The 144,179-nt window shown below is 42.7% G+C and overlaps 5 protein-coding genes and 1 non-coding gene across 6 annotated transcripts; 2 read left to right on the top strand and 4 right to left on the bottom strand.

Annotated features, from left to right (window-relative positions):
* Positions 1-11,554: 11,554 nt before the first annotated feature.
* Positions 11,555-12,454, bottom strand: LOC124075918 (transmembrane epididymal protein 1-like). The gene has a single exon (XM_046419569.1). It carries the CDS (start codon positions 12,452-12,454, stop codon positions 11,555-11,557), a length of 900 nt encoding a protein of 299 aa, XP_046275525.1.
* A 19,427-nt stretch (positions 12,455-31,881) lies between these two features.
* On the bottom strand, positions 31,882-32,014 carry LOC124075922 (small nucleolar RNA SNORA51). The gene has a single exon (XR_006846214.1). It is a non-coding gene; the product is annotated as a small nucleolar RNA SNORA51 (small nucleolar RNA).
* Positions 32,015-47,191: 15,177 nt separating this feature from the next.
* On the top strand, positions 47,192-48,898 carry LOC124075920 (transmembrane epididymal protein 1-like). Its single transcript, XM_046419570.2, has 2 exons — positions 47,192-47,287; positions 47,815-48,898. Exon 2 carries the CDS (start codon positions 47,929-47,931, stop codon positions 48,601-48,603), a length of 675 nt encoding a protein of 224 aa, XP_046275526.1. The 5' UTR covers positions 47,192-47,287; positions 47,815-47,928; the 3' UTR covers positions 48,604-48,898.
* A 4,421-nt stretch (positions 48,899-53,319) lies between these two features.
* Positions 53,320-101,121, top strand: Rgsl1 (regulator of G protein signaling like 1). The gene is made up of 24 exons (XM_046419563.1): positions 53,320-53,332; positions 56,290-56,372; positions 58,593-58,667; positions 59,893-60,022; positions 63,870-63,974; positions 64,911-65,072; positions 66,145-67,079; positions 70,846-70,908; positions 71,352-71,574; positions 73,968-74,075; positions 76,137-76,242; positions 78,925-79,118; positions 80,480-80,597; positions 81,014-81,131; positions 83,029-83,158; positions 88,050-88,224; positions 88,587-88,725; positions 88,966-89,090; positions 91,216-91,325; positions 94,473-94,562; positions 95,269-95,333; positions 95,574-95,640; positions 96,473-96,668; positions 100,799-101,121. The coding sequence occupies exons 1-21, from the start codon at positions 53,320-53,322 to the stop codon at positions 95,325-95,327; spliced, it is 3,261 nt and encodes a 1,086-aa protein (XP_046275519.1). The 3' UTR covers positions 95,328-95,333; positions 95,574-95,640; positions 96,473-96,668; positions 100,799-101,121.
* A 9,802-nt stretch (positions 101,122-110,923) lies between these two features.
* Positions 110,924-124,734, bottom strand: Rnasel (ribonuclease L). Its single transcript, XM_046419557.2, has 7 exons — positions 124,578-124,734; positions 121,298-122,957; positions 119,043-119,128; positions 117,619-117,824; positions 117,155-117,287; positions 114,313-114,446; positions 110,924-113,087 (listed from the first exon to the last, which is right to left on the bottom strand). The coding sequence occupies exons 2-7, from the start codon at positions 122,778-122,780 to the stop codon at positions 112,901-112,903; spliced, it is 2,229 nt and encodes a 742-aa protein (XP_046275513.1). The 5' UTR covers positions 122,781-122,957; positions 124,578-124,734; the 3' UTR covers positions 110,924-112,900.
* Positions 124,735-135,413: 10,679 nt separating this feature from the next.
* Rgs16 (regulator of G protein signaling 16) lies at positions 135,414-140,849 on the bottom strand. The gene is made up of 5 exons (XM_046419565.2): positions 140,695-140,849; positions 139,759-139,869; positions 138,950-139,011; positions 138,500-138,666; positions 135,414-137,125 (listed from the first exon to the last, which is right to left on the bottom strand). Exons 1-5 carry the CDS (start codon positions 140,736-140,738, stop codon positions 136,904-136,906), a joined length of 606 nt encoding a protein of 201 aa, XP_046275521.1. The 5' UTR covers positions 140,739-140,849; the 3' UTR covers positions 135,414-136,903.
* Between the last annotated feature and the right edge of the window lie 3,330 nt (positions 140,850-144,179).

The raw sequence follows: 144,179 nt of genomic DNA on the forward strand, positions 1-144,179 counted from the left end.
TCCAAGGGAAATTTTCCTGAGAACCTGGGAGTGGAAGTGAGGCCAGCAGCTCAAGTACACCCTTAAGGTGGGGAGTGCAGGACACCACTGTAGCCCATGCATTCTCTAACGATCCTGCTGGGGGCCTCCAGGTGTGGGCAGGACCCAGGCTTATTGCTCCCCCCAGCTTCTCCTTGGCGGGAAGAGCACCTGATTCTTGTGCAGGTTGCCTGCCACTGAGGTCGTGAGAGACAGATGGCTCCAGTTTGTCTTGGTCTTACGTTTCCATTTGTCCTTGCTTGTCATACTTCACACCTAAAGTCGTATTCTTCCTTACTGTTGTCACTTGAAATGACGTCAGGCCCACCACTCAATCCACTCAACCTTCCACAGCAACAGTCTTCCACAAACTTTGTCACCAGCTTCCACAGATAGGGAAGGTCTACTTTTTTGAGGGTTTTTTGTTTGTTTGTTTTGTTTTTGCAATACTGGAGACTGAACCTAGGGATGCTCTATTGATGAGCTCATTGTATGTTGTATTGGGAGATAGTGTCTCCCTAAGTTTCATAGGCTGGTCTCAAATTTGCAATCCATCCGCCTCAGCTTCCCGAGTAGCTGGGATTACAGGTGTGCACACAGTGCCAAGCAGCTGTACCTTTCTTAAATCATCTATGTGCTGTATCACTCACTTCATAGTCTACCATTCATCCTTAACTAACACAAGAAATTAAGGTATAGTTCTTTAACTGTAGATACCAATGTAGCTAGAAACTGGCTGTTGATATTTTAATGTGAACTCACCCATCATCAGCTTCATTTTTCTAGTTGACTAATGTTTAATGCACCTAGGAATAGTCATGTGTCCCGAACAGCAGGACACATCAACGAGGGCAGCGAACCTAGATGGGGAGGAATGAAGGGACAAGAGACACAGAAGGATGACAGCAAGACAGGAGTTCTGATCAAGCTGCAAACTTTTATTGTTCACACAGGGGTATTTATATGCTGGGGATGGGGAAGCTGTCTTATCGGCAGTTGCTGGATGTCTGCACAAGGATGTCTGCAGGATGTTTCAGGAAGATAGGTGGTCGCAGGATGTCTCAGGGAGATAGATGGCTGCAGGGTGTCTCCCAGGCAGGATGTCTCCCAGGGGGCTATTTCTTGTAAATGTCAGGCTATTCTTTGAAGGAGAACTTCCTTCTAGCCCCTGACAGTCGTGGATATTGGGAAACCGGCAGTGAGCACAGGTAGAAGGGATGGTGGAGAACCTGGTACAAGAGCATGTGAAGCCTTCATAGGGTACCTTAACAGTTCTGGGCTTGTTGCAGAGTGTGCAGGGAATAGGAGTGTGTCTGGGAGTGGTAGGGATCCTGAGGAAACAGGAAGGCCATCAGATGGTGAACCATGCTGACTTCAAGCTTCTGCATAAACCAGTATCCTCACTACAAGCACTGTTGTAGGCAGAGCCGAGGCACTGCATACTGTGGGCGCCCCATTGGGAAGAAGGAGGGTTTACTCATATGTAGTACGTACTTACAGACCAGAATGCCCAACACTGCCTGAGCCCTCAAGCCGATCCAGTGTAAGTATTCCTTAATTTAGGACAGGGTTATATCCTAAGGAACCCATCAGAGATGAAAACAGATTAAATAGAAAATGCAGTTGATACCGCCTACCTACTGACCATGATAGCAAGTGTACTGTAGAGTTCTATTGTTTGCACTTGTGATTGTGAAATTGACTGTGAGCTGTGGCCCCATCCAGCATCTGAGGCAGAATCACCATATGTGTCAGTAGCCCAGGGAACCATCAAAACACAGTATCTGTTATTCAGTTTCTACTAAATGCATGTTGCTTTTGTAATATTATAAAGTTGAAAAGTATTGGGTTGAACCTTCATAGTCAGGGACTGTCTCCACCTATTCTTTCTCAAGTGTGCTTAATGCCAGGAAACTTAAACTTCTCTGTCTCCCCTTAAGGATGGCAATAATTCAGATTGCCTCTGCCACTGAGAAATTTGGTGGGACTGGAGAATTGAATGCGAACACATCTGAAAAAAGCTTTGTTCTGCTTTCTGAAGGGATCTACTTTGCTCATTAAATTTCAAATTTTAGATGTTTCTATTTAATGTATAGTCACTGTTGGAAAAGCAGGTGAACTATATTGGAAAAAGATACACTCAAAACTACCTCTTACCCCACAGCCTGGCAGTGACCCTTGCTGTTAGTGAGGTAGAAAGACGGTTTTAACAAGGATATGAGGAAGTGGAAAATACATTTGGGTTCTAGTTCCATTTCTCTCCTGATTTGCTGAAAATCATATCCTTACCTCAACAAACAAAGAAAAAAAGTATATTGGACTTGATTTTACATGGATGTTGTTACGTAGAGGGAAACATTGATCATCTTTTTCCTTCCTACCTTTGGTGAATTATCCAAACCCTTAGAAAGCACTGTAGAGTCCAATGCTCAGAGGGAGGCAGTTCAAGGGGAAAATCTGCCCGTGACAGTTGCTGTGTTAATCAGGGAGGAGAGAACCCCAGGTGCTCTCCTTGGTTCTTGGGTTTGCTCTGGTAAAATCATAGGATCCAAGTATCATCAGGTCCAGACCAGGGAACCTGTGGCTTGCAGGCAAAAGAGCTGCCTCTGTCCCACAATCATTCCCCCAGCTGTGCCTGTCCACTATGTGCAGGCCATCTGTGGTCAGAAAGGAGGAGAGAACAGCAGCACTGGCCCAACAGCAATGGGAGGTTGCAAGTGCAGACAAGTAGACCCACCAAGGTCCCCTCTGGAATGCTCAGGACCCCCCTGCCTTGGCCAGGCATCAAGGATACATGTTATGTTGTTCATTAACACCTGAGCATCCTGATCTCAGGACTTTGAAGATAGGAATCTCCCACAAAAAGCAGAATCTGCCCACAGTAGTGGAGAAGGAAGCCAAGCAGGGTGAATGATTAGCAGAACTGCCAGACTGCCCGCAAGTCTGTGGACACCAAGTACCTGCCGAGTGGTTTCATGGGTGTTTAATGGGGAAGCTGGCTTGACCACAGGAACCTGTGGAGGGTCTTCATGGCCTGGCTGCTCCACAGTGGACTCTCCAGACCTGCCTCCCCTGCCAGAGGGTCTCCACATTCCTGAGGGTCCCACAAATAGCTAGTGTCATTTTCTCTGCTTCATGAAATGATAGAGTAAGAAGGTGCCAGAAATTCATTCAACATGAATTTACTCACTGGTGTGACGGAGCCTGCTGAGTGCCCCAGGGCATACACAGAAGGACATGATAACAAAGAGGGGGTAAAATTTAGTGAAAGTCACCATATCTCAACACACATACTACATATACACTAGAGAATGGTTTAGACCTCTGCTCCATAATATCAAATGTCACTTAGGTAATTTAAATGTTTTCTTTGTGGTGGGGATTAAACCTCACACATGCTACAGAATTCTGCTGAGCTACGTCCCCAATTCCCTAATTTTTTATTTTCTAACAACTGCATAAAATAATAAAAAAGCAAAATCAATGATATATCATATTTAATATCTTCAATATGTAATTTCAATAACTAATTCACATAAAATTGTGAACTTCCTTACCTCATGTTAAATCTTCAAACTCCAGTATATGTATCAATTAAGACAAGCCAGATCACAAGTGCTCAATAGTCACATGGAACCAGTGGCGATCACATTGGATTGCAAAGATTTAGACAGTGTAGAATTGACGTGTTGAGTGAAGTACATGTTGTAAAGCTTTCTTAAAGGAATATTCCACTGCAGATGTAGACATCTGGTTGGAAATGGCACCTCCAGAGCTACACTATGAACTTCTTAATGGCAATGAGATTTTAATATGATGGTTTCCAGAAGCAAAATTTAATTTAACTCCTTTCTCTTCAAGAGGGACATCATTATCATCAAAAAGTGACTGCACCTCACCATCCTGCAAAGCAGAAATGCACCCCGGAGAGAGGAGGCCAGAGGCTTGCGAGAATCCCACAGAAAATGGGTCCATGGAGACAGCACAAGGTCAGAGACATCCCCTCTGTCCATGCTCCAAGCTCTCATGATATTTCAAGTAGGGGCTACTTTGGGATTGACTTACAAAAACAAGTTTCACAACACATGGGAAACACATTCTAATTTCTTAATTCAAAAGGAAATATATCTTTGATCTTTCCTGGCACATCAGCTCAAAAATTTCCTCATGAAAATTTCCTATAATGTAAGCTTTATACTTCATTGCAAAATCATGACTTGGATTTCACCACTCACCTTGTTGATATCGTGTTCTTTACAACTATCACATTTCAGCAGCTGCAAGTTTCTTTTTCTTCTGGAAGCTTTTGGCAAGAGAGAAACATGTAATCATCCTACCCTGCTATACCTCTATCAACACTAGGACTGTGATGTTTTCTCACACCCATAGATTATTTCTTTTCCAAACCACATATATAGTTGGACGTCAAGATTTATCCTTTGTTCCTTTTCTTCAGGATTCTTTCTTTTTGTTTAAGTTTGAAATTATTTTCATTTAATAATATAAAATATCTTGGCCAGGGGCAGAGGTGCACACCTGTAACCCCAGGTCCCCCAGCAGCTCAAGAGGCTGAGACAGGAGGATAGCAAGTTCAAAGCCAGCCTCAGCAATAGTGAGGCACTAAGCAACTCAGTGAGACCCTGTCTCTAATTTTTAAAAATACAAAATTGGGCTGGGGATATGGCTCAGTGGTTGAGTGCTCCCGAGTTTAATCCCTGGTATACCTCCCCACCCCCATCCCCACCCCCCACCCCCCAAAAAATACACACACACACACACATCTTGGGAGGAAAAGAAAAACAAAAAATACAAGGGCAAATTTTTACTCCGTGAGATTCTCAGAGCCATCACTGGCTCAGTAGACCCCAAAATGAAACACACACTGTCAAAAAGCATTCAGCCACCAATGAAGATGGCATTACTAGGGATTTGGATCAATTACACAAAGGAGTCACAGAATTCCATTGTAGAGGATTCTATTGCTGTTTCCATGGCAATCTTCTGGAATTGGTGCATTTTTTTTTCACCAGACAAATTGAGTCCTTTAAAAACTGTGGACTTGGTTCAACAAACTGCCTTTCCTGATCCTGGATTGCCTGCTTCACCACCACTTAAGAGGCCCCAGAACTTGCTCGAGATTCTTAATTGTGTAGTTGGGGAACCCACCTCCAAATTTCAAATTCCATGTGAGAAATACATCTGTGCTCACTCCACTCCCACAGTGTAGAGGTGCTTGTGGGAGGGAGGGGCCCAGGCAGGGACTACACCTCCCGCTTCCTGGTGGCTGAGTTAGGGCCATCAGAAGAAGGTGTTTAGAGAAGATGTACACCCCCTACGACATGGCCGTTAAGAACTTCCCTCCCATTCCTCACCTTTCCTGTTTAACTTCTGCTGGCTGGTTAGGGAACTTGAGGCCCTACAGAAGAGCAGGACTGAAAGATGGGAGGAGTCTGACTTCTGAAAGACCACATGGAGGAGTGCCTGCCAAACAGGATGCCTGCGTTGACTTTAAGCATGTGGGAGAAATGGGACCTTAGGCTGTGTTAAGCCAATAAGGCTTAAGCATTTATCTGTTTTAAGTCGGTTACTATATGCTGACCACTATGTCTCCCTATACTAAGAGGAGAGTAGGAGCTCATGAAAATTCAATCCCTGGACACCAACTTTGTATTTTTTTTTCTTGATTATTTTTTAAAAGTTTTAAATTTGTTCTTTTTCTATATACATGCCAGTAGAGTGTATTTTGACATATTATATTTACATGGAGTATAACTTCCTCTAGGTGGACATCAACTTTGATTTGACAAACTGCTTGACTAATCCCACTGCATCTTCTCCTTTACCTTCACTTTCTCAAATCTGGAATACCTAGGTGCCCTGTCTAATGCAAAGGCTTCCTGGAGCCCAGAAAACTAAACTAGCAAGGGCTTCTTTCTGAGCACCTACAGGGACATGAATATAGGGATAGGCCTGCTCTCAATCCTTGAGAGCTCTCACTGCCCACAGCATAGGAGTCAGCAACACTGACTCTCCTTCCATCAGGATCCCTGCCTCACTCCTATAACGCGTTCAGGTCCCAGGGCCTCATTTCTCAACGTGATACAGTGTTTCCTGTCACTGACCAGGATAAGCCTTCCCTGAAAATTAAAGTCTCTTATATTGGTTTTCCTATTGCCAGGCAATAAATAAATCAACGCAAATTCAGGAGCTTGGGCAGCACTCACGTATTATCCCAGGTTCCATGTGTCACAGTTCGATGTGGGTTAACTGAGTCCTTTGGCCAGACTCACCAAACCGATTTCAAGGTGTCAGTCAGGGCTCTGATGCTCATCTGAGTCTCACTGGCTGGTGGAAAATTTGAGTTCTTTTCAGTTCTAAGTCTGAGGCTCTTGTTTTCTTACTGGTGGTTAGCTGGGAGCTTCTCTCTAAAGCAACTTGAAGGGGCTGTCAGTTCCCTGCCATGGATTCCCATATATGACAGGTTATTTTCCTCCTGCCAATGGGAGCCAATCCTTGACAATGCACCTTCTTTTAAAGGGTTCACCTGACTAAGTCAGACCCACTCAGGGAAACTCCCCATGGATCAATTTTAAGTCAACTGATCAGGGACTACTCATAGGAGTGATATTCCAGTACATTCTCTGGCTCCACCTGCACTCAAGGAGAGAGGATCATACAGGGCCTGTGTACTGGGGCAAAATCTTCCAGCTCATCTTGGAGTTCTGCTTGCACAGCATTCCCTTCTTCTTTGTGTTCATTATCATAAATTGCAACATAATTGTACATCTTTGTGTCTTTCTTATTATGGTACTGTCAATCCTTGCATAGCACCTGGAAAACAGCTCTTTAGGGTTTTTATTAATGGATTAATTAATCTCATGGTTGTCTGGATTGAATGTGGAAGATCCTTTTAATTTATTAGCCATGTTTACATATTAGTCTTCTTCTTTGTGTTTTCATTTTTGTGAAACTCAGTTGAGAAACGTTTTTTTTTTTTTTTCTTGCCATTGTTTTGATCTCTGGTAGTGAATCTGTTTAAGAACCTCGCCAGCTGTGCAGTGCCTCCGTGCTCTTTCAGGTAGGGGTCCAGTGGGAAATACGTGGAAACTCCAGCTGATAAAGATACCTCTTATGTAGATAGGGGCAAGGTATAGAGACATCACCGGCATAGGCTGGGTAACAGTTGTGCCCTTACTACCTCCAGGCTCCAAGGGATATGGGACATGGGATGGAAGAATTTCCTGTTATGTGTAAGGATTATGTAGTGGGTTGAGTGGTGCCCCAACCCCCATAATAGGTCTAAGTCCTAACCCCAGATTCTGTGCATTCAACCTTATTGAGAAAAAGGAACTTTGCAGTTGTAATTAAGCATCTCAAAAATGAGATTATCCTGTATTTAGGGTAAGCCCTAGATCTAATGACAGGTATCCTCCTAAGAAAAAAGGCTGATGGAAATTTAAGACCCAAAGACACACAGAGGAGAAGATAATGTGAAGATGGAGGCAGATCTACAAGACAAGGAATACCAAAGATGGCTAGCAGCCACCAGAAGCTAGGAGAGAGACATGGAGCAGACTCTCCCTCAGAGCCTTGATTTCAGACTTCTGGCATCCAGCACTGTGGAGCTCTGCATTTCTATTATTTTGGCCTCTGGGTTAATAGTAAATGGTGCCTTGGGACACCAATACAGGTGTCATGGTGGCAAAACAGTACATGGACAGCCTGGGAGCCCCATCCCAGGAGCTCAGAGTAAAACCCTGACCTTGCTCTTCCCCTCACCTCTGGGCCTCTACTGGGGTTCATCATTGGCCACACCCTTCCAGGAGTCAGAGGATCAGGTAGCTCACTGATGTGCTAGGTCAGCTTTCTGGGAGAGAGAGAGAGAGAGAGAGAGAGAGAGAGAGAGAGAGAGAGAGAGAGTGTGAGCGAGCCTGTTGGGGAGGCTTAGGAGGGACAGAGGATACACGGCACATCTCTTTTTCAGTTATAGATAGGGTACACATAAATCCTCATTTATCTGGAACAGGTTTGGCTTTTACCTGTTGTCCCAGTTCCCATGTTAAAAGGAATTAATTTTGCCCCTTATCATCCTCACTCAGGCTTGGTTAATTAGAGGGTCAATTTGGTAATAGGTCCACATCCAAGTAGATCTTCATTCAAATGGAGGTGGAAGTTCTGTAGGATATGGTGAGCCAGACAAATTACCTCTCCTGATTGCCCTATGGTCCTAGACATTGTTGACAGGTATAAGACAACTTCAAACCTTTTGAAAACACTGAACAGGAACATACCTTACTGTAGCATATGCCCCATAATTTCTGCATTTAGCTATTTTTCCTTCATCATGGAGATCCTTACATCAGGCACACTGACCTCCCTTGTTTGTTTTAACCCCTGCACAATACTCTTTAATTTATTTAAACACTGCCTGATTAGTGAACATATGTCATTTGAACTTCCCATCAAACAGTGCTACAGTGACCATTCTGGTGCACACCCCTTTGTGTATATGTGTAGACTTCTGGCCTGTTTAATTTGTCATGCTGGTACTCGAGCTATCTGCAAAAGGAAGCTAGGGCTTAAAAATAAAAATCTTCCAGGAAGGTGGACCTGACAATATGGACCTGATCAAAATGTTGGGAGGATGTTTTTCAAGACATTTTTTAGGCCCTTATGACAGAATGTCCACTGTAGGTCAAGAAGTGGGATTGTTTGCATTCTAAAGTTTGACAAGTGTTGAACTGATTGCAAAACAATGTAGACCAATTTATATCACTGTCTATAATTTACAATTCCATTTTCTCTACATCTTGTCCCACAGTAGATATTATTTTTAAATGCTTTTGACAATTTGGATAATCTGATGGGAGATCTTACTTTATGAAAATCCGCTTTTCTTCAAAATGGGCTGAGATTTTTTGACCTTAAGATCTTGAATTCTAAGACCTAGTTATAGCCTTTGTCCTTATGTTAGACTTATTTCTGCTGGCCTGTTAATATTTGAACACCTCTATATATCTGGATATCGATTTTTTTTGCCTATTACGTATGGGGAAAATATTTCTTTCACAGCATCTCTTTTATCCTTTTAATTATGACTTTTAGATATAAAAAACATAAATGAAATGTGTAATCTTTTCAGAACTTTTTTTGCTCAAGAAAGCTTTTCATGTTCTTCATTATAAAATATATTTATCATTTTCAAAACATTTTAGAGTCATATTGCTCACTTTAACCTTTTAACCCATTTTTATTTATTTTGTGCATTGCTCACTTTTTATTGTGTAAGTTTTTATTTTTTTCCTCTGTGGGGAACCCATTATTCCTCAGATTAATTGAAGAGTTTGTCTTTAACACATGCTTCATTCTCATATTCTATATTTCTCTTTCTGGAGTTTCGATTATATTACGCTATGTTGGTTTGGGGTGAATGGTAGTTGCTTGAATCCTATATCATGCTGTTTAATTCTTGAATTAATTTCGTAATGTACTGTGAAAGCTAGAAGTGCAATACCTTCTGGGAGAAATCAAGTCCAGGTCTCTTTTTTTATATTTCTTTTTCAGATATATTTTAGAATAGGTTTGCTGAATTCTGTAAAGATTATATTGGAAATTTTTAATGGGCATATTATATATACATCTATATGAAAAATGCAAGTATGTTTTGTGGAAAAATTTATGAGATACTATGTTGGAAGAATTTCACTAAATATCAGAGGCTTATTTAGCAGTTTAGAAATAGAGTACAAATTACTTGTTAAAGCAACCCAGAAGTGAATTCTGAGTTTCTTCATCACTCCCATGACAGTATTCAAGATGGCAATAAAAATATGGGATCACAGATGAAAAATGATGGGGGAGAGCATAGGATCTACATGTCATGGGAGAAGAGAGAAAGATTAGAAGCATTTTGTCCCAGGTTTCACTCTGACTTGCACTCACAATGTAAGCTGCAGTCAGGAGTGTGGAGAACCATCATCCCACCCCAGGGCACAGATCAAGGTGTGAAGCACTCCCTCTTTAGAAGGACTGGAAACAATTGCACTGTTCTTCATGCATATCAGGTATCCATCCCCTGCATTCTACCCATTTTTTCTAAATCAGTCACATTCCCATTCTTTGCAGAGAAGTCTTTGGAGCCCAGGGAACAAAGCAGAGTTTTGACTCTTAGACCTACAAACTTAGGTCTTTGTTCTGTCTCTGACCAGCCATGAGTCTTTGGTCGAATTCCCCTTTAGAGTCTTTGGATTTTCATATGTAAAATGGAAAGTCAACATAGCATACCCCATGAAGTTATGGTAAGCAGTGATGTACAGAATAACAATTCTAGTCAGGTTGGTGAAGTTTATTGTACACATGGACCTGAAAGAGAGTGGGCATGCTATCTATACGATTCATGCTTTAGACTGCTGATACCTCCTGAGACAGAAAGGGAAATCTAATTGGAAGTAAATAAGACTTTATTAATAATCCATTTTGTAGAGGCAACTGATATTCTGGAATCTGCAGAGGAAACTAGAGATAAATGCCTTGCTCTTAGAGAGCCTAACTCTCAGGTAGTGAGGCAAGACCTTCCCAAGAGAAACAATATGACACACAGGACAAAAAGGATATTTGCAGCCTGAGTAAAATGACAACAGATTTGGAGAAATTGCTGATGAATTCAGATTCAAGGAATATGTGAGAATTTTCAGGGTGGTAGACCTCTTGTTGGTGGCTCTATAAGGGGACTTAAGGTGGCATGAAATTACAATGCATAGGGAAAATGTAACTGGCAGTGGGTTTTGTCCAGAGTACTATCTGGCAGACTTGAGCCCAGGATATAGTAAATGATCTAGTCTATTCTGGTGGGGCTGATGGTAGGCAATTAAGTAGCTGAGCACTTTGCTTTGACTGGATGAGAGGACAGGAATGAGAAAGTGGCATTCAGTGAATGTTTGCTTTGAGACAACTTGAAAGCAACTTTGAGACAAATATGAAAGTATTAATTCTGACTTGATGTATAAATTTGAAACCATGCTAATCCACCCAAATTAGAACATATATACACACATATATGATTCCGCTAATTTCATTCCAGGTGATGTGAGTTGAGCTGAATCTGCTTATGCCATTGCATTTGAATCAATTAGTTGATCAACTGAAATACCCATCATTGCAGTTCCAATTTGCTCTTTGTTCCTTAGTTAGAACCTTGAGAAGCAGCTAGTGATGGCATTCCTACTGCACTCTGCTCTGCTCTTTTCAGAGGCCTCCCATTGTTCTCTTCCTACCATCGTTATTTCTTATATGCTTCCCTGCTCTCAGTTCTCTTATTCCTCTTCCTCTTCCCCTCACTCATAGTATCCCATCTGTTACTTCTCCATGCCATTCTCTTCCTATGTCCTCAGTAACAAGGCTCAATGACAGGGCAATTGTTGGGATCCACCGTTGGTCTTTGGGGCCATTACCTTCATTGGGGAGCAACAAATGTGCCATACATGTGGCTGAGAGGATCCATTGCAGGGAAGATGGGGTGAAGTATGTGCCAGGCACTCTAGGCCTTATCTCGAGGTGAGCTCTTTGCAAGCAGAGGAGCCTGGTCTTCCTTCTCTGGCTGCTCTATTTCCTGCAACAGCCTGTAGAGGGGCTCTGGAGTGCTCTTGTGATAGGGAGCTTCTTTAGACTCCATCATCTTCAAGCTGGAGTAGTAACAACGATGCCAAAAGTAAGAGAAGCCATAGATTGCAAACAGGCACAAGGCGTCACACATCACATGCCAGCAGAAGAAGGTGGTGACAAACATGAGGTCATTCATGTCATCATCGTCCCATGGGTAGCCAGAGACTGGTCTGTACAGAATAAGGCCTGCCTGTATCAGCCAGGAGCCCATGATCAGAATCAGCAAAGTCTCCATCATCCAGAGTTGAAACATCTCAGGAGCCCAGAGTTCTACAGTTAACACCAGCAACAGCAGTAACACCACCAAGATGAGCAGAGAATGAACTTGCAGCTCAATCCCTGATGACCCCTTAGCATGTGACACCATCAGTAGCAGGAGCTCATAGAAGGACAGGGCCAGGGCACCTTTTTCTAGGACCACACACCTCTGAGGGAGCATGTTCTTGCTCATGACATCTACACAGCCCATGAGTATGAGGAGGGTGAACATGGTGAGGTGCTGCCATTCTTTGGAGTACAGAAACCTTGGTGGCAGCTCCCTGTCCATCAATATTATTCCTCCTTCAATGCAGTTGTTGACATAAACCACTAAGAGAGAGCCAGCCACTATCTTCAGCAAACCTTCATAGGATAGTTTCCACAGCCTGGCCCATCTCCCTTTCTTCTTGGGAGGGCACAAAGATTGGAGTGAGTCACTGAATATCACTATGGCCTGATACAATCCATTACAGAAAAGAAATAGCCCTGGGTAAGCATGACCATGGAATTTCCCCATGGAATTACTAGTCTATTTGACTAAGGAGGTAAGAAGACAATTCAGGACTTCTCTGTTCTCCTTTCCCTCATGGGCCCCTCAAGTTTTTAGTGCTATGCAGAGCTAACTTCTTTCTACTTTTATTACCTCCCTCTGCCCACTGCACTCTCCCACAGAATGGAAAGTTCTGGACAGGTGCCTACACTCTGTGTAAAAGGAGTCTTATTGTTCCATTCCATTCTGGAACACTGAGAACGGACTGACTTCTGCCACAGAAGGAAGGTGAATATTTCTAAGTGTGCACCTGCAGGGATGTATACTCTCAGGATTGTTACCTATGGGCCCTTTAGGAGCTTCTGATGACAATTCATGGCTTGTTTCCTTCTGCTTATGCCCAGTTCTCAGATAATGGGAAAGGTACCCGATCATGGAGATTATCCAGAGGATTGGGTTATGTACAAATTTTGTGCATCCTGCAAGACCTCTTATTCATATCTTGGGTCATATACTGAAGACAGATATATTCTTTATGGAATAAAAGTTATTAACATGTGGCCTTCTGTTCCCATATGCAGATACTGAGTTCCTTCTTGGTCTTATCATTCTTCTGTTAACAGAGAGATTTTAGACACCACCAAGAAAGCTGCTTGCCTCTCCCCCTGTCTCTCTCCACTGGATAATAAATGAACCTAAAAAAATCTTCTGAGATCAATTTTAGAGTGTTATGGTGCAATTTATTATTAAAATGCATATACAGGTATGTGAGGCAAGTAGATCCAGTGAACTGCTTATATTTTAAAGTGAATTAATGCCTCAACTTTATTCTCTTTGTCTAATACTTAGAGGTAAAAAGTCCTGGGCATTATATAACAGCCAGCTTCATATGAGGGAATGCATCCAAGGCAAGAATTTTTTTAAAAAATAAAAATTGTTTATAATTATGGTACACAACGTATTGTTTTCATATACATTGTGAAATGAGTACAGTCAAGCCATAACATACCTGTCACCTTTATAATTACTTTTTTGTGGTGAGAACATTTAAGATCTATTCTGTCTGCAAATTTCAAGTATATAATGCCTCATTATTAATCTCAGTCATTGTGCTATCTATTAGCTCTCTAAAACTTATTCGTTTTACATGACTGTAACCTTGTACCTCTTGGTCAAGATCCCTTCTTTTCACAACTTCGATTTCTGCTTCTGGTAATCACCATTTGTTACTCTCTGCTTCTATAAATTCAAATTTTTAGAGTCCACGCATAAGTGAGATCATGCAATCAATGTATTTTCTTTCTTTTTAAGCTCATGTCACTTAACAATAGTGCCCTCACCTTGATCCATGTTGTCACAAATGACAAAATTTCCTGTATGAAGGCTGAATAATACAGTGTAGTAATTTTCTGTTCCAGGCTCTGTTGATGGTCAGGTTGCTCCTGTATTTTGGCTGTTACAAATAATGTGCCAGTCAACCTGGGAGTGCAGATAAGTTGTCTGCTGATTTTGTTCTGGATATATATGGAGAAGTAGAATTGCTAGGTTATATGGTAATTCTATTTTTGATCTTTTGGAGAAACTTTCATACTGTTTTTCACACTTGTTTCTCCAACATTTCCACCAACAGTGTACAGTCATTCCCTTTCCTACATTACCCCCAACATTCATTATTTTTTGTCTTTTTATTTATTATTTATTTTGTTGTTATTGCTTTGTTTTGTTGTACTGGAGACTGAACTCAGGGGTGCTGTACCACTGACCTACATTCCCCACCCTTTTAAATTTTTGAGACAGGGTATTGCTAAGTTGCCCAGGCTGGCCTTGAACTTGTGATCCTTCCTGGTAGCTGAGATTAGAGGTGTGCACCACCATGCTTGACCTGTCTTTTTTATAAGAGTCGTCCTAATGTGTGGGGGTAATATCTCATTGTGATTTTTATTTGCATTTCCCTGTTGAGCACCTTTTCATATACCTGTTGGCTACTTGATGTCTGCTTTGGAAAAAGATCTGTGCAGGTTCTTTACCCATTTTTTTCATAAATAATAGAAATTTATTTCTCACAGATCTGGATGCCAGGAATTCCAAGATCAAGGTGCCAGCAGATTCTCTGCCTGGTAAGGGCTGCTCTCTCTGTTTCCAGGGTAAGTTGCCTTGTTACTTTATCCTCACATGGCAAAAGATGGAAGTGCAAAAGGAGAGGAACACTAATTCCCTCCAGCCCTTTTATAAGGTGGTTAAATACACCTCATGACTTAATCACCCTTGTGAATGTCCCACTTCATTTTTAAATATATTTTTATTTCTAATTGACACATAGTCACTGTATACATTCATTGGGTACAATGTGCCATTTTAATACGTGTATACAGGTATAATGATCAGATCAGGGTAATTGGCATATCTATCAGCTCAGACATTTAAAAATCCTCTATACTAGCTGTTTTGAAATATTCAATTAAATATTGTCAATCATAGTTATCCTACAGTGCTATAGAACACTAGAAGCTATTCTTATCTAACCTTACCCATTTACCCTCTAAACCCATTAACCACCCTCCCTCCACCCACCCATCCCTGATACCAAGCTCTGGTAACCACTATTCTGTTCTGTGCTTCTTTAAGATCAGCTTTTTAGCTTCTGAATGTGTCTTTCTTCCTATGTCTGACTTGTTTCCCTTGGCATAAAGTTCTTCTGTTCCATCCATGTTGCTGCAAATAATGGATTTTATTCTTTTCTATGACTCAATAATATTCCATTGTGCATATTTTTATTTTCCATTTATCTGTCCATGGACACCTAGGTTAATTCTATGTTTTGGCTATTATGAATAGTGCTGCAATAAACAAGAGAGTGCAGATATCTCTTTGATACACTGATTTAAATTCCTTTGGATATATATACCCAGTAGTAGAATCACAGGATCATATGGTAGTTCTATGTCCAGATTTTTAAGGAAACTTCACACTGTTTTCCACAATTGCTGAACTAAATTTACATTTTCACCAATAGTATATCCTCACCAGCATTCTTTTTCTTTTTGTTAATAACAGTTATAACAATGAAATGATATCTCATTGTGGTTTTCATTTGCATATATCTGAAGAATGGAAAGCATTGTTTCATGTATTTGCCAGCCATTTATATATCCTCTTTCAACAAATTACAAAAGGTAATTTGCTCATTTTTAAATTGGATTATTTGGGCTTCACTGTTGAGTTGTTTGAGTTTCTTATATACTCTGGGAATTAATCCCTTGTCAGATGAGTTTAGTTTTCAATATTTTTCTGCATTCTGTAGGTTGTCTCCTCATTCTGTTGATTTTTTTCCTTTTTTTTATACAGAAGATTTTTAGTTTGAAGGGATACAATTTATCAATTTTTGCTTTTGAGGCCTGTGTTTCTGGGGTCATATCAAAAAAAAAAAAGAAAGAAAGAAAGAAACTGCCCAGATAAATATCCTGAATTATTCTCTTCGTTTTTTTTTTCTCCCTTCTAGTAGTTTCATGCCTTACATTTAAATGTGATCCATTTTGAGTTGATTTTCATATAGGGTGAGAAATAAGGATCTGATTTCTTTCTTTTATATGGATATCCAGTTTACCTGGGCTGTTTGTTGAAGAGATTTTATTTTCTTCAATGTATTTTTTTTTTTACTGCCTTTTTGGAAAATCAGTTGGTAGTAAATATGTGGGTTTATTTCTGGATTCTCTATTTCTGTTGGTCTGTGTGCCTGTTTTTATGCCAATATCATACTGTTTTAGTTATCATGGCCATTTAGTATATTTTAAAGTGATATATGATAATGCCTTCAGTCTTTTCCCCCCCCTCTTTCAGGATTCCATTGACCACTCAGTGTCATTTGGGGTTTCATACACATTCTAGTTTTTTTCTTATTCTTATGAAGAATATCTTTGATGTTTTGATAGGAATTGCATTAAATCCATAGATTACTTTGGCTGGTTCAGACATTTTTTTTTTAAAGAGAGAGAGAGAGAATTTTAATATTTATTTTTTAGTTTTCAGTGGACACAACATCTTTGTTTGTATGTGGTGCTGAGGATCGAACCCGGGCCGCACGCATGCCAGGAGAGTGCGCTACCACTTGAGCCACATCCCCAGCCCCTGGTTCAGACATTTTGAGAATATTCTTCCTTTCCAGGAACATGGGACATCTTCCATCTTGTGCATTTGTCCTCTTTGATTTCTTTCATCAGTATTTGTAATTTTCATTGCAGAAATTTTTACTTGCTTGGTTACATTTATTACTAAGTACTATTTGTAGCTATTACAAAAATCTTTCTTAACAATTTTTATATGTTTATTTTCTACCTGCAGCTTTTCTGAATTTGTTTATCAGTTCTAACTATTGTGTGGTGAAGTCAGATTTTTCCATACATGACATTATATCATCTGAAAACTGGTATTGTTTGACCTCCTCCTTTCCTATTTGAATTCTTTTTATTTATTTATCTTGTCTTATTGCTGTTGCTAAGACTAACAATAGTGTCTGTATATATGTGTATGTGTGTGTGTGTGTGTGTGTGTGTATTTTAAGACAGCATCTCACTGTGTTATCCAGGCTGTTCTCAAACTCCTAGACTCTAGTAATCCTTCTGACTCAGCTTCCTGATTAGCTGGGACTACAGTTGCACACCAATTCTGTACTGAATAAAAATGATGAAAATAGACATCCTTGTCTTATTCCTGATCTTAGAAAGAAAATTTTTAGTTTTACCCCATCCATTCAACATGATATAGGTTGCAGATTTTCCATATGCAGATATTATTGTGTTGAGGTATATTCTGTCTATACCTAAATTTGTTTAGAGTTTTTATCATGAAGTGATGTGGAATTTTATGAAATGCATTTTCTGTATCTATGGGGATGTTCATATAGTTTCAAACTTCATTCTATTGATCAATGTACTATGTTTATCAGTTTGCTTATATGAACCATCCTTGCATTCCTGGTATAAATCCCACTTTGGTCATGGTGTAGTTGGATTCAGTTTTCTTGTATTTTGGTGCATTTTTAGGTGCATTTGGATTCAGTTTTCTTGTATTTTGTTGAGAATTTTTGCATCTCAATTTATTAGACATATTGACCTGTATTTTTCTTTCTTTCTATGTCCTTATCTGGCTTTGGCATAAAAATACTGCTTGCCTCATAGAATGAGTTTGGAAGTGTTCCTGCCTCCCAGTTCTTTGGATTAGTTTGAGAAGAATTAGTGGTAATTCTTTAAGAGTTCCACAAAACTCAGCAGTGAAGCCATTTGGTCCTGGGCTTTTCTTTGTTGGGGGACTTTTTATTATGGATTTTAATATCATTACTTGTTATTGGTCCACTCATGTTGTTTATTTCCTCATGGTCGATTTTGGTAATTTTGTGTGTATCTAGAAATTTATCCATTTCTTCTAGGTTTTGTGGTTTATTGGCATGGTTTTTTTCATAATAGTCCCTAAAGATCCTTTTTAATGCTGTGGTATTGAAGCCAGATTTAAAGATAGGTGTAGTTAGTGTAATTAGGTAAATTGGGTCTAATATCCAGTAAGAGGAAGATGGAGCCTATCCCAAGGAAATGTTAATGAAGCAGCTCCCAGCAAAGGTGGAGATGCTAATCCAAAAGCCCTTCCTGCCCAGATTACTCCTTCAGCTCACCTGTCCCCCGCGCTTTGGGCCTCCCCACCTATATTCCAGCACTGCAAGATAACAGAACTAAGGACAGGAATGCATCAGGAATGTGGGAAAGCTGAAAGTAGACCTTAGTTATAAAATAGGGAAGATCTCCCCCTTCCACGGATTCCACCTCTTGGGTCCCCTTCTTCGGGGAGAAGTCTTTTCTACTGTTCTTTAATAAAGCTTCAACTTTCCACTCTAAACTTGCCTCGGTGTGCTTCTCTGGTGTTATACTTCAGCATTGGGGAAGCAAGGACTCATCACTGGTAAACAGCGGTAATAATATCAGTTGTACTGTCTGTTTTCATACCTCATTTTACTTATATGGGTCTGACCTCTTTGTTTCTTGGTTAGTTTAGTTAAAAGTCTGTCAACTTTAACTTTTCAAAAAACTATTTTTTTTTCATTGGGATTTTTTGTTTTGTTTTGTTTTAGTCTTTCTTTCTCCTATTTCTACTCTGATTTTTTTATTTTCTTCCTTTTGTTGATTTTGGGTTTGGTCTGCTTTTACTCTTCTGGTTCTTTGAATTGTATCACTAAGTTGTTTATTCAAAATATTTTTTAAAATTTTGATATTGGGGGCTGGGGATGTGGCTCAAGCGGTAGCGCGCTCGCCTGGCATGTGTGCGGCCCGGGTTGGATCCTCAGCACCACATACAAACAAAGATGTTGTGTCCGCCAAGAACTAAAAAATAAACATTAAAAAATTCTCTCCTCTTCTCTCTCTCTCTCTCTCTCTCTCTCTCTCTCTCTCTCTCTCTCTCTCTAAAAAAAAAATTGATATTGAGTCTCACTAAGTTGCCAAGGCTGGCCGTGAACTTGTGATCCTTCTTCCTCATTCTCCCAAGTAGCTGGAATTGGAGGTGTGCACCATCACACCTGGTTTCTATTTTTTTAATATAGGCACTTATTGCTGAAAACTTCCTTCATACTACTATTTTTGCTGCATCACATAGACTTTGGTCTGCTATGTTTTCACTTTCATTTGTTTCAATGAATTTTTAAATCTTTTGATTTCTTCATTGATTCCGTCAGTAATTCAAGAGATTTTTGTTTAATTTTTATGTATTTGTACAATTTTGGAAGTTTCTTTTGTGGTTGATTTCTAGTTATATTCTGTTGTGAGGAGAGAAGATGCATGTTATGATTTCATTTTTTTTCTTTTTAATTTGAGTCTTATTTTGTGGCCCAACATATGGTCTATCCTGGAGAATGTTTCATTTGCTGATAAGAAAAATGTGTATTCTGCAGCAGTTGAATGAAATATTCTGTAATTACCTGTTGGGTCTACTGGGTGAATAGCAAAATTTAACTCAAGTGTTTCTCTGTTGCCTTTTTTTTTTAATGTGTGTGGGGGGGACTAGATGAGCTGTCCATTGATGAAAGTACCTCATTGAAGTCTCCAAGTGTTATTTATTATAATCTATCTCCCCTCTTATATCTAATATGTTTACTTTATATGATTTGGTGCTCCAGTGTTGGTACACAGATATTTGCAATTATTCTTTCCTTTTGTTGAATTGATCCCCTTATTGCTATATAGTGACCTTCTTTGTCTCATTTTACAGATTTTTACTTAATACCTATTTTATCTAATGTAAATATAGCTATCCCTACCTGGTTTTAGTTTCCATTTTCATGATTTATTTTTTCTCATTCTGTTTCTTGTTCAATGTGTGCCTTTACTAGTGAAGTAAGTTTCTTATAGGCAGCATATTATTGGGTCTAGTTGTGTGTGTGTGTGTGTGTGTGTCTACCAGGGATTGAATCCAGAGTGCTTAATCACTGAGCCTTGTCCCCAGCCTTTTTAGTTTTTTATTTTGAGACAGAGTCTTGCTAAGTTGCTTGGGGTCTTGTAAGTTGCTGAGGCTGGCTGTGAACTTGTTATCCTCCTGCCTCAGCCTCCCAAGCCACTAGTCATTCTCTAACTTTTAATTGATAAACAATCCATTTACATTCAAGAATATTATTCACAAAATAAAAAAAATGACAAAATGAAAAGGCAACCTACAAAATGGGCAAGAATATTTGCAAATCATATATCCAACAAAAGGTTAAAAGCCAAAAGGTACACAGTTTTATTTAGAGGGTATGATAGAGAATGAGGTGAGGTATCCACGGGTAAACAACTGATTATGAGATTGTTGCAGAGGGTACTTAGGAGTTTCTCTGAGTGCAGCAGTTGTGCTGAGGGAAGAGGAAGTTTTTCATAGAACATGAACCATCTGACTTTATGCCTCTGCATAATCATCTGCCTGCCTCATATATGCAAAGCTGTGGAGCAAAGAGGCAGAATCGATATGCTGATAGTGCTCCTGGAGTGTAGGAGAGTCTTCACTGCCTGTGAATCTTAACTCTCATGCAAGAATCTCCCACTTAATCCCATCTCATCTGAGTATTTTCTACACCTACTTAATACAATAATCCCTTTTTATGCTTAATTTTGTTTTCTGCCATTTTCATTACCTGATTTAAATCACGGCCCAAGAATATTGAATGGAAAATTCTAAAAGCAAACAATTTATTAGTTTTAAGACATATACAATTTGAGTAGCATGATGAAATCTTGGGCATCAGGTCTATCCTGCCCAGGATATAAATCATTATTTTGCCCAGTGTATTTACACTATATGTAGCTGACTATTAGTTTCTTGGTGGCCATCTCAGTAATTAGAGTGACTGTCATGGTATCACAGTGTTTGTGTTCAAGTAACCCTTACACTGTGTCACAATGCCTATGTCATTAATCTCATTTCATTTCTTTATGCTAATGCAAAAATAATACATAGCCTTTACAGAAAAAATTAGACAAATACACAAGCAAAAAATGAGAAAAAATTAAGTACTTGAAATACCATAATCTGATGATAACCACTGTTAGCATTTGTTGTAGAATTCCAGCTTTAGGAAGGCAAGGCTGTTAAAAAAAAAAAAAGAAAGAAAAGAAAAATAGAAAAAAGTGACTAAAAAATAGAAAGAAAATAAAAAGACTGGAAATTGAGAGAGCAGGATTCCAGTCCCAATTTTTTTCCCCTAACTAGCAGTCTCTCGGTTTCTTTATTAGAGAAAGGAAAGCATTTTGACATCCGTGTTCTGAGAGAGAGAGAGAGAGAGAGGAGTTAAGCAAGGGATGAGATGGAAGGGGGTATATTATTACACATTCTCCTCTTTAGTTAGTGGTCAAAACACTGAGAAGACTCTGAAGGGCTGACTGTCCAGAGAGAAGAGGTACAAAGGGAGGCTGTGAGTGGGACAGCAATGGAGTAGACCAAGGAAGAGAAATCCCTGGTATTCTCTTGGGTTCTTGCCTTTGCTCTGGGAAATGGCTGAGCTGCTTTTAGTAAGAGTGGTGCTGTGGTCTATGGCTCCACTGAGTATTTCCCATGATCAGCAGCTGGGGCATGTTTCTGAGTAGCTCAGGTCCACCTCGAATAGACCTGTGGGCATAAGGAAGAGCTGCATTTATTCACTCTGTAATGGCACTTCTAGTGCCTTGGGGTTCTGATCTAGGGACACAGATACCACTCATCTCCTGACCACCACATTTACCTCCGCTCATGACCATTCCTGGAGGCGGGACAGGGGTGTCAACAGTTAGAGGAAGAGGGCAGAGCAAGCAAAGGAACACCTGAAGTTCAAGGCTGAAAGTGGCACATACGCAGAACAAGTAGCCCCACAAAACATCCCATCTGTGATGTTCAGTGCTGCATTTGGCCAGGCCTCAAGGCTACGTGTTCTTCACTAAACTCTGAGCTTCCTGATCTCAGGACTTTAAAGATAGGAATCACATGTCTCAAACCAGACACAGCCCACGGTAGTCGAGAGGGAAGCCAAGTGTGGTGAATGATTAGCAGAACTGCCAGACTGCCCCAGAGTCCGTGGGTGGGGAGGACCGGGACAGCTATTTCATGGGGAACTCAGTTTTGACCATAAGAGCCTGTGGAGGTTCTTCACCCACTTCAGACCTGCCTCCCCCACATTACTGAGGGTCCCTGGGAATAGTCAGTGCCATTTGTTCATCATGAGTTGCTGGAGTGAGCAAGAAACTCCTCTGGAATTCTGTAAAAATGAATTTTAAATGCAATGCCAGACTCTTGTCCTTTTTACAAAAAGCTAAAAGCATAGTATACATATACACACATGAAATATACAAATAGACATTACTAATTAAAGAGTTATTTAGAATTAGAACATGTCATGAGTGTTGTACAGAATGCAGTTTAGAGGATTCAAGGGCCAGAGTTGTCATGGGAGAGGCTGTGTTTGGTTAGTTAAGCTGCAGGTTACTGTGGGTGGGTGGGGGGAGTGTAAGGTTCTTTCAGAAGCTCTTTTTAATCTGTCTCTTTTTGATTGTTTATGTCCTTGTCATCTTCATCTTTGTCAATGTTTGTAACTTATCTTGTTTCATTGGGAAATGGCTCCAGGAGAGGGGAGAGCAGCTGTGTGGCCAGGGACTAAGTCAGGGATTCAAAGGTGGCATATCTATGGGGAATCACCACCTGGCCACAGTCTAAGCCTCACCTGGCCAGACTTTTCTTAGTAGTACAAACAGGAATATGAAAGATAGTCCGTTTGCTACTCTAGAACCCTCTCCGCTCTATGTGTCCTCCTCTATGCCTCAGGAGGCTGTGCTTTATGGACAGCAATAATGATCTTCTTCCCTTGTGGCTTCTGGTTAGGTTTGCTAATGAACAGCATCGGAAGGAGGTGGTGAAAAGGAAGAGGGTGGGTCCAACGTGTTTAGTTCTGACTTCCCTCTTTTAATGGGTTGTGGTAGGTTGGTTGTGTCCGCTCCTATAGATAAAGCTCTCCAGGTCTGGTGACCACATTTCCTTGGGCCTTCAGGGCTAGATGTGGTTAGCAGGTCTTCACTGATATTAACCTGTTATGGTTTGGATCTGGAATATCCCTCAAAAGCTTATGTGTTGAAAAATTGGCCCCCAGTGAAGCAATGCCCAGAGGTGGGATAGTCAGGAAGTGATTGGATCATGAGGACTCTGACCTCATCAGTGGATTCATACATTTGATAGATTAATCATTTGAATGGACTACTGGGAGGAGGTGGGGACTGTCTGCAGGTGGGGCATGGTTGGAGGAAGTAGGTCACTGGGGACTTGCCCTTGGAGACTATTCACTTGTCCTTGTTCCCCCTTTCACCCTGCTCTATTTTCCTGGCTGCCATGAGTTGAGCAGTTTTCCTCCACCACATCCTTCCACCACGATGCTCGGCCTCATCTCAGGCCCAAGGCAATGGAGTCATTGTCCATGGACTGAAACCTCGGAAACCATGAACCAAAACAAACCTTTCCTCATTTAAGTTGTTATTGTCAGGTCTTTTAGTCATAGTGATGAAAGTTTGATTGACACATACCCTTGAGTGTTTTTAGCGTTCCTGTAAGTATTGCTTTAAGTAGTTCCTTTAATCAACAGACTTAATAATTTTACCCCATTCAAGTATGCAATTCTGGGTCAGTAAATGATACAGTAACTTATATCAAAAGTGGGCAGGAAAGACCTTCAAGATGGGAATTTGGGATTGAGTTTGCTCATATATATGAGAAATGCATGAGAGACCTCCTTGCTAGGGAAAAGGGGTCATTTAACTTTCAGCCAAGAGTAGCATCCCAGTTACCTAATCCAATGCATGGACTGAAGTACAGGTGAAAGGCAAAAGTTGGCAGACAAAATGACTTTGGGAAGTTGATCACATGATAACAATAGTGATTCTAAAAATATGGGGGTCAGCTCACTCTTTGGGAGGCCCTAGAGAGCTATACTATCCAGTTTGGTAACCATTAACCACATGTGGCTATTTACATTAAAATAAAAATTAAAGTTAAATAGAATTTGGAATCTGGTTCTCTAATCATATTCATGTGCTCAGTAGTCACTTGTGACTAGTGATTGCCATATTGTAGGACAGCATAGACAGAAACTTCATCATCATGGAGTTGTGTTGACGAATGCCACTCAAGAGGTTTTATAGGGTGAAGAGAGAAAAATACTGAAGTCTTCAAATGATCAATTCAGAAGATGGAGGGGGGAAGCATTTATGCCAATCTTAATTTCTTAGAGCTGCAAGGACGATAACCCTACCCTCCCATCTTCTGGGAGTACCAGAGCCAATTAAGTGCCTTCCCATGCCAGTCTCTAGTGCTAAATCAAAGGTGCAGGTGGGGAAAGGAATAGGCCCCTGAATATATGTGTTTGAGAGAGAGAGAGCAGGTGAAGTTGAGAACTTTGAACTTCCCAGTTCCCTAGGCTCTTAACTGACTGAAGAACCTCTTTCTCCCACTGGAGAGAGAAAGCCTTCCTCTGCATGTGCCCCTTTCAGTAGCTTCACCTGGAAGGATGCCATTATCAGAGAACACCAATCTTTGTAGGACCCACTCCAAGCACTCTGATAACCTCCAGGTCCATAACAAGAGGAGGTCCCAGTGTAGCCCAGGCAAGGATATACAAGACCTGGTCTAAGGTGGGAGAGGAAATCAGTACACCAAAGTTATTATAAGTACTCCCCAATAAGGTTTGGCCAGAACGTAGTGAGCATGGATGGGAACTAATGCTCCAGGTGTAAAGTGGAGTTGAAGAGTCGATTGAATCACAGTATGCGGCTATTTTCCTGAGGTACTGGGTTTAACATGTTGACTTGAACATTTAGGAGTGGTATAAATCATGTGCTGGGGAAGCCAGTTGGAAACCTGACTCAAACATGATCCATGTTCAGTGAAATTGACGTACTGGAATTTCCCTGGCAAACTAGAGAAGCACTTGCACATAGAATTTTCTGCAGCAGTGGGGATTTTCTAGAATTCATGCTGTCCAATATGAAGACTTCTAGCCATCTGTGGCTCTTGGGCACTTAAAAAAAGGTGGTCAGTGCAACTAAGAAACTGGATTTTAAAGTTAATATCATTTTAATGAATTTAAATTTAACACATTTCTGGTAGCTACTAGATTAGGTGGTGCTACTCTAGTTAAAGGAGTTGGCAAGCTCAGGAGAATAGGAACATAAGGGCCACCTGCTCCGACACCCCTTCATTATAACCCCTGTGGGAACTTGGAGGAGACTTGCTTTGTCTTCGGAGCCCACCCTGGCTGGGTCCTCCAGGCTTGATATGAGGTTATTATCTTTCACTTTTGAATAGCTTTTCTATTCCTATTTTTTTCCCTCCTTAACCCAAATGTTATCTGGAAAAGCTTCTTTTAATTTGCAAATAAATTGGTTTTTTTTCTTTTACTATTTTTTATGTTGATATTATTTCTGCTCTCTATTTTTCTTCATAAACATTCTTTGAAGTGGTATTCAAACTTCTCTCTTCCTATTAATCTTTTACATGATGTGATTATATCTGAGATGAGTGTTATTTGGTTCAGAGTGTTTATTTTTCTCTTTATTCCTATCAAGTTTTGTTTAATGATATATGCATAAATTTAATGCTACCTTATCAATACCATAAGCTTCATGATTATTACATCTTCTTGGTGAGTTGAATATAATAGAAAGAAGAAAACATCTTTGTTCCTCATCTATGTTAATGAGTCTCACCTTTAGTTTTCTTTTGTCTGATAGTAGCATAGCAGCATCTGCTTTTTAAAAATTAATTTTCCAGTGGAGATGCCTGTGTTTTAACCTTTTTGTGTCCCATCATTTTAAGCATATGTCTTGTGGATACTATGTAGTTTGACTTAGAATTTTAACCTGTTCTGGAAATCTGTGTTACCTTGATAGGGGGATTTAAGATATTTAAGCTTATTGTGACTCTTGATATATTTGGACTTACTATTGTATTTTGGACCCTAGTTTTTTCTTTTAAAAAAAGTTCCATAAAAATGAGTAACTTAAGCATTTACTAGAACAAAAATTTCTCCTAAAACAAAGCTAGATCTGTTGGAATAGAAGGCTGGAGGAACTGGAGGTCAGTAGCACATCACTGCATTTTTATGTTCTCCAACTGTCCTTAGCATTGCAGCTCCAACTGTATCAAACCTTACAAACAATCCCCCTGAATCGTAAGATCATGACATGTCACATAAGCAAATTTGTCCTTGGCTTCTCAGGACACCAGTAATTAGTTCTTAATTTTTTGTTCCTCAAGTAAATGAACTTTATATCTGAGATTTAATGAAAGTCAAGACTTCCTGGCTGGAGCTTCCCTGGAGCAGCGCCGACTAACACAGCAGTTACCAGTTGGTCTTATCTGCCACCAAGAAAGAAGAGAAGATTCTGCAACATCCTAAGAAGCAACAGGGTGAGGTGACTAGGAGTACGGAGTCTGGGAATACCCTGAAGCTACTGGAATTTCAATTTTGTCACATTTCCTGCCATTTAGTAGTTATGAGACCTCAGCTCAATAACCTCTCCAAGTCCCGTTTTCCTCAATGTTAAGTGAGGTTGACAATAGAATCACCTCCAAGGATTAGAGGAGGTGATCAATCTATGTAAAATCATACAGCAGATCCTTGGCACAGAGTAAGAACTCTGAAAAGGATAGCTGATATTATTAGTAATTAATAGTAAGTATCTTAGTCCACACACAGGACTGTAGACAAGACTGTTTTCACATAAATTATTGTTTCCTTAGTCCCTACAGAAGGACAGCCTTGTTTCTGGAAGGCACGTAACTCTCTACAGAGAGACATCACTTGCCTTGATAACCCAGAGCTGATTGAAGATGGCAGCCCATGAACCAGGGGCCTGAGGCTTAAGCAGGTGCTACAGTCACTGGTCTCATCCTTGAAACCTTTGCCCTATTTTTTACCTATTCTCAGTTGTTGAATTAGGAAGAACTGGCCTTAATGAAATATTCAGTCCCGGACCTTTTCATGTCCCAAATTAACTTTAATGAGCAAACAAGGAAAGATCAAGAGACCCGCCACTGGAACTTCGGGGAACTTTGAAGCAGAAGCCAGGATGGGGTAGATGCCCTCTGGCGATCAGCCAGCGTTTGCTTTTTGATGACAGCAAACCCTCAGATCTTGTTCATCTGGGATGCAAACAAGGGGCTGTGGTACCAGAATATCTGAGATTCCATCTTTTGCAATGCACACACTGTGTGCCTCATTCAACAAATGAGTTGAACATCTGCTGTGAGCAAGATGCTTGCCCTAATGCTGTGATTAAATGCTTTGGGTTAATGTCTGGTGAATAAGACACTGTCTCTGCCCTTGAGAATTTCATACTCTAGGACAGGAAATTGTATGTGCACAAGTAGCCATAGTAGGAGGGAGGACTGATATGTCGCGAAAGAGATATAAAGTTTATTGAATAAAGCTGTGAGCCTCTCACCTTGGAGAGAACTGAGATGGCTGTATATAGGAAGTTAGATGGGAACTTCCCTTTTAAGAGTGGTGGGATCTGAACAGGAGTGTAGTATTTTTTAGGTGGAGCACAGAGAGTGAGTACTGGCAGAGAAGTTCTGAGAATGTTCTGGAAACAATAAATTGCACCTACCCAGTATTCTCTGTGTTTTGATGAGAGAAATCTCTCAATCACCTTGAGCCTCAGTTTTCCCATAAGCAAATTGAGGCTAGGTCTATCTTTATTCATTGTGGAGATCAGATGATTCATATTGTAATAATTAAGGTGTCTAGTTCATTATATGCTCTCAAATAATGGTGGTTAGCTTCTCCCAGATCTGTTTCTGGTTTTCCCCTTTCTCTAGTCCCTCAGCTGGTAAAAAGCAGATTCCCACAAATTTCTTCTGGGATGTAGAGTTTGAGTGCAAAAAAAGGAGCTGAAGATCAACGCTGACATTTCAATAAGGATGTTTAGGATTGCCACAGGTAGTCCCCAGCAAGGTCAGTGCCCTACTGTCATAAAAGGACCCCAATATCCTGGGTAGAATGAGTTCTGAACTAAACCTTCTGAGTGCCCCCACTGTTGTCTTCCCTGTTACAAACTCCAGAGTGACATGGTCATCTTTTCCACATGTCCTGTCTCTGAACAGTTCCTTCCCTACTGCCCCAATCTTCTGGTTGAAGACTTTCCCAGCAAGGAGCTTAAGAATCCATCAGGTGCTCTGTTTGTAGCCACATTGACTTTGTGGACATTCTCAGGATTGGTGGACCTCCTCTGGAGCCATACATTGCGTTTTCATTTATGGTACTCAGTTCAACACTGAAACAGGATCCTAACTTCAGCTCCTCCTCTTGTCTGAGTTTCAGCAGAGGCTTCAAAGACTAGTAATAAACTGTCCCTGGGACAGTCAGATTGTCACTTCTAGGGGGATGTGCTAGTGTCTAGACTGCAGGACTTTTAAAAGGGAGGCCTAGAGTCAGTGTTGTGGCCTTTGTTCGTTACCCAGCTCCAGGCCTAGAAGTTGAAGCTGCTCAGAGATGCGAAGTGGGCATTTCCTGCAGAGAGATATGCACTGGTGTCCCATGCATTTCCTATACCCTGCTTCCCATTGGACAGTGGACAGGGTGAAGGATGCCTTTCCCCTCTCCTTCAGCTGAGTGCAATGGGCCAGCCTCAAGGGTATTGTGTGGAGAGCAGGATATGTGTGCTCCAGAATTGGAGTTCCGAGGGACCCTGTCTGACTCTCACTTGGGGAGTCCAGTTGCAAGAGGCTGTCCTGGAGCTGCTCTTGCCTCGAGCAAAAGAGGAAAGTCTTATGCCCACTGTCAGAAGAAGCACAGAGGCTGTTGTGTGCAGGGTCACACATGAACCCCATGGAAGTCAGAAGAACTGGAGTCTCCTTCAAGGGATCTCCCCCAAGAGAACCACCCCCAGAAGAGTGAAAGGCGCCCTAGGGGTTGAGAGGAGGAGTTGGAGGTGCCATCTGAACAAGGGATGATGTGGACATGGAGTTGCCTTCATGCATGAGGAAGCCACAGAGACAGATCACCCAGGGGACATGGGCAAACATGCCAGCGTTAGAAGATATTGAGATTTTACCCTATTTACAACCTAACCTTTCCTCCAGTCTTCTCTTCCCTGGGCCCAGCATAGTTTGATGACTCTACTGACTGGGCCTTTATTATATTAGTGGCTGAGATTTTGGTATTAGAGCAAAGAAAACAGTGTTCACCGTTTGCCAAGCTCTTTTGGATATTTCTGTTTCACTGATAATGGCAACAACCCATGGGATGGGCAGGGGATTTCCTCTTGATACTTGTTTAACAAATGGAATAAGTGGTTATTATGTGACCCAGAAATATAGAACTAGAAAGTGACATAACCAAGATCTGAACCCAGACTTCCTGGCTTCAGGTTTTACCTGTTAGTCATTTAATGGCATCTAATCAGGATTCCCCCAAACATGTTATGAGCATTTTAGTGGTAGAGACCTTTCAAAATTTTTACTTTGGGGGTAATAAGGGCATGTCATGAAGTTTATATTGTTTGATCCATTCACTCAACAAATGTTTATATTTCAGTGGGAGAAGGTAATTGATAAAGAATAAGCAATATGCAAATACATAATATTACATGCCAAGGAAGCGGGGGGAGTGAAGTAGAGAAAGGGAACAGCATGTGCCAGGAAGAGGGGGTGGGAACTGCTAATTTGAAGTAGGGTCATCAGTGAAGGTTTATGTGATAATGATGGCATTTGAGCAGAAACTTAAAAAGGGGAGCTAATGAGTTGTAAAGATAAATGTGAAGAGTTGTCAAGGAAGAGGGAATAGTAGGTATGAGGGCCCTAAGGCAGGAGCATGCTTACTGTGTTTAGGGAGATGATCAGGAGTCTAATTCTAGATATGTTGAGTTCAAGGTGCCTATTAGACATCTAAATGGGAGTTTTGTTGGCAGTTGTGTGCGAATGTCTAGAGTTCAGAAAGAAGCTGTGTTCTTAGGCAGAGTGAGCCAGGGAGATACTGGTGGGAGACCAAGACAATGAGCATCAGAGGGGCCTGGATTGCAAAGGACTTTGAAGAATATCATGGGCCTTTGTCTTTTTACTCTGAGATGGGAAGTCACTAAGGAATTTTGAGCCAAGAAGTAAATTAATTAAAACTAAGATTAAATAAGATTATTGTGGGTACCAGTACCAAGTTGAAAATGAAGTTTTGGAGTCCAGAAGGAAGCAAGAGACCAATTGAGGGGTCCTGGCAATTATCCAGATGGAAGGTAATGGAAGCATGGACCGGGGTGTGAGAGATGAAGATGGAGAGATAAAGGATTTTACTGCAGCAATAGCACTATCCAGAGCATCTGCAGTTTCCTGCCCCAGTTCCTGAGTCTCAATTCCCCCAAGGCAGCAAGAAGAATGCTGGAAGATGCAACAAGGTGGGTTGAAATACGGGAAAGGAACTCTGGGCTGAGGAAGCCTGAATCCTTTGTAATGGACAAGAAGCATGCTGACCCTTCTTAGGGGCTGCTGTCCCTGTGTCCAAAGTTGTTTGTGATGCAAATGTTCTTAAGAAGATAGTCCAGAAGAAAGCCAGTCAGTGTCTCTGTTCACAAGCCATGTAGAAATGAGAGGAATCCATGGAAAATCATTTACAAACACAGTGTCGCCCTGATAAAGAGCATTGTGAAAATTTTTGTTTTTCACAACGATTGGGGATGTTACTGTCATTTCAGCATTACCAGTTGTTTAAATCACCATATTCATATCATAAGACTTTTGTGTATAATTACATATACTCCTATGCATATATTTATAGATGTGTATATATATTCAGCGCTTATTTCATAAGGTGAAATAGAAGAAAAAATATTTTCTTGACTATTACCTTACCTCTCTTAAATAAACTTTCTTTGTTAAAAAAGTTACAATATAGTCAGATGTTTGTATCAAATACTGTTGAGAGGTTAGTGAAGAGGACTGACAATCGACCACTGGATTAACAGCATAGAAATCATTACTGACCTTGAAAAGAACAATTTCAGTGGAAAGGTGGGGTAAGAGTCTCTTTGAAGTTGGTTCAAAAGAGCATGAGAGGACAGGAATTGAGACAGAAGTATAAACAACTTCTTTGCAGAGATGTTCTGCACAGGGGAGCAGAGAAATAGGGTGGTATGTGAATCACTAGTGCCTAGCATGTTGGAAGGGCTCAATAAGGTCAGGAAAAGGGGTGTCATGAGCTATGGGAGGCTCAGTAAATGTTGGCCTCCTGAAAAGGTGCTAATAAATTGATAAGGATGGGGCTACTCAGGAAAGTCTTCTATGGGTCTTTTCTTTTAGTTTTAGAAGAAATTATGGTGTTAGAGGATTAACACAGAAGTTACAGGTAAACTTAACCCTTGACTCTACCATTTATTAGCTGCATGAACTTGGGCTAACCTTTTTAAGTTTCTATTTTGTCATTTTAAAAATGAGGACAATCATTAGCATTATCATTATTAAATAATAAAAACATAAAGCCTCACTGATACAGAGTAACTCTCAATAAGTTTTAGCAATGCAGTGCAAAAATTTTCTTCATGAGTTAACTTTGGACTAAGCAGAGGGGAGTGAAGGGAGAGGAGGGAGTATAGGGGTAGCAAGGATAGTAGAATAAATTGGACCTTATTACCCTATGTGCATATATGACTACACATTCTGTGTAACTCTACATCATGTACAACCAGAAGAATGAGAAGTTATACTCCATTTATGTATGATGTGTCAAATTGCATTCTACGATCATGTATAACTAATTAGGACAAATTTTAAAAAAGAAGTAATTATTACCTCTATTTATTATATAATGCTGTTCTTATATGACAACTGGGATTAGAACCAGAATGTTCATAATAAACACTATTGAACTAAAAAAAAAAGTTTCTTCCATAAGGACAGGTGAAAATGTTACATTGGATAATGATAATATATATTTTTTAACTCCATGCTCTCCCCATTCTCAGTGCAGACCAGGAACAGGGACTGGGCTGAGGTGTATATAGGGTAGGGTCTCTCCACCTCCTCTTTCTGTGCAGTCAGTCTAAAAACACAGCCTGCAGTCTGAACAAGGAGGCAATGACAATATTTCTAGAAAATGTTAGTATAAGCATTATCATTTTCAATTGTAACAATGCCCTAATAACTAAGAAGAATTACCACTCTTTTAAAATAGATAATAAGGGCTGGAGTGTGGCTCAGGGGTAGAGCACTCACCTACCATGCACAAGACCCCAGGTTCAATTCCAAATTCCAGAAATAAATACATTAATAATAATGATGCTATCTGATTAAAATAGACAATGATTTTGAGGTTCAGATCAGTCATGTCACTTTGCACATTTATGTAGAAAGAAAAATTAGGAATTCAACTTTGGAAATTGATATTCATCCATTACAAAACACTGCCAAGCACGCATGCTTAGAGAGAAAGGGGCAGGCAATGTTCCCTGGAAGGTGGTGTGCACCCAGGAAAAATGAAAGGGTGCCCCAATCCACACTGTCATGCATGGAATTAGGTGTGAAATAGCAGAATCTCTGAGAATACATGGTTATGCTCCACTATCCTTTGATCTTTGAAAGATCATACATAGGAAACTTCCAGAATATAGAGATGTTCAAAAAAGAACAACAGGTCACTCTTAAAAACTTCAATGGTCAAATGTTTTAAGAAGTGAAAGTGGTGCAGAGAGCCACCTCTTTCACAGCCAACTTGCTCTTTCTTAAGACGCGGTGTTAACCAGTTGGCCCCACTAATTCATTCCCTAGGTAATGGGAGATTATAAGATCTTAAGTGAAGAAGAAAATTGACACTGACGGCAGGAGAAGCTGGATGGCAGCCTGACAAGAGAATTAACTCTGACAAGCAGAACAAAACCTGAAAGTTCTTAGTAATTTGGGGTTTCGTAAGATAATCACCCTCCACCCTACTCCTGTCACTCAAGGTGTTCCTGTACAACAGAACAGGACAAGTAAGAGAGCCATAAAAATAAAAGTTAAACTAAATTCAGAATACTTTATTAAAGATTGCAGAGATGGGGCTGGGGCTGGGGCTGTAGCTCAGTGGCAGAGCACTTGCCTAGCATGTGTGAGGCACTGGGTTCGATCCTCAGCACCACATTAAAAAATAAATAAAATAAAGGCATGCTGTCCATCTACAACTATAAAAAAATTTTAAAAAAGATGGCAGAGATGTTCCAATACATTTTAGCAATATTTGTGTGTAAAACAGTTTAAATCCTGAAAAGAAAAACCACCCTACTCCCAGTTTCCTGAACAATTTGATGGCAGTTAAACTGAAGTTTCTTGCCACTAAGAAACAACTTATGTGCCTGGCCATTGTCAAGCTTAGAAAACTAGCAGAAAGGTCAGATCTCAAACTCATGGTTCCTCATTTCCTGGTGTAATAGAGTGAATCAACAAAAACAGTTTGAATTTCATGTTTCAGTGTATCAAGAGAACTCTGCCTAACTTTGAATGTGTGTGTGTGTGTGTGTGTGTCCCTGCTGTAACAAAAGTTCTCCTTTCTCTACTTAGGAGATGGAGACTCATCAAGAAAGAATGAAAGAATTGTCCTGGCTATACTCTTTATTCTTTATGTTCATAAAGTCTGGATCTGTCTAGTCTCCTGGGAGTGTGCGCAGCTCTTTTTTTTTCTAAAGTGAAGGCCCTTCCTGTGATACTCAGGAAGAAGATGAGACATAACAGAACTTTTAGACTTTAGGGCTTAAAAAGTAAATGGCAGTCCAGCCCTAGAAGAAATTCCAGGGGTTGGAAAGAACATGAGACTGTGGGTTTGATTAGGAATAGAATCTCACAGGGTACAGCGGGAGGCAGATGGGATTGAATGGGAGACACAGGCCTGGGTAATGTCTGAGGTTGCATGGAATGAATTGGCTGCTCAGAGAGCTCTCCTCCTTCAAAAGCCCCTGCTGGCTGGAACTGAGACTAGGGTTGTGGTAGCCTCTTCATTTTACTGGACTGCAGCAGGAGAGAGACATGGAGTTAGTTCTTTGTGGAAGATGGGGGACACGGGGCAGAGGTGAGTGGGGTTGGGGGAGCTTGTTGATACAACAACAGCAAATGCACTATTCATGCTTCTTCTTTTCTGAGAATGGCTATTCAGCAAATTTTCTGGGACTGCAGTAACTATTAGCTCTGGGGTTCTTGAAGGAAGGGGTTGGGGAATGGGTTGCAGTGGAGGACAAAGGGTTCATTTGCTGACAATCTGGTGAACGAAGCCAGCTGTTTTCATTTCAGAAGTCAGTGACACTATTTTTGTCCAGAGAGCATGAAGCTATTTATCTTCATAGGTAGGGAACCAGGAAAAAGGGAAATGTCCTTTCTTGCCTGATGTTCAGATAGCCCACACTGTTGATTCTGATGGCTGTTCAAGTGATAGGAGTTATTATGATACCCCTGAGTGGTCTTTTATTTTATTTTTTATTTTTTTGGTACTGGGGATTGAATCCAGGGTTGCTTAACCACTGAGCAACACTCCCCCCAGTCCTTATTTTTTTTATTTTGAAACAAAGTTTTGCTAAGTTGCTTAGAGTCTTGCTAAATTGCCAAGGCTGGCCTTGAACTTGCAACCGGCCTGTCTCAGACTCCTAAGTCACTGGAATTATGAGAGTGTACCACTGTACCTGGCCCCTGGGTCAACTTTTAGAATGATTTAAATAACTAGAAATTTTTGCTCCAAGTAATATGGGAATTCTCACATGATTCAAGCTTCCTCTTTGAGAGGTACATGGGGGCCCAGACCTGATTTTCAGTATGGTGTGACACAAGGCCATTCTGGTACATCTTTAGTAACTAGTTGGCTGAAGCATTACATACCAAATCTTGTTGATGTGCTTAGGAAACTTCAGATTCTCGGAGACCCAAAAGTAACAGACCCCTCCACCACTGTTTACCCCACCTGAGAAATTGGACTGCCTCGGATGGTTTTGATGACTTTATCTCATGAGGGAAATGATGCTAGTGAGAGCAGGCAGGTCTTACTAATCATGTCCTTTAACATGGATCATGGGTTTTTTTGGGATCTTTCTGATGGCTCCAATCCTGATCTTCTGTATTTGGCTTCCTTATGTCTCTCCTCCCAAGGAGAGGAGATTTAGAGATTCTTTTCAGGTGGCCTAGGACTCAATTTCAGTCCAGCAATGTTTTTTTTTTTTCTCTTTCCTGAGTAATGAAGTTTCCGGATTGGAATGGATCAGGGAAGGAAGAAGGTTCCCATCGAGGACCTCCTATGGGAGGAGACTGTGTGACACCCATATGCACACAGTGGCTTGGCTGAACGCTGTCCTGAGAAAAAAGCCCAGTGCCCATCTAGATGTGAGAACTGCCCCAACACAGACACCCTCGCTCTGTCTTGAAGATGAACTTCTTACTCCAAGAATTTCCATTTGTAGCAACACGGCAGACTGATGTATCTAATCTCTGACCTCCCACCCCTGCAGGAAAAGGCATGCTGGATAAAATAAATAAGAGGAATCGGGAAAATTTATATTTGTGTTTAGCCAAGATCTAAGGAGAGAACCCAAACCTCCAGGTGATAAACCACAATATTCAACAAGCTCATGGGTTGACCCCGAAGCAAACTGAATGGGACAGGACCCAGATACAGGTTCTAATAGTTGGGATTGTATGCTGCTGAGGACAGGAGATACAGTTTTAGGGAACTAAATCAAGATTCCTGCATAGAGGCTGGATTTGTAAGTGTGGCCCCTTAAATGTGAAGAAGCCTGAAACTTCTACCAGCAAAGAAAAGAGTAAGGAAGCTGCTCTCTGCTGAGAGTTCAGGGTAGAGAATGAAATGAAGCTCCGTGACAATCCAGACCTCTCCCAGTCCACACTGCTCAGGTTCAGGGGATGCAGGAATCCCAACCAAGATATTAATGTAAAATCTATCGCAGGATTAGTGAAACTCTTGGGGCGCCCAGAAGAAGCAAAGGAATCTCCCAAAGAGAAAAGCAAGCCCAACTGAAGTGGGTTCATGGTCAAATTCATAGCCTTTGCCTAAGGAGACTGTTATTAGTTTTCTAGGGCTGCTGTGACAAAGTACCACAAACTGAGTGGCTTAAACAGCAGAAATGTATTGTTCATGGTTCTAGAGGCAGATTCTGAGATCAAGGTGCCAGCAGGGTTGACTCCCTCTGGGGACTGTGAGGGATGGGGGATCTGGTCCATGCCTCTGTCCTAGCTTCTGTCCTAGATTGGTTTGCTGCCGACCTTTGATATTTTTTGACGTACAGAGGCATCACCCAGATCTTTGCCTTCATTTTATATCATCATTTTCTTGTGTCTGCAACCAAATTTTCTCTCTTAATATAAGGATACCAGATACTTGAGATGGGGGCCCAGCCTGCTCCAGTATGACCTCATCCTAACTTAGAAATTATATCTGCAGTGACCCTTTTCCCAAATGGGATTTTATTCTGAGGTCCTGGAGGCTTTAACATGAATTTTCGGGTGTAAATTCAACCCATAATAGAGACAACGCCCCAGGAGGGTCTTCTGGCGGCACATACAAGGGGGGAGACTAGCTCCCTGAGAATGTAATAGAACAATATGACAAAGCCAAGGTGCTCAGCTCACTCTGCTCACTTCCTCAACTGTCACAGGGAAGGTACGTCCTTCACCTAACGTTGTGAGGATCAGACTAGAAAATGTTCAGACAAGCTCTTGGCTTTAAACTGATGCACTGCACTAACATTACTTTTCATTTTATTTTAATCAAAAATAATAATTCCCATTTATGCTACAACCACATTATTTCATTCAATTCTTAATGAATGAATGAAATTATTATTTATATCCTTGTTTTGAATATAAGGAGATTATGGCTTAGATAAGCCATTTGCTTAAAGTCGCATGGCTAATAGGTGGCAAAGGCAGAACTGAAACCTTGGCCTGTCAGAACCTAAAGTTTGAGCCCTTATTGATTCTGAATATTTCCTGGGTGTTAGGGCTGTGTTCTAGTAAGGCTGAGGAAGATGCAAAGGAAAGGAGACATGCTTTGACCTGAGGAGGAAAATCCAGCCCAGTGAGAATGGTAAATGGAGATTGATTTAAAAAGTAAATAAGCACAGTGTAGGGTGTAGGGAGGGAAACAGAACAATGAATGACACTCCTCCCTAGAGGAGACTGGGGGAGCAAATAAAAGATGTGCACTATAGAATCGAGGTGCAGGGGAGGCTATGACCCCAGAGTGGGCAACAGTGGGGAGACAGGGACCAGGAAGGCAGGGAAGCCTGCCGGGAAACACAACATTGGTCCTGATTTGGGGTGTGCCAGGGAATATGATATGCTTTAAATTCCAACTCTACTTATAGTAAATAAAATTTGTAGGAGGCCATCAATGTGGTCCAGGCTCCTCCACTGGGCCCAGCTGACCAAACCAAAATAGAGCTTAATCACAGTCACTGAGCTTTCGCTCACTACAGGAGGCTCTGTGACCAGTTAACCAAGTAAGCTATCATGAATTGCCTCTTCGTGTCCCTCCCACTATCTATAAGTGCTGCTGTCAGATTGTTAGTCAGAGTTGTCAGAGCCTGTTTTGATTCCGGGGGCTGCAGTATTCATGACTTGTTTATATTTTGTTTTGTCTTTGTTTTTCTTTGCTCAAATAAACTACTAAATTTTGTTGGTTGAAAGAATTTTTTCTTTTAATGCTGTTTATGTGTTGTGTAACCTTGAACTACTTGCACTCTCCAAATCTGTTTCTTAAACTCTAAAATGGAATATTTGGCCGTAATAGCCATCTGCCTTTTATTCTTATAGACCCCATTTTTAATTAGCTATTTTGTTATTATTTTGGTATCTGCCCTCCATCCTTTCAGGTGCATCAGAGAGTGGGGGCATGAGCACCAGCTGTGGCTGCAAGGACTGAAGCAGGCTGGGCTCAGCCAGGCTTGTGGCTCCCTTGCTGGTGATGGGTTGAGGTGCCAGTATGAAATCCAGGCTCAGTCAGGGAGACTCAAGGGTAGCTTCCAGGAGAATCTCTGGGTGAGTCTCTCCCCTGTCATAAATACGAACAATAGGAAAAAATGTACTATGGGTCCCTATAGATATGTTATAAACATATAAAATAAAGCTCCTTTCTGTGTCTGCACATGTGAGGATATGGTGTCTTGAAACCATGTTTTGGTTGCTAACATAAGGATGAGGTCAATGAGGATGGCAGAGAGAAAAACTAGAAATTACTGGATCTTGATGGCTTCATTTAGCCACCAAGTTAACCAGCTCAGGCACTGCACTTCCTCTAACATTGTCATTAAATGAAAGAATATTTTGTTGTTGTTGTTTAAGCCAATGACATCAGGGTTTTCTATTATTTATTGCCAAAATTTTCTGAATGACTGCTTCATAGATTTGTGTGGAATAAATGAAATAATTCCTATAAAGTGTTTAGCACTGTCAGCTGTTAACAATTATCACTAATGGATCACTTTATTATGGAATTATATACTGCTTTCTTCTGTACAAATATGTCATGTTTCTCTAAATATATGTCCGAGAACCTTTTTGACCAGAACTCAAGATTCTGCTTCTTTAGTGCCCTACTCAGCTGCCCCCTCCCTCCAAAGCACAGTAGATGTTTAATAACTATTTCATTATTACTTAGTATGTTTTTTCCCTAAATGTTACCCTGATGGACAACCCAACAGACACCACTCTTGAGATTTGGGTAAAGATCATGTCCCGGTTAAGAGTGCTTTATTTTGACACTGGGAAGTGAATTCCAAGAGAACCTGGTTATTTTTGAAAAGGGGGGGAGTGTTGGACTTTTCTAAAACTATCTAAAAGGTGCCAGAATCACAGGCTCTATCAGGGCTGGAGATGACACACAGCAAGGGGCCAGTACAGGACTCCTGCCCCAATCCCTTTCCATTATTTTTCACTATTTTTCTACTTTCTCCAAAATCAACTTCCCTTATAGTCCAAAAGGGGGGAAACGCTCTCCTCAGAGGCGGTTTGGGCTGCCAGGAATCTGTGTGAATTCGTGCATCCACTTCTTACTAAGGTCGCTCTGTAGAGTTGCTGCCAGGGGCCAGATGGCCTGGCATGAGATCTGAGATTCGGCATCCTTTGCTAACTGCAAACATCAGCCCCTCATCCCTGAGGGGTCACTGAGGGCAAGGAGCTGGGAAGAGGCCTCTCCCTGTTCACACACACATCAGCTCCCAGGGTGGAGGTCAGGTGGTGAAGGACTTGTCATCTGGGTCAGTGCCAAGGAGAACATGGCACCTACTGCCTGGGTGGCACCAGCCATTCCAGGTGAGAGTTGGGAGCTCTTAAAAGACCTTTGTTGTAGTCTGTCCTAGTCTAGTTTCCAAGGTGGCCTCCTTCCCACCCCAACAGAATGTTCCCACCCTCATCTTCTCCCTACCCTCCATGTTGTCCAACCTTTCAACTAAAATTTCAGTGTAAATGTCCACTGCTTTGTAAGGATTACCTTGACCCCTCCCCTATCAGAAGTAACCCCACTCTTCTCCACAATCCCACCGACTTTCTTTATAATGCTATCATAAAATTAAACTCAAGGTGGCTTAGTTGAGTATTTCCTACTAGGCCAGTGCTTTTCAAACTTATTATGTACACAAATCAACTGGGGATCTTGGTAAAATATAGATCCCCATTCAGTAGGCCTGAGATTCCACAGTTCCTCTCAAGCTCCCAAGTGATGCCAACACTGGTGGCCGGTAGATAAAGTGATAAAGTATTGCTTTTTGTGTTGTTCCTTAAGGACAGGCGACATGTCTTATTTATCTTTGTAATACCAGATTTTAGCACAGTATTTGGTTGATTATAGATGGTTGATATATATTTGATAAATCAAAATGGAGTGGGTCAAAGATTAAATGCAAATATATGATTTGGTCAATATGAGAATATTCTTGTAGCTGAGATGGCAGAAAGTGGGGTGAGGGAGTGTGGGGGACTCACAGAGGCAAGGATGAATCCTGAGAAGAACCAAGGCAGCAGCTTACTGATCCAAAAACTCAATTATACCTGACTATTTAGATTCCAAAGGACTGAGAGACACTGAAATAAATGTTAACAGAAGCCTAGTTTATTCATTAGCGTTAAAGGATATGGTGGTGGCTGAAATATATGCCTGCTTAGAAGACACCCCCACCCCATGCACTTACCCACCCACACATGCCTAGCCACATTTTTCTCTCCTTTGCAGGGCTGCTACTGTTAAATTTATAGGAGGCCATTGGTTTGATCTGAGCTACTGCACTAGACCCAACAGGTCAAACAGAAACATTCACTCACACCAAAGTTCCCCGCCACTAAGTTGAAACAAGGTTGTTATCTGACCTTCCAAGAAATCAGAACTGCCACATCCCTCTGAAGGCCAGTTTTTGTCACATGATAGGGTGGCCCCTGCTGCTCTTTACCAGGAAAGTAACTTTGACAGGAGATCCACTTTTTGATTTCTGTTTCTGCTGTCTTCAGCCCTCTTCTTTCTATAAAGCCAGTGTCCTCGGCTCAGCTCATCAGAGCAGTTTTGTAGAGTGAGATGCTACCTGATTCTAAAACCACAAATAAAAGTCCATTCACATCTTTGATTTTGTTGTAATTTTCTCTTCTGTCTCTAGGGATGACTTAATTGGTACTCCCACTGAACACTGACAGAGAACTCAGATTAACTGGATGAACTTGTGGGGAAAATACAGCAGGTAGGGAAAAGCTCAAATATATTTTAAGAACGTTAAATAAATCAATATTTTAAGTTATTAATCTTTATGCTGTATGAGACTATGATGCTCATTTCTTTCAAATCCTTCATTTTTACAGATGAAGAAATTGAAGTAAAAACAAAAGTGGTTCACAGGCTATCACATGGTTATTGGCTGGCAGGTAACAAAGTACATGCTGAGATATTTTTATTCTTAAAAACATCCTTAAATATATTCTTCTAGATGATTTCACTTCTGGAATAGAGTACTTACTGTCTCTTAAATGAAGTCTTTCTCCTTGGGTAGCACTGGGGAAAGTCAGGTAAATTCTTGCTTTCACGTCTGTGTTTCTGGACTCTGTACTGACCGGCTCCTCCCTTTCTGCCTTCAAAACAACTGATCCGTCTGTAGCTTTTTCCAGTTATGTTCTAGGCTGGAGGATACACTGAAGGGGGCCTCTTAATGGCAGGCGTGTAGCATTGGTGTCTCAGTGTGGGGCACTTTTGCAGAGATGGCTGTTCTCCTCCAAAGCTGACTCTCCTGTCCTCTAGGATCAGAGGAGGCCAGGATTGGGACAGTGTGAGATTGAAGATATTGAAGATACAGATATCCAGGTCCAGGTCATTCTATGGGCTGGGCTGTCCTGTAAATTTGGGGCACCAGAGCCCACAGCACTCACTGGAGAGGACAGCTCTTGTGCACTACAAGGACAATTGTGGCCCACTTTCATTCTTGCCTGGTGCTGAGCTGGGATGTCCCTATACTTCCTGTTCACCATTGGCTTGTGAGACTCGCAGAGTGTACTTTGTCCCTAGCTCAATAATCCTGTGGTATCCCGTGAGCCACTTTTTCTGGGCTTCGGTTTCTTCTTCTGTAAAAAGAGAAGGAGATTTGAAAGAAATGAGCTTCAGAGAATCATGTAATGTTTGTTTAATATATTTAATATAATATACAATTTGATATAACAGTATTTGTATTTATAACCCGGTTTAAAATACAATGCTCCATGACATCCCCATAATTCTACATTTACATATAAGGAGATTGAGTCTTTTTTTAAGGCGATTCCATCTTAAAGAAGATAAAGATTGTCTTAAAACATCCACTCAGCAAATGATTGAATGAGGCCTCAGACACAGATCAAACTTTTCTTTAATTGCTAAGTGGTAATGTCTCCCCGGTCTGAGTCAGAGGACTTTTACCTCCATCTTTGAAAGGGAGAGCACAGCCCCTGGCTTCCCCTTCCTTGCCTCTCCTCTCAGAGCTGTTTCGCCCTCTTTTGTTCTTTCTGAGTTTTCCATGTTTTCTTGCCTTCTCCCTCTCTCCTTCTCTCCATCCCCTATTCATCCTCCTCTGAGCCTCGTGCCTCCTCAGTTCCCCTTACCCAAGGGCCAGCCTCTCTCAGCCTCTCTCGTGGCTGGGATCTGCTTTTATGAAGATGTGGTCTAGATCCTAAATGGGCCCCCAAAGCTCATGTGTTGAGTGCCTGGTCCCCAGAGGATAGTGCTGTTGGGAGAGTGTGGCCTAGTTGGGGGAAGTAGGTCATTGTGGACATGCCCTTGTTTGTGTACCCTGGGGACCCTGGCCCTTTCCTCTTTCTCCCTTTGCCTCCTGGCAACCATAAGGTGAGCAGCTCCTCTGCTGCATGCTTCCACGGCCATGATATTACTGCCTCACCACAGACCCAGAAGTGACTGGGCCAACCGTGGACTGAAACCTCTGAACCCATGAGCCAAATTAAATCTCTCCTCCCCTTGATTGTCTCAGGTATTTTATTTCAGCAATGAAAAGCTGACTAACACATTGCCCCACTCTGCTGGGGTGAATCTGTGGATTGATGATGACAGGAAGAAGGGGTACCTTGATAACTGGGTGGTAGTTTATAGTCTAGAGCATTCTTTCCCAAGCACAGGGTGAAGAATGACCTGTTTTGGATCAAGGCACCACTGTGGAAGAAAGGTTTGATTCCAGTGCAGATGCATGGGCCCCAACCCAGAGACTATTTTCACTAGGATTGGGTGAGACTTGTAACCTATTTTCAAAGAATCTTCAACAAGGTAATACTGTGCCCACCAGGGCCTGTCCCTGTGGTGATCCAGAGAGTGGTAAGTGTCCACAAGGGTACCTGCAAGGTTGTCTCAGGTGGCAGCATACATGTAGGTCACCAAACATCACTTAGTCAGTTTGGCACTTGCTCATCTTACATGTCAATGATACATCTGGCTCCATCAGTAGAACTCCTTGCTTCTAATTAGCAGAGTGATATTAAGTTTTCATAGGGAGAAGTTAATAAGGAAAAACATGTTGAAGAGCTCCTTAGAGTAGACGAAAGTAAAAAGTGTTGGCTTTCTGAATAGGACTCCCATAGCTTAGGAAATAAATAGCAAGAATCAACAAATAGGATGGCATCAAATTACAATGCTTCTGCACAGCAAAGGAAATCATTAACATTGTGAAGAAACAGCCCTCAGAATGGGAGAAAATCTTTGCCAGCTACTCTTCCAACAGAGGAATAATATTTGAATGTAAAAAGAACTCAGATTCAACATCAGAAAAACAAATAATCTATTTAATAAATAGGCAAATTAACTAAGCAGATACTTCTTTTAAAAAGTACAAATGGAATTCAATTTATGGAAAAGTGCTCATCTTTTGGCATCAGGGAAATGGAAATCACAACTACAATGAGATTCCATCTAACTCTAGTCAGAACAGCAATCATTAAGACCCCAAATAACAAATGCTAGCAAGGATATGGGGGGGATGACTCATGCACTGTTGATGTGAATGCAAATTAGTACAGCCCCACAGAAATCAATAAGGAATTTCTTCAAAAAACCAAAAATCAAACTACCACATGACCCAGCTCCACCACTCCTCAATATTTATCCAAAAGAATTAAAGTCAGCATATAGTAATAAATATGAATGTCTATGTTTATTATGGCAAAATTCACCATTTCCAAGTTATAGAATTATCCCATGTGTCCATCTACAAGTGACTGGATAAAGAAAATGTGGCACAAATATGCAATGGAGTTGAATTCCTTCATAAAGAAGAACAAAATTGTACCATTTGCAGGAAAATGGATGGATCTGGAGATTATCATGTTATGCAAAATAAGTGACACTCAGACAAGTAACAGAAGGACATCATAAAAGCAAAAGGGTGACTATTAGGTAGAGGAAGGGGTCTAGGAAAAGGAGGAGGGGAAGGCAAGGGGAGGTATTGAGGAGTGCAATTAGGAGTGCAATTAATCAAGTTATGTTATATAAGTGTATGAATAAGCCACAGTGGAATCCACTATTCTGTACAATTATTATGCAACAATTAAAAAAAAAACGAAAAAAGTGTTGAGAAACATTGGTTTATGCAAGAATGTCTGTATTTCTGCTGAGAAGTTAAAATTATGCCAGGTCAACCACACCCTTTCATTCTGCCTCTCTGTGCCCATGGACAATGGGGCCAAAGATAAGATCTGAATTTACATGTTAGAGTTTCTCCAGCCATTAACTGTGAATGGTCATATTTGCCCTGACTTGTACAGTTAGGATGAGATCTCTCTTTTAATCCCATGGCTCTAGTCATTTGTTCCACTCGTTTGTCACTTAGCACTTAGCATTAGTGACCTGACATCTTTTGTATGTGTCTGTTTTGTCTTCATAACTAGATTAGAAAGTCTTTTATGGTAGAGACCTTGTGTTCACCTGATAGTGCACTAATTTACTCACGCGTCTATCAGACAGGCATTGAGCACTGCCAGGCACAGGGATAGATTAAATTAAAAAAAAATAGTAAGATATAGTCTCTGACTTTAAACATTTCTAGCAAACAAACCATGGCTTGGAAAATATAATGACTGAGATGTGTTTATTTTGTACAGAAAAGTACCCTGCCCAGCGGAGAGGAGGCCATCTTTAACTGAGGCTCAAAGGAAAAATGAGGAAGAGTAAGTTTTCCAGGTAGAGAATGGATGGGGAACAGGAAGACCATTCCAGGCTGAACTAGAGCTTCTGCTACATGTAGAGAGGGGCTGGAATGAGACCAGGCCTAAGCACAAAACTAAGGGCACGAATCTTGCCTCTGAGGCAGTGGGATTCCACTGGAGAATTGAAATTAGCCAGTGGAATGATTAGCTCCCTTGTCCCAAAGCTCACCTGGCTGCAGTAGGGTGGGAATAGAGGAGGATGGGAGACCTTTCAGTAGGGCTGAATTGCTGATGCCTGAGCAAGGAAAGCGGGTAGGAGTGGAGGGAACCCCTGGAAGATCTGCTGGGGAAGGAGAATCCAGAGAACTTATTGATTTAAAGGTCATGAGGGCAAGTGAAAAATCAGTATCCCACTGTGAGGGGAGATTTGTCACTATCTATTCAAACAAACAAAAACAGAATAGTTTATGCTGCAGTTTGGATCTGGAGTGTCCCCCAAGGCCTCTGTGTTAAAGGCTTAGTCCCCAGCCTGTGGCACTATTGGGAGTTGGTGGGACTCCGGTATTTGTTATAGTGATGAGAGCTAACACAGTCCATGACCTGGAAATGTCACTTATGGCTGTCTACCCTAAGAAGAAAATTCATGCACCAATGTTCCTTAAGAAGAAAAAGACTAATATGTCTATCAATAAGGATCTGGATAAAGAAAACAATTTAAATAAAAAACACCTCTATGTAACAAAATAATTCTTTCTCCAACACATTATATGACTGACAGAGAAAAAAGAAAAGCTTGTCATAGAATAGTACATATAATAGGAGTTGATGATCTAGATAAAATTTTAGCTGGGCAAGGTGGTGCATGCCTGTAATCCCCCTGGCTCTGGAGGCCGAGGCAGGAGGATGGTGAGTTCAAAGCCAGCCTCAGCAACTCAGTGAGGCCCTAAGCAACTCAGCGAGACCCTGTCTCTAAATAAAACATTCAAAAGGGCTGGGGATGTGGCTCAACAGTTAAGTATCTGTGAGTTCAATCTCTGGTACAGAAAAATAAAAATAAAAATCACTTTAGCATTTGAGGAAGCCCCTCTACAGTTATCTTCCAAACTCTTCACCTTAAAGTAGACTTGTTAGATATTGAGTCTCACTCACCCACATAGTGCTACTTAGTAGTTCTCTTATTTCTTTATTTAAAATTTTAATATTGAGTGTGTAATAGCATTTATAGGACACATATAAGTTGTGACACAATACTCCTATGTACACCACTAACTCCAAGACCAGAAAAACATTCTCATTATTTTCAATGTTTTTTGTGTCCCTCTCAAGTCTTTCTTATTCTTCCCCTCTCAGAAGTAACCGTTCTCCTGAATTTTGATTAGAGTTCCACACTTTTTGTTATTTAGTTTTGGGTGTTTTTGAACTTTATATATAGGATCATACAGAAAATATGAAAGAAAGGCAAAAGCATATCTAAAAGGAGATAATGTTTTTCTTGGCAGATGATGTGACTATATAAAGTTATTTGAAAATTAGAACAATATGACAACCTGACAAAATGATTAATATGAAGATCAATACAAAATTATAGGTTCTTATATCAATAATAATTATAAAATAAAATAGATCTATCTACAGCAGCAAAAATAAAAACATAGTTTACCAACAAAAATGGAAATATGTAAGATCTATGTGAAACAAAATTTGAGATATCCCCTATACTTGGTTGGCTGTCATGAAACAGAATATGACCATTACATTCTAAATAAATGCAAATTTCAAAAGAGAAATATTTGAAAACGAATTCACAATAAGTTACTAGCTTAATGAGCTTTCTTTCTCACCAACTTTCTTAACATTTTGTTCTGTGCATCTGAAAATTTAGATGTCCCCAGTGGTGTCTGACGTGTAGGACACGTTGTCTCCAGAAGAATCACTTTCAGGTGCTTACTGAAATGCTCATTGCAGAACACCACCCTCAGAAATTCTGAGTAAGAGTTCTGAGTAGAACCCATCCACCTGCATTTTAACTTGGAAAAACATTGCTTTAATCCAAAGGAAGGAATCTCAGATGGTAGCATCCAAGTTCTCTCTGGAGATCAGCAAAGAGACATTCTTAGGAATGAACATTTTTCTGGCAATCTTGAGATTACATCAGGATAATTGGGCACTCCATAGGTTCATGTGTGGCTCTTACAAAGGTCTATATCTAGAGGACTGCATGTGGACATCATGTTTGTACAAGGTTATATGGTAAAGAATCTTTTATTCTTCCCACAGTTTTTTATTGGTGCATTATAGTTGTAGATACTGCTGGGATTTTCTGTTACCCATTCATACGTGCACAGAATACATAATCTAACAACAACATGTAAGGAATCTTAAGGACTGTGCCCTACATTTTCTGTTTGCTATGCTTTCTTTGGGTTTCTTCCTTATGTCCTGTGAATTTGGAGGTGCTGTGATCAGAATTTTGTGTTCCCCAAAATTCATTTATTGAAATCCTTACCCCCAGATATGGTATTGGGAAGTAGGACCTTTAGGGGATTATTAGGTCACGAGGGCAGAACCCCCTTGAATGGTATTAGTGCCCTCATAAAAGATCCCAGTGAACAGCTTGTCTCTCCTACAGTGTGAGGACACAGCAAGAAAGAGCCATCCGTGGGGGAGCAGGTCCTCACCAGCCACCAAATCTGCTGGCATCTTGATCTTGGACTTCCAGCCTCCAGAAATGTGAGAAATAAACTTCTGTTGTTTATAAGCGACACGGTTTGTGGTATTTTGATACTGGTATCATTGATAGTATTTATTATTTTGTAGCCTGAACAGACTTAAGAGGAGAGGAGTAAGGAAGGTGGCCCTGGGATCAAGGACAGCGGGTGGAGAGGAAGGAGGGCCCTTCTGCAGAGGATTTGACCATGCAGAGGCCCAGGCTTTGTGCTGGAGGACGTGCTCATTTCATTGTCAACGGTTAGGTGGCTCTCAGTGAACCACAGCAGAAGGCCAGGACGGAAACCAAGACACCCACCCCAACAGTTAGGCCCTCCTCCACAACCACTTCCCTTCTGTGTGTGGATGTGGTGGGCTGGGTGGGCAATATAAGCTTCACCTGGCTCCCTCCACACTCCAGGGCCCCGAGAGAAAGGCCATCCCTGAACATTTGGCTTCTGCCTCTGGGCTCACCCGCCTTCAGTTCCATGGGAGGCTTTGAGGGTCATCTGTACGCAGGGCTGTCTCTGTTCCTCTATGGACTTTACCAGGCGCAGCTCGTCTCTAGGGCCTTGATCTGCAACTCCCGTGTCCAATATCCACCATGTCGTCCTTGGGACAAAGGAAGATGGGCAAAGCTACGGCAGATATATTACATTGGCCCGATGAAGATCCTAAGTGCCTTCATTTTAGTAGCCCAAGAGTTGAACAGCGTTCATGGACAGCTGGTTCTTATCAGCAAGATGTATCACCAGAGAGACTTTATGTACCGCAAACAGTGGCAGCATCTCACTCTCTATTTGACCTTCTTCCTGACGGGGTGTGCAGATATGGTGAGCCAGAACCTGATGCCCCAGAGGTGTGTGGCTCTGGAGCAAGGCACCCAAGCCCTGGGCATATTTCTGTTTCTGCCCCTGATGGTGTCTCACATGCAGGACACAGAAGGAGTAGAACTGCAGTTTCACATCCTGCTCACCCAGGCCATGTTCCTGCTAACGGTGGTAGTGACTGCAGAGCTCTGGGCTCCCAATGCCATGCTGATATGGACAATGAAGGCCTTTTTGTACATGATCACAGGCTCTTGGTTGGTACAGATAGGCTTTATGTTGTTCAAGCCAGTCTCTGGCTATAAATGGATGGATGATGACAAAAATGACATAATGTTTGCCACCACTTTCTTCTGCTGGCATGTGGTCTTCAATGCCAGTTTGATGATCTGGATCTATGGCTTCTCTTTTTTGTGGTATTGCTACATTCTTATTAAAGACAGAACCTGGATGCGCCCCCTGGTGGTGCCCTGTGGCCTTCACACTCCAAGATGTCTGGATGAGAAGTTGTGAGAGGTGGGCGGCCAGGAAAGCAGAATCTGGTGTCCTTCCTTCATGGGGGTCCTACCTTGAAGCCGCAGACTCTGCTGGAATGGACGTGCACCCTCTCCCTTCTGGCTTCCCTCAGCCTTATTTGAACAGTGCATAGAGGAAAGGTGAACGGAATAAGAGTCCTGCCACTAAGACCTCCCCTCTCAACTCCCCAAGCGTTTCCCTCCTCAGCTCCTGCTGCGGTACCTGCTTGCCCTGCACCTCTCTGTATCGCCCACTCCCCTCCCATGAGAACATTAAAGAAATTTTCTATGTCCTGCTTGTGAAACTTTTTACAAATATCCCTCACTCCACCACATGGAATATCCACCACAGTCAAATTTAGTACATAATAATAATTTACCCAACATAATAACCATAATAACCCCACGTCCATTCTTTCTGGTTCTGGATCTCTTTCATGATGATACTATGAAATCATGTTTTGACTAAATAGAATTCAGAACTCTTTTTGAGTTCTTTATTTTGATTACTTTGTGATTTATCAAGCAGAAAGTCAGACCCTTTTGCAGCTTCTTGCTCAGTGAGATCTAGAAGAACAGAGCAGCACCCTACTCACAGAGAGGGCTCCAAGGGCTCGACTGCCTCCAGGGGTTCTCCCCCGCACTGCCTCCTCTAGTACTGTCAGACTCTCCCTCCAGGCATGTCACCCACTGCTCTGCACACTTGGGAATCAAGTTCCAAGTAGTAGATTTGCCAGGACCCACTCTTTTGTGATTCTCCTATATAATAAAATCCAATGGCTTATTTCTTCTTGATGCTTTTTTTTTTATCCTCACAACTCTCGTGTCAGTGAAGTTTGTAGGTGAATATTATCTAAAACTCAAAAGGGTTAAGAAAGTAGCTTAAGGAGGCTAGACATTTTTCTGTGTCACACAATGCCATTGCTGGGTGTCGGAGGCTGGAATTGTGAAGGGTAGAGCCAAAATTATTGGGAACCATAGGCTATCAAGACTTTATCAAGTTTTCCTCACTCGTGGTTAAGTCTAAATCATCTGGTCAGGACAAAGTGGGGCTGGGTCAGGGATTCCAGAGCATTCACCATCCTTCCCATTTCCTTTGTTGTTCTGGTTCCTGGGAGAACTAGATGTGTCCTTTGGTTCTGGTCCTACACTTCCTTGTTAATTTTCTTGTTCAAAAATCAGGGTGCAAAAGGAGTGAGTTGTTGGGAAGGACCTTCACCCTGTGGTTTCGGGGGCTGTGAACAGCCTGTAATTGTGGAGGGGGAAGGAATCTGGGATCTTTAGATAAGACTCAGCCAGGTCTTAGCATGTGCTGGACATGTGGCATGTGACCAGCTCCGTGGATGGTTCATACCTGCATCAGTGGGATCATCCGGCAACCACATTCCTGTCCAGTGGAGACTAACAGAGGACCCAGGTGTGGAAATAGAACATAAGTTAGCTTCTATGCTTCCCCCTCATCCTAGGAACCAATGGGGCTCTGCCCTCTTCCTGGTTGTCACCTCTGGTTCCCATACCTTGTTCCCCCGCACCTTGGACATCCTCCGAGGCCTTGGCCCAGCCTCATAGCTCCCTTTCTCTGGCCTGCTTGATCCTCCTCTGGTGCCTTGAAACTGGGGTGACAGGAGATCTGCTTGTCCTCTATTCTTTCTTTCTTACTGAAATGACAAAAACTATTTTCTTCTCCACTCAGGGGTCTCTCCCTCCCCCTCCCTCCCCCCACCCCCCTCTCTCTCTCATCTTAAGAGCATATTTTGGATTTTTTTAAACTTTAAAAAATTGACTCTTGCTATTACAACCCAACCTCTTCATGAAGTGAAATCTCTGACTAAACAGGAGAAAAGCCGCGTACAAGGGATGAGAAGCCAGGACATAATGTTAGTATTTCAAGATTTTATCTCCCTGCAAAGATGACAGTTGAAGGGATACAGAAGCTGCAGAACTGTCCCATTTTTAGTGCTTTTGAAGTTCTTTTAAATAACTGATGAATTCATCGCTTGTAGAAAATTGATTCCCCCAAATATTATTATGTCTCAAATCACATACCTTCAGGGAAAAATGCTAAATATTAGCAGTATCAGCAGGGGTCTCAAAGCCACAAAGAACCATAGCCAACATCTGATACAGTGGCAGAATAGGTGGGCCTACTGTTCTGACGATAAGGGTTTTTCTGTGTGCTTTGTGTTAATTAGGTATGAGCACTTGGAAATTATTCCTAAACACTTGAGAAAGAAAAACCAGCTGAAGATTAACTTGGGGAAAAACAAAAATCAAAGTCTCCAAATTAGAGTAGTTTTTGGAGAGAAAGATGTAGTCTTTCCCACCATCCACCAGAGGGAGTTATTTCCACATGAGACTGGAAGGGGCACTTCATCTCCATTTGGTATTGAATTATATCAATTTAAGGGAAGTGATGGAGGGATGAGGAGGAAAGCAGGAAAAGCACATAAGCAATCAGTAAACATCACCTGCATCTGTTTCCTATTAAGCTCAAATGTGTAGACATGAATAAGCACAGAATTTAATCTATGAGATAGAAGTGTGTGTGTGTGTGTGTGTGTGTGTGTGTGTATGTGTGAAAACCTTTGGGTCACTCACTCTCTGACTACCCTTTCTATTTGATATTTTAAAAATCATTGTGTGACTTTCAAGAAGAACTGTCTCCTACTGTGGATGCCACAGGGAGTATGATAGTCCCCCTCCTGGCCCTGGTAGTAAGGGCCAGCAACCAGACCCTCCACGCAGAACTTTTCATCTTGAGGAGGAAAATGGGATGCTTAGTAGCTCTATAAAGGTAAGTATTTTTGACTGGTTTACTCACGGACACATCCAAAACATCTAGAAAATTTTCTGTCATACAGGGAAGTGCTCAATAAATAGAGAATTAATTAACAAATAGGAAACTGAAAGAAGCCATTGTGACAGTGAATCAGGTCCAGTATCTATTTTGCAGTTGTGAGTCAAGACCCTAGAAGCTCTCAAAAAGAAAGCATGTTTACCATGAGGAAGAAAAGTCATATTTTTGTGTTATTGTTAGTCTCCTAATATTTGCCAAAGAGATCTGCTACCATTTTCAAAGTAACTCCTGGAGTAAGAAGACCCTCAGCATTTTGGGAAATCATTTCAACCTGAATCTGATACACCCAGTAAATCTCACAGCTGAGATGTGAAGTCAGGTCTATCTAATTTTAAAAACATTGTTTCCCATGTTTTCCTGATAACAATAATTATCTGGGGTACTTGTGAAACACATAGACAGACGCCTGAGCTCAACCCTAGTCCTTCCAACAGAATTTCCAGGGGAAGGACCTGGTAATTTATGTTTTTAACAAGTGCCCCCATAATTCTTATTATCACACAAATTTGGGAGACTTCTGGTACTCTTCTTTTGGGAACTAGAAGGTCCTAAAAAGGTCACGGGGACATGCAATCATTATGTACTTCAAGCCTCTTCTCATCCTGACCATTGTTGGTGTGACCATCATTTGGTTGTTAATGTCTCCAACAGTCAGCCTTTTTGAGCTGTAGGGAAGGTGGTGGGCAGCACTTAGGGCTAGAGAGTAGCTTCACACAGCTTAATTGAAGACCAGCCTGAGAGCACAACACCTCACAGAATACGAGTACATATCGCTACTGTGTGTGCGCCATTAATTTTGGAAGAGACCACAACTCTTATTTCTTTTGCTGAGGTTGTGAGAGCCTTTTCCAAGAGGAGATGGTATTCCAAGAAATAAGCTGATATTAAGAACCACCAGAGCTTTACTCTGAACTCCCTCAAGATCTTTGTGTTACAATGACTAATGGATAAGGTGATAATAGATTGAAGAAATACAGTAGACTATGAGCCCATCTGCAACAAGTAAAACATCAAGAAGAATCTCTTCTCATTTTTGAAATAACTTAACAGTATCTGGTCTTTATATATACTAAAGAAAATATAACTTTTCAAATGTAAGTAACGTTTTATTGGCAATTCATTATTAACATTCCTTTCAACTTCCAAAATCTTATTCAACCCTCCCCCCGCCCCCATGGAACAAGGATTTAAACATTATATAAGCTTCCCAACAATTCTAGAACTTTAGAGTTCTTTAAGTCCTCTCATAAGTATAACATTGAACAACTCCATTCTCTAAAGTTTGGGAGAAGAAAAAAGTTTCTGCCTAAATTATTAGGGTTTATAGGGCTGATGGTCTTTCACTTTTATCAGAAGAGGACCAGAGAAACAAAGAATGGATGAAAAGATCAAGCATCTGCCTCAAAACCTTTTAGAGACAAGGAAGGTCAAGTCCTTTGAAAGTTGTCTTAAGGGTTCAGAACATCCAGGAGACATTCCTTATTACAATTACCTCTAGTATAACAGTTTATAGGTCCGTGGGAACTGAAGTGAGTCATGCAAAAATATCACCATAAGGTAGGAAAGGATGGAGTACTGAAGAGGGCTTGGACACACTTAGAAAGAACCTGTCAATGCACACAAAAGAGCATGGACCAAGTCCAGGATGATTCTGGTACATTCAAAGGAATCCGGAAAATCAAGTAAGAAAAAAACTTGCCTTCAGATGGTGGTCTCCATCAGATATAAGTAGGCCCCCGCCAATGGAATCTGGAACTCCTCAGAAGTGTCACTGTGTGTTCACAAGGGGTGGGTTGCTGTTGACTACAGGCTAATTCTGTTTCTAACCAATCACAGTGGCAGGAAAAGCAAGGCAACATGAGCAACACTGGTGAGTGTCTGAGAGAGATGTCTCCAAGACTGTAAGCCCTCGAGGCAAACCACTTGCCTTTCCAGTTCATTGGAGTGCATCTTTGTTTTCCTCCTCTTTCTCTCCTGCCCCTTCCTACTTCTGCTACTAGATGTTAAGGATAGGACAGGGCCTTGTTCATGAGACAACTAAGCCTAGAGGAGAGAGTCAAGTATAGCTTGGCCCTCCATGTACCTTACCTCCTCCAGGGAGACAGATTGCATGGGGTTGGGATCATCCAGTGATTTCTTGTGCCAAGTCAATATTATGATTTGGAATGAACACAAAGCCCTTCTCCAATTATTAGGAAGTCTGAATCCAGAGCAGAAGAAAATGGCAAAAAAGGAATGAAGAAAATGGGAAGGCAAATGTGGGCAGCCTTGTTCCCTTACCTCGTTAAGACTACTTTGTGAGTCGTGAGCCCTACCATCAAAGCCTCCGTGGAATCCAGAAGTGAGTGTAGATAAGGAAAACCATCCATTGAGAAATTTCTGCCAAACCCCACTGTTCTGCTTGCAGACAGTCTCAATAACCTACTTATTCAGGAAATGCAAATTAGGCTTTATAAATGACAGAGAAACAAACAAATCCCAGAAGATTAAAGATCAGCTCTTGAAAGAATGATTCATTCAGCATTTACAGACTTGGATAATGTGCGAACATTTTAAGTGCCTAGGGCAGGATGAGAAGATGAAGTCGCTCCTCTCAGAGACTCAAAGGAAGAAGATACGTCAATGGATGAAACAACATGGCTTGTCAGTTGTCATCGTGTTCCACCACTGTGGTAGATTCTACCATTCTTGGTCACCAAGATAATATGTAAATCAGTTCTTGATGGTATCTAGTCATTTGTGAAGCTGGCTGGAGTTGAAAGAACATTTTAGGCAATGGGAAGGCGGGAACAAAGACATGGAGTTTGAAATTTGAGTACCTACCATATTCAGGAAATAATGATGTCTTGGTTTTGGCTTGGAAAAGAGAGGCGGCATGGTGTGCAGTGGTGGGAGATGAGCCTAGGAGGCAACAGCCAGACAGGGCGAAGCTCCAGCGCTTAGACTTTACCTTAAGACATTGAAGGGTCTTTGAAGAGTTTTAAAAATGGTAACATCAACATATTATGGTGGTAGTGCATGGATGAGGAAGGAAGAGACTGGAACCAGGGAAACCACTTAGAAGACTGATGCAGTAGTCTGAGAGAGAGATGATAGACATCTGAAATAAGAGAATGACCCTATGGAACCAGATTCCAGAAATAAATTCAGGGGAGAAACCATGGAACAGATCACCATTGGATGTGGTGGTGTAATGAGAAGAGAGATGGAGCAAGAGAGAAAGAGAGAGGAGAAAAGATGAATCTCGGTTTTCTGGATGTAGATAATTGAATTAGTGATTATTACAGTAACTGAGACTGGGAATATAGGAAAGGGGGCATGTTGGGAACCTGGACATTTTGAACATTTTGGAGTTGCTATGGATGTGTATGTAGAGAAGTCCCCACAGCTCATTGGATATTTACAACTAGAGCCAAAGAGAAGTCTGGGGCAAGAACTCAAATTTTGGAATAATTTATGTGTCATACGATAAATCAGCCAGAGAATGCTCATAAAAAGAAGAGCAGAGAGCTGGTGAGAGAGACCCGAGAAAGTTCATGTGAAATACAGAACAGAAGAAAATGGAAACACAGAATGAAGAAATGGGGAAGGCAGACATGTGGACAGCACTGAAGGGGGCGGAGACTATCTGTAGAACAGAAAGCAAGAGTGGCCCCAGCTCCCTGCTCATAGTAGCGTTTGATTGTCTGGGTTTCTATTTCTATTATTCAAAGGCCTTGATCACTTGGTGTTATCAGGAAAGGTGATGGAGGTAAATGGTCTTCTCACGTTATCAAAACTGCACGGTAGTGATGGTGGGGGGTGGCACTCACCTCACCAAACGCTTAACTAGACTGATAGTCTACTGTACCAGATTTCGATTGTTGGTTTTATAGTCTTTTATTATGAACTTTGGGTATGATGGATATGGCCCTTTAGATGACAATTATCTTATTACTCACTAGTTGAACATTGGGCTCTAAAGAGTGTAGACAATGAATTGGAATACACTTAGGTCCCTAGTCCACTTAGGGTCTCCATGTTTAGTTTTTCTTGACATTCAATATATCCTCTGACTAACTTAGACAAAATAATAATCAAACCTGAGAATTTAATAAATACATTGCACCACCAAACCAAGATTCAGGAAAGCTCTTACCAGCTTGTAACGCTGGTCCCAAACTAACCAGCTGAAATTTGACTGCAGCACAAGTAAACTCCTGCCTCTGGTTTCTGACAGTGATTCTATTAAATAAAGTATGGTGGAGCTAATGGTGCAGTGTGAGAGCTCCCAAGCTGGCTCCGTTTCAGGCCACACTAATGCAACATGCCACATGGGCAATAGTTCACTTCTCCTCTGCCCTGGGAAGCATCTTCAGGGCTTGGGTTGTGGGTGCCATTCCCACCCGTGAGAGAGGAGCCTGATGGAAAGGAGGCCACATAAGGAGGAACGGGCTGAAGAACTTAGTGACCAGGCAGAGAGGCTGAAGGTAAGCCTGAGGCTGTGGTGTCTTTATAAATATTGGAAGTGCTGTCATGTAAGAGGACTTAGATGAATTGTAGAATTTCCCAAAATTTAGAAGGCAGTTCACTGAAGGAAAATCTTCCTAATGTTTTCTCTCTTCACAAATGGAATGGGCAGCCCTGTGAGGCCGTGTGCTCCCTCAGCTGGGAGTATGTAAGCAGGTGACATGGGAGAGTCCTGGAGAAGGAGGAGCCGAGTGGATGACCCTAATGGAGGTCATCGTGCTGAGATTCAGCCATGGGAAATTATCTTCGTTTTCCCAACCTGAATGCAGTCCTGGTCATGGTTTTGTTTTGTTTTGTTTTCTCTCTCCCCCCATATAGAGATACTCCGTTCTACAAATCTTATAATTCTGCTGGAGGATGAAATCTTTGCTGATTTTTTCAATACATTTCTTTCTCTCCCGGTAAGCATTGTCAGACTTAAGTTTAAATGTTTTATTGACAGCTGAATAATAAACCTCACTGAGCTAAGTGCCCTTTTGTTATTTTGTTTTTTACTAAGTTCCTTATCAAATGCAAACTTTTCCAATTTGAGCCAATAAATATGAACCAGGACCCCCTCTACAATCTCCGGGAGCTCCCTAATATTAATACAACCAAGTTTTCAAGGCTCAGCCTCCTTAACTGCCTCTTAACTGTCCAGAGTCACCTCCCCTCACATCAGCTGCTGATACCCAGTGCTCTAGTGACCACCATTTTACACTGGCTGAGTGCACCCGCCATCCCCCCACCTCCAAACCTCTCTTCCAATCTCTGCTTAAATTCTGTTCTTAGGGAATTCCTAGGCCCTCAGAGCTGGGACCTCCTGGTGGAACTTCTCCTGCCTCTGTTCCCCTTGGCAATCTGCAGCTGTCTTGTGTTGCATGTGTACACATGTCTGTGTCCCACTGGAGTGTGAGATTGTGAATTCCCTCAGGACAAGGACTAAGGATTATTCATTCTGTTCTACTTCCCTTACCAGGTGTTTAGCATGCAGCCTTTAAGTTGTGGACTAAAACCAAACTGTGTATATCCTCAGGCTATGTAACTTAGACAAACCTCAAAATCCAACAAAACCCAAACCTGGGCTCATCCTACATCTTTTTTGGATTAAATTTTTGATGACATTTTAATGCTGGCATCTTATAAATTGTGGTTCATCTTATTGCACACCCTTTCCCACTGGATGTCATCTGTTAAAAGGTGAAATTTCAGACAAGCGGAGAAACCACTGTATTATCTCAGTTACTGAGTGGTTACTCTGTACCAGCCACTGGGATTAGTTTGGGGGATGTACATATTAATGCACCATCCCTGTCCTCAAGGAGCTCCCAGTCTAAAGTGAGAGACTAGTATTTAAGTTACGAGTGACGTAATGGAGACTTTTAGGAGGCAGCGGGAGAGCAGTACATGGAGCAGGGAGGCCATTCTTCCTGAAGAGTCAGGAGAAGCTGACCAAGCCAAATCTTAGGAGTGGATATCGGAGAACTGACCAGGGGCAGAAGGTGGAGCAGGAGGGATGGATAAAGAAGTGGGGGGAAAGACTAGGGGGTTGAGTAGCAAGAAAAGGCCTCACAGACAGACAGAGGAGAGAAAGTAAGATGGCAGCGGCCAACATGATTTGAAAAGGAGGGAGGAGGAAGAGGGATCTCCATGAGTGGGACTTTCAGGTGATCCTCAAACACGCTAATGCCTTTGCCACTGTCTTAATTAAAGCTTTCCTGAGTAATTTTTCTTTTTTAACCCAGGGGCACTTAACCACTGGGCCACATCCCAGCCCTTTTTATTTTTTATTTTGAGACAGGGTCTCATTAAGTTGCTTAGGGCCTAAGTTACTGAGGCCGGCCTTGAACTTGCCATCCTCCTGCCCCAGGCTCTGGAGCTGCTGGGACCAAGTAATCTTAAGACACATTAATCACCCAATTTATGAAGACAAGTTTCTAGAAACAGAGTGATGTGGGAAGGTGGCGTTCCAGCCAAGAGTGTAAGATGAAGTCCTGGCCATTTAGGCAGCTGTGGTGTACGGAGAGACAGTCGTGTTTCGTGTCAAACACTCCTGTCAACATGTCTACCATTTAATTCCCATAGTTTCCCTGTAATATAAGCATAGAAGCCTTTTCCCATCAGTTCCCAGATGATAATCCCCCCCATGCTCGACAACAGAGAATAGTAGCTTAGAATTGGGATGCTCTCAAAGCCTCAGCATGTAATTTTTACCCCTAGTCCTCCTCATATCTTCAGTCCTCTCTACTTTCTCCAGTTCAAGAGTTTAGGTAAATCCAAAGCTACTTCTCATTAGGAAAAGGTTTTAGAACTTGGCTTGAGCTCTCTAAGTTCATGAGGGAAGGGGATGATGCAACCCACAGTGTAACGTGTTCTCATATCAAGGGCTTTTGGCTTTGCACATAAGCAATAGCCCCTAGGCCCAAGGCAGGATGCAGTCAAAAGATGAATGAATATTGCAATTCTCTCTATTCGAAGTCTTTTTGTGCAGGGTACGTTGATCCGGTGTAGCAAATTTAAGAATTAATGTCCCTTCAAACAGGAAGACAGCAGAGCCTCTCTTCCTCTGTGGCCGCAGGAGCATGTCATGAATAGGAAGAGAAGCTCTTGCTCTTTGGCTGTTTCCTAGCTTTCTTTTACAGGTCTTTGGTCAGACCCCATTTTATCTTGTTGAAAAATCTCAGTGGAACTTGTGGCCAGAAATACCTCGTGACTTGGTGAGTAGGAGCCTAGGATGGCAGAGGGTTTGGGGCCGAGGAAAAGAGAGTTGTATTTGAAGCATGGATTGGGAGAGAGAAGGGAAGAAGGAAATTAGAGAACGACTGTAAGAAACCAGAAAGCAGGTGAGTAGAAAAAACAGCATCAAACCAGGTAAACATTTTACACTCTCACCTCAGGCAAGCAATTTCTGGTGAATTCTTTACTTTATATTCTAGTCCATTATTAGCAATTGGAATTCATCTCTCATGTCTACTGTGATTTGGGGGTAGTAGATGTTTGGAATACTATGCTGAGAAAAACCTTGAGCCACATTTAAGCAAAAAGAGCCCAGGAATTGATTGGCAACGGCTGCCATGGGTGGGATACGAAGTGGCCATCTCTAGTCCACACAGGTATGATCAGATACACATTATCAGCTACAGATCAAGGTAAGGTGCCAATCTGCAGTTTTTTTCCAGAGGCAAGTTTTTCCTCTTCATCTTTTTTCTTTTCATATATTTCTTTTCCTTTTCCTTCTAGATTGTCTTTCTCTTCTCCTTGTTTCCCCTTTCTTCTTCCCAAGACTTAGATCAGCCAGTGGCTTCCATGTGCATTACCAGTGGTTTGTGGATCAGAAAAGTCACTCTAAGCCCTGCTCATAATAAGCCTTGTTTTTCTCTGAGTTACTAAGAGAAGATACCCTACTCCAATTCTTACATTTGGTTTCCCTAAAATAACTATGAAGCTTAAATTATTAAAATTTGTCCTTCCTCCTCCAGCGGTTCCACGTCTCAGGGATCCCTTCTGTACTCTAAATGGTCTGCATGTGTTTTTGTACATGTTGTACAATTGATAAGGGTGGAGGCTTGTAAGAAATAATGTGTGTTTACAAAACAAGTTAAATAGAGTAGTTAACTAGAGTTTATGACCTGACACCATAAACTGAGACCTTTTCTGTTTCTTTTCTGTAAATCAAGACTTAGATCTTTTCTGGAAGAAATTCACCCAGAAATACAGAAGAATTTTTGAAGAAAGACCAAACTTGTTAATCCATACGGGTCCATACACTTCTTTAGGAGCTTCATCTTGTGTTTCCACTGAACTTAGGATTTTTAATCAACACACCCCTACTTCCAGTCAGATACTGCCAAGTGTGAGGTTATTTATCACCACTTGCTAAGCAGCATTTCTTAACTGTTAAATTTCATTTATCTTTCTGTTGCTATTTTGATTTTTCTCTAGATTGCCAAATACAAAGGACTATTGACCTGGTTGGAAAAATATCGGTTACCTTTCTTCTGCAAAACAAACTTGTGTTTCAATTACATTCTCTGTCAGGAATTAATCAGTTTCATTAAGTCTGAAGAAGGAGGTAAACAGAATGTGTGTGTGTGTGTGTGTGTGTATTGTGTAGAAATATGGAAAACCATACTATATAATGATCCTATGCCTATCAGTAAGATAAAAATACCAGCTGCATTTTGTACATCTTGTAGATATGTGAGTGGTCCAACCTATGTTGTAGCAATAGGTGAAATCTTGGGCTGAAAAATTGTGCCTGGAGCAATAATCAGGAGTCATGTGAGATAGTCTATTTATCTCACTGTAGCCAGAAACTACACAATGGTCATAAAGTATGAAAAAATTGCCTAACATATGTACAGAATCAAACACATCTTACCACCTTCATTATTATCATTTGTTCTAAATCACCATTATTACTTCTTAACTGGTACTGAAATCATCTCAATATCCTTAACTTTACTCTTGCTCTCCTGCTCACAGCAACCAGAGAAAGCCTTTTAAAGCATAATTTTGGGGAAGAGAGTGAGAGGATTGTAGGATGATGGCTAATTAGGAAGCACTGGTAATCTCTTCCCATACCTGGGTAAGAATTACACTGACAGAATCTATATGATGTTCCTATTCTGGAGTCCGTTGAGGCTTGCAACTTTCAGGGGAAGGCTCAGACAGTAAATTGTACAGCTCTTAGCATGGTAGCAGCTGCCTATCTTCAAGCACCAGCTCCATGGCTGACAGCTGTCACAGTCTCAGCCCACAGAGAGGCTTGGACACAGGTTGTGAGGGTCGCAAAATCAGAGAAGACCTCCAAATAGACAGGATCTGTGTGCTGTTTGCTTCTTCTGATCACAGAGATCCACAGACACCGGCAGCCATTTCTGTTTTACTTCCCCTTTGCTATAAGCCCTTCGCCATTTACTGATGTAATTTCAGCCTTGGAGGGTCTAGTCCCTCTTTTATTTTTCATTTTTTCCCCTTTTTGGAATCAGAGATCAAGAACTAGAACATTCAAAAGAAACTAATTGATACCTAGGGAAAGGCACTAGTTCAAAAAAGATGTGCAAAGACCTAAGTTTATACCTCAAACTTATCTTGACACAGAAATATCTTGCAGCAATTAATTTTTTTCCTCAAATAAATAAAATAAATAACAAAACCAGAAAACTCTGGGCAAGGCGGGGGGCAGATTCTGATTTCCAGAGTTGCACATTATTAGATTAAAATATCAAAATTTTAACAAAAAGTCACAAGGCGTACAATGAAACAGGAAAGTATGATCCATTTCATGGAAAAAGAAGACAAAAGAAACTGTTCTGCAAAAAGATCTAATGAAAGATATACTAGACAAAGACTTTAAAACAATTGCCTTTAAGCTACTCCAAGAACTAAAGAACAATATAGAAAAAGTTCAGAAAATGACATGTAAACAAAACAGAAATTTCAATGAAAAGATAGAAAAGCCAAAATGAAACCAAAGAGAAAAACAGAAATGAAAAATTCAGTAGAGGGAATCAGTGAATAGAATGGACTAGAACAGATTTAAGAAAAAATCAGTAAACCTGAAGATAGGTCAGAGGAAATTATTAAATCAGAGGAACAAATGAAAAGATACTAAAGAAAGTGAGCAGTCTCCCAGGGACCTGTGGGACACAATCTAGCACACCAGAATATGCATTTAAGGTGTTCTAGACAAGAAAAGAGGGAAGAGATAATATTTAAAGAATAATGGCTGAAAACTTCCCAACTTGATGAAAAACATGAATATAACATCAAGAAGCTCAGTTAACTTTTAGAAAGATGAACTCTAAGATACTCACACCTAGACACATAATAATAAAATTTTGAAATGCAAAAACAAAGAATCTTAAAGGCAGCAAGGAAGGAATAACTTGTCATTTATAAGGGGATTTCGTATGATTATTAGTGGATTTATAATCCAGAAACTTTGGAGCCCCAAAGGCAAGTGAGCTTGTATATTAAATTTCCAAAAGAAAAATACAAGTAGTCAATAATTCTATGTCTGGCAAAACTGTCCTTCAAAAGTGAACCAAATGATTGAGCAATTTAACTCCTGGGTATAAACTCAAAAGAATTGAAAGTAGGGTTTCAAAGATTTTTTTTGTGTGTGAGGTACCAGTGAATTAACCCAGGGGCACTTAACCACTGAGCCACATCCCCAGCCCTTTCTATTTTTGATTTTGAGACAGGGTCTTACTAAGTTGCTTAGGGCCTCATTAAATTGCTGAGGCTGGCTTTGAACCAGGGATCCTCCTTCTGCCTCAGTCTTCTGAGCCTCTGAGATTATAGGCATGCACCACTATGCCCAACTCAGAGATATTTGTAAACCCATGTTCATAGCAGCATTCTCTACATAGCAAAAAATGTGGAAACAACTATGTGTCCATCAACAGATAGATAAGCAAAAATGCTACATGCATGGAATATTGTGCTGCCTTAAAAAGAAAATTCTGACACATGCTACAATATGGATGAAATTTGAGGACATTGTGCTGAGAAATAAGCCAATCACAAAAAGACAAATACTGTTTGATTCCATTACATGAAGTACGTACAATAGTCAAAATCAGACACAGGAAGGAGGAGGATGATTGTCAGGTGCTGGGAGGAGGAGGAAATGAGGAGTTATTGTTTAATGGATGCAGAGTTTCAGTTTTACAAGAAGAAGAGTGTTTTGTAGATGGGAGGTGGTGATGGTTGCACAACTTTATGAATCCACTTAATAACACTGAACCATACATTTAAAAAGAGTGAAAATGGTAAATTTTATGTTAGATGTATTTTACTATAATAAAAAATTGGGAGGAGGGAATGTAATTCAAATTATGTTTCTCCTCCACTCTGCCTGCACTTTCCTCCACACATACCACCAGTGGCTCCTGTCTCAGTGACCTTCCGGGTGTGAGGCTTGGCTCCGTTTCCTCTCTGACTGCATCTCCTCCTATTCTCACCACCCCCATTCACTCCATTCCAGCCATATTGACTTCCTTGCAGTTTATCCAACATGCAGGACACATTACACTTCAAGCCTTTCCACTGGCTGTTCCCTCTACCTGGATGCTCCTCCAGATGTCCACATGGCTCCCTGTCACCTCCTCATGTGCCCATGCAAATCCTATCCCCTCAATAAAAGCTACTCTGACAATAGATCCTGTGTAATACTACCTCCTTCCCATCATCCCAACTGCGCCCCCAGAACTCCCAGTCTCCTCTACCTCGCTCTCCTCTTCCTTTTTTTCCTGTGGTGCTTGTAACCTTTAATCTCAGTAGAGAATGCATTTACTCATCATGCTTATTGCTTATTGTCTCTTTCACAAGAATATAAGCTCCTGGGATCTTTGTTCTGTGCTATTGTATCTAAATCACCTAGAATGGTGTCTGGCACTTAGCAGGCCTGTAATGAATATTTGTGGAAGGAATGAATGAACAAAATTTCCATCTGGGGTTACACTGATAAATTTTGACTCACTAACCAAAGGAAATTAATGATGTGCTACCACGACAAAGTTAAGGTCCAGCAGCATCCATGGAGGAAAACATTATAACAAATCCCCCTCTCTACTCAACCACCCTTTCATTATATATAGACATTTGTAAAGGTGGATGAAAATGTGCCCTGAGGGCAAGATCATGGTCAGGTGGAGACTGTACGGGGAGGTGCCTTGGGTGGAGGGTGGAATGTGCGCTTGTCTGTGGGAACCACATGTCACTTGACCCATGTCACTAGATGGCATGGTGCCTAACTTCAAAAGCACTCCATTGTCAGGACCCCACTCCCTAACTGGCCACCATTTTTCTTTACTCACACTGAGCAAATGGGCTTCTGCTGTGTGCAAGACTGAGAGAGAGAGGCAGGGGAAGAGCTCATTCTCCCTCTTACCATGGACTTTTTCCGGCAGCCAAGATGATGAGATGGAAGACGGCAGACCAGTGGCTACTGGAGAAATGCATTGGCGGAGTCAGAGGGATGTGGCGCTTCTGCTCCTACCTCAAGGGCAGCGCAGGTGGGTTGTCTTGGATCATTCTTAATAGTTCTCTGGTTGTCCTGGATCTCCCATTGACAGCTATGAGTGTCTATGGTAAATATAAAAAGTGTTTAATAATACAGTTTGGGTAAAAATCCAGTACAATTGGGATCCATAGTAGAGGTAAAAGCAGTCAGGGTCCCTTGCGTTCATTCATTTATTGGGCATTGTTTTGTGGCAGCCTGTGGACTGGTAGATTGGGATTTAAAGATGAACACAAGCCCTGCAGGGGGCTTTATAAAACTGTGACTGTGGTGGGGAAATGGGGAACAAAAGGTGAATGTGTGGGAAACCTCTGCTTTCTCTTCTGGGGGGTCTGGTGATTTCTGGGAGCTGGGAAGCTGGAAATGTCTGCTGGGGCAGACACTCTAGTTCATCAGGGCTAAGTTAAACTAGGAACAGGTCCTAGTTTTCAGGGTGAAACCCTGGGTCTCCAGGTAAAGAAGAAGTAAGACAGGCTATATCTTTCCGTTTGCCAATCAGTTTGGCTCTTGCAAAGTTGTAAAATAGGGAATGTGGGTCTTTGGTGACTTTTGACCCCAGCATCTTTCTGCAGGCTGTTCACGGTGTCCAGGATCTAGGAAATGCTCTTTTTCCTCTGATCTTCATTTTTTGGGGCAAAACTATCTCATGATTCATACTCAGAGTCTCGTAGTTTCCCCGAAGTGACAGTTTTTCTAGTAAGAGAAAGTCAAGAAGTCACAAAGGACCACTACCCATTAAGTCCCTTCTCCCTATGCTCCCATCCTCCCCCACACTAGTACTTTTCTGGAGATGATGTCTTACCCTGAGGAATTACTAATGATGCAGCCGAACAGGCTGATGGGGGGCCAGGGGTACAAGTGGCTTCACCCAGAAGCAACTACCAAAGGGTCAAGATTAGGCAGCTCCAGGCCCATCCTGTCTGATCTGTAGGTGAAGAGCTGGTGGATTTCTGGATCCTTGCTGAGAAGATCCTGAGCATAGATGAGATGGACCTGAAAATGAGAGACTACTTCCTGTCCCTCCTTCTCATGCTGAAGGCCTACCATCTGCAGCCGGGGTCCAGGGTAGTAAAGCTCTGCAACGTGAACATCAGTAAGAATTATAAAGCATATTTGAAGTGAAATTCTTGGAGGATGGAAACAAAAAACCAATCCAGTATCTAGGAGCCCCTAGTCTTTTGCTTTTCAGACTACCACCCTCTCTATCTGCTTTGGTATCAGGAATGGCGGTGGGAACCCCAACCCTTAACTGGGGAAAGATTGAAAGAGACTAGCTGTCCTTGGGTAGGCTGGTGCTTGCCTCTTCCTGAGATATTACCCGCCAGTGCAGGGTGGGCGGAAGGAGTGAAGATGGATTGGAGCAGGGTAATTGAAAAGTCCCTATATCTTCTGAGCCTGCACAGCTCTCCCTTGGATTCTCTAGAACAAATTACAGCCCATGGGCCAAAGAGAAGTATATGTGCCAATAGGCAAAGAATGTTTTTAATTTTCAAAGGATTTTGAAAAAGAAGAAGACGATTATGCAACCAAAACTGTATGTGGTTCACAAAGCCCAAGACATTTACTATCTGGCCCTCTACATAAAAAGTTTGTCAACCTTCTCTTTAGAACATCAGATCCATCCATGTTTATTTGTTTGCTAAATAAGAAAGCATTTCAAATTGAAATATCAATGTGTTCTAGAAGATCTGCTGCTTGGGATTAGCCATACTTCTTTCTATTCATCTAGATAATTGAAAAAATGATAACATTAAAATGTCCAGGCTAGTGAAGGCTATTATTTGAAAGATTTGATTCTTTCAAATTATTCAATCCAAACCCTTTCCATTGGTCCTCTCGGATCCTGAAGAATGACGTTCAGATAATATGTATCATTGTTCTTAATGATCGTTTCTTGTACTTTTTGCTTTTCTTTAACAGTAACATTCAGTAGTCTAAACATTATTCAAGAAATCTCATAGTATGCCTCATTTCTATGGGAGAGAAGAAAGATAATCGGAGAAAAAGGTCACTGTGTACTGAGAAAAACCTAAAAATGGGTCCACTGTATGTCTTCCCTATCCAGCTTTCAGAATTCTGTGAGGAACTAATGTAATGCTAAATACAGAGACCTCCCTCATCACCACCACATCATTTTCACCTTCTTCTCTCTATGTTCTTTCCAGACTCCCTCCTGAACCTCTCCATCTGGCATCCAACCACCAGAAGGGAGACCCTGAGCCACATGCAGAAAGTGGCTCTGTTCAAAGTCCAGAGCTACTGGCTCCCCAGCTTCTACACCCACGCCAAGGTGGCAATGGCCAGTGAGGAGGCATGCCAGGGCCTGATGCAGGAGTATGAGACTCGCCTGTACAGCGTTTGCTACACCCACGCTGGAGAACTCCCTCTGAACATGAGCATCAGGAAGAGTTTCCATTGCCAAAAACAGTACTCAAGCAAGAAGGCCAGGAGGAGGATGTGGCACATGGCAGAAACGGACTCTCGCTTTCTGGAAACCAGTCCCAAGCCAGATAGCAGGACTATGCCTACACAGGAGATGAGTTCTCAGAAGATGGTGACACAGATGTCTTCCCTGACAGTGGCTTCTTCAAAGGAGTCAATAATCAGTTCCTTAGAAAATGATGATCCCTGTGCTAAGAAGTTCACTATGAAGAAATCCAAGGGCCACCTCCTCATGGAGGGCCTCTTTGAGACAAAGTTTTCCACCCCTATCATTAATTATTCTTCACAGATGACAATCCATAAGGCCATGAGGAAAAGCTTCCCCTTGGGGTACACATATTGGGCCCTGTGTGCTGACATCCATGCAGGGAGTCCCTTCCGGCACTACCTAAAGAAGATGAAATTGAAAGTGGAGAGACAACTCCTGGACCTTTGGCAGGACCTACACCATTTCCTGCGTGTTCTGATGAATAACAGGAATAATGGAAATGCCATCTTTCGTCACATGCTGGGTCACAGGATCTGTGAGCTCTACTTGAATGAGCAGCTTGGTCCATGCTTACCACTCAAATCTCAAACCATTCAAGGCCTGAAAAAGCTGCTGTCTTCCGGGGATGTGACCCCCTGGATTCCCAAAGCCCAGAGGGAAATTTGCAAGGTAAGCCTTGCCTCAAAGAAATGAGTTGATTTCTGCAGATCAAGTCAAGACTGACCAAACTCCCTACCTGGTCATCTATACTTGCTAAGTTAATTATATCTACCCACATAAATCTGCATATATTGAAAAGCTGCTTAACCTCTTAAGGCACAAGTTTTGCAAGTTTCCATGAACCAGAAAAAACTCTCAAGTAGAATGGAACAGGGAGGGGGAGTAGTCAGTATCCACCTTCAATTCCTTATTTTCAGTCTTCCAAAACCATGAAAATCAGGATATTTTAAAGATAAGTTTTACTAACTCTCTTATGCACGTTATATATTGAAAAGTGGGATCCTCCTTTCCTAAACTAGCTACCAAGGAGATAACCAATTGGGAGGAATGACTTATTACCAAAACATTACATAAAAGCAAAGGAATAGCCAGGTGTGGTGGCACACACCTGTAATCCCAGAAGCCCAGGAGTCTGAGACAGGAGGACTGCAAATTCAAAGCCAGCCTCAGCAAAAGCGAGGCACTAAGCAATTCAGTGAGACCCCATCTCTAAATAAAATACAAAAAAGGGCTGCAGATGTGGTCGAGTGCCCCTGAGTTCAATCCCCAGTACCAAAAAAAAAAAAAAAAAAAAAAAAGCAAAGGAATATCCTGAATAAAAAAAGTGAGGCCCATGATTATTGTGTCATCAGATGCTTGGCAAAAATCAAATTGGAAAAGTCAAGTTGGATAACAGATGAGAGCCAAATAAAAGGGTCTGCTTACAGAGCAGTGGATGGGGTGGGGAGACCACAGAGACAGCACAATACCTTCCACAGAGTTGTTAAGGATGGGGCACCTTTATTATTCCTAGGCCTGAAGAACTGAGGAGAGGGAGCAGTTACTAGAATCAGGATGGAGTTGAGACACAACTGTATGGAGTGAGACACAGCAGTGTCTCCTTTAAGGTAGTGATCCCTTAAGGGACATGGCCCGTCCACACTGATCCGCAGAGGGAATCTTCTGCTTTCCCATTTCCTGCCAGGACACCTCATGAGGTGAACCCAATCAGAGGATAAGAGAGCCTGCTGGTATCCATACAGGTTAATCTGCTAAGGTACAGCAGGATAAAGGGTAGCAAGTAGATCTGGAGAAGCAAAAATGGATATAAACGTGATTATTTAGTGCTTATACTGCATTTGCCTTATAAGTCACATGCACGTACCTTGTCTCCTTCTGAGTCTTAGCAACTCCAAGGGCAGACAGCATTGTATTGTTGTCTTTGTTCTACAGATGAGGAAGCTGAGACTCAGAAAGGCTGAGTAATTAGCCTATTAGTAAGTAAGTAAATTAGCCTAATGAGTACATGACTGGCTGATAGATGAATCAGGATCAGAACTCAGATGTTCTTAGTGTTTATGTCCTTCTTGATTTCCTGATATACCTGGGATGGACAGCCAGGTAGTATCAGGCCAGAGCAGTCCAGTAGATCCACAACTGTAGCTTTCCTAAGCCCAGTTCTTGGTTAAGGAAACACTAGAAGCCTCCCTGTCTTTTGTGGAGTAGGGTCAGAGGATCAGCTTAGGACTATATTTCCTGGATTAGCAGACTTTCACTGTAAAGCCCCTTACCTGCAAAATTTTGAAGGTATTGGTAAATAGGTAAGTTGAACTATCAGAGTTTCTCAGACTAAAAATCTTGATATCATCCTTGATCCATTTCCTCCTTTCACACCCAAGCCTAACAGATTGGTGAATCCTGTTATCTCAGCCTTAAAAATCTATCCAGAAGTCCACCACTCCTCCCTCCCCTTGTTAGAACAACTCTCATTCTCAGCAACAGAGTAAGGCGTTCCTTAGACACTGGCAGAGATATGTGAGAAGTCAATTAGGATGACAAGTAATTAAACAAAAAGTTTCTTAATTAGATAAAGAGAGAATCTGGGCTGGGGTTGTGGCTCAGTGGTAGAGCACTCGCCTAGCATGTGTGAGGCACTGGGTTTGATCCTCAGCACCACATAAAAAAAGTAATAAACAAAATAAAGGTATTGTGTCCATCTACAACTAAAAAAAATTTAAAAAGACAGAATCTAACAGAAAGATTTAGAGGTTACTAAGAGATTCGAGGAGGAAAATGGGGAGTACCTTCTTAGAGGTTACAGAGTTTCTGTTAGGGGTGATGAAAAATTTTTGGAAAAAGAAATGATTGGACATATATTGTACATATAATTAATGTAACTGAATCATACACTTCAAATAGTTAATATGGCAAATTTTGTGTTATGTATATTTTACCATGATTTAAAAAGCTTTAAAGAAATCAAGACCTAAAGATACAAAGAACACTAAGACTTAATGAGAAGGGGCAGACAGAGGTGAGTTTCAATTGTAACATTTCCACTTTCGAAATTTGGTCTTAGGTAGAAGGTTGCTGTGTACTTCTGATCCTTGATTTCCTCATCAGTACATCAGGGGTCATATGACTCCCTTTAATAAAGACACTGTGTGTACAATGTCCAGCAAGTACTATGGACACAAATATTTATTCTTTTCCAACCCCTTTTCAGACCCATAGGAACTTAGACCAAGACAGGGCCTTGTGAGGTTCTCACATCCTCCTTTTCACTATACACAGACAGTAGACCAAGACCAAAGGCCTCTCTGTGAAGTACTGACAGTGCTGGGCCAGTGATCAAACTCCTGCTCAGTCTATTGCAAGGTTAACAAACTGTAACCCAGAAGCCAAGTTCAGTTTACCATCTGCACTTGCATGGCCAGCAAACTACAAGATTGGTTGTACATATTTTAAATGGTTGAAACATATTGAAAGAGAAATGTAACATGACAGACAGATATTATATAACAACCATATTTCAGCTTCCACAAATAAAGTTTTATGGCAACACAACTATGCCCATTTGTTTACATGTTGTCACATGCTACAACTGCAGAGCTGAGTACTTCCAACAGAGACCAGAGAGCCCACAACACCTGAAACAAAAAGTGCTTCTTGGTCTGACATCACACAGTGCTCTGAGGAGGGGCCAGGAAAGTTTATCAAGTGATGAACAAGCTCAATCTGAAAGAAACTATAATACATCATAACAAAAACAATGATAAAGCTGGGCGCAGTGGCACACGCCTGTAATCCCTGCACCTCAGGAGGCTGAGACAGGAAGATGGCAAGTTCAAAGCCAGCCTCAGCAAAAAATGAGGCACTAAGCAATTCAGTGAGAACTTATCTCTAAGATAAAAAAATTAGGGCTAGGAATGTGGTTCAGTGGTCAAGTGCTCCTGAGTTCAATCCCCAGTACCATAAAAAAAAAGAAAGAAAAAAAAACAATGATAAGGTTTTAAATAGTGTTTATTATTTATTATATTTATTAACCATTGCTGTTATTTTGCTGGATATATAATTATCTTTTCAATGAAAAATTCTCTATTAAGTATAACTTCTTAAACCAATTTGATGATTTAGTCATTAGTTATTATACTCAGAAATCTTGTAAAATGGAAGGATCATTAATAGAGTATTCATTTCACAATGCTCTTTCACCATTCATATTCAATATATATTTAGAGCTTATTCATTAGTCGGTGGCATTATATTACATTATATGTTGCCAGGATTTAATAAGTGAGCTGTGTTTGCTCAGGAATATACTTTAGTTCCCCAAGAACTCAGATCTGTTACATGATTATATCACTTTTTAAGTGTATATTTATTGCTATCCTTTGAGACTTAAAATTAGAGCTGCTATGTTCAGAGAAAAACTTGTGTTGTGTTTGGATTTCAGATACTCAGCCCCTGCTATAATGAGTTCCTGAATGAAGAGGACTACTGGTTTCTTGTTTTTACAGTAGGAGGGACTTTGGGTTGGGGAGGAATTGTGGGATTGAGGAAAGAGGAGGCTTATTTGGTTAAGGAACAGGAGAAGGTGGTTTTAGAAGGCTTGTTTGCTAAAGTAAATGAAATTATGATTTATTCCTGGAGGCAACTGGAGATTGACTTAGTCCCTGATATTCTAAAGATAAGCCACTCAAGGAAAAAGATTCAGTGCAAAGCTGACTTTGAAGAAGTCACATTCATTTGGAAATTTTTCCCTATGGAAAAATGGGTTTGATTAAAAGAGAGTGGGGGTTAGTGTGTAAAAGAGCACTGGCTCTTAATGTATTGAAGACTATCAACATAAGGCTATGTAACAGGGAGATAAGGAGGACTGAGTTATTACAAAACTCCTGCTTCTGGTCTAATTCCTATGTAAAATGCTGCCTGCTCCCCACCCTCTGCTCCCTCTCTTAGACTCAGACACGGTTCATCAAAAACCGGTGCCATAAAAGAAAATCTATAAGCAAAGAAGAGAACATTCTTCTTTATAAGAGGATTCAGAAATCTCTGGAGTTAACCCAGGCCTTGGCTAACATGGAGAAAATGGATTCAATGCAGTGGCCAAATGTAGCGACTGAGAACCTACGCCAAGCTGGGTCTCTCCAGGTAGAACTGCAGTCTCCAGTGTTTCTGGAAGGTAAGATATGTCACTGGGGCTTGTTGTTGTTTGTTTGTTTGTTTTTGTTTTTGTTTTTGTTTTTAACCCTTCTAGGAAACTGGAAAATTATAATTATTTAACATTTAGTGATTATTTCCTGTGTGTCAGCACTGTGGGATACAAAAATTACCACATTTGATCTTTAAAATAACGTAGGCAGTTAATTACTAAGTAACTGAGGCCCAGAGAGGATGATCTCCCCAAGGTCACAACCTCCCTGACAGAGGTCAGATTTGAATTCTGACAGACTGCTGCACCCCCTAGTGGATCTGAGGAAGCCAAAGCGCTCAAGGTGGGGCAGGCTCCTGCCCCTTCAAGCATCACCACTGTTATTCCATTGAACCCTTAGGCTTTTGTAAATGCCACTCACTAGGTGAGCTTGGGCAAGTTACTACAGCTTTCTGAACCTCATTTATGCAGTTATAAAGTGGGATAAAGTCCTGTGGTTTAGTGATCATTGAGAATATTAGTGGTAATAAAAGAAAGCAGGTGCTCAGTTGGGCACGGTGGCAATCACCTGTAATCCCAGCAACTCGCAAGGCTGAGGCAGGAGGATTTCAAGTTTAAAGTCAGCCTCAGAAACTTAGTGAGGCCCTAAGCAACTAAGTGAGACCCTATCTAAAAATAAAATATTAAAAAAAAGGATGGGGATGTGGCTCAGTGGTTAAGCACCCCTGAGTTCAATCCCCAGTACCAAAAAAAAAAAAAGTAACTCTTTTTAAAAACTTCAGCAAACACTCTGTACAAAACAGAAGCCCTGGATGATTGCCCCTTGGAGCCATGCTTGGGCATGGTTATTTAAATCTCGCCCTCTCCTTTTACCTTAGAGGTTCCACCTTCCCTCTAAAACCAGAACTTTCCAAAATTTCCCCCAGAAATAATGACAAAAGTGGACGAAAGGATGGCTGGTGAACATGCTAGGTGCTGGGTATTCCTTGGGTGACCCTGGAGAGCCAGGTGTGGCCAGGAAGAGTGAGACCCAGCTCCTTCCTTCTCCTTCCTCGGAATGCGCTTCATCAGGTCCTTTCCCACTGCTTTTGGGAGCACGAGTCTGGCCTGATAAACTGCACTGTAAACTCACAGAGCACCCGAGCTAGAATGCTCTCACCTTTTATGTGGACACACTGGGTCCCAGGAAGGCGGAAAGACTTTTCCAAGGTTGCTTGGGAGGGGTTGACTCAGGCCTAGAAACCTGGATTCACTGAGAAACAACGAGCTGCTCCCACCACTGGATGGTCCTGACTGACAGATGATGGTAGTGAGGGTGAGGATAACAGCAATGATGCTCACAGGAGGACAGTGGCATTAAGTACTGGCCTGAATGGAGCGGTCCAGAAGAACTCTGTGCAACTGGATGAACTGTGAACACCACAAATCAACACAAAGGAGTGTTTTCCTCTTGGTAGAAGACAAAGTGCTGCTTTTCTGTTTTCTATAGCCCAGAACATTCTAAAATTTCCCTTGTAGCTCAGCCTTATTGTCCCACAATATTTTTGATACGAAGATGCTACCTCTCAATTCACCATGCATTACCAGAAATCCTGTGTGGTTGCTTCTAGGGAAAAAAAAATCCACCCCAATGAACAATGATTTGCCATTATTGATGCTGTTTGGATATATGAACTGTCAATTCTGAAATTAATTCCAGAAGTCAAAGCCAAGAACAATAAAGGTCCTAACATTATTTGCCATGTACTTTCCTTAAATTCATCATTTTTGAAGCTATAGCAAAATATCTGAGATTTATTCCTAACCCCACCTTAGAAAAGATGATTACTTTGAATGGATCACCTGTCATTTGAATGAGATATTTCTTCTTTTTTTGTTGTTGTTGATTTGGGTTTTATTTTTTGGGTACTGGGGATTGAATTCAAGGACACTCTGCCACTGAGCCATATCTCCAGCCCTATTTTGTGTTTTATTTAAAGACGGGGTCTCAATGAATTGCTTAGCACCTCACTTTTGCTGAGGCTGGCTTTGAACTCATGATCCTCCTGTTTTAGACTCATGAGCCACTGGGATTACAGGCGTGCACCACCACGTCTGGCTCTGAAAGAGATATTTCTTGTATGTGCATTAACAGTAAGTAGCTCTGTCTGCATCATACATCTGTACACTAGCCTCCCTCAGGCAGAAAATCTCAATGGGTCAAGCCTTCCAGAGGACAGAATCCTCCCATTCTAGAGGGGAGGAAAGGCTATGTTTCTTTCTTTCTAATTTGGCTTAGAAAACTTATGTTCTTTATGTAAGCATTCCACCAAAACACTATTGTCCTATTTAAGTGGCCCTTTAAACCATATGCCCAAGAAAAGTCAGTGAATATTTGAACCTAGAGTGGATAACTAGACTCTCTGTTTTCCTTTACTTCACAGACATAAACAACCTGACTTTTGAGGAACTCTGCTTTAAGTATCCAAAGGTGGCCATAAAGAAGATCAGTGAAGACTACAAGTTATACTGTGAGAAAGCACCTCTCACAGGCAAGTGTTAAATTCAGGGGTAGATTTGAAGCAATTAGGTTTTCTCAAATCTGAGAGAAAATTTCCAAACTCAGGCGACAAAAATCCAAAGAGGAACCATACCTTGTTTGTCATGGAGATGTAGTCAGAAGGTAATTGATTGTCTTTTTTTTTTGTTGTTGTTGTTTTGCCTTCTACAGAGCCATAGAAGAGTTAGGAAAATGAGATGTAATTATAAATTATCAAACATAGGGATCATTAAGATTGTTCATTCCTGATTTCCTGTCTAGTAGGAGTTTCACACAATTTGTATCCATCTTCTGCCAAGCTTCCTGGAGTCAGAGATTGTGGAAGGATGTTTGTTAGGGGTGTTCTTGGGAAGGACACCTCTAAAGGAATGAGGAGAACAGCACTGGGCAGAGGTCAAGGTGGACTGCCCAACTATGAGGCAGTCCCAACAGGCCTTAGCAATAGCACAGGAAACTCCAAAGCTAGGATGACCCTCCAGAGTTGTCCCTCACTGGAGCAACAGACCTGGGCCTTTGAAATTCCACGTGGACCCAGATGGGAGGGCACACTTTGGGTCAGGCAATTTCCTTTGGCTGGGCAACTCCCAGAAGCAGCCCCATCTGGGAGCCATCAGCAACCGGCTCTCCAGGCAGCTGGGAATGAATACTTTGGTCCTAAAGAGAGGATATAGATAGCACTCAGCAGCTCCTACTGCTGCCCACTTTCTTTGTATAGTAATTTCACCTCATCCCAGAACAGCTTCTCCAGGGATTGGGTGGGTTTCTTTTCCTTGGGAATTTATTCTAGAAAGGATGGCCTATACTACTACACTGTTTCTAATACTAATACTTCTCTTCTCCTTCCCATCCTATATTCTCCTTTTGCTCAACCAGTATCTCTACTAGTCTTGGGATGGGGCGGGGGGTGGCTCTCATCTCTGATGTCTCTGAGCCCCCGGTCATCATGACTTCTTGGGCGGTGGCTGCTTCCTTCATCAATTTATTATTAGAATTGAGCTAGAGAGTAACATGGGTGATAAGTGAATTCTCATAATCTCAATAATTAGGGATATATCCTATCAATATAATGACTCCTTTGTTGCCTGCTGGCCTCTTGACATGAAGAGTTTAAAGTGAGTGGACACCTGCTCTGTCCTCTAGAAACATTTCCTCGCAGGGAACCAGAGTCTCTAGCCTGACACCATATATACAGGAGCCACTACCCCATGTGGTCATTGAGTTTTTGAAATGTGACTGAAATAAATGTGTTGAATAAAATATGGTATTAAAATTAATTGCACTCTTTTCCTTTAAGCTTTTTTTTTTAATGTGACTACTGGAAAATTTAAATCATATATGTAGCTCACATTATATTTCTATTGGAAAGCACTAGTTTGGACCCAAAAAAACTCAAGTTTTGAGGATGACAGATTTCTCTAGGTAAGTCACTGATTATAAATGGAACATTTCTACCTGCTTCCTCTTCCTATGAGCTCAGTAATAGTCCCCTCTTAGCCTTCTGTGATGCTTCCAGGAGATCTCACAGAGGGAGTTTTTAACAATGTCTGGATCATATTACTTTCTCAATCATCCGCAGCAGTTTGTATTATGATTATTCCAAAGCATTTCCAGAAATGTTGTGCCTTTGAATGCCTTTTCCTGGCATACACCCAAATCTGGACATGTTCATGGGCTTCTTGAGTCTCTGGTATGTGCAGGGGTTTTAAGAACCCTTATTACCTTGTTCATCTTCTTTCCTAACCTCATCTTTTTGATTCAACTTTGACCCTCATCTTTTTTTGGCTTCAACTTTTGATCTAATTCTGTTCCAACTGCTGTTCCTAGACCCACATTACTGTGGGCAGTGCTTGTGCCTTTAAATGCTTTTGGCAAATGTCTCTTGGGTAGCCTCCCTATTCTCTGTGTGAGGAAGTCAGAAATTAAAAACAGTTTGGAGATTTTATTTTCAGTCTAAGGAAGTTCTCCTTAGTTTTAGAGGGATTCCCTTAATTTCAGAAGGAGTCTATTTCATTCCTTATAATGCGATTTTACTCAACTTTGTGATTTTTCTTAGATTTTAAAGTGCAAATTGTCAAGGAACCAAAGGTAATTACAGCCCCACAAAGGAAAATATCCTTCTCCAAAAAATCTGGTACTAGGAAGCCCTCAGTGAGACCCAGGTAAGATGTAGGATCTGGCTATAGTAATATATCCAAGCACCACTTTTCCTTTGTATGTAAGTTTCCAGACCCTTTCCCGTGTATCTTACATGTATGAACAAATACACTTTGCATTTCAAATTATTATTTTTATTTTCTAAAAATGACACCATGCAGTATATATCATGCACTAATTTTTTTTTATCGTAAAACTATCATGGACATCCTTTTAAGTGACTATGTATAGATCTACATCCTTCCATATTATGGATGTTTTGTGATTTATTTAACTATTCTCTTTTTATGGACTGTTGTTAGCTTTTTTTACCACTATGATAAAAATACCTCACCAGAACCACTTAGAGGAGGAAAGATTGATTTTGGCTTGTGGTTTCAGAGGTTCAATCCATGGTTGCCCAGCTCCAAGGCAGAATATCATGGTGGAAGTTTTTGACAGCAGAAAGCTACTTGGCTTATGGCATCTGGGAAGTGGGGGTAGAGGGAGCCAGGGATAGGATATAGTCTCCAAGAATCCAAGCACAAGCTCCCAGTGATCCACTTCCTCCAGCCACACCTCATCTGTGTGTAGTTACCACCCAGTCCATTCAAATTACTAATCTATCAAATGGATTAATCCACTGATGTGGTTCCAGCTCTAACCCAGTCTTTTAGCCTCTGAACATTGCTGCAATGCCTAACACATAAGTTTTTCTGGAGACATTTCAGATCTAAACCATAACATAGACATTTCCACTGTTTTTAATTTTTCATTGCTATAAATAGTACCATTATAAGCATTCTTTGTACATGTATCCTTACCCATTTTTTTTTCTGAATTATGTACTACTGTTGTAACTTCCTAACTGGTTCCCTACTTCATGTCTTCCGCTTTCTAATCAATAGGAGAGTGAGCTTCTGCTAGGCAAAGATTCTGTGGTCTTTTCTTTAAGAGCTTCCCACCCACCTTTCATTCCTCTTACAGCAAGTGATACCTATGCATAAAATTTCTCCAAGTGCCAAGGCTGCTAAGACTTTCTTCCTCTCTGAAACCCTACATCCCAAAAATATAATCCTAAGCATGTAACATGTACTATTTTTAGTGCTCTTCATTCTTTTTTTAACTAATTAATTTTTGTTCCATTTTGCTATATATGACAGTAGAATGCATTAAAATTCATTTTACACATATAGAGCACAATTTTTCATATCTCGGTTGTATACAAAGTGTATTCACACCATTCGTGTCTTTATACATGTACTTAGGGTACTGATGTCCGTTTCATTTCACCATCTTTTCTACCCCCATGCCCCTCTCTTCCCTTCCCACCCCTTTGCCCTATCTAGAGTTTATCTAATCCTCCCATTCTCCCCCTCCCAACCCCACTATGAATCAGCCTCCTTATGTCAGAGAAAACATTTGGCATTTGTTTTTTTGAGATTGATTAACTTCACTTAGCATTATATTCTCCAACTCCATCCATTTACCTGCAAATGCCATGATTTTATTCCCCTTTATTGCTGAGTAATATTCCATTGTGTATATGTGCCACATTTTCTTTGTCCATTCATCTACTGAAGGGCATCTAGATTGGTTTCACAGTTTAGCTATTGTGAATTATGCTGCCATAAACATTGATGTGGTTGTGTCCCTATAGTTTGCTGTTTTTAAGTCCTTTGGGTATAGACCAAGGATAGGGATAGCTGGCCAAATGGTGGTTCCATTCCCAATTTTCCAAGGAATCTCCATATTGCTTTCCAGATTGGCTGCACCAATTTGCAACAATATATGAGTGTACCTTTTAACCCACATCCTCGCCAACACTTATCGTTGTTTGTATTCTTGATAGCTGCCATTCCGACTGGAATGAAATGAAATCTTAGAGTAGTTTTGATATGCATTTCTCTAATTGCTAGAGATATTGAACATTTTTTTCATATATTTGTTGATTGATGGTATATCCTCTTCTGAGAAGTGTCTGTTCAGGTCCTTGGCTCATTTATTAACTGGGTTATTTGGTTTTTTTGGTGTTAAGGTTTTTGAGTGCTTTATATATTCTCGAGATTAATGCTCTATCTGATGTGCTGTGAGCCTCATTCTGTAGGCTCTCTATTCATCTCACTGGTTGTTTTTTTCTGAGAAGAAGCTTTTTAGTTTGAATCCATCCCATTTATTGATTCTTTATTTTAATTCTTGCGCTACAGGAGTCTTATTAAGGAAAAAAAAAACCCTACAAGACAAAAAGAAAAAACTACAAGTCAAAAAGAAAGAGGGCTGCAAATGAAACACTAAAGCCACTTGTATTTAAAGAGCAGTGAAAGAAGGAATCAGTAAAGGGAATTTTGAAATAATGGATCAATAACTGCTGATCAGTCATGCTCTGTCTCACAGAAATGACTGTTCCAGTGGGGAGTTGCTTTAAATCCATGATGTGAAAACAGAGTTCCCTTGGGAAAAAAAATTACCTTCCTTCAAAATTCCTCCCCTCCTCTTCGACCTGTTGTCAACTGGACCAGGTTTAAGAAGGGCAGATGAAAATTCAAGTTAACCTCCAAGGAAACAGCGCTAACCAATTTGTCAGCCATGCTCTTCACACATGGCTAGAGGCTCTGCAGCCCGAGATGCCCTCCCCCTCCCTAATTAGAGCAGAACCCAGGGTCATCATCCTTTGTCCGTAAGCCATGCTCCTTCCTCTTGTCTTCCAGGAACTTGACAGAAGTCCTCCTAAATTCACAATACCTGGAGCTCTTCAGGGAGTTCCTCAGAGAACATAACGCGGAAAGCCCATTACTATTCCTGATAGCTGTACAGAGGATGAATTCGAAAGCCAACGAGAAGACTTACATGTCTTCATTGGAAAACATAATCCAGACTTTCTTCCATGGCGAAATCCCTCCTGGTATGCATCTTTTTCTCCAGCGTCCTGTTTCCTTCTCCCTTTAATGTCCAGAGAAATAGCCTGTCTCACCTAACCCGGAGAGAGCCCCACAGAGCTGTGGCCACAGGGGGACAGAATTGAGACAAAGACCAAGACAGGCAGTAAAGCAGAGAAGAATTAATAAATCCAAAGTTGTAATACTAGTGAAGGAAGTCAAGTGTAAAATACTTTCACATACATCCTCTCATTTGATTCTATTTAATCCTAAAAGCAGACTTTCCTTTAACCCCTCTGAGGTAGGGATAATCTGCTGCATTTTCTACATGAAGATGAAAACCAGTTCAGTTTGAAAACCCAGTTTAGGTAGAACTTGAGTTCAGAATCAAGTCATCTGATCATCAAGTCAACTAGGCTGGAGTTAGATGCAAAGGCAAGGCAAGCTGTGTATGCCACACTGGAGTGTTACCCTCCGGGGCCACCTGGACCCACCCGTGGGAATTGGGAAGACAGTTGTTCCAGCTGTACCAGGGAGAACTGTGTGGCTGTCGTGTTTTCTTACCTAAGGCAGGAGGGTAAACCTGGCCCATGTAAATTTACCTTGGCCAGAAGCAAAGGCTGCAAGTAAAATAGTGACTCTGGGGGTGAGCACATTCCTATCCTGGAGGTGATCAAATCTATAGAAAAATCATGAAGGCAGAGCTTCCTGTTTAAGCACAGATGAACAGAAGTGGGTCTAGGGGAGATTTTGTTTTTAGTTAACCAAGAAGAGGGCATAAACAGAAAAATAGAAAAAGAGGTAAAAGTCTTTATTTGTAAGAAATACTTATTTGTGGAGCCTCAGAATATTGAGTTCTATACATGGCTTTGAATGAACCAGAAGAGGAAAGAGGAGTACTCAGATCCTGTTCTTGATCCATCTTGGAGCCTCATTAACCAGCACCACAGTCTCCCATCCCTGGAGCACCAATTGACATTACCTACCTATTGGTAATCCTGGATTCCCCATCTGCCCTGCCAGACTTTAGTCCTTCACTTGTATGTGCTCTCCTTAAATTGAAAACTTCCCACCAGCTGCAGAAATGAATCCTTTAAATTTTTATTTTCCAAAAATATGGGGAAAAAAATTTAAATAAAAAAAATTCATTTTCCCTTAAGCACTCATCTTTGAATTAGAATGGAACTAAATCAGGACTGCTATTTTATCCACAAATACACTTGCATGTACCATTCCAAATATGCTTTAAAGATGTTCAAATTGTAGAAGGCTCAGAGTTAAACCAGATTGATCGGGGACTGTGAGTCCCTAAGGTGAAAACACACCTTACCTCAGAACTGGGAGATGAGGATGACAGCCATTTTTTTTCTTTCTTGCATTTTTTTAGAAGAAATGCTGCAGTGTGATGCCCCTCTCATCAAAGAAGTCACTGAAATGAGTCAAGTCAGTACAACCACATTGCTAATGGTCCAGAGCCACGTCATGAAATCTCTGGATGAAAAGTGGTGAGTATGAAGGCAAAGATTCGTGGGCTTTCCAAAGCCATATTAATCAAGGGTCTCACAATCCCTTCTCACAGCTCATTGCTCCAGACTCCCAAGCAAAGAAAAGCCAAGCTTATCTTGAACCCTCTGTCTACCTGCGTGCACGCGCGCGCACACACACACACACACACACACAGACATACACACACACATACCGTTTCTGCTCTGTTGCCTTAAAGAGGAACAATGTTGATCAGTAAAGGTAGACTGATACCCATAAAGGATTGAAATGCTGGCGAGATGGGTATTTTTGAGTGATTCACCGTCCATCTCCCACTGCAGCTCCCTCCAAAAGCTGAGCTAGGTTTGCCTCAATTGTTTATTTTTCATGTACCAGGTTTTGCCTTTTTGGATATTCTTGGTCTCCCTTCTGGCAGGTTTAAGGATTACCAAGATATATTCCCGTTTCCTCCTCCTTCTCCGGAGGTGGAGTCTGAAGCACCAGCTCTGCCTAAGAAGCCCTCAAAGATAACAATGTACCTGCAGGAATCCCAGGTCAGTGAGAAGAGAGTGAAAAGCAGACACTGGACACAAGAAAGCCACTGTGTAGGCATCATCAGCTGCACATGATTACCACCACTCACCCATTTAATCACCAAAAGAATGACCCCTGGGGCTAGGTTCTTAAAGGCCCACTTTATAAAGGAGGAATCTGAGGCTCAGAGAAATGGTTACACTGGCAACCTAAAGTCCCTCCCTTCTCCACCTATGATTAAGACCAGCTGATTGATGCACCCAGGAGTTGGGCACACAGGACCAAATGGTCATTTTCTCACTGCTGAAGGCTGTTTTAGAGGAACTGAAGCCAAGAGGTTTTATAATCTTCTCTGAACCCCCATTAGACCAACTTCCACATTTAGTCACTGGCATAACAGGACAACTTAAGCCTCCACTTAACAGGGTGAGCCCCAAACTGTATAACAAGGGGTGGGGCTGACACAAGTGATCAATAGATGAGCAACTTTCAGAGACACATGCCAAGGGCTGAGTGCAGTGCACCCATTTCCTTCTCTCACACATGTTGTCTAGCTTATTTATCTCTCACAGCAGGAAGGAAAAAAGGAAGAAGAGACTAGATAGAGTGCTACTTAGAAAAATCTCTTCATACAGGTTGAGAAAAGACACAGAACCCTTCAATAATTACTTGCTCAATGTGTTTCACCATTGGTTAGAACCATAAAAATTTGAGCCCAACTGTATAATGCCAAAGATCACGCTAATAAGGTATCTCTGGAAATAGTGCCAAAGCCCATTGATCCACAACTCCACAGGTGAAAAAGTGTTGATCTCTCCTTTCTCCTTTGTATTTTCTCTATATCTGGATTGCCTTTATGTCAGGGCATCGTGAACAATCACATATGATGTTTAAAAGAATTCTGTACTCAGAACCAGGACACTTGTTTTCATTTCAGATCTTCCAGTTGCTCTTAGCTAAGATTAGAGGAAACCAGCATGTTCTAAGCCCTGTGTTAGGGTTTCCCTGTATAACCACTAAGCTTCATCACTACACAACTACTTCATCACGTCATCACTACACTGAAGGCTATTGTTTCTGTCTTACATATGGAGACGGTTGGGTACAGGTCAAGGGAATTGAACAAAATTACATAATTAGGGAGAAGCGAGGCTCCAGACTCAATGCTTCTAATGCCCAAACCAGTGTTTTTCAGACCTCACTATGACTGTCTAAAACCAGGCTTATGCTGAGGTCCCCTCTCGGTAGAATGAGACAATTGAGCTAGTTGTTAATCAGCGAGATTCTTTATGGCTATAAATATCCATTTACCTAGGAGTTAATGAACTGGATAATGGTCACTAGGTACCTATTAAAAAGAGATGAAGATTCACTCCCCATATGGGCCACCAGAGAGAGGGAGGGAGAGAGAGGAAGAAACATAAAATTTATGGGTACAGTTTTATGGGTGTGATGGGTAGATATTAGTGGGTGCATACAATTTTAGTTTTCACTTTTAAATGTTTGGCAATGGTTTTGCTCATTTCCTTGTTCCTTCAACATTTCAAAATCTGCCTGAACCATCATTCCTTTCTTGTAAGCTGCCCTTACCTATGTCCCGTGTTTGTTCCTGTTTGAGCATTCATGCTTCCTCTCCAGTGGCACCTCAAGTCATTGTTGAAAGACTGGTAAAAAGAGAATGGGCAATGGCCCCAGCTATACCTAGTGGAAACTGGACTCTTCCACCCACCAGCTGCTTGATTTGAGACAGGTTAAACAAGCTCTTTGACTTGAGTTTCCTTACATGTAAGTTAGTGCTAAAAATTATTCCTAAAAAATGTTGGATTAGATATAATGAATGTTGAGTTTCTGGCACACAGTAGACTCTCAGTGAACAGCTACGCCAATGAATGCAACATCCTCTCTTTCTTTTCCCAGAAAAAAGGGTGGCTGAAAATGACCAGCTTTATCAAGAGCTTTTGCAAGTACCGCAAATTTATTTCAAATCCCAGTAAGCGCCAGGAATTTATAGACTATCTTCACTTGGAAATGTGCAATAGCAAAGACAGTAAGTTACTTCTCTGTTTACCCCCTGGACATATTTCAGCCACTAGAATTAGCCCTGATAAGAAGCACAGAGCTTATTGCTTTGTGTCATGACTATGTCAGCCTGGAGTCTAGCAAGAGCCCCAGGTCCTGAGTGCTGAGACTCACCCAGGCCTCCTTGGACAGCAGCCTCTGCTCAGGGAGCCAGTGAACATGAAGGATGGCTAACAAGGTCTCAAAGTTTATAAGACGATTTCCTGGTGTTGTTTAATTTGATCTTTCAAAAATCTTTTTTAAATTTTTCTGCTTATAAAATTAACATAATATTAATAAAGAGGTAATTAAAAAATTATAGGAATATATAGCGTAGAAGTGAAAATCCTTCAAGAGATAACATTGTTAAAGCTTTGCAAATCTACCTCCTGATTATTTTTTATGTATCTCTTAACATATTTTTCCAACAAAATGCCATGTGCTCTCTATTTTATAACTTGTTTGTTTTGCTTAACATCATATCTTAGATGTTATTTGATGTCAGTATACATCTCTCTGCCTTGTTTTCAACTGCCACAAAGTGTCCCTTGTATGAATTTATCCAACTGCTTCATTCATCCATTCTTTCATACTTTTTGAGACTTTACTCTGGCACACACTCCAGGTGCTGGGGACACATGGGTGAACATGCACCAAGCAAATCTTCTCTTGAGGCACCTGTAGTTTTCAAATAGAAAAAATTGAGCCAGAGATGTTGGAGCTGGATTGCCTGGGTTTAAATCTACCACTTTCTATTGCAAAGACTTGGGATAGTGACTTTGTGCCTCAGTTTCTCAATACATGGGAGGGATAGAATCCATCGGATAGAATAATTATTCCTATCCTATACGGTTGTTGTGACAATGAAGCGAGGTAATACATTTAAAGCATCTTAGAACTATTGGCAATAGCATTGAACTCTAAAAGGGTTAACCAAAATATTGCTATTATTACATAATTTTGATGAGTGATCCCAGTGATAGTTACAGGGAGACCCTGATGAAGAGTGGGGGAGTGCTCAGGGAAGACTTCTCCCAGAAAACAGCAGAAAGCTGAGTTTTCAGGAATGATCAAGCTAGACAGTTTGGGTAGGAGGGAACAATGGAAGCAATGGTTGCTAGGTGTGCAAAGAGGGTGGCAAATCAGGAACTGCAATCAGACCAGCTGAACCAGATCAATGCAATGGGGAAAGTCCCAGAGATGAGACTCAAGAGTTTCAACAGTGACAAATTATATGTTTCTTAAGGACTTTTGAGTTGTTATAACATGCACCTAAAATTACCAAAGAGAGAGAGGCACAGAGAGAGAGAGAGAGAATTTTTCTGAAATAAATTCCTTAAAATGTTAGTACTGGGTACAGGGTTAAACAGTTAAATTTTGGCCCTCCAAAACCACTAATGTATACTCTCATCAACAGCATCATCTAGTGTCTTGATTCCTCAAATTCTCACCAGTACGGAATATTAAATTTTTTTGAAAACTGCCAACTTGTAAATGAAAAATAATGTACCATTTTTATTTATATTTCTTTAGTAGTTAAGCCTTTTTATTTATTAACCATTTGTATTCTTTTTTGGACTTTTTTTGTATGTGTTCTTTGTCTTTTTTTTCCTATAGAAATTTTAATATTATTTTTTTAATTTGCAAAAACTTTTGTGTGTATCTTTCACTAACTGCTTTACAACCAAATGTTTGGGACTCAAGGGGCTGGGGATATAGCTCAGTTGGTAGAGTGCTTGCCTGCCATGCACAAGGCCCCTGGGTTCAATCTCTAGTACCACCAAAAGAAAAAAATAGGATTCAAGAATAAGTCTAACTCTTCTGTTTCCTCTTTTAAATGAAAATCAGCTCAAGGCCTCATGCCCACCTCCCAGCGTTGCCTGATGGCCTAGGAACAAGAGCGCCTATTCTACTCCACGGGAGGCCTACCTGGCCCCACTTCCCCTCAGACTCAGGGCCGAGCCTGGTGGTATTCAATCTGCCGCTGGTTCACATCATTTATTTTCAAGTACAGATACATACAAGTGACAGTAGAAATAACTGAATATCTCCTGTTCAATCCAAGAAATAGAAAAATGGGTAAATCAGATGATACTCTGGGCTTGCCTTCACTCACCACAGACGGAACCTCTTTCTTGAACATAAGTGTTTGATTATTGTCTTTTAAAATGTATGTGTTTCCATACCCTCCCTGTATTGACTAAAACAAGTCTCTGATTCCCTTTGGAACCTCCACTCCATTCCTGTTACTGATTGTCTTGGGTCATTCTGTGCTTTTTGTTTTGCCCGAGAAAACAGAAGCAACCAGAAGAGAACTTCCGGAGCTTTCTTTCACCACATTGCCTGCTCAGCACCCCCTGCACTCAATGCTCTTGTCACCGGGAGGAAGTGCCTTGCTTCCTCTTCAGTGAGCCCACTCACGTCTTCCCAAGGCCACTAATTGAGCCAGTTTTGTTTGTTCTCTTGCATAAGTTTAGGGGTTTTTGGTTTTTTGGTTTTGCTTTGCTTTGTTGTTGTTTCTGAATTACTCAGCACCAAATATGGCATAGTACTTCTCAACTAAAAATTAATAATAATTTCTCCCTGGTCTATATTCCATTCCAGCTATCTAGCACATTTGTCTGTTTCCCTTTTGAAGAAAAACTCTCAAGAATTATGCATTTGGGCTGCACTTATTTTTTCTTTTCTTCCCATTCATTTTTAGACTACTTTAAAAAGTCACTTTTTAAAACTACAATTTGCATATAGCAAAATCCACCAGTTGTGAATGGGGATGAGCTTTGGCGAATGCAGCTACTCCTGCCATCATGTTATTGAATATTTCCATCATCACAAAAAATTGCCTCATGTCCCCTTTTTGTCAGCATCCTCCCCCGTCTACTACCACAGTCTGGTCCGGCAACCATCGATCTGCTTTCTCTCACTATGTTTAGCCTTTTCTAGAATATGCTATAAATGGAATGAGGCTAGCTTCTTTCACATAGCATAAGGCTTTTGAGATTCATCTGTGCTACTGTGTATCTCAGTAGTCCATTCCTTTTTATTTCTGAGTAGTATTCCATTGTACCGCACCATAATTTGCTTATCCATTCACTAATGGATAGACATTTGGCTTGTGTCCACTCTTGGGTTGCTATGAATAAAGCTGCTATAAATATTCAAGTTGAAGTCTTTGTGTGGATATGTCATTTCTCTTACGTGAATACCTAGGGGCAGAATTGCTGGGTCATGTGTTAACTGTATGTTAACTTTATAAGGAAATTCCAGGCTGTTTAACAATTTGTCTTTCAGAATGATTGCCCTGACTATAATGTAAAGAATGTACCACAAGGAAGCAAAGTAGAAGAAGAACAGTCAGGGCTAGGACTAGGGTGAGGCCAGTGGCCATATAAGGCATAAAAGTTAAGAAGACTGTGACTCTCAGGGTCACACAAGGCCGACTCTACACTTGTACCACATTAAGTGAAGGTGTGTCCTTCAGTTCTGTGTTCTGGGTACCTCAGTCTCCTTACCTGAGAAAACTCAGTTAAGTGGTTTTCACAATAACTGAAAGATAACGAAACGACGATGGCTGGAAAAATGCAGTTGCAACAAAGACAAATTGTGGGTACATTTGAAATACGTTTAGAAAGCAACAGAGTAAACTGAGTATTGGATGTGGAAAGAGGAGGCAGTCAACTATGACTCCCAGGTAACAGCAAGTTGGAACTGCTGACATCGGTGGGTGAGAGATAATTATTAAATATTTGTGAATTTTTGAGCCAACTGATATGCCATCAGTAGCTTGAAATTAATTACAGGGGTAATATTTGCTATAGAAATCAGCAGATAACATAAATCAGTTCTCCCTTCTACCACCAGAGCCAGTTTACAAGCATAACACAGCTTTTAGGTTTCCTGGGTGGAATTAGTGCCTTCTTTTCCTCCTACCCCTGATCCTCACTCAGTTCCCACTGTTATCCAGACTTTCTTTTTCTTTAAAGTCAAGTCTAATAAAGAGAGATTATAAAATAGTAAGTCAGGGAACAGGTGTCTTAGCCAGTGCAGCAGTAACCCTTGGACCCAGCACATTACCTGGGACAGAACAAGTGCTGGATGTTGCAGTCACCCTCCTGTCCTACGTATTCCAAAAGGAATCCTGCTTGTATCACACCCCCATCAGTCACTCCTGAAGGACCTCAGAATAAAGTATTTACAGAAAGAAGAGTGAACTCTAGAGATGGAATAGACAATTTTCTTAATCCCAGCCGAGTAACTAACCAGGATCTGCTTGTCAGATCCAGCCTCAAACTGTTCTCTTCTCAGACATGAATCCCTGTGCATGGATCTCTTTGGATTTATTCTAGTCTAGAAACTTTCTGAAAGAAACCAAATCTTCTAGAAGCTTCTATGTGCCCCTTTATTTATTCTTACCTCTTTACTACTGTGGCTCTCTACCCTCGGTTTCTTTAGTAAACCTTTATGTTTTGTCTTTTCCTTTATGTTGTTTTCCCCCATTTACTCCAAATTGCTTCCTTGATAAACAGAAAGTCAAGTTGGCTGGTTCAGTTTTCACAGTCTCTGCAGAAACCTTCGGATTTAGCATAACTACACTGTGATTATCTCTCTGTCCAACAAGGACCATGAAAATATCCTTTGGTGCTCAACTGAGTTTTTGTTTTTTTGTATGTGCCTTGTCACACAATCTGAGCAGATGGATTTTTCAGCAGCCCTTCAAGTCTAAGGGGCTGTTTGCCTAATGGTAGAGAATGACTATGTCAATAGGCTCAGAGGGTGGGTCCATGTGTCCTTTCTTCATTGTAGTTATGCCCAGGCTGAAAGCTTCAGACTGAAGAGTGACTTCGTCACACCAGATTATAATTACTTCCTCTCTCCCCCAGATTTCCCCGGGTCATCCAGTTTATCAGTACGTCCAATCCCATTGTCCACCAACATCCGGAGTGCAGACCCAGAGAATGGAGAGATGACCCTTCTAAAGCGCCGTATATATGGTCACAGGGTCATCATTGTCAACTTTGCAATTAATGATTTATATTTCTTATCTGAAATTGAGAGGTAAGTTCCCCATCTCTCCTTCCTTTCCTTCCTCTCCTGACTTTCCATCCTTAAAACCTCCCGGCATAGATTGGCTTGGTGTAAGAAGTATAGTGATTCAGCCCCACCAAGCAGTAAAAAAAAAAAAAAAATCTCCTCTAAAATCTCCTAAAAATAAATGCAATTGAAAGAGCACTTAGCATATCATCTGGCAGGTGATCTGTGCTCAATTAATACTTGTCAATGAGTGAATTATGGTTGAATGAAGTCACAACCTGGCCCAGAGCTGGCCCTGCCTTTTTCAAGCCAGAAATAAGTCTGGTGCCCTACACTCACTGTTCTCATCTTCTCCTGTGATTTCTTGCATCATGTCTCTTCTTCAGATTTAATGATTTGGTGAGTTCAGCTCAAATGCTGCAGGTCAACAGGACATACACTGAGAATGACCTACTGCTGCTGCGGGCCAAAATTAACATTATCCTAAGGCTCTTCCTGAATTCTGACATCCCTCCAAAGCTGAGGGTAAGGAGGACTCCCACTCCGCTTTGGCGTTCACCAAGAAGTAATTCTCCCATAAAAACCCTGAAAGCTAATTGCCAGGCATGTCCTGAGTCTTGGACCAACTCGATGTCCTACATAGCAGCAAGCCCACAGAAAGCTCTGCCTTCTGGAATGGGGTGGTCTTGAGGGCCCCGGGGGCTAGGAGAGATAGCCCGCCTTTCCTGGAAGCTCTGCCGGTAACAGGCTCCACTCTGTGGGTAGGTGAATATCTCTGAGTCCCAGAAGGAGGCTATCCTTGCTGCAGTTTCAGAGGGCCACCTGGATCGGACCACCTTCCACGGGGCTGTCATGTCCATCTTCCCCGTCATTATGTACTTCTGGAAAAGGTAACCCTCTCCCTTTACCCAGCAACCGCCAAGCCAGGAAAACACATTTAGCTTTCCGGACAGACTGCTGTCTTTCTCGGGGCCTCTCGTTCCTAATTTCCGTTTTCGTGGGGAATATGATGGCGGTTCTTATCCTACTTGATGCACTCTGTCCCTCACACTGAACGCTGAATCAGAGGATGGAGGAGGAGTGAGACAGGGAGGCAGAACAAGGGGCTCCCCGGCTCTGCTCTCCCTGGTTTGCCTGCAGTGACAGCGTGAGGTTTTCTTGGGCCTTTCTCACCTGAGGGTGAAGTGGATATAGCTCCTTGGGGAGAACTTGTGTCGAGGCTGACCAACACAGTGGCTTGTGCTTGGGAGCCTCGTGGAAAGAGTCACAGAGAAGCATTTTACTGCTGCGTCCAAGTTATTGCCACTGTGATAATTTGCTAAATATTTCAATTTTCAAGAGGAAGTAGAAATTCAGAACTTTATGACACGTCTTCCAAGGTTAAAGTGGCAAATGTGGCAACTAATTCAAAATGAAAATGTGGTGAGGAGCCTGTGAAGGCCAAAACGTGAAAAGGAACAAAATATCCACAGACCAAAGGCAACCTGTGCCCACTGGTTCCTAACCTGCCCCAAGGAGTGGGCTGGCCGACTGACCTCCATTCTCCCAGTTCCCCTGTGTTCTGCCACAGTCCTACTTCATGTCTTCCACATAGTATGTGGCAGCGACCAGAGGACAACTGTGGTATTTCCCTAGACAAGACTAACGGGGATCATGATTTGACTCTGTCTCCTCAGTTGCCCTTCTTTCCTTCCAAAATGTGACTTTAATGAAATAAAATTATAAAATCTGCTTACCAACCTTTATTTTAAAATCCCTAAGATAATAAATTATTTAAAACAGGTTTACATAAATACAAAAATCTTAATTTGTAAGCAGTTAACCTTTTAAATATCAATTGCTATCTGATGGCACTAATTTTAGAATTCCTAACCAGGACTAAATAGAAAACTCATCCTGGAACCTTTTAAGGGAAACTTCTGAAAAATATGCTTCTCCTGGTGCAACTCAGTGCTCTGCTTCCCAGTCTGTCTTAAGAAAGATTACAGTTGCTTCAGGGGGTTTTTGATCCTTAATCCGCATGCAGTTGGTTCTTTACTTGATTTCCTATACACTTGCAAAGAGATTTATGTTGTGCAAATTGTGTTCATGTGTATTATCTCAAAGAATCCCTCAACAACACTATGAGGTGGGTGTGCAAAGCATTATTACCCCTGTTTTATAGATGAGGAAACTGAGGCACAGAGTAGTTAAGGGACTTGCCTAAGGCCACTTGGTAAGTGGTAAAACCAGGATTAGAAACCAGTTCTCTTGGTCTCTTTCCAGCATAAGTAATGCACCTGTGGCATACTGGAAAGTCAGGGGAGGGACACTGTGCAGCAGGTGGGATGGGACAAAGCAACGGTGATAGAAGAGCTGCCCCTCGGGGAGTGGAGAGGACAGCAGCAGGCAAGACCACCAGAGCCAGGGGAGCATAGAGAATAAATAAAGTCTTAGCCAAGACGGAACAAGGGGTCCAACCCCAGGACTGGCAGAGGGTAGCGAGGAGCTAGGGGGCCAGGGAGGATACCACGGTGAGTGCTGGGGGGCCCTAGGGAGCAACAGTTCTCAGGTCACAGTGATTCAGGAGCCTGGGAAGCCACTGGCTATTCCAGAGGAAGGCCTGCTGAGAAGAAGGTAGGAGATCCAGGACCTCAGGAAGGGGCAGAGGGAAACCCGGGCGGACATTCCAGCTGCATCAGCTGGGGTTAAATAAAGCAAGCATCCCAAGAGTTATCCCTGCTCCAGGACCAGGCATAGCAGATTCTTCACCAGCTCCATTCACTAGTGGCTCCAGAAGAAAGTCCCATTGTACTGCCCAGACCAGGCCCTTGCTGAAGCCAGTTCTGGACAAAAAAAGAGACCTCAGAAGAAGGGCCTCTGAGAGCAACACTGGAGGCCATGATGCTCTTCTCTTCTCCGTTGGACACCCGTGCTCTCTGAGGACTGGTCCACTCCGGTTTCCCCTGGCCTCTTTATTCTAGCCCCCTCCACAGGGGGTTTTCTCCCTGTGACTGAAGGCCCTTCTTCCCACAGGTTTTGTACTTGGAAGGCAGCCCGCTCTTACCTGCAACACATGGGAAAGGGGATGAAAGACAGAAAATGTGCTTCTAAACCTGCATACAAATACCCTCCTTCAAGTGGAGGTAAGCACTCATCCTCATCCTGCAGCAACTGAGACTTGTGAAGAGAGAGCAAGGGCCCGAGGGCCAACTGTCAGACTCACAGGGCACAGGGAGGTGTTTGCTGGAACAGTAGATAGCTCCTTAACTTGGTCTTTGGAGAAATGGGAGGCCTCAGGATAAAGTACATCTTATCCATGGCTTCCAGCATTATCGAAAGGATACCTCCTCCATTACTGCTCCCCAGCACTGGCTCCCATGAGACTTCGGGGCCTGGCGCCACGGTCCACCTGGTGTCACCTGGAGGCAGTAACTTGCCTCACTGCTGTTTAAGAGGCTCCCTGCCCCCCATTAAACCCTACTACTTGAAAAGCATTTAATTTAAAAAGTTAAGTGAGAAAAAAATTTAAAATTGGATTAATGGCATAGTTTTAATGTGATACATATGTGTGTGTGTGTGTGTGTGTGTATCTTGTTACAGACACATATAATTGTATAAAAGCATAGGAAAAAACCTTAGAAATAAAGATAAAAGTGTCAATTGAGTTATCTCTGGGAGGTGTGATTGTGAGGGATTAATATAGTTATTAATCTACATATATCATATAATCATGTATTAATATGCCTATTTAAAATGATATATAACATTTAATATTTATTATAATATATTACATTATTTAAAATATATTATTAATATGTTTATTTAAAATATAAATAAGCATATGTACTTTTACTTAAAGTACATATGCTTATTTATACTTAAGCATAACTTAAGTATATATATTTATTTAAGTATATATTTAAAAGATATTTATTATTTAAATAAATAAGTATATATCTATACCTTTTTTATACATGTGTACTTATTTATATTAAATATATTATATATAATTTGTATATGTATTTAATTTTGTGTATACACACACACACACACACACATTTTCTTGGCACAAAGCCATTAAACCCAGTCCCTTTCCTAATATGGAAATACAACTAAGATTAGTACTTTAGTGCAAGAGAATTTTAATGAAGGGAGGAGCATGGGACAGGTCAGTCTACTCTCAGTAGAAAGTTCTGGAAATCAGAGTCTGTGAATTTAAGGACAAGACCAGCATCAGAACAAAAGCAGAGATAGGAGAGGAATATTAAAAACAGCAACTCATGGCACTCTGGTGGAGCAGAACATTCTCTTGATCTGGCTGAAACCTGCCTTATTCTCACATCCATTTTCCCAGACACCCAGCCCTGTCCCCATGCCAGCTTTCATGTCATACATAACACCCGCTTCTTAGCGTGCCAGCAAAGACCCTTGGGAAGCTGGGGAAGCGACCCTGGGCCCACTGCAGGGCCTGACTCCTGCTCCTCTGATAGGAATCTCTGTAAGCACAGAAGTGACCCAGACGGGTGCCCACCTCATGAATCCAGCAAAGCCTTTATTCAGCAGTGAAGTCAGGCAGCGGAGGGCTCACTTTCTGGGTGGAAAATGGCACTGATTACGGGGGAGGTATGGGTCTATATAGGTTACATTGGGGGGTGTCTCAGTTCTCAAAGACTGTGACAGAACATGGATAAAAGGTTGCAAATATTTGGAACTTGTTTCCTTCTGGGCACAGTTTTTAATTACGCAGTATTTTTACAGGACAGGGATAGAGGGTTCCGGGTTCACAGTCCAGTGCTCATCTGACCTCCAGGGGTCATTGTATTGCCATGGGAATAAGTTCCAATGTGTAGTTTCACTGTCACATCACTGAGAAGTGATTTATGGAAAAGATCAAAGCTTTGGCTTCTCTCTCCCTCCCTCCTCCCAGGTCACACTCTGTGTTGGGGATTTATCAATTCCATTATCCTTCAATCTCACCCCTAGGAAGTACATCACCTACCTCCCTAGCTGAAGCTGCATGATGACCATTAACTCAACAGCCTTGTGCCTTGCAAAATGTTAGGTCAGCAGCCGGAAATCAGGAACCTCTCCAGTACTTGGGGCAAAGTGTCCTTATGGACAAGAGGGCTTATTTAGGATGGGGGTAGGGAGATGTAGAAGGACTTAGGCAGCAAGGGCAAGATGGTGAGTGAGGAAGTTAGGGACAGAGCCAGAACAAAGGAGCATGGAGAGAGTCTTCTAAGGAGGTCAACATCCTGTTTGCAAAAGTGCTCACAGGCTGGGCAGGCCTGTAATCCCAGTGACTCAGGAGGCTAAGGCAGGAGGATTTCGAGTTCAAAGCCAATTTCAGCAAAAGCAAGGTGCTAAGCAACTCAGTGGGACCCTGTCTCTAAATAAAATAGGGCTGGGGATGTGGCTTAGTAGTTGAGAGCCCCTGAATTCAATCCCCAGTACCAAGAAAAAAAAAAGAGCTCACAGACACAAGGGGACTCAATCAGACAGACACTTCTTGTGCTCTAAGTGGGGATCCAATAGAAAAACTGAAACAGGTGTGTGGATGGATGGGCACCTATCAATACATTGAGGAGAGAATGGACAGGGGAGGAGATAAGGGAAGGAAGAAATTCCAGAGACTATAAAAAGAACAAGCCAAAACTCCTCCACCAGATTCCCGGCTCTGGGGCCCCTTCTCTTTGGAGAAGTCTGTCTCTGTCACTTTTGCAATAAACCTGCTGCTTGCCTGTATCTCTGTGTCCTGTTCTTCAATTCTTTGCTGAATGGAGACAAAGAACCCAGCACCCCTAGGCGGTAACAGGAGTGTGGATGGAGGACAAGGAAGGAAATAGAAAGGAGGAAAAAGGGAGAGAGACGCAGATAGGCGGGGCAAGTAATCCATACCTGGGCAGAGAAGAAGAAGTGCTCTATAGTGGAAGCCGAAGAGTCCCAGCCTCTGGCACATTTCCTGTAGCTGAGCTCCAGGGAAGTAAATCCCTAAATCTTCTCTGGTATTAAAAGGGAGGAGAGGGCAGTGGAATGCCCAGAATGAAGGGATCAGGGTCCAGGCCCAGAGAGCCCTCACATGGGCTGAAGGACCCCCAGAGAGCCCTCACATGGGCTGAAGGACCTTGAGCATTCTTTCCACCCACTGCCAGATTTAAGATAACAAAAGTCTGGACTTATTAACACCTGCAATGTGAGAAATGTTAGAGAAGGGCTTTTTGCTTGCTTCGGAAGATTCATCTTCTTAGGTGTCGTAGGGTTTTTAACACACTGCTTTCCTCCTTCTCCAGGAGACCAGGGCGTCCTAAGATTCACCCTGCTCAGAGGTGTGGAGTGGTTTGGGTCTCAACAGCGGGGGGATGCAAGTTCAATCCAAAATTGTGAGTTGGAAATCCACTATTCTCAAGAGTCCACTACTACTCAATTAGAGGTTGGTTAAGGCAGCTTGGCCTGCCCACTTACTGACTAGGAGGAGACTGAGACCCCACAATAGGAAGTGACGTGCTCAAGGTCACACAGCTTGTGAGTGGCAGAGATGGGGTGAAAAGTAATTCTTCCTGGCCTACTTTGAGGGCTCCATACACAGCTATTACCTGAATAATTGTGTCGTCTTGATTCTTCTTTAGCCCCTTGAAGCAGCTGCCTTGAGCTTTTCTCTGTCTCTGCTAACTCTTCTGCCCAATTCAGGTGTGAAAGGCAAGCCTTAAGAGACCACCCACAGCTACTTCCCCTTCACACCGAGACCTCCTGCTGGCTTGGGCAGTGCCTACATCCTATATGTCCTCTTATCGGAGGCTCTTGCTACTGACTTCTCATCCCTATAGCAAACCCCAGGGTCCTTGCCTTCTGTGTTGGGGGGGGGGGGCATATTATATGTTTTTCCCCCAGCTTTACTGACAAGGAGTCAACCCCACTCTGAAGCAGTAGACCTACTTATTTTCCATATGGCCTCTCCCAATTAACCTTTCCTTCCTATACCAAGTATCAGCTTTTAATCGGAGAAGAAGGTGGGGATACTGATTTTCTGCTTCTCATGGTCGCGAAATGCCAGCTGGAATGAGCTGCATTATGTGTGTTCTGTTGTAGCTGAATGGGGGAGGCCACTGTGGAACACTGCCATGATCCCTGACTCCAAGCAGCCCTAAGATCTGGTGAGTCTAGAGTTGATCTGGCTTAACCTCCTTATTTCACCTCCCTGGGTCTATGTAGCAGGGACAGAAAATAACACGGCATGCAAACAAGGTCTCTCAAACATCTCTGGAACTTTCCCAACACCTTCCCCGGAGGGTTTCCTGGAAGCTCTCCTGGATCCTCCTCCCCAGACTACAATTCCCTAAGTGATAGAGTTTGAGACATGAGTTCTGATCAAGTTTTTCTTTGTATTTGTCTAGCATCATCTGGAAACCTTTCCCAACCGAGAGCTGAACCATCTTCCTTGCAGCTGGGTCCTTTCCTGGGGTAGGCATGAGCTGGAAATCCTCAGTTCTGAGGGGCTCTGTCCAAGATTACAATGGGAGAGACCTAGCTCCACATTCTGACAGTTCAGCATGTAGAACCAGGCTGACCCTTCTTTCTGGGGTGAGGGCACCTGGGGCAGGGGCAGCTAGGCAGGGATTTCTCTGTGAGGGATCCTTGCTCATCTTGAACTAGGACAGGCACTTTTAGGAATATGGAGTCCCTGCCTCACTTTTCAACAGAACACACTATGGTTGGAGACAAAGAGTGTTCCAGATGATCCCTCATTACCAGCTTTCCACTTGGTCTAGCTCTTTAGGGTATGATGTGTAAGGTAGGAAAGAAAGCAGAGATGTGCTCTCGACAGGACATCAGCAATAAGAACAGAAAGGATTTGAGCCGATCAAAATCAAAGAAGAGTGCCAAAGAGCTGCTTGAAGTTCAAGGTTATAGACAGCAGCCTCCGAGGATGGCAGGCCTGTTTTCTTGACAGCCATTCCACCTTGTCTGACCAGCTTCTTAGCTCCAGTAAGGACTTGGAGCTTCCTGAGTGTCATTGGCCAGTGGTGGTGCCTGGGAATCATCCGGGTAACTTTGAATCTCTTTACACTGGGAAAGAGATGCATATGGCTTCAGAGGTTAAAAACTGTGGGAAGGTGAGAATGAGCATTCGGGAAGCCCTGTCCCCTAGGCAAGGAGTTCTAGGTCTGGCCGTGGCTATTTCTTAAAAATAAATAATAAAATAAATAAATGACAACAGTGAACTAGAAAACAGAGCAATTCCAGTTGCCTTGTTGCCCTGGTGATAACAGGCTATTCTTTTCTCTCCTTTTAGACAAAAATTGCTCCAACCCAAAAAGAAGAAGTAATCAAGTCAGGCTTCACTGAGGCAAATCATCTCTCAGACGCCTGCCAATGCTGTCAGAACCTTTTCTGGTCAGAAATGAAATGCCCTGATGCCATCTGCCCCTAGAAAAATCAAGAAGGGACTAGGACAACAGCTCAGACATGGCAGGAGCAGACTGTAGTGGGTAAGATGTGGGCAGAGAGCATAAGAGAATGTTCCTGGCCTCCCTGAGCCTGGGAGTCCTGTTGGAGATGGTCTTCCCACAGTGAGCTGGGTCCCTGGGCTCCGAGGCTCACTCTGCAGCTGCGTGGCCCTGTGCAAACTCTGGTTCAGGGTTGTTGAAGAATCCCGTGACATATGGATGGAAGTGTCATTGAACACTGTGGGAAGCAAGGTACTGTTATTCTCTGAGGTAATACAGCAGGGTCTTTTGATGCTAGAATCTCCCATTTTCACAATGAGGCATCTATTGTCTCAGAAAATCATCCCAACAACTCTCTGAGCAGCCATGTCAGGAATCATTTATTTTCAGAGATGAAGAACAAACATGCATGGAGAAGGCGAGTGACTTTCCCAAGATCACTAGGTGATAAATAGCAGTCTGCACACCCTGTCCTGTTCTTGTTCTGTGGTAGCCATCCATGCAAATTCTCATGCACAAAAGGAATAGCTGTGCCCTGGAATTCCATTCATTTGCTGACTAACAGATTCTTCATAAAGTTATTGACCTAAAGACTCGAACACTAGTCTTAATTTTAGAGTAACTAGGCTCATTTTCTGTCCTTTAAAAAGAGTGACATGTAAAATGACAGGGTTCCCCGAACAGTCTCTGAACTGGGGATGACTGAGGAGAGGTTGGCTTGACGTCTCTATGGGTTGCAGGATTCAGCAGAACCAGAAAGCTTTTTGGAGAATCCTTTCAATTTTCCAGCCAAAGTGCCCTGCTATGCGTATGACCTTTATTTCCTAGACTTTTCCAAAGGATGGAAAATATTGTGATGTCCAAAAAGGACTGAGATCATCCAGTGGGGCTGTGATTGCAGGAGGTTCAGAAAAACTGTGGGCAGACATGACTACTGAGGAGGTGTGAGGTAGGCGAGCAAGTTGTGGGGTGCCTCGCAGGCCCAGGAAGAAGGCCCAGCCCGGCAAGCATCCAGAAGGAAGTTCCGGAAGCAGCAAATGAGATTCTTCACCCTCCTCTGTGATGAGGTTAGATCTCCAAAGCAGGACTTCAACTAATCAAAGGAAAAGTGGTTATGAAACAGAATACCTAAAAATCAGGCCAAAACTTAGACAAGGAACTAGGAAAGAAAAGAATCTAGTTATGGAACTGAGGTACCAGGAAAGACCTCAATCAAAAAGGTATAAGTCAACTAGGCACAGTGGTACACACCTGTAATCCCAGAGGTTCTGGAAGCTGAGGCAGGAGGGTTGCAGGTTCAAAGCCAACCTATAAGCTGGCCTCTGCAATTTAGTGAGGCCCTCAACAACTTAAAGAGACCCTGTCTCAAAAAAAAAAAATTTAAATGCTGGGGATGAGGCTTTGTAGGTAAAGTACCCCCTGAGTTTAATCCCCCAGGACCCCAGCCCCACCCCACCCCCACCAAAAAATAAGGAACAAGTCAAGAGCCCTGCTCAGTGGACCAGAGAGAATGTAAGGCTAGCGCCACAAGGTGACTGATCTAGTAAAATGCTGACCCAGCGTCACATGCCTAAAGGCCTTCAGGTATGGGGCTCAGGCATGGCTGAACACAATGTGGACAGGAGGCAGATTCAACTTAAGAAAGAAAAAAAGAGTTTAGCTGACCCACATGAAACTGAGTCTTTCCATTTCTTAATTCCCTCCCTCTCCACATTCACCCTGGGCATACTCAGATGCAGGTATGGAAGAACACACAAGCATGTTATTTAAAGGGGCTGGTGACACTTGCGAGGACCAACCCAGATAGGAGAAGAATCTGGTCTTTCATGGAGTCTTGCTGATTGCTTTTTCAGGTTTCTCATGCCCTCACTTGAAAGATTCTAGTTCTAACATGTCCCAATGCACAGTTTCAGCCACTGTCACAAATGCAATCCCCTAGAGAGTGCAGGCTGATGATGTAAATTAGTAAAGTAGCCCATGAGAGGCAACAGGGAGTGGTAGAGACTGTGGTAAACTTGAGAGCACGTCTCTAAGGGGACCATGACGGCCAGCTCTGGCCAGCCAACCAGCCTACCTTCTACTAAGGAAAAAAAGAAAAGCCTAACCTGGGACTCCCTGGGCTAACGTCAAGGTGTCAGTAGGGCCATGTTCCTTCCTGGAGGTCCCAGGGTAGAACCTCTCCCTTGCTGATTCAGGTTGCTGGCAAGACCCAGTCCTTGCAGTTGCAGCCATGAGATCCCCTTGCTGGCAGCAGCTGAAGCCATTCTCAGCCTCTCAGAAGCTACCTGCATTTCTTAGCTCATGGCCTCCTTCCTCCCCCATCGTTAGGGTTGGCGATGGTGAAACAAGCTCCTCTCAGGCTTTGAGTTTCTCTGCCTCTCCCACCATCACACCTCTCCAGTCCCCTCCTCCGCCTCCCAAATCCCCTTGTCAGAGCCCTCCTGGATAATCCAGGATAATCTCTGTTTTTAGGTTCTCTAACCTTGATTTCATATCCCAAATTCCTTTTTCCATGTACGATAGCATATTCACAGGTTCCAGGGATCAGGTATGGCCACAACAAAGACTGCCTCCTACAGTCCCGAGAGTAACCTTCCTAGAAAAGAGTGTGGAAACTCAGAACCAGGCCTCCGTGGCCATCCCTGCCTCCTAGACCTTGGGCACACCATTGTCTTCTTGCCATGTCTTTCTGATTATCCTTTCTCAGTCGCCCTGACTCCTCCCCTGCTTCTTCCTTGAATATCAGGCTCCCACAGCTCTACTCTCTAGCTTATCTTCTTGCACTGCACTGCATCGAAACCCCTACTCCCAGTTTCTCCTCCAAGCTTAGAATCCAAATTTCCAATTACATAATGGGACACTGCAAATTTAATATATCCCAAACTAGCCTTGGCTCCTTCACTCCCTTTCTCAACCCCAGACAGAAAACATAAGCATCTCCTTCAGCCATCCATCCCCTCCTGCACTTCAGCTGGGGGAGCAGGAAGTCCTCGGGACTTGGTCTTGGAAGCATCTCTCCATCCAATCCTCCCCTCTGCCTACTGGCACAGCCTAGGTCAGCCCCCATCCTGTGTCAGCAGCACTGGGAAGTCACCTCCTAATCTTAGCCTCCTCACTCCTCTCTCTACACACATCCGACACACTCTACTTCACCCCACACATCAAGAACCAACTCTGATCTGTTCCATGTGGAAGACTATGTATCCCCCTTCTTTGCCTAAATGAACAGAGCTTCCATTCCTTATCAGAAAACACCAGGCCATAGATAATGTGACTCTAATACAAGCTTCCAGGTTTATATCTTCCTGTGTCTCTCCCCCTCACCCACACATCCACACCTCTCTCTCTCTCTCTCTCTCTCTCTCTCTCTCTCTCTCTCTCTCTCTCTCTCTCTCTCATTCATTCCACTTTCCAGCAATAAGAGTATCTAAAATACCCTTCCATTATCCTGGTGACATCAGCCATCAGTCAGTATTTAGCAATATGAAAATTAATTCCAGTGGAAAAACCACATTGTAGAATTGAGCAAACCCGTGAAGTAGTTTTGAGTTGAAAAAAGAAAAATTGATCTATGTCATTGTTTGACTAAGGAAATAAAGGATCACTTGAATAGTAAGAATAAGATTTTTTTCTAAATCACATGATGCAGACCTTGAGCATTAATTCTTCAGCCTGAGACTATCTACATAAGAAACATATGATAAAGGAGAAAATAATAAAATATTGGTTTAATTTGGAGGGAACAAAGAGTAGAAAGTGTGATTTATGCTAATAATCCAGTTTTTATTAACAGGGGATATATAGTGATCTAGATCTTTACACCCTTATAGACTTGGATCATATACTTTTGAGGGCAGAGACTGACCTATTTTTCTTTGTACCTCCAGTACTTAACACAGTACTTAACATGCATGTAATCGTTTCCCCCTCAAAATACATTGCATGCATAAGTAAATGAATTGCACTAGTTGCTGGGAATGTAGAAGAAGAAACAGAATATGAAGTTTATGCCTTTGGTGACCTTAGACAGAGCTATTACCAGAAAATCAAATCAATAGTCAATTACAATTGTGATAGCACCAGAAAGAAGAAACATCAGATGCTATTTACTTAATGAAACTTTTTAATGTTCCAATAATTCTTGATGCCTTAAGAACTGTTTTACTTTTTAGGAAGCACAAACAATCCATTCACACCAAAGAGTGGCAGAAAGAGGGAGAGGAAAGAAGAAAGAACAAGAGAAATGGAGAGATCTGCCTCCACCTTCACACGAGCCTTTTCAGATACTTGTGTCAGAGTGACATGAAATCTCCCCCTTTTCTACAGCTGTAGACAAAACATCTGCCCCTCATTTTGAGTGCCTCCAACTGTTCCAAGTGTCACCCCTGAGGAGGGGGTGGCCCATGTCTATAGTGCTTCAGAGTGCCAGTCCTCACCCCTACACCTCCAGCAGGACTGTGGGTCACTAGCCAAAATAAAGCACATCCACACTCAACGCTGTGGGCCTGCCATCCTCTTCTTAAGAAAAAAGGTGTCAGGGAAGACAATACGTCGCTTCCCAGGGGGCTCCCAGGATCATTTCCAATTAAGAGATTAGTGGACTTTACACTTCCCATCCTGGACCAAGAACACGGTTGGCCAGTCTCCTCCAGTGGCTTTGACACCTGGACTGTCCCCTGACCCCCATTGGGGCCAGGAGGCTCTGCTGCCACTCCTTCAGAGCTCAAGGTTTTCCTCAAGGCAAGCTGGGTTTAAATTAAATCTCTGTGCTTCCCAGTAACTCTGTGATCTCAGAATTACTAAACCCCCATCAAGCCCCGTCACCCTTGTGTGTGAAATGGAGCTGACAACAGGTACCTCCTAGGGTTATTTGAGGAATGACTTGAGATAATGTGTTTCTTATTCTTGAAACATTGGGGCTTTTCCTGCTCTCTTTCTTTTTTATTTCTAGTGTAATTTCTGAAAACATACCATATATGATTTTTTTTATTCTTCAAATTTTGATAAAATGTGCCCAGAATGTAGTCTACCTTGGTGGTTGGAAAGAATGTGTATTCTACTACTGTTACATGCAGTGGCCTATCGATGTCAGAGTATTCAGTTGATTTATGGTGGTGTCGATTTCAACTATGTTCTTACTGATTTTCTGCCTGCTTGATCTATTTCTGATAGAGGGGTGTTGAGGCCTCCACTACAACAGTGAACGCATCTCCATCTCCCTGCAGGTAGTTTTGACTTTGCCTCATATTTTAACACTCTGCTGGGTACACACACATTAGGAACAGTTAAGTCCTGGAGAACTGACCTCGGTATCACAAAGTAATGCCCCTCTTTATTTCTGATCAATTTTCCCTGAAATCTGCTCTATCTAAAATTAATAGGGCTTCTCCACTTTCTTTTGATTAGCATTAGGAGTCTATCTCCATCATCTTACCTTTAAACTACATATGTCTTTGTATTTGAAGAGGGTTTCTTGTAGACAAAATATAGTTGGATCTTGTTTTTGTTTTTGTTTTTTAATCTATTCTGACAATCTCTCAATTGGTATCTTGAGACCATTAATATATATGATTATTGGTATATTTGGATTAATATCTACCATGTGTCTTGTTGATTTTTCTTCATTTTCTTGTTTTTTGGTCCCATTTTTGTCTTCCACTCTTTTTTTTTTGCCTTTGTGGGTTTTAATTGAGCATTTTATATTGTTGTATTTTCTCACCTTTCTTAGCATAGCAATTCTACTTCTCTTTTTACTCTTTCAGTAACTTAGCATTTGCAATGTACATTTACAATTAACTTAAGATACTTCGATCAAGACTGTACCACTTCCTGGGTAGTGTTAGCATACCTTACAGTGATAAAATATTCGCAGCATTTCCCTCACATTTTGTATATAACTGGTGTCATTCATTTCACTTAAACGTAACCTACATGCATCAAATACATTGTTGCTAATATTTGGAACACAATATTTTCTGTTAGAGCAATTAAAAATAAGATAAAATAAATATTTTTTTATCTTCACTTGGTCATTTTTGATGCTCCTCCTTTTCTATATAATCCCAAGTTTCTGACCTATATTATTTTCCTTCTCTCTGAAGAACTTCTTTCAACATTTCTTGACAACCAATTGCCTCAATTTTCGTGTGTCTAAGAAATTACTTATCCTTCTTTTTGAAGGATAGCTTCACAGGCTACAGAACTCTATTGGGTGAGGTTTTTTTCTCTTGAGGCCTTAAATACTTCATTGTATTTAACTCTCTTCTTGCTTGCCAGGTTTCTCAGGAGAAATCAGATGTATTTGTTATCTTTGATACTCTGAAGTAAGAATTTATTTTTCCTTCAAGATTTTTTTATCTTTAATTTTCTTCAGTTTTATTCAGATGTGAATAACTGTAAAATCTTTGTCCTTTATTCTGTCTGATAATTCTCTGAGCTTTCTGGATTTGCAGTTCGATATCATTTTTTGGAGAAGTTCCCAGCTGTTATGGTTTTAAACATTCTTTTGCCCCTTCCTTCCTTCTTTTCCATTTGTTGTTACCATTATTTGTGTGTTATGCCTTTTGGATTTTCTGTTCTTCCCCACCCACCCCACCCACCCCCCGTCTCTTTCCTCTTCGCTTTTCAGTTTTGAAGGTTTCTATTGACAAATCCTCAAACTCAAAGAGGCTTTCCTCACTATGTCCAATAGGGTCCATCCAAGAAATTCTTCATTTTTATTTTAGTATTTGATCTCTAACATTTCTCTCTACTTCCATTAGCCATTTATTCTCATATATTGTCCGCTTTTTCCATTCAACCCTTCAACATCTTAGTTATAGTTTTAAATTCAGTCTGATTATTCCAGCATCCCTGTCATATCTGTGTCTGGTTCTAATGCTTCTTATGTCTCTTTAAACTGTGTTCCCTGCCTTTCAGTGTGCCTTGTCACTTTTTGTTGAAAGCTAAACATGATCTACTGGATAAAAGAAAATGTGGTAAATAAGCCTTCAGTAATGTAGCCATAGGTGTGGGAGGAAGGAAGCATTCCAGTGTCCTAAGATTAGGTCCTAGGCTTTCAGGAAGTCTGTGCCCCTGTGAACCTCACAAGTGCTTCTTGGTTTTTCCTTTTCCACCCTCTTAGGTTTATAGGATTGTTAGAGGAGACCACAGTTGAGGAGACCAGGTCGGTTAAACTTTGATAAGACCCTAGCATGTTAGATTCTGGAAAGATAGTTTATTCTCTTGAGGGCTGCCCTTTTTAAGAAGAGCAGAATGCACTGGCATATTTCAAAATGGTTACTTGTCTCCATCTCATGTTAGGAACCTGATGGGATGTTTTTTCTCTGATTTTCACTGTAAGAACCATAGAGCTCCTGGAGGTAAATCTTACAAAGCATTGGGGGGCTCCCCCACAACTGGGTCCCCTTGAAATCATTCTCTTTCAGAATTGCCCACATTGATCCTCTAGCAATTTGTCAATTGCAGTTTAGTTTTTCCCACCCGGAACTTGTTCCCACGGAGGTGGGTTTCTTCTGTAACTTGTGGTTCTCTGTATCTGCCTGTCTGTCTCTCTAGCTTGGGGGCAGACATTTAACCTCAGTCCTACGCAGGATCTAAGAAGAGTTGTTGATTTTTCAATTTGTTCAACTCTTTATTTGTTATTATGAGGCAGTGATCACTTCTAAGCTCCTTATATGCTGGATCAGAAATCAGAAGTCCTTGGAAGGTTTCTTTAAATGATGCCAGCTGGGGCCCACACAGGTTCTGATTTAATTGGCCTGGCCTGGGGTGGGACCCAAGGGTTTCTAGTGTGCAGCCAGGGTGGAGAACCACTGAGGTGTGTAATATACATTTTATTGCTGAAGAAGGAGAGGACAAACACAAATTTATTTGCCTCTAGTCACTCTAGTCGGCCTTCTCTGGCTGGCTCCAGTTCTTTGGGTCCCTATCAAAGAAATGTCCATATGTCGATGGTTGTTCTCCCGGCTCTGCCCATCGCAATGCTCTGTGTGCTTATGTCAGGAATGAGGGAAGTAGACAGCTTTAGATTTTGCTACTAAAGTAAAAAGTTGCCTTCCTGATACTCACTCGACATTTCTATGGTTTTGAGAACAGTGACGGTTTGCCTCGATCCTCCTAGTCATTACATAACTCCATAGTTCCCTCCAGGTGTATGACAAAAAATGTACAAATGTACCTTACCAACTTCTTAAAAATAAGCATAGTGATTTATTTCTCCCAATGTATATGTCTGTGCCTTTTTCTCACACCTATATAGTCTCTCCATTTAGCACAATCTCTTGGCATTTTACTTGGAGAATATTATAAGATCTCTGGTAAATTTAAATATTTTTTTCTATGACTTCACCTACCTTTCCCCAATCTTTATTTTAAAAAGTGAAAGAAAGGAAGGAAGGAAGGAAGGGGTGGGGGGTACACAGGAAGTAGCAGGTACTCCCTAAAGTATGTAAGCAATGTCACATTTTTATATTTTTAAAGATTTTTAACAAACTCAACTGAAGTATATTTAACCTACTATACAATTCGCCCATTTAGAATATATCGCCAATGTTTTAATAGTATATGCACAGGGTTGTATATCACAAACACAATATAACATAGAACATTTTTGTTGCCTACTCCTTAAAAATAAAAAAATACCTACTGGCATTCGCTCCCTATTTCTTCCCACTATTCTCCCCAGCTCTATGTAACCACTAAACTACTTTAGGCCTATAGGTTTGCCCATGCTAGACATTTCACATAATTGGAATCACACGATATAGGACCTTTTGTGACTGGCTTCTCTCATTTACAGAATGCTTTACTTAACAATGTTTCTGTAAGTTGTAACAGTATTTCATTCCTTTTTATTGTTGAAGAGTATCTCACAGGTGTGGATATACCACTCCATCTAGTTCATGGACATTTGAACTCTTCCCATTTTCTTGACTATCATGAATAATGATGGTGTGAACACTCATCTACAAGTTTTGTACAGAGGCACGTTTTCATCTTCCTTGTATATATATCTAAGAGTAGAATTGCTGAATTACACCATATCTAGAATTCCAGAGCAACTGTACAATTTAACCTTCCCACCAGCAATGTGTAAGAGTTATGATGTTTTTACAACCTCACCACAACTTGTCATTTTCTGTCTTCTTTGTAATGCCCATTCTATGAATATGATGTGAAACTTGATTATAGTTTTAGTTTGCATTTCCTTAATGGATAATCATGGTGAGCATCTTTATTCATGCCTGTCGACTATACATCTTCTTTAGTGAAATGTTTATGTGGGCAAGGGGTGGCATGGTGTGATTTAAATTTTAAGAGACTCCCTCTGTCTTCTCTGTGAGTAGACTGCAGAGGGGAAGAGTAAAAACAAGGGCATGAATTAGATCATCACCGAACAGTTCATGCAACTGATTTGGTGGCTTCTGTTGAGTGAGAGCAGCGAAGTGGATTGCAGGTCAGACAGTGGATGTGTTTTGATGGGTGAGCCCACAAGATTTGCTGACAGAGGGAGGGCTGGTGGGAGACAAAGGGGTGGGGGGACCCAGGACAGCGGCAAACATTCTGAGCTGGGCAACTGAAGGAACAAGGCTGCCACTAACAAAGACAGAAGCGTTCTCGGAGGTTTAGGGGGAAGACTGGGAGTTTCATTTTGGACGTGCTAGATGTGATGTTCCCATTAGACCTTTAGATGGAGATATCATGTGAGGTTAGCATGTGCATCAGGAAACCAGGGAGAGGCTGGCTGGGGATAAATCTGTTGATCAGCTAATGATGATGTTAAAAGCTTTGTGCTGAGAAATGAGTATGTAGACAGTGAAGGCAGGGAGAAAAGAAAAAGAAGGAACAGGCAGAGAAAGGCAAGGAATTACTTCTGTCCCTCCTGCTTACGTTCTTCTGGCCAGAGCTTAATTACACGACCCTACCTAGCTGCAAAGGAGGTTGGGATGAAATTTCTACTTGGGTGACCCGGGACATGGCTAAAACTCAAGGATTCTAACACTTTCCTTTGTCTTGGCCAAGACAAAGGAAAGCCCCTCTCTCCCGGCTCTGAGCTCCACTCTCTGGCTCCCTCTATATATGACATACACATTTTTACATTCCCCAAACAGGTCAGGTGTGAACATGCTCCAAGGCCTTTAACTTACTGTTCTCTCTGCTTATTCCCTCAAATATTTCTGAAGCTTTCTTACTCTCTTGCTTCCTGTAATTTTTGCTTGATTATTTCCTTCTTGATGAGGCCCAACTGATCACCATATTTACATTCACCCACATTAGCTGACTACCCAACCCCCTACTCTGCTTAACTCTCTCCCTGGATATTACCCCCACCTAGTGTACTGTGTCTTTATTGGTATATCTCTACACTATCTCCATTACCCCTGCTAGGCCAGGCCTCTTAAGGAGGGCGACTGTGACCTGGTTTGCGGGTGGTGTCTCTAGTATTTAAACACTGGGGTTAAGAAAACACTGCTCTCCAGACGCCTTGCAGGTATTACACCCTACTTCCTGAACCACTGAGCTGCTGAGACTTTGACATAGGAGAAATATAGACCTTCTGCCCTAAGTGAGTCACCACCACTGGGTTGCTGTTAAAACAACAAACAAAATGACATCCAATTGCTTCAATTTTACAAAACATATACTAAAAAGAAATCCTAAAATACAAAGCCTCCTACCTAATAATACTCAGAATTTTCAGGAGAAAAAAAAAAAAGGTGAGATTCTGTGTGTATGGTGCTCACGGCTTTGAGTTCCCCTCTTCTGTGGATAGCAAATCACTTCAAGATTCTTGTGTTAGATTTTATCAGCCAACACTGGTGAATAACATCATGATGTTATGTTATGTAGAAGTAAATATATTCATCTAATCCTGTTAATGGTTTCCTAGAGCCTCAAAAGTTCAGTTTCCCCGTTTTCTTTTTTTTTCCTTTTCCCCCTCCCCTTGTTAGAATCATCTCTTCTTAAACATACAGGCCATAGGCAATTTGGAAATCAAGCAAATGAAAAATACTGGGAGATGAGAAGGTGCACCATTTTTTTTCTTTAATGTTTTTGTTGTTGTTGATGTTGTTTTGTGGTTTTGTTTGTTTGTTTGTTTGTTTCTGTTTCCTGTGATGGGAAAGAAGAGAAGAGGAAGGTCAGAAACATTTGCTGCAAGACCATCGTGTGCCAGGTGTTTGGTTTGGTCAGTTTGGGCTGCGATAACAACAGGACTTTGGATTTTCAGCCTTCCAAACTGACTACCTGGAATCCACTTCGCTGCTCTGTCCCAACGGAAGCCACCAAATCAGTTGCATGAACTGTTTGGTGATCTCCTAATTCATGCCCTTGTTTTCTCTCTTGCCCTCTGTAGTCTACTTACAGAGAAGACAGAGGGAGTCTCTTAAAATTTAAATCACACCATGCCAGCCCTTGCCCACAGTCAACTAGGGGTTTCTTATCTCTCCTGATAAAAACCTAAACCCTTTCTTTTGCCTTGGGACCCCCCTCACTGGTTTCCTGTTTCCCTTTTCTCCCTGCAATCAAGCAAATGATTTGGTGGCTTCTGTTGGGTGAGAGCAGCCACGTGGATTCTAGTAGTCAGTTTGGAAAGCTGTAAGTCCAAGATCAAGGAGCTGGTCACTCGGTTTCTAATGGAGGATTTTCTTTGTGGACAGTTACCTCTTTGCTATGTGCTCATGTAGCAGGGAGACGGAAAAGAGCCCTCTTTCCTCTTTTTAAAAGGTCATTAGTATGGGTGCCCACCCCCAGGACTACACCTAACCTTTCCAAGGCCCCATCTCCTAATAACATCCCATGGGGTGAGGGCCTCAATCTATAAATTTCGTGAGATACAGTTGGCTCCATTGCAGTGATTAAGAGCAGCAACAACTAAAATTGGGTATCTAGAATATAGTAGGCACTGTTCTAACAGACAATCCTGAGAGAAAATTTCCATATTGAAAGAAAGAAGGAAAGCTGAATTTCCCAGGATCTCCTCTGGAGAGAGGTTCTGCTGCACTTTACCCAAAACGTCTTGAAGCCCCATAGTCTCCTAAAGTGGTGATGGGTGGAGAGTTGGCCTCAAAGTTAGTTCCAAGACTTACCTGTCTCCTAGGCTGTAGCTCCAGCAAGGACCCACCAAACCTCTAATTTTAAAGATACTACTCAATTCCAGGGAATTCAAGAAGCATCCACTATGCACTTAGAACACACCAGGTACCTGGCAAGGCACTGGGATACGACCTCTGCCCACCCCGGACAGTTGTGGAGATGGGTATAAATGCCAATCACTACTGAACGCAGCACATGAGGAAGAGCTTTTGCCTCAAACCAAGAGCACAATGGCATCCAAAGAAAGAAATGTCATCTGCAAACTGAAATGTACGAGGGAGGTGGGCTGGTGGAAAGAGCCTGACTGAGACCAGGAGCCTGGTGACAGGACTTCCTGGAGGCTCCACAGCCCCGGGGGGGGGGGGGGAGATGCCTCCATGAAATCCTGTGGGTTGCTCACCAGAAAACACCCAAATATCCTTCCCTTCCTCCTGCCATGATGCCTCGAGGTCCACCTTCCAAATATTTTTTCTTGGGGTCTAAAAACTCTTCCTTCATTGGGCTGGGGTCATGGCTCAGCAATAGAGCGCTCACCTAGCATGTTCGAGGCCCTGGATTCAATCCTTAGCACCACATATAAACAGATAAAATAAAGGTATTGTGTCCAACTACAACTAAAAACTATTTTTTAAAAAAACTCTTCTTTCATTAAAATACCAGGTTAATATGCCAGAGACTCCTAGGTATAGGGCATTAACTCATCCAATGGATTTTATTATGCCAAACACAAAGAATGAGAAAATGACATGACCTTCAATATATATCTTAAACACACGTTTCTAACTAAGTAGTTATCACACAATGATGTAATTATAGAAACCTTTATCTTCCCACTCTAAATGTTTATCAATCAGAATCTCTTTTGTTCTGGAAGTTGCACCAGATAATGGGGGTTGGATATGACAATGGATAAGACATTATCACTGCCATATGGAACTCATGTTCTTACCCTGATGAGGGACAGATGTATTTTTAAGAACACATGAACATGTAAATTTAATATTTTTAGATAGTGATTAGAGCTATAATGTCATCAAAAAAATAAAAAGTTGATGGGAGCAACTTTGAATAAGGAAGTCTTATCTAAGGAAGTCACATTGTAGTCGAGGCCCAGAAAATAGGAGCTAGCAGGCAGAGCCTGGCAGTCAAAAGTTACAGGCAGAGGGAACCCCCAAACCAATGCCCCTGAGGAGGCCATGCTCCCAGCACTCAGAGGAAGCAGAGATAAGATCACCTCAGATACGGTGAAGCCTTCAAGATAAGCAGCCGACAGGTGAGGAGCACAGAGCTGTAGACTTTGCCAGTACGTTTACCGATTGGCTGGTGAACAGTTCGGGTTTTCTTCTAACCACAATAGGAAGCTGTTGGAGGGTTTTAAGCAGGGAAGGGACCTGATCTGATTTTCAGTGTCAGTCAAATGACACAGAACATATAAGGGTGACTGGTGGTCACATCAAGAGGGGGAGGTGAAATTTCAAAACCTGGAATTCCCCTGCCTGTTTATGATGATGTTAGCTATGGCGCTCAAACTTATCATCTAGGGACAAAGGTCAAAAAGTGAAGTTCTTGAGGATTAGGTAAGGAGCACTCAATATCTAGCAGTTGCACAGAGAAGGAGCTGGCAGAGGATGCTGTGCAGACCAGCCAAGTGGAAGGAAAGACAAGAGAGTGCAGGGTTAAGGCTGCTGTAGAAGTTTCCAGGGAAATGGAATAGTTGATGACTCAGCCGCAGCTGGGAGGTTCATGAAGGCAGGGGTGTGACCCAGTGGTTTGGCACTGTGAACGTCATTGGTAATGTGACCTCTCGGACCTCAGTGCAGAGGAACGCATGAAAGCCCTTGTACTTCTGAACCGTGACTGCTCCCACCTGCCCCATCTCACTCTTTGGCATCCAGAAAGACCACACCCTGGACTCATGGACCTGGGTTAGCATCCTGCCTCTCTACTTACTACTCCGGCATCTTAAAGAGCCTTTCTGAGCATTCGTTGTGTCTTCTATAGAACGAAAATAATCTCAGAGCACAATCAGGGACGCCACTGGACATCACATGTAAGAGTTTCATACTAGAAAAGAGAAGGTGCTCAGCAAGTGGCAGATCTAATACTTTTCCTTTAAAGAGCAACATGTCCTTCCTTAAAACATTCTGGAATTGCTTATTTAGTAGTCTCTAAAGTAGAAATGTCACTCAAAGAAAATCAAATTTAATAAGACAAATCAAAATTTTATCGAGTACTGTTCACACATGGGCATTCTGACTGACATTCCAACTACTCACTATGTATCAGACAATGAATACTTAATTTTGAAACCTAGAGTAATCTTGCTGTTCATAGATCCCTCATTTTTTTTTTAATTTTTTAATTGTTGGTTGTTCAAAACATTACAAATTTCTTGATATATCATATTTCACACTTTGATTCAAGTGGGTTATGAACTCCCATTTTTACCCCATATACAGATTGCAGAATCACATCAGTTACACATCCATTGATTTACATATTGCCATACTAGTGTCTGTTGTGTTCTGCTGCCTTTCCTATCCTCTACTATCCCCCCTCAATAGATCCCTCATTTTAAAAAAGCCCTTCAGTTTATTTCTTCCAGTATGTCTTAACTCTATTCAGTACAACCATTTATCCAGCACCGGACACCTTCTTTTCATATTACATTCCCATTCCAAGGTTCCATCTTAACTTAGCCACCATGATGATAAGTGCAAAAACTCCAGACTGAGTGTCAGAAAATCTATTCAAAAACAGCGACAACTCCCTGGTTATGTCCTAGAGTACATTGAAGTTATTTCTAACTTCAATGTCCTCATCAGCAAAATAAGGATTTCAATGACAACCTGACAAAATTATTTTGGAAACGAAATGAGATAATATATAGGTATGAATAAATTATAAGGCACCATAAAAATGTAAAGTAGTATTATTTTTCATGTGCAAAGATGGCCTCTTCTTTGTACATGAATAATAATAAATAGTAATTATTCAATGGCTACTCATTGAGCATTATGGCGGGACAAACATTTGGCTAAGCAGTGAAGATACAAATTCCAAAACAGATAATCGTTGCTTTAAGGGGCTTCAATCCCAGTGGGGAAATCAAAAACTACAGGGTGTAGGGAAGCACGTATTGAGCCCCCGGAGTGGAGCAGGGAAGTGAGGGTGGATGGGGAACTTCCTGAGTGGCCGATGGCAGAAGGAAGTGCTCCATTACAGATGCAGCAGCAAGAAAATAAATCTGGGTCACTCCTCTCTGGGGTCGTCCACACGCTCCACAGTCCTGGGCCTCCAGCCAGTTCAAAAGTGTCTCAGTCCCTTAAGACAGGATTTATCTGTCTCAGCACCGCTGATGTTCTGATCTGGGTGTTGCGTGTTGGGGGTTGTTTTGTGCACCAAAGAGTATTTGGCAGAACCCCTGGCCTCTACCTACAAACACCAATATTGTCATTCTTTCCCAGAGCTGTGACACCAAAGACTTCTTCAGACACAGACAAATGCCCCTTGAGGAGCAAAATTGCCCCTAATTGAGACGTACTCTCTTAAGGTCATGGAAAATCAGTGCAAGTGCTTATAGGAATGGAATTCATACAACTAGTGTGTAGACTTACAAATATTAATGCACAAATGAGCTTCCTGGAACTCTTTTGGCATATTCCTTTTGGGTCTCATCCAAAAAAGCCCTGGGCCGCTAATTAAGTTTTTAAAGTACCTAAGTAAGAGGTAACAATCACAGTAACTTCCGTTTATACCTTGCTCTGTGCAGATTATATGATCTCAGGCAAGTAGCTCAAACTCTCTGAGCCTCAGGTTCTTCCATGGGGATAATAAGTTCTGGTTATTATCATGTAGGTCATTGAGAGAATTAAATGAGATAATCATTGTAAAACACGTGGCCTGAGAGGTCTTGGCATTCCCTCCTTTGTTGCAAATGACAAGAGGAAACTTAGCAGGATGCTCTCCCAGTCCCTGCCAATAAGCCTTGCCCACTATCAAGGACCAGGGAATCTGGACATACACTGCCTTTGTTACCAAAGTGTGGAATGCGTGTGCTGGAAACTGACACACTGCTGTCTAACTCATCCCTCACAAGCAACGGTGTAGCTAAGAGGCTCCGAGAGTTGTGATTGCCAGTTACATAGCTAGTAAGTGGCCCCTTGAACTTGAAAGACTCAGTACTCAGGGCTGGCCAGCCTCCCACCCTGGCCACCTCTGTTACACGAAGGTTTGGTTGGGTTGTGGGTTTGGGGGAAATGTTTTCTGTATTCCGTGTTCTGTAACTTCCTATAGACGTAGATGACCAGATCTGGAAATGTCTTCTGAAAATAACAGGAAGGATCTCCAATTTTCTCCTTCATCCTGAAATGAAACACAAGTGGTTTGACATGCTTGCCCCCAGATCTTCTCCAGCACTTCACAACATAGGACCCAGGACACGCTCTGCTCTTTTATTTCTACAGCCTAATGGAGAAGGACTTGGGAAAGTGACAGAGCCAGGCTCATCTCCTAACTCCTTAGTGACTGTGCAACCTTTGGCTGCTTGATCTTTCTGAACCTCATTTTTTGCATTCATCAAATGGAAAGGATACAATTCCACAATCCCTTATGGACAATCCCCAAATCTGAAAGAGCCCTGACCTGCAAGGTTTTGTGTATGTGTATGAGTTTGCAGCTAATGTTTTTGGCAAAAAAAAAAGCCAATTTAACCAAGGCCTTCATAACTCTTCATTCACTTTGTCCAGCTGTCCCATCTCCTGTGTTAGTCACACAAGAAGTCACGAGTTTCTGTTCAGTGGGGTGCAACAAAAACCAAAAGGAAGATGAAAGACCACAGTTATCTCCCTTTTCCAAATACAGCAGAGGAATTGCATTTCTTTTATCAAAATAAACTTCCTTCTTTCCATACACATATAAATTTAGAATTGGATTTTTTTTTTTTTGAGAATCAGGTGTTTCATGATACATTGCTCTTTTTTAAACTATAATTTAGGAATATATAACCATGCATCACAGATCTGAAATAAACTAGTTTCTCACCACAACTACCTTGTAAACACTGCAACCTTTCTTCTCTCCAAAATGACCCTAATATCACATGGAAACAGAAACATAGATTTATGGAAACTGTAAGCAAAAGGAAAAATAAGTAGTTTGGTAAAAACAGGGAATTCAGTGCCCTTCGCCCAGCCGCTTTGCTCTTCTTACTCTTGCTCTGTCTCTGGTCCTCAGCCCAATCCATGTGAGCTCTGAGCAGGTTTGAATAAGCCACCCGAAGCTTATTCACATCTTTGGAGCTCGCCCCTGTGCTGATCCTCTTTTTCCCGTCTGTTGCTCTTGACAGACACTTGTTGTCTGAGGGCTCAACACCCTCCACAGAAGCCTTCCTGGGTGCGGGTTCGGTTTGACCATCATACTGCTTCAAGGCGGGGGTACTCGCTGCCCGACCACCCACACTTTGGAAGAGCCTGGTCAGCTCCATTGGGAACTGCTTGCTCTCCAGCAGCACCGTCGAGTGCTGTGGGACCCTCCCCTCGGAGTTGCTCTCATTTCACGTAAGATTTACAAGAATAAAAACAAAACTTACCATTTGTTTCTTTCCTCGTTAATGTGTTCTCCCATATTCCGGATGAACTTTAACAGATCACCCACAGTGTCCCTGTAGAAATCCCCTTTTTTTTCATAGAACTTATTCATGTCTTTCATAACATCTTTGTCAATCTAAAAAATGAAACGTTACGCAAAAATGCAGTGGCCACACAAATAAATTCTGATGGCATCTTAATACCATAAGGCAAAATTAAAATTGAATATAGGGTGCCTATCCTATTACTAATTGCTAACAAGTAAATGTTGTACAACAAAATGTTAAATATAGTTCTGTTTGGATGGGAGATTATAGATAACTTTAAATTTGTGCCTCTGTTTTCCAAGTGAATTGTTTTCATAAGAAAGGAAATACATTAAAATATGGTTTAAAAAATCTTTGGTCTGCTGCCATATAACATAAATTGCACATTTTTATCTTGTAGCTGCCCTTCCAAATTCATGCTCGATTACATTTCCTCCTTAAAGAGGCTTGCTCAGATGGAGAGCAGAGTGTGGGTGGTGGCATGGGTCAGGCTGAGAACCACATACAGTAGATAGTCAGGAAAACCTGGGTGCTAAACCTGTGCTGTCAAAAACAACCATGTGACCGCACAAATGAGCATGAAATCAACAAGAAAAACAATCTAATATGAGGATTAAGTATATAAAGTATTCAAAAAGCTTAACACCAAAAATTAATAAAAACCCAATTAATAAATAGGCCAAAGAACTAAACAGACACTTTTCAAATGGAGATATACAAACGGTCAACAAATGTATGAAAGAAGTTCAACATCTTTAGCGATCAGGGAAACGCAAATCAAAACTACACTGAAATTCCATCTGACTGCAGTCAGTATAGCAAAAATCAAGAATCCAAACAACAACAAATGCTGATGAGGACGTGGGGGGGAAGAACACTTATATACAATTTTGCTGGTATTATAAATTACCACAACCACAATGGAAATCAGTGTGGAATTTCCTCAAAAGACTAGAAATGGAATCAGGCTAGGTACCTGTCAACAGATGAACAGATAAAGAAAATGTGGCATATATACACCATGGAGTTTTACTCAGCCATAAAAAAATGAATTTATGTCATTTGTGGGAAAATAGATGAAACTGGAGAACATTATGTTAAGTGAAATAAGCCGACTCAGAAGGTCAAGTGTTGCATGTTTTATCTTATATGAATGCAAGAGGGGGAAAGGCGGGGAAAATGAGAGGATAATCTCATGAAAACAGGAAGGATACCAACAGAGGAAGGGGACCAAAGGGAGGGACAAGGGGAGGGAAAGAGGAGGAACTCAGGAATGAAACTGAACACATCATGTTATGTGCATGTAGGAATATGTAACCATGAGTCCCACTATTATGTATAACTGCAATGTGCCAATAAATAAATAAATAAACGGGAATGACAAGGTAAGACTTGAACTCAATCAAAATTCAATATAAGTCAATAAAATTTAGGGGAAAGAACCAATGCATTGGGGAACAAAAGAACAGGTGTTTCCTTCTAGCTTTGCCACTCTCTGGCTGCCCCAACCCAGGTACTTTAGGAACCATCTCTGGACCTCACTTTCCTCCAGGATTATAGGAGTTGGAGTTGACAGCATCATAGCTCATGGACAGCAGTGAGCACACATCCTCAGCAGCCATTTTTCCCACCTTCAAATCCTGCTACACCTCACACCTCATACTGGTTCAGCCTTTGAAAGATTATTTGTCTATGCCTCAGCTTACCTATCTGCAAAGCATAGATGATTACCACAGAGGCTCTTCTAAGGATTAAATGGGGGGACTCCAAGTCCTGAGAACTATGGCCGCCATGTAACAGTCAAGAGCTACATAATCTCGACTGTCCCTGTCATTGGCTCTAGATTCAAATGTCTCCATTTCCACAGGGTTGAGCTGGAGTTTTATAGATGTTCATTTAGCAAAGAGTCATGGTCGACCTACTTCATGCCAGTGAGACAGCAGACATCGTGGAACTCAAAGACTAGTAAAGAAGGCTAGCCATTTCGAGGGCAGGAGGTAGTCCAGAGACAAGTGAGGGCAGAAGAGCAAAAAGAGAAACAGAAATAAAGAGCTACAGGGGAAACAGAGGCCGGGGGTGGGGAAGCTGCTGATTTCAGTAGAAGGCCTCAGAGTATCAATCTCTCACAGTCCTTGACATGTGTCTGAGGGACGCCCAGGCCACGTCGCACAGCATTATTTCTGCAAGTGTCCAGCACCACAAGGACTGTGCCTATTCTGCTTCGTCTGCCCAGCCTTGGTCTGCCTTGGCCTATTTGATAGATGTTGTTAATTCATCCTAATGAAAGTTCTGATGGCAAAGGCAAGATTGAGATGGTGGTGAATACCTTGGGGTTCCTCTATACTTAGTTCAAGCCAGGCAGATTTTCTTGAAGAGGGGGAGTTTTAGAGATCATCCTGTCTCCCGAATGTGTTTTGTGGGGGCAGCACGTAGGTCTCTATGTGGATGCTCACAGCTGTTCACAAGCAGAGGAGGCAGCCCCATGGTTTAGTGTCTGCTCTATTCAGGCAGCCACCCTTGTCACTATGGTAATAGGCCCTTGGCCAGGCTTTAGGGAAAGGTTCCCGGGCTGGGTCAAGGCCATCCTAAGAATAACCAGAACAGGAGTCTGTCACAGCTGGTCTCTTGGGGGAGCAGAGACCTCGAAGAGCTAGTAGTAAGAGGGACTTGGATGGAGAGGGAGGGAGGGAATATCACCTTTTCACTTCCTGGTTGGTATTAAAAAAAAAAAACTCACATAAAATAGCACATGGATTCATCCCAGAATAATGCCTACACCAACAGAAATTGTTCATACCTTAGATGTCCACCAGTCAAAACTTCTGGGAGGTTCAGATGACCCAGGTGTTAGTCGTGTGAGGATCTCACTCATAGTTTTTCTACACTTGATGTCATTTTCATTTCCCACATCCCGAAGTGCCCTATAGCGTCTGAGAAGGACAAAATTATCATGGTCATTCCATTTTTCCCACTATTTGCAGGAAGAGAAAACTGATAGATTTTGGATTTTAATAAAAGTAGTAAAACTTTTAAAATTCTGCATGATGGGAGAGGCAGCTGTCTCTTTCTCTCCCCCCCCACCCATTCTTCAGAAGAGAAAACCAGAATCCAGGAGGTTAAACTGCCCCTCCGAGGTCACATATCCAGTATATACCAAGCAGAGAGAACAAGCCCTGACCCTGGCCCGTACCACCCCTCCTTCTCCATACCACCCCTCCTTCTCCATTCTGAGGCCTGAGATCCACACTTGAGTTCACTTACTTCTCCCAACTCCAAAAGAAAGGATGATCCAGAAGGTCACCCAGATGGTCCTTCACAGGTTCCAAAGGACAGAACAGGTGATCAATGAGGTCCTTAATTTCCTCATCTGGAGAAAGTTCAATCACCTTGGCATTGCCTTGAGCCTTTAGCTTCCCAAAAGGAGTCTCTCCCTTCTTTACCACATAGAGGACCAGCCGTCCAAGGGCCTTCATAAAACCAGAAATCAAGCCAAAGGGGCTTATGAATTACCTCTCGATTTGGGTAACTTTGGATAGTGTGTGCTAGAAGAAATCTCTAGGAGCCTGCAGGCTCGTTCGGGAGAGAAGACACAGATTCATGTATAGAATTCTTCAAAGTACTGTATGGTCCGCACAGTTTAAAAGGTAATCCCAGGGTACAGGTTTTTGTTTTTTTTTTTGGGGGGGGGTGACATGCAGAAAGAGAGATTGGAGGTGGATGTCAAATGCACTGATGGAACATAGAGAAATCAGAGAAGGGAGAATGTTTCTAAACAAGGTGAATACCAGGGGACTGGCTGAGAACTGGGGCAGCAGATGATAGAGATGATAGAGACTGTCCAGGTGGGAAACAGCAGTGTAACCTAGGAGTTAGACCACGGCAGGAAGGAGAGGCAGAGAAGGAGGCCAGCATAGGACACTCTGCACTAGCCATCAGCCAGGGGAGGAGCTGACATCTGCAGCTGCCAAACCAAGAGGCCAGACACGGGTGATGAGCTCCTGCCCATCATTTCTCTCCTGGAAAGAAATGCCCCCATAGAAGCCAGATACTCCAGGGGCTTTGGTCTGCAGGGCCAGGCTCTGTGTCCTTTCAGGAGAAACAGCTATGTCAGGGAATTAAATTTGGGGCCAAGTTTTGTCTCTTTCCCAGTTGAGGATCAACCCCACCCCTCCCTGGAGTTTTTGTGGGGCCTCAGTAGCTGACTTTCTTCGGAGCTGAGGGCATGTGTTTGAACAGAGTGGGGGAAAAGAAGTCTCATTCATCTTATCCTTAGGCAGAAAATATCTCCTGAAGGAATTTTGGTGATATCTGGAAATACCTCCTGGAATTACTTAGAAAAGAGGAATGACATGTTCAATTTACTTACTTATTTAGCTAGTGGAGGGAGAAAGCGATAATAAGAGACCTGAAAGGGACCAGGTGACAGGCAGTGCCTCACTGACTCCGCCATGACACCTCTCCTCTGCACTGCAAGAGCTCTGATATGAGAGGAAGCCCAGGAATGCACCAGTGTCTACAGAGGAGTGAGGACAGTGAGTGACACAGAGTGGTGGGGGTTGGAGGAGCCTTCAAAGTTCTTTCCTTCCTGGTTAAAAAGGAAACACCCTCTCATCGGCCATTTGCACTAAGGTAATGAACAAGCAAGGAAGCAGAAGAAAAAGAAAACAGCAGATTGTAGAAATCACCTCTAGGTCTCTCCTGATTTCCTGTGGATCTCCAGTCCACTTGATGCTCTGATCAAAATCTGCCAAGCGAACAGCCTTCTTGGAATCTACGGGAGAGTGCAGAGAAGGGCATGGAAAATATCCATTCCCCACAATGCGGCAGTCAATTGATTTAAATAAACATGCAACACGATGTATAATCCATCATCTCTGAAGAAGGTAAATAAAAATGCTACTCACTCCTCAAAAACTGTCCTGTGCAGTTAACATTTGATTTATTAGGTATCTGCCGGGGGCAGGACATAATTTTATTTTTTCCAGGCCAGAGAGTAGGAAAGGATGAAGATAAATTTAATCAGCACCCCATTTGTGCAGTTCCTGAGGCAAACAGCACAGATTTGCAAAGCAGCTGCTGGAGGGAGTTAAGGGGACATCCCATGACTAATGAGCAGCAGCCAGCAAGACTCTACATGCAAGACCATCTTGGCACAGCCATCCATAAAGTAAGCCCATCATCCACTGCCCACCGCGACAAGTTAGGCAATTTCCCAGGGTCAGGGATGTGCTTATCATAAGTCCCTGCTTCCTCGTCCCCTTCAGGTTCTTTTTTCCCTAGGAGAAAGCCACTGAGCCCTCAGATAGAGGGATGAATAGATGGGAAGGGTCAGGAACACTATGAAAGGATGGTGGTGATTTATCCTCCCAGGAATATGGTCCCTGCTTCTGGCTTGAAGGAGTCTGAGAAGGAAGGCTGGGTAACCCCAAGCAGGGTGAAGGCCGGTGCAACGGTGTGCTTCTAGAACCCCTTAGATTCCAAACTAGACATTCAAGCCGTGGGAATCCAGAGCCTAACAAAAATGAATCCATTGAATTATTCAATGTGTTTGTTAAGAGGCAAAATGATGGGGAGAGGAGAACCCCATCCAAGAGTTTAAGATCAGAGTCTCCCAACAAGGAGACAGATATTCAATGGAATAAATACACAAATGAATATAAAGATATCATTGCAATTGTGGAAATACTAGCACAAAGTACAGGATGCTCTGTGATAACTGTCTAAAACGTCCAGCTGGATTGTGGCTGGTTAGCTTAATTTAGTGGAACACTACGCCAAGACAGTCTTGGATTTAGAGCATTGTTGGTTGGTTGTTCATCAGCCATAGGAAAGCTCTATGATTGGGGAGGTGGGGATCGGTCTTCTTTAAGAAAGAAACACTTAGACTAAAATGCAAAGTAGAATTCCAGACACAAATTCCCAAGGCTGAGAGGAAACTGGAGAATTCCAATCTGATGGAAAGAAGGGTCCAGAGAGCAGGGTTGAAGTCGGGAAGTGGCCTGCAAGAGTCTGAAGAGGCAGGTAGGGTGTGCATGGAAATCCAGGGATGGTTTTCAGTAACTGGAACCAATAATTTCCCTTCATTTTTGAAGCCACTTGGAGTTGTGATTTCTGCCCTTGAATCCAAAGGTGCCTAACTGGAACACTTCGCTGTTCTCCTAACACTCGGCCTTAACCTCCTACTATTAGATTCAACAGGTCATATTAAAATGCTATAATTTTTTTTTCAAACACTTAGGCTTAGTTTCTGCAATTAAATCATAAACAGTTTGTGGGCAGTTAGGTTCTGCCCTTCACCCAGCTACTGAGGAGCCTAAGTGACGTTTCTCTAATATCAGGTTATTCCATTTTAGAGTTTTAAGAGTCCTTTGTTCTTTTTGGTAACAACTGTCTAACTGACATGTCTTTTTGCAGATATTTTTTTCTCTCAGGCTATATAGCTTGCTTGTCATCTATTGAAGTGCCTTTTACAGAGCAGAAATGTTTATATTTTAATCAAGCCAATTAATTCTTATTGCTTATCCATCTTTTTCCCTCCATAGATCAGGTCTTTGATATTTCATCTAAAAAGTCATCCCCAAACCCAAGGGTGTCTAGATTTTTCTCCTACGTTGTCTTCTAGGAGTTTTATAGTGTATAATTGGTGTCAAGAGGTGGGACTCTCAGGAGCTGAGTACATCATGAGGGATCTGCTTTCACAAATGCCATTATCCAGAGCGGGTTTGTTGTAAAAGAAGTTTGGCTTCCTCTTTCTCTCTTGTCCTTCCTGCCCTTCAGCCTTCCTCGGTGGACAGCACAGCAAGAAGTTCCTTGCCAGATGCCAATGAACTTCCTAGAACTAAATCTCTATTCTTTTTAAATTTCCCAATCTGTGGCACTCTGTCATAGCAGCACACACACACACACACACACACACAAAATGACTGAGACAGGGACTCACCTATTAAGATGTTTCTTGGCTGCAAATCCTGATGAGTGTATTCATGCAACGAGTGCAGCTCATAAACAGCCTTAAATATAGATAATAGGACATTTCGAGCAAACTCATCTTCCTCCTTCTCCACAGCTTCCCCTCTGTGCATATCCAAGTGCTCTTCCAGAGTCCGTTCACAGAGGGCCACACACACATATAAACAGCCCTTGTTGCTCTCGCTCCCATAGAGTGTCACCAAGTTACTGTTCTCTCGGCAGCTCTGCAGACAGGAGACTTCCTTTTCTGCACGTGCACTGTCTTCGGGGAATAGCTTCACAGCCACCTCTTTCTCCTCATAGAAACCCAGGTAGATGCCCCCTTCAGAAGTCTCAGCAACTTTATATTCTTCGTCCATAAATATCTTGAGTTTGCCAATCATAGGGCGGTACATTCTGTGCAGTTTTTTCAGGGCTGACCCCCAACGTGAACTCTGGGGCTCCCAGTCTTCAGCGGGAGGCTGGAAACAGACTCTAGCTCCGTAGGAGAGAAGGAGCTTCACCAGGGAGTGGTCGTAATTCAGTTTTGCTGTCCTCACGAGAGGCCCACAATCCGTGCTGGCCCCCTCTTGGCACAGCAGCTCGGCCATCCTTGTCTGTTTGAGTTCCACAGCAGCCAGCAGGGCTGTCTTGCCCTCGCTGTCGGTGTCATTGATCTCTATGCACTTTTGTTCCAGAAGCATCTGTACCAAACCAACATGCTTCTTTTCCACTGCTAGGATCAGGGGTGTCTTGCCTCTTTCTCCTCTCACGTTGACATCAGCCCCGTGATCCAGCAGAAGGCGGGTAATATCCTCCACACTGCTATCAGGAGAGCATGACAGAAGAGCGTGGATCAAGGCATTCCTGCCCATATTGTCCCTGGCGTTGACGTCCGCCCCCATCTCATCCAGGAGAATCCTCAGGACATCTGTGTGGCCATTTTCAGCAGCGTCCATGAGAGCCGTGGCCCCTCCTTTCTTAAGCCGCTTTTGTTCCTCTTTAGAGTTTCGATGCAGATTCACCGACGCTCCGCACTCATAAAGAAACCTGAGAGCTTCGATCTTACCCCGCCCAGCAGCTTCCATGAGAGCTGTGAAGCCATTGGAGTCACACTCATTGACATCGGCCCCTTTGGAAAGGAAAAGCTGCAGCAGCTCCACGTGTCCCACGATCCCAGCGATGATGAAGGCAGTGGCCCCGTTCCTCTTCCTCTGGTGAAGGTCAGCACCGTGACGGAGCAGAAGTTCCACAATGTCCTTCCTGCCACATTGGACTGCATTATGCAAAGGTGTCCAACCACCTACTTCTTCCTGGAAGTTGACATCAGCCCCTCTGAGCAACAGTTGCTGGATTTCATCCACATCTTCCTTGTGAATAGCCTTAATCAACTTACAATTGTCTTCCACTGTGGCTGTCCCACGGCTGCAGGACATGGGTTCCTCCTGGGTGGTCTTGTGATCATCGGTCTTCATGATGTGGTGTGTAACAGGCCACTGGCTGCAACTTGTTGCGTTTTCTTTCAGAAAATGATGGTTTTTCTCCTTGGGACTTGGTCAGAGCCTTGGAGTGTACGTTGGGATTACCTGGCTGCAGCCAGCAGTATCAAGAGGAACAATACTGTCAGCCTTCTGACATCCCACCTGGACACTCTGTCGTTTCAGAACAGGAAAACACGTTTGAGTCACATCCATTAGTTTTACTAGCAACTTGTTGTGAATACATCTACTTACTCTTTACAGAACCTCTACCTTACAGAATATTGTGAAGATATTTAAATTAAACATAAGAACACTATTATTCTATAGTTCCCCTACCCAGAAAGAGTCATGAATAATATTTTACTGTATTTTTTCTATGGGCTTTTAAAAAACAATAGTCAGAATGTGTAAGTAACTTTGTATCCTGGTTCCTTCCATTTAATGTCATACTATGCAAAACTTCCTGTTATCACAAAATCTTTTTAAAGCTTTTCAGTGGTGTGTAATAGGCCATCCCACAGTTGTTTCATTTCTCCATGACTGAGTGTTTTCTGAATGTTTTAAGTAAGATTTTTAAAATAATTTTGAGTGAATGTTGCAGCAAATTCAGCTCATTTTACCTTGTTACCTTTTGATAGATCTTATGATAGATTTCAAAGAACTACATGACTGGTCAAAAGTTTTGATTGCGTTTAGCATTCTCAATCTACATCAACAAATCTCTTTCAACATTATATGCGCGTTGACTAACAAAAAATCATTTCTTAAAACAAAACAAAAAAACCTCATTTAATAGGAAAAGTGCACTTCATGGCTTGGGTCCTTTTGCATTTCTTCTATCACCAGCCAGGCCCGTCCCTGCCTTTGTTGAGTTGGTGCAAGTCCACTTTGAATGCCTACTCAAAGTAGGAAAGGAAAGAATTGAATTCTGACCTCAGTGAACTCTGAATTTGAGGACCTGGTGGTATAACTTTTGAAGGTAACTTCCTGATTGTGTAATCTGAGATAGTTGAGTCCCAATTTCCTCAAATGGGGACAACAATAAACAAGGTCATGTGTGTAAAGGGCATTAAAATACAGCATGTAGCAAATTATCAGGCATTCGATGAATTGTAGAGCTAATCACATCTCTTTATGAAAAAAAAATGTAATGAATCATACATATTCTCCCCACCCATGTGCCTATAAATAAATACTACACAAATAGGGAGGCGGGGTGTGTCAGGGCGTGTGGGTTTAATCCAACTGTGCTCAGGTGGACTCGTAAGATCTCATTCAATTAACAGTCAGCCCCCCCTTTTGAAAATTTCAATAATTGGCACCAGCGACATCATCCACCAAGCTAGCCTCTTCGAGGTCCAATCAGTTGTGCAACTTAAACATGATCGATCACCCAGCAATGAAGAAAAGTTTGCAGCACACAGTTCTGGTTACAACCCGATATGAGGCGGGCTGGTGTAAATAAAGGAGCAGAGAAGGGAAGAAAAAAAAAAAAAACCGCGCAAACACTCAAGTACAGGAAGTCGAGTCTGCTTCAGTTTCGTTTTCTCCTGTGACCAGGGAAGCCCTAGAAATGGAGGACTTGAGTAAACAGTGTGTGGGTGTCACAGCTTGCAGGAAGGAAAGGGCTCGGTCCCCCGGGGCTCCTGGAGAGGGGGCCAGCAGGCTGTGTCCACTCCTTCCACTCCCCCAGACCCTTTCCTCTCCAGTCCCAAAGCGCAAAGGAGTTTTCAAAGAACGACTTCGCAGGCCCCGCAGCACCCCCAGCTCGCCTCCCTCTGCCCATTTTACCTTCCACGCTCAGGATCCTCGCGGTCCTTCATTCAGCAGCAACGGATCCTAGAAGGCTGGTCCCCTGCGGGAAAACATTTCCTCTTGTCACTCAGCCAGCAGGGCGGGGCCAAGAAAGGAGTGAGAAGCGAGGTGGCGAGGGCGAGCTGGCCAGCGGGGCGTTTCTCCGACAGCTGCAGACTGAGTGGACGCCCAGAATCCCCAGAACCAGGCGCGCACCTTTCAGCCTCTCCACCGGTTGGGTTGCAGCAACCAGCTCATCCATCACTTTTGTATCTTGTTGTTGTTATATGGAGGTTTATCCGGGTTTTTTTTTTTTAATTAATTTATTTATTCTATTTAGGTATATATGACAGCAGAATGCATTTTGGTTCGTTGTGCACAATTGCAGCACAACTTTTCATTTCTCTGGTTGTACACCGTGTAGCATCTGCCATATGTGCAGTCGTACTCGTACCTAGGGTAATGATGTCCATCTCATTCCGCCATCTTTCCTGCCCCCATGCCCTCTCTCACTTTTGTATCTTTTCCATCTTATTGCAACCATTTTTGTACCTTTTCCATGTTATTGCAAATCCCCTTTGGGGAAAAGAAGGGAAAATAAACACCTACCCCCTTGTTCACTTACTTACTGTTTGTCACTCAACGGTTCTGCTGCCAGTCATTATTGTAAAGGCTTGGGGTACAGTGCTTTGCCCAGAAACCAGGCAGTTCTTCATGGGGCTTGCATCTTTGTAGAAAAAAAGATCATAAATAATTGAAAGAAAAAACCCCAACATTTATTTCAGGTTATGAAATATACAGTACCTACTCCTGGTGGGCATTATGGCTGCTACCATCAGTACCCCCAAACTTCTTTCTGCTGGGCACGCACATGTCTCTGTATATGCTGCTTTGCTACCTGAACAATAAGAAGAAGAACAATGATGAAGAGGAAGACACTAATAATAGCAAGCATTACATAGATCTCTCGTGTGTTCCAGGATATTACCTTTAGAGATATTAACTTATGAAAGATAATACAGTTGATACAGTTGATTATTTTTGTCCCATTTTACAAATGAGGACCCTGAGGCATAAAGTGGCTGGGTCACTGGCTGTGTTGTAGGGATCTGGGCTACATCATGGAACAACCCAGAGAAAGGTACCCACCCTCATTCCCACTAGAATCAGACAATGAGAAAAATAAGTAAACCATGTGGTATGTTTTATGATGAAAACACTACAGGGAATAATAAAGTAGAATCAAGAGGCTAAAAGTGGCAGAGTAGGGAACATAATTTTACTTGGAGTTGAGGAGGTCCTCATTCAGAAGGTGACAGCTTAGCACAGACTTGAGGAAAATGCAGAAGCACATTATGTACATTCATGCAGCAAAAGCTCAGTAATCAAAGGGATCAGTGAGTGCAAAGGCCCTGTGGAAGGAGCAGGCCTGGTGTGATCAAGGAACAGCACAGAGGCCACTGAGGCTGGAATAGAGTGAGTGAAGGAAGGTGAGAAGTGGAGGATCAGATCATGTAGGGCCTTGAGGACCAAGATAAGGACTTGGGCTTCAACACTGAGCAAGATGACAGCCACTGGAGTGTTGTCATAATCTAAATTAAATTTTCAGAGGGTTGTTTTTGTGCTGTACTGAGAAGAACTGGGAATTGGAAGAAAAGGTAAATATTGAGATGAAGAGGAAGACACTAATAACAACAAGCATTACACAGTTAGGAGGTGTTAAAAACCAAATTCAGACTCCATTACGTGAATCCTACATAGTGAACTACATCCTAACTGTGAACTCTCTGAACCCCTAACTTAGAAGTGTGCTTTTGTAACAAGTAGCTGAGTCAGCCAATCAGCAGCTGAGCTTCAGTCAACCACAGGAGGCCAACTCATGAGACCATGTTCAAATAAGGTAAAGGCTGAGCTATAGCCAATCAAGCTGCCTCTGTACCTTACTTCCCATTTTCTGTCCATAAACGCTGCCTGATTACATTGCAGGTTCAAGTTCTCCAAACCTATTCTGGTTTTGAGGGCTGCCTGATTCATGAGTCATTCTTTGCTGCATTAAACTCTGCTAAATTGCTAGGTGTGGTGGTGCATGCCTGTAACCCCAGGGACTTGGGAGGCTGAGACAGGAGGATCATAAGTTCAAGGCCAGCTTCAGCAACTTAGCAAGGCTCTCAGAAACTTAGTGAGAACCTGTCTCAAAATAAAAAAATAAAAAGGGCTCCATGGTAAAGTTCCCCTGGGTTCGATTTTTTTGGAGGGAGGACCAAAAAAAAATTTTTTTAATTAAAAAAAAAATCACTAAATTTGGTGTTTTTCTTTTGGCTATTGCAATAACCCAGTGAGAGCCAATGGTGGCCCAGATCAGAACAGTAGCATAGAGGCCCTGGGGACATTAACCTCTTGTAAACAGAAGAGTTGACAGACTCCTGGAGAATGCTTTCCTTTCTACTCATGTTGACAGATGTTGAAGCCCAGTGTGCAGGAATGCACACCGTAGTGGGAACACTGAGGTGTAGTCACCTGTGCGACCAGGCAGAACCGTAGAGCATCTGAGCCGGAGGGGGGGCAGCAGGGCTTGTTGCAGGGTGTGGGCAGCGGCAGGTGATTGGGGTTCTGTTCCCAGTTGGGTGCTGACAGGAAGTGGGAGCAGTTTGTTGCCTTAATTACCATTGTCTAGGAAACAAAGTGCACAGAGCCGGTAGGGTTGGCATCGATTCACAAGCTGTAGGTGCTCGCACTAGCCTGGAGAGCAGGACATTCGGTTCCTTCTGCAGTGGCACAACCACCTTGTCTGTCTCCCAATCAGCCCTCATTAGGAAGTGGCCTTATTTCTGTCTTGTTCCAGGTCAAGGGATGCCTTGGTCCAATTGCTGTTGACATGCTATGGGGACAACTATGTTCACCAGAAGTGGTACATACAGCTCACTTGTTAGCTGCCTACTACCAGGGTCATTTTTCTAATTTTTGTTTTCTCTCCTCTCATCTTTAGAGTTAAGTCATGGTTCCAAAACATATTCTTTTTGATTTTCCAAAATGAGAAATAAACTCTGTTTGAAAAAAATTCAACCGGTCTGAATGGATCATTTTGGAAAATTAAATATTATTTCCTTCACCATGACAGAAGAGAGTTTTAAATGACCCTACCAGACTCCATGTAGGTATTTCTGACTGGGGTTTTGTTGTTGTTGTTGTTGTTATTTGTTTGTTGTACCAGGGAATGAATCCAGAGGTGCTTAACCACTGAGCTATATCCCCAGTCCTTTTTATATTTTGAGACAGGATCTTGCTAAAATGCTTAGGGTCTTGCTAAATTGCTGAGACTGGCTTTGAATTTGCCTTCCTCCTGCCTCAGCCTCCCCAGCTGCTGGGATTGTAAGCGTGCCCCACCATTCCAGGCTGACTGCTTTTTAAGAGGTAAGCTCCTACACTGGTTCAAAAAATAGACCTTTTTCTATGACTCTAAAAACCCTCTTCCAGGACCTGCGGACCACCACAGAGACCAGGCAGGCCCAGTACTGACCGACTATGAAATGCAGCGCCCAGGCCCAGGCACAAGAAAAGGACTGCCAACCATGCTGAGGACCACGGTCACATACCACAGCGCTGTATCTCCAAACAGGTCACCCAAAGCCATTGTTTGGCTTGCCCATTCAGCCCCATCTCTAAAAGTGGTAGCCATCATCTTGGGACATCTCCAATGCCATCTCAGGTTATCTCCACTGCTACTGACACCATCTTTAATTGCGGCAGCTTCTATCTTGGAACACCGGCTGGTGGCTGGAACCCTAACACCAAGATATTTACAGGTTTGACACTACCCCACCACCAACTACAAACATGGTCGCTTCCATCCAGCTGGAAAACAGCCAGGATTCAGAAGACTATCATCAAGGCCCCTGCAGGCTTGGTTACACCAGAGGTATCCCTGCTAGGTGTGCTAATAGCCGCCATCTTGTTACAGAGGCAAGAGATTTGACAGACTCCTGGAGAATGCTACATGCTTATCAGATAGAGCACTAATTTCCAGGATATATAAAAAACTCAAAAAACTTAACACCAAAAAAATAAATAACCCAATCAATAAATGGGCTAAGGATCTGAGCAGATCCTTCTCAGAAGAAGATATACAATTGATCAACAAATATATGAAAAAATGTAATTAGAGAAATGTAATCTCTAGTAATTAGAGAAATTCAAGTCAAAACTACTCTAAGATTTCATCTCATTCCAGTCAGAATGGCAATTATCAAGAATACAAGCAATAATAAGTGTTGGCGAGGATGTAGAGTAAAAGGTACACTCATACATTGCTAGTGGCACTACAAAATTGGTACAACCACTATGGAAAGCAATATGGAGATTCCTTAGAAAACTTGGAATGGAGCCACCATTTGACCCAGCTATCCCACTCCTCTGTCTATACCCAAAGGACTTAAAATCAGCATACTATATTGATACAGCCACATCAATGTTTAGAGCAGCTCAATTCACAATAGCTAAATTGTGGAACCAACCTAGATGCCCTTCAGTAGATGAATGGATAAAGGAACTGTGGTACATATACACAATGGAATATTACTCAGTATTAACAGAGAATAAAATCATGGCATTTGCAGGTAAATGAATGGAGTTGGAGAATATCATGCTAAGTGAAGTTAGCCAATCCCATAAAACCAAAGGCCGAATTTTCTCACTGATAAGTGGATGCTGATCCATAATGGGGGGGAGGGCATGGGAAAAATGGAGGAACTTTGATTGGACAAAGGGGAAGGAGGGAAGAAAGAGGGTATGGGGCCAGGAAGGATGGTGGAATGAGATGAACATCGTTACCCTAGGAATACTGTGTATGACTTCACATGTTGTGCAACTCTACATTGTGTACAACCAGAGAAATGAAAAGTTGTGCTCCACTTGTGTACAATGAATTGAAATGCATTCTGCTGTCATGTATAACTAATTAAACAAATTAAAAAAAGAAATGACATGCATTGAAGGAAAGGGAAAATACTGGGGAGTGATATAGATCAAATTATATTGCTATATTGTGCACATGTACAAATATGTATCAGCAAATCCCACTATTGTGTACAACTATCGTGTACCAATAAAAAATATGGGGGGAAAAGGATGTGAGCCCATTGTAATAAAAAGCACAGATACAATAAAACTCTTGACTACTACACAAGAGTAAGGAATGCAATGAATGATGGAGGAGGAGAACTATCACATTTCATCAAAACTTAACTCTGGGTCAAGGTTGAGGCAGAGGGTGAAAAGTAACCCTCACAGAGGAATCCATCATTTATTAGTTTGAAACCTGGTTTTCTGGGTCCCCGGGGTAGGTGCTGTTGTTAGATCCCCAGGCAAGCATGAGAGGAGAGGTACTTGGCACCAACTAACCCTCCTGAGGAAGGGCGGGAGCTGGAACATGGAGACACAGAGAAGCGTCAGTCCTATGGACCAGCATGAGGTAGGAACCTGGAAATCCCAGGCCATCTTGAACCAGGAGAATCAAGGAAGAGGCGGCCCAAGACAGGCAGAGTCTGACCACTGCCACAGCAGGAAGAGACATCTATCTGCCTGTCCACAAAGAGACCCCAGCCACTGGGCTGGGTTCTGAGGTCCAGATTCTAAAGAAAGAATCACCAAGGACAGAGACGAGCAGGCCCAGGAGTGGATGGGAATCCCAAACTGGGGATGTGGAGAGAAAAACAAGGCCAAGATGAAATGTAGGGATGTCTCCTTCCTTCATCTGGCTTCCCTCTTCCCATACCTAAGATGTCAGAATTGAGCCACGTCCTCCATCTTTCCTTCCTTTGACCAAAAAAGACCCCTGGGACTGAAGGGATTGGGAATGAGCTGCATGGAACCTACCAAAGGCCTTGTTCTCAGATCTTGATGAGAAGACAGTGGAGTCAAGTTGAATCAAACAGAATGCTGCTATTCCCATATCAGCAGTGTGAGTGTGGTCTCCAACAGCTTTTATGCAGTGGTAATTAACTGACGCAGCTACTTACCAGCTCTTTAAATCAGGGCAATTTATGTACTTTCTGATTCATGGTTTCTGCATTTGTAAAATAAAGAGTGTGATAATAGTAGTAGTTACCTCATAGGGATATTACGAGGATTACAGAAATTAATATATGGGAAATTTAGGGCCTGTCACATACAAATAGCTACCATTTTTGAGTACTTGCTATCAAGCCCTGTGATAAATGCTTTTTGTGAATTCTCCTCACAAAAGTACATCGATGGCGATACTATTGTTATTCACATTTTATAGTAAAAAGTGAGGCTCTAAGAAATGAGTAATGTGCTAAAGATCATTCAGCTGATAAGTAGCAGATGTGGGGCTGGGTTCAGTGGCCTAACTCTGAGGCTGCAGCCTGAATCATTGCACCATGCTGTTCTGTGACATGGCCCTGTGGAACTGACAAGATGGGATTAGCGTAGGTGATTATCCTGCCAGCACAGAACTATCCCTTCAGTGGGAATTCATTACAAATAAAGGATTAATCCACACATTCTTGCTTTGCTTGAAGTTTAAATTAAATAATTATGTGTTAAATCAAATATAGTAATCACAGCTTGGAAGTCAGCAACACTATAAGTCAGGAGATAACTTCCCTAAATGATGTGAACTCCAACTCCATTATCTAGTCACAGCTCAGTTATTCAAATTTCTAATCTTTCTTTTCTTTCCAAAAGCAATTTGAATTATTGGACCAACTTAAACCATTCAATAACCGTGAATTACCTGGAGATTGGCACTTAATAGGCCTGAACACCTTTTCTCTTTACCTAAGAGCTTCAACTTTTAAAGTTAATTTCTGCTCTGTGGACTAAAGAAATGTTGGCTTAATTCCTGTGCCCACTGAGCTATATTAGCAGATATGCTAATAATTCTGATTTAATTGAAATTCATGTGTTAATTAAAATTAAGTAACAAAACTGCATTGAAACAAATTATAGCCACTAAGATATAATTACGAAGAAAGAACCCAAACTTTAAAAATGATAGATGTCATTGGATTAGACAAAGGGGAAGGAAGGGAAGGAGACAGGATGGGAATAGGAAAGACAGTAGTATGAATCAGACATACGTTTCCTACGTTCATATGGATAATTCCACATCACGTACAACCAAAATAACTGGATCCTAATTAGAATAAGTTATACTTCATGTATGTATAATATGTCAAAATACACACTCATGTATAGCTAAAAAGAACAAATTTTTTTAAAATAATGAAGGTCAAGCTATTCCAAGGAAAAGGCTTATATTGCGGAGAATGGCCATAGGGTGGCAGCAGAGGGTGTGCAATGAGCTTTTCTTCTTCAGACCCAGAAGCCATTGGCGCCTGTTTGAGGAAAGCACTGGCAGACCTGAGTTTGAGTGAATCCTGTTTCCTGTAATACACTGGCTGGTTTAATGCCTCCAACTTTACATTTTCTCATCTGAGATTCGGAGATGCTCAGATCATCAGACCAAAAATGGTAGCTACTTGTGTGTGTGTGTGTGTATCTGTATAATTGAAGCAACTGTACTAGAAAGAAAACTTGATTTAGAATCCTGGGTTTGAATCTTTGTTCTGCCATTTTATTTATTTCAAAGTCAATAAATACCTCTTAGCTAAGGCCTACTTACAAGGCACTTCGCTAAGAAATAATTATAGCCAATATTCATGGCTGTTGTTATCATGACATCAACATTGTGCCAAACACTTTTATTCCATTCAGTATTCCCTGTGCAGGGTGCAGTCTTGTTATGCTCATTTCGTAGATGAACTGAAACTTAGGCTTAAATAACTTCCCAAGGTGAACGGGCCAGATTCCAATTCCCAGGCAGGGCTATACACTGCCTGCCTGGGCTCTGGTGTGCCCCACCTTATCAAGGTGAACAGTATGGCCCTTGACCTTGAAGAGCTCAGCTTCATGGAAGGGAAGGGGCTGAGATTAGTCACAATGCCATGCCATACTTGACACAACCAGGGTAAGAACAGTGTATCTTAGGATTACAGAAGTGGGGGTCATTAGTTAACTCTCCATGGGGACATCTGGGAAAGGTTCACTGAGAAGGTGCTATTTTTGCTAGATTTTGAAAGTCTTCACCCCCCAACCCCCAATTAAAAAAAAAAAAAAAAGAGGGCAGTGCAAGCAGAGGGGACAGCGTGTGCGGCAACACAAACAACAGGAAGGGAAGAGCCTGTGGCGTGGGTCAAGGCCAGCTGGGCAGGAGATAATTCTGGAGAGGGACTTGAGTCACGCCACAGAGCTTTGCATGGCATATGAGAGCTGCATTTCATCTCATAGTCAAAAGTGAGCCACTGCCGGGCTTTAATGTAGCCACCAAGTACTCAGATCTGTGCCTCATGCATCCAGTGCACGGCCCAGTGCAGAGAAGGAGCCGGAGCAGGGAGGGGCTGGGGTAAGGACAGTAGTGGGAGAAGCAGTTGTTAGAGCCCAGATTGGAGAGGAGAGACAGGAGGTCTCCGTGAGGCAGGGGAAGAACCGCTGGCTCCACCCATTTGGATTTGATAGGGATTAAAAGTGATGGGGAAGAGATGGAGACGGCTAAGCCTGGTGGACAGTGCCTGAGTATCAGGGTGAGGGGAACAGAAGGCAGAGGATATCTGAGGAGGAGAAGGATGACCTAGGCTTTGGATGTATTTGTGTAGGAATCGAGCACATGGGAGAATCCAGGAAGAGAAGTCCTCCTGGGATGGACTCATGATCAAACTTTCCTCCCCCTGGATTTAAAATTAACACTTGACTTAAGAACCATTTGCTAAGCAGTGATTATGTGCTAGGCCTTGGGAGCAGAAAACTGGAGAAGAGGACGTGCCTAATCCCAGGAGTCTGCAGGCTGTAAACGGAGGTAATGATCCTTTCAGGCATCAAGGAACCTCTTGGGTGAGCATCAGCAGCAGAACAACATGAAGGAGAGGTTTCCACAGTCAGACCCAAGGCCAGGGGAGGCTCCCGTGAAGGATGCATGCCCAAGCGGACTGAGGAGGCGTAGGTAGCGTTGAGAGTGGGGAGCCCCAGCAGGGAGGTGGTCCAGTATGCAAAAGTGGGGTGCATCTGAGAAGGGCAGGTTTGATTTTAAGGGACAGGTGAGAAAGAAGCAAGACAGCAGGCCTGAGAGGCCTTCGGGGGCCTGCTCAAGAGGCACTTTGCCTATTAAGCCAAGGCCTGAGGTCCTCAAGGGGAGGGGACAGAGCTTGCAGGGCTAAAGATGATGGAGATCCCAGGCTAGCTGTGTGATCTTCAGTGTGTCACTCAAACTCTGAAAACCAAACACCATGGGACTATTTTGAGCCTGACGCTGGGAGATCTATGGGTCAGTGAAGAGTTCTTCTTACTTATTTCCAATGTTCCCCCACCACATTCAGGACATACCCTGACCACCCCAAGACCACCCTATGTGAGAGGGAGGGTGAGCAGAGTGGTGCGTTACCTGGGAACAGGCCCAGAGGATGGGTGGTCTCTCTGGACAGAGGAGCCGAGAGCACCTGCCCCTGTCAGAAGCCACCCATCAGCCTGTTCATCTCTCTCTTCTTTTCCAACCAGCACCCATTCCCTCGGAAACACAGCTTGGCCCTTGCCTAGGCTTATCCAGAATCCCTCACCTGCCATTAAATGAGGCTTCCTGCTTTTGATGGATGGTGCAGTGTCTGTTCTTAGTTTTCTACCAGGTGTACCCAGGATGCACTCAAAATGCATGTGAAAAGGCAAGAGGTGGAAGGAAGGTAGTGAAAAGAAAGAGTGTCCCTACTTCCCTGGGTGCCCTGTCACTCTTCCGTGCACTTGTCCCAGGCAGGCCAGACTCCTCTCACAGCCACCCGCCGCTGTGTAACAATTCAGATGCCCTGTGCAGCCTGCTGCCCCGCACGTCCCTCCCTGGGGGAACTTCAGTTTCTCACCCATGTCACAGAGCTGTTGTCAGGACTCCATGAGGTCAGGGCCCACCTCAGTGTGCTCCTTCCTCAGCCCTTAACATCAGAATCCCCCAGAGGATGGCCCCCTCTGGGCTTCGGGTGTGACTCTGTGAAGTTTTACCCTAAGTGTCTGAACTCTGACCACTTTGTTCAGACTAACAGCAGGGGAGAAATCATAGTCACTATAAGGCTCAGGTCTGTACACAAACAGAGAAAAAAGAAACTTTTCGAACAGTGGTAATCAGGGAGTAAAAAAAAAAAGTGAGGATTGCTAGGATGAGAAGGGAAAACAAGTAGGCAATTGGCTGAAGAGGAGCAGATTTTGAACTTGGCAAAATTCCCCCAAATTCTTTCATGCCCAGCCTAACCCTCACATGCCCTCAACCCATGGAGAGGAACAGCCTCGTACACAGAATGGCCTCTCATACATCATCTCAGACATTGGTGATGGTGTAAGATAATAATTTAAATTCCTTGAATTTAAATGAAATTATAAAAGAATACTAATGCAAATTAAACATGGACAGCTGTGACCAGGCTACAAAAGTTACTGCCTGATAATTAGTCCAGCTACTTGACCTAAAGCTACTAACCCACCCTTGTGCTATTAGAGGCAGGTGTGGGAATGGCTTGTGCTGAGTCCCAGCAGTCCCTACTGTGAAGTGACAGCAGACTGAACCTGGTCCACTGCAGAAGTAGCCCAAGTGGAGCTGCCATCAGCTAAGGGACGTGGCCACCATCAGCATCTGTCGCTTTTCTCCAAGTCTGCCAGCTACCAGGTGAACAGAGGTCTTCCCCTGGGCCCCCCCCCCCCCCCCCCCCCGCATCCTGCGAGCTCCCAGCACCTCCACACATCTCCCGCTCCTTCTCCCAAACAGCCCTTATAGACAGGATGTTGCATTTATGTTTTATTTTTATTTTACAAGAATATAACATGCTGAAACAGAAAAACAGGCATTGCATACATCACTCATTAAGGAACCCAGCTCCCTTTGTGAACAATAAATAAATATTTAAACAATAAGGAGTTCCTGACAGGCCCTAGCGGTTCCCAGCACGCTCAGAGGTAGAGTCTGGTGGAGGAGGGGACAGTCAGGCAGCAGCTGCTGCTGAGATTCTCCAGTGCAGACAAACTGAAATGACAACAATAAATAACAACGGCGACAATGTAACAAAAAATAATATGCTATGACAATCGGCACACCGCCACAAGACATCATTCTTAAATAAATTTTCTCCTGGAGGAGCTCAAGTGCAGAGAGAACAGTGTTGGCGATCCTGGGCACAAGGGGGCTGCCCTGGTGAGTTCACCTCCCACCCCGGGCTCTGGCGCAGGAAATCCATCATGGAATGTTTGTTCGGTGAGGCCCTGAGGTGACAGGCAAGTGCTGATTTCCCCCAGTCCTGTCTTTCCAAGCAGCCCTGCTCCCCAGCTTTACTGCAGCTTCCACCTTCTGTCCCGTGGCCATGGTGGTCCCTGCCCCATCTTTCCCAACACCCCAGGGGTGCATCTTGTGCCCACAGGAAATAGTGGCTTGATTTCAGAAGGACTTTCAGGTACTGCCAAGGGATTAGCTTCTCATTACCCTTCTCTTCCCTGTTCCACGCTGTTGGCATGACATCTGGGCTACCTGCCCCTAAGGCCTCCCTCGTCCCTCCTCCTGGCCCTACCTTCAAGGGCAGCATAGGGCTCAGAAGCTCCTCAGAAGTCCCGGCTCACAGGTGGGCCTGCGGCAAACACGACCAGCAGCCACCTGCAAGAGGCCATCAACAGCACCCAGGCTGGGTCCACAAGAGCAAGATGGCCTCTTCCGGACTTGCTACTGACCTGCAAAGGGGCTCAAAGACCAGTTTTTGAGGTATAAACATCTCGTTCTCTGCAAGAATCATGTTGACCTTGAGAGGACTGTGAGGATGGACCTTGGGGTGAGCCCGGGTGGGAGAGGAGCGCACAGTGGGAAGACTCCATACCCATGGCTCTTTCTGTGACATGATCGAAGTCAACTGCCCACTGGCCAATAGCTCACCCAGTTACCTTCTTCCCGCACTCTTTTCTAGTTGCCCAAGCCACTCTGCCACATCTGCCCCTGTGGGAAGGCCAAGAGCCAGTGCTGCCTGCCACACCACCAATCTTGTCCCCAGAGAGCCCCACACAGCCCCCATGTTGCCCTTCCCCGCAGCTCCTGGGCACGGGGAGCCCTCTCCCACAGGGCACTCAGTTCACAGTCTCTGGAGGACAGCCTGCTGTTCCCATGCGGGCTCTGGGACACCTCCACTGTCCTCTTGCACTTGCTGGGCAGAACCTGCCTCCCATGCAGGGGTGGCCGCCTCGGGGATGGGTGACTCCACCTCTCTGCCCACTAGTTTCCTTGTGGCCCGGAAGGCTCAGGTGTGTGAGGGCTCAGCCAGGCTGCAGCTGGAGGTGCAGGCGGAGGCAGCCGAGGCTCGGGCAGCCAGGTCTTGGTAAGCGGGAGACTTCAGGAAACGCGGGTAGGAGTCCTTCTCCATCAGGGTGCGTGTCTTCCCCTGAGCCACCTCGAAGCACATGGTGGTGGTGGCCTGCAGGTTTGTCCTGGTCAGCTCCCGGGTCTCATGGTCTATGTTCACCTGTGGGAAAGAGGGTAATGTGGAATGAGTGGGGGGCAGAGCAGGGAAGGGCCAGGGGTGGCCCTGTGGGCGGGGGAAGGGCCAACAGGCAGTGGGGTGGTGGAAGCAGCACAGATTCTGAATCAGGAACCTGGGTTCTGCCCACTAGCTAGCTCTTCAGCTCTGGGCCTATGCCCACATCAGAACCACTGTTAGCCTCCAATCTCTCAGAACTAGTGTGAGGATATAGTAAGATCGTGCAAATCTAATTTCGTTTCCTTCTTCTGTAACAACCCTGGTTCAAGTTATCACCACCAGGTCAGTGACAGGACCCAACTGGTCTCTGTCTTCTACACTCTTCCGGGCAACTAAACTGAGCCTTTTAAAACTCACTCCGTCTGGTAGCATTTCTGTTACTTCCCATGTCACTCAGAGGAAAGTCAAAGTGCTTGTGGAAGCTTGTGGGACTCTATATCTGGCCATCTCCGCCTGTCTGACCTCATGTCCTCATGTCCGACTCTCTCTTCCTGCTCCACATGGCGCTAATTCCTGTGCTAGAATTTCCTTTCCTCCCCTAATTCTTTCAACACTCTGTTCCTGTGTCACCTTTTCCAACAGCCCGCTCCTGTCTTCCTTTAATGAAGCTGAAAGACCTCCCCTCCCTCACCCTGCTCCATACCTCCACTCCCTCTCTCCGCTTGCCTGCTTTGTCTCTATCACAGCACAAATCACCCGCTCGCTTATATTTGTTTAATTGGTTATTGGCATCTTCCCCATTCGAACATAAATTTCATCAGGGTAGGGAGTGATTTGTTCACTACTATCTCCACTGAGACTGTAACGGTCAGTACCATGCTTGTAACTGGTGTTCCATAATGTGGAATAAATAAAAGTGGTCAGAACACAAAATACAAAATGTGATCCCTTCTTTCTCCACCAGGTGGCCCCGTGTTCTTTATCAAAAGCAGCCACCATGCAGAAGCAGCCAGAAGGGAAGGCTGAATTGCAAAAGACCACAGAGCCGGAGGCCTAAGGCAGGGCAGCCAGGGACTGAGCCAGGCTACACGAGGTCTCGTTCATGACTTTGCCTCCCCAGTTAGTAAGTGTGTTGAGGCTCTAAAAAGAATCAATTTACAAAGGTGGTCATGGGCAGAAACCAGAAAAACCAGTTGACCCATCCTGCCTGGTTATGAATCTGAAGGGGGCAGCACTGAGCAATAGCATACCGCCTGGTTTTTCTCATCTCTGGCCACAGAAGCCACTCCTCCAGTGACAAAGAAGACCTCTCCAATTCAAAACCCAATCCTTCACCTACTGGCCTCCTACTATTCCTTGTTCTAGAGGGGAAGGGGCAGGCAGGGTCTGGAGGATCCATGGCCATGTCAGGGCACTGACCTCTTTAGGGGCTTCGCTGCGAATGAACTCATCAAAGATGCGGTGAGCCCTGGAGGCCAGCTTGGCAGCTGATCGGATCTTCTTGAACTCCTCGCAGGCCAGCCAGAACTCCAGGTTCTCCTCGCTGAACTCTGTCTTCAGGAAGGCGTGAAAAGCAGCCACTCCATCTGGGGGTTGAGGGGAGAAAGGAGGAAACAGGTCAGACTGGGGACAGTGAGGAATAAAAGAAGAAAAGACATCAATTGCAATAATGGCTCTATTTTTAGAATGTAATTTTCTCAAACAAGGACCTGCCTTTGTATTTTGAAAAGAGGCTGGCACACTAGGGGATCATGTTATTATTACTACTACTATTATTTCGCCCATGCTTTCAGCATCCCTCGGACTGGCTCCAAAGCACATGAGTACACATGTGTCATCCACAGACAGACACAACAGAGTCCTACTTACTTTTACTGCTCAGCAGTAAGTCAAAGGACTCTCTCCATCCCAGCACATCTTCTGAGAAGCTTCTATTAGGGAAAAGAAAAAGTCAATATTTTAAAATTAAAGCAAAACAACAACAACAAAAAAAAAGCATAGCACAAATCCTAGCCAGAACCCTGATGAGAAGCTGCATAATTCACACAAAAACTTGCTCAGTGATTTATCAAGCTGACTCCTCAAACTCTTAGCTAGAGCTAGGATAAATGGTGGTGTCAATTCAGTGATCAGAAACCAAAGTCAGGGACCCTTTAATCCTCAGTGAGTATCTTTAAGGCTGTTTCTTAGCTTCCAAAATTGCTTCCATTTCCCTGACTCTGAGAGCTTTGTTGTGTACACCTCCACAAGGAAATAAGGGCCTCATAAATAGGAATTGTATCACCCCAGAGCCCAGTGCAGCTCCTGGCCCAGTTGATGTTAGTATGAAAGGGTTTCTAGGCAAGGTGCACACTGATGGAAGTAGAGTCATTAATAACTACTTCAAGTGGCCCTGGACCCTGTCCTATCCCCAGCTATATGTACCATGAATTCCCAGAAGGGAGCGTCTGGTAACTGTTCATGTCCTGAGTGCAGTCAACTGTTGGTAGACTTAGAAGCCTAAAGCCACCAACCCACTCTCCCCTGAGTCAAGTGGCCACCAGACCAATAAGAAGTCCCATTAATATCTTAAGGGAGGGGTTGCCAAGGTTCACCCTAGCATGTCCTAGTTTCTTCTTGTATTCTCCTTCTTAGGCTCCCTCCCTGCTAGGGGCCCTGGGCTGGATGGCAGGACTTACCTCTCTTTGTTGTGTTTACTGCCCCACTCGAACTTGCCAACACTCCCAGAATCAGAGCCCAGCTCTGATTTGTGAAGAAAGATTCCCAGACGTGTCTTGAATTCTTTGGCTCTGAAAGACAAATCATGAGCATGAAAGGATTCTCCATTTACCCAGTCAGCACAGACAGGTTTGTGGGGTCCCAGAAGAGCTCTGCCACCAAATCTCAGCCTCAAGAGCTCCTGGAAATGCTTGGCTGTTCCCAGGGCCCAAACTGTGCTTCTCTTTTTGGTATCTTCAAGCCTGAAGCAACAGCAGCAATGTCCAAACTGTGCCCTGGTAGGTCAACACTTTCTGGGTTTACAGTCCTGCGCATATAGAGTTTTTTCCTACTTAAACAGTAAGATCTTTGTGCCATTTAGCATCCCCTAAGCTTGTCAGGAGTATTTCTGGAACTGGGTGGAAATTGATTCCCGCTTTCATCTTTAACTTTTCCTTCCTGAGACACCAATTCCATGGAAGCTGCATAATAGCTCTCTAGGAAGTTCACACATCCCTAACTGGTGGGACATGAGTAAGACCTCCCTGCCCTCCCAGAGGTAAAAGAAGTCCAGCGCCCATCTCTGCGCTGTGCAATCAAAACCAAGTGTACAAGAAACTGGGACAGGCTCAGTGCTGCCTGGAGGCGACAACGTGGTCCTCCAGCAGAGAGATCTTGGGCAGGCTTACCGCCCTTTGTCAGAGAATGGGGAACGCAACGCAGCACACAACGGGCCTCGGCTTCCCTTCGCTTTTCCTGCTTCCTGTTGGTGGTATCAAGTTGCCCTCTGCCTCGCCACTCAAGTCACTAGAGTCCCATTCCCCCGTCCACCCAAGTCCCCAAGCCTGTCGCTCTGCTCCCTAAGAGTTGGCGGGGCTTGGCCTCCTTCCCCCGGTAGCTAGACAAACTCCTCTTACCTCTCCAGACAGGTGGTGGGGAAGGCGGCCAGGGTGCGACACATGGTTGCAGGCGCTGGGCAGCACGTCCTGAGGAGGATGGTGGCGGGTTCCAGGGGACTTGCGAGGGGCAAACGGAGGCCTTAACTTGCACTGGCTGGGTCAGTCAGCCTGCATGCGCCTGGCTGGGCTGCCCGGGCTTTTATTCCCTCGGAGGGGCGGGGTGGGGCGGGGCGGGGCGCCGCTGACCAATCAGAGGGCGTGGCTGGGCGCCGCGAGGGCGGAGGCGGGGCCGAGGCCCCACGTGGGAGGGCGCGACTGGCACACACGGGGTCTGCGGCAGGCGGGCGAGCGGGACTGCCCCCTCCTCCCCGGGATGCAGCGTGGCGAGCCAGGAGCTGCAGGGAGAAGGCGGAGGGGGGACGCACCGCCCAGCTTGGTAGGGAAAAACCCGGCGACCTCTAGTAAAAGCTGGAAACTGACACGGCGGTGTCAGGAGGGTTCGTGTGGAGGTGGCGGGTCGGGAAGGGCGACACGGGGGCGAACGCAGAAATGTCTGAGCCTCTTGAATCTTGAAGGACAGGAGCACAGGGTGCAACTCGTTCGTGACTGTACAGTTAGCTGCCAGTTACTGCGCTCCTGCACGACGGCCCTGGGGCTGAGTAAATTATCCTCCTCCTCATCATCCTGCCCATTTTATAGATGAAGAAACCGAAGCTCTAAAAGCTACAGAGTTGCCCAATCAGAATTGGAAATAGCAGATATGTAGGGGCACTTTTTACTAGACACAGAGAAGTTAAACTGCCCAAAGTTTTACAGTTAGTTAAGTGTTGGTGCCGGAATTCAGGAGTTCATCATGGTTTTCCAACTGCCATAAAGAGAAAGAGAAGAGGAAAAAAAAAATCTCAGAACCTCTGTAACTGAATGACCCTGGTTTTAAGCAGGATCAATAAGCTAGCTCAGGGTCCCCATCCTCAAGACACAGGTAATAAATGCTCTGTCTCTTATCATCTTCCCATAAAAGAATTATAGTCTCCCCCACTGCCCCTCAGTTCCTATAGGGATTGCTATTAAGAGGCTGAAGTGAAGTGAAGGGTACAGGGTCCAGAGCTAGATTTTCAGGTTTCAAATCATGGCTCTGATATTTGCTGATGGGAGGCCTGGAGCAAACTTCTTAACCTTTCCATGCCTCAATTTCCTTGTCTTTAAGATGAGACACCAGTACACTTATTTCATAAGGTTGTTGTGAGGACTACACGGGTTTATTCTTGGTTTGCGTTCCCCCAGAAAACATGCTCAGGCAGAGGCTGAGGAGGTTTGCTGAGGAGAGGGAGGAGGAGTGAATGCCATGCCATTTCAGCAACCCCCAACTGGGCCCAGAGGGTGCTCTGGGGTTCAGTTGACCCTTCATTAGGTTTTCCACTCAAGGGAGGGGACACATCTTTGTACCCCTGCATCTCTGCAGCTGCCTGGAGAAATGGTCTAATTTTAAATAAGGCAGCTTCCCTCTGTCCAGAACATCTCCTGGAAAAAAGCTACAGTGGACACCAGACTGGGAGTTGGTGGCCAGAGTCCTGGGTGGCAAGCCACAGCATCCTCAGCAACATGTAAGGTGTGTAGAACAGGCTCAGCATGCAGTTGGCACTCAATAAGTGCTAGCTTTCAGTTTTACTTATAAGGATACTGGAATTTTAGAGAATAAGGAAAATAGTAAGTATTTTTGTGTCTCTCGGGATATAGGTTTTTATTTCATAAGAGGCATCTTGACAGTTGCTGATCCTCAGCAAGGCCTGCTCTGTGTTTCTAGAAGTAAAGGGTCAGAAAAGAGAGAAACACAGAGGTTCCCACCTGAGAGCTCTCAGCAAGCAGGCCAGGGAAAGGTGGTAGGGGAAGGAAGGGGAAAACCACGGTGGAGGTGGGGGGTGAGCTTGTGGTTGAGGCCGCTACAGCAACAGAAGCCAAAATCAGAATACTGTGTGGGATCTTTTGTCAAAGCAGATCCCCTTGTTGAGCCAGGGCCTGTGGAAGATGACCCAGTGAGTCAAAACCGTGCACTCTGAATTGCCAATCATAGTCCTTCCCAGACCTCCCCGTTAGCTGGTGCAGGCAGGTGCCACAGCAGCCCTCACATGGCAGTACCATCTCAGACGCCAGCATCCGCCCTCATTCCCATCTTGCCAGCCAGGCTCTCACTCTGTCTTCCTCACAGGTCCAGGGCTGGATGAATGCAAGGCAGCGGCATGCAGCCAGGCAAAACGGGGGCCACCTTGTTGAACCACTGTGCTTCTCAGCGGTCCTTCATCCACGTAGTGAGGCAGCCAGCCCCAGCCGGTCAGCAGGGCATTCTGCTGGAGGGGTCGGCCAGCTGGGGTGAGAATTGGTTCACCCATACTTCTGGTGCCCCTAGGCATGCTTTTATTATGCAGCTGCCAGGGGAAGATGTGGGTGTCATCTGTGAGACAGCTGTTCTCCATGTGACAAAAAGGAGTTTAGGGAGGGCTCCAACCCACAGTCTCACCCTTGGTGGCACCATGTTTGAATCAGGCTGGACATAGCCACATGACAACAATAATACTGATTATGCAGAGAATCCCCTCAAACCCCCCTAGTCTTTCTGCATCCCTGTGAATAGGCCAGAGGAGGTTGGTTATTTCCGTTTTGCAGACAACAAACAGCTGTCCCTGAGACGCTGGAACTGGAAACAGCTGAAACCGAGGGCCCCATCTCCAGATTCCTGTGCTAGTCCTTTCTCTATTGGACAAAGAAAGCAAAGAGACAAAGGGATTAATGTGCAGTGCACAGACGGGCAAATCGGAGAGCACCAGGCTCCCTGCTGAAGATGAAGAGCCCTCTCTGAGTTCAACCTGCCTCAAGTTGCCATGGTTACCCCTTTGGTTTCCAGGCAGAAACTTTTTGAAGTTCACAATTTATCCCAAATTCTCTTCCCAGCAGGTTGATTCCTATGTGCAATTTCAGTAATGTGGATGGCTTGAGAGTTGCTGTAAATCCAGCCAGTTGAACTCACTTGTGAATTGCACCAGCTTTGACAAAAAGCTGACCTCGTTTTTGCCCAGCACTTCCAGCGCAGCTGCGATCTCTTTGATGGAGGGTGTGGGACACAGCTCTGCAGCCCGGGTCATCTGGGATCAGCAATCTGGGCAAAGCTGGGGTCCGTATTAAATGTCTCACAGTGTCCCAGGCAGGCTACCTTTTATCCCCCAATACCACCCTTTTCAGAGTAGCAGAATTCTAGACAGAATCTTTGTCTACTGCTAATGTTTAAGGGAAATAACCCTTTCTCAATTTTTGATTTTGCACAGATGATCCCCACAGTGGCCTGGATCCTCTGAATTTAGTTATCAATTTACCAATAAATATTTAAAATGAATTTCCTATATTCCCAAGTTGGTAGAAAACAACGGTTAGTATGGCTTTTCCTTGACCTCAAGGACCTTATAATCTAGCCTAGGAAACAACTGCATGGTGGGGAGGGGGAAAGAGAAAGG

The sequence above is a fragment of the Marmota monax genome, unplaced genomic scaffold, assembly GCF_021218885.2.
Source record: "Marmota monax isolate L192 unplaced genomic scaffold, Marmota_monax_Labrador192_F-V1.1 WCK01_AAM20220418_F8-fsc00209, whole genome shotgun sequence".
Lineage (NCBI taxonomy): Eukaryota > Metazoa > Chordata > Mammalia > Rodentia > Sciuridae > Marmota > Marmota monax.

Coding starts and splice junctions, on each gene's coding strand:
- LOC124075918 (XM_046419569.1), bottom strand. CDS start 12,454: ATGGGGAAATTCCATGGTCATGCTTACCCAGGGCTATTTCTTTTCTGT.
- LOC124075920 (XM_046419570.2), top strand. CDS start 47,929: ATGAAGATCCTAAGTGCCTTCATTTTAGTAGCCCAAGAGTTGAACAGC.
- Rgsl1 (XM_046419563.1), top strand. Junction 83,159..88,049: donor AATGTGCAATAGCAAAGACA/GTAAGTTACTTC, acceptor TCTCTCCCCCAG/ATTTCCCCGGGTCATCCAGT. Junction 88,225..88,586: donor TTCTTATCTGAAATTGAGAG/GTAAGTTCCCCA, acceptor TCTCTTCTTCAG/ATTTAATGATTTGGTGAGTT.
- Rnasel (XM_046419557.2), bottom strand. CDS start 122,780: ATGAAGACCGATGATCACAAGACCACCCAGGAGGAACCCATGTCCTGC. Junction 117,288..117,618: donor TTCTTTTGGAGTTGGGAGAA/GTAAGTGAACTC, acceptor TGTCCTTCTCAG/ACGCTATAGGGCACTTCGGG. Junction 113,088..114,312: donor AACGAGGAAAGAAACAAATG/GTAAGTTTTGTT, acceptor GTTTCATTTCAG/GATGAAGGAGAAAATTGGAG.
- Rgs16 (XM_046419565.2), bottom strand. CDS start 140,738: ATGTGTCGCACCCTGGCCGCCTTCCCCACCACCTGTCTGGAGAG. Junction 138,667..138,949: donor CTTACTGCTGAGCAGTAAAA/GTAAGTAGGACT, acceptor CTCAACCCCCAG/ATGGAGTGGCTGCTTTTCAC. Junction 137,126..138,499: donor GCAGCGAAGCCCCTAAAGAG/GTCAGTGCCCTG, acceptor TCTTTCCCACAG/GTGAACATAGACCATGAGAC.